This window comes from Polyodon spathula, chromosome 5, assembly GCF_017654505.1.
Source record: "Polyodon spathula isolate WHYD16114869_AA chromosome 5, ASM1765450v1, whole genome shotgun sequence".
Lineage (NCBI taxonomy): Eukaryota > Metazoa > Chordata > Actinopteri > Acipenseriformes > Polyodontidae > Polyodon > Polyodon spathula.
The window spans coordinates 21,216,557-21,350,282 of NC_054538.1; the positions used below are offsets into that span (position 1 = coordinate 21,216,557).

The window sequence follows — 133,726 nt, forward strand, 5'->3', positions numbered from 1 at the left end:
CACTTGGACTTGTTCGTTCATTCTCCTAGGTTTAGACTCCCGCTCTGCACACCTCACTGCTGTGAGAGGATTTGCACGTAAGCCGCTGATAGTGTGATGTCACGCGCCTTACTTAAATGACTGCAGTGCAGAAATGTAAACTACAACACCAGACAACGTGGTTATGTGGCACTTAAATATGTACACACTTTTCAAATAGCTTGTTTTTAGAAATGTAGCACAACATTCTTAATATATACACCCATTCTCTATTGAAATGTATTGCGACTTGCAATGTGTACAAAAAAAAAAAAAAAAAAAAAGTCGTTATGGGCCCCTTCCGAGTGTGGGCCTGGCGCCACGGCGCCATTGCAAACCCGACTCTGACCAGATGTTGCTTATCCGTATGCTTGTTCTCTGAAAGATTTTGTCCGCTTTCAGTCCAATAAGTCTGGTACATTTTCTAGTTCGTCAAAAGTATTACTCGTCTTGGATTTAACCTAAGTCTCAAACGGTTCACGTACGACAGCACGTACACCCTCTTTGATGTATCTTACAAAAGCAAACATCCTAAATGACAAAACAGTAAAATTACCATTTTCACAACAATCCCTGGCAAAGTTGTTTTATTTTTAAATACCGTTATATAGAGGAAAAATAACTTACCTTCCAGTTTTAGTGAAGATAAACCTGCCTGGAACGTTAAGACTTCCTGCGCAGTGGTTACATTTTACTGCATCATACATAGCACGTGCAGAGTGCCAGCTGTTTCGAGAAACTTCGAAAAGGTATGTTAAACCAAAGCTAATAACAATTCTTCACTGAAAAAAAAACATTTAACTATAGCCTATTAAAACGTAAAGTCATAGCTTGTGTCATGCTATTTTAATTTTACAATGTAATTTGTATTCACTGGTGAAGATAAATTCATCACCCTATAGAAAGAGGACCTGATTTGATAACAACCCACTTTTTGTATTTATTTTTGTTTGTCATAGAGAATAATAAAACGACATCTCCAGAACAGTTAGTGGGAGATTATGGCAGAATCTCATGAAACCGTTATTCTATGGTAGGAAATAGGCATATACACAATTAAATAAATAAATAAATAAATAATAAAAACCAACATGAATATACCAATTAGGAATGCATAATATACGTATGCATATCTTACATCATCATTGAAGTACAGCAGTAAATGGTAATAAATCCAGCAGAGTATTGTGATACATTGTAGTAATACATTCTAGCACCGACTGTTCCTGAATTATCAAAAATAAAATTATATTTCAAATTCTTTAATATCGGCTTAATGTACGTTATTATTATTATTCATTAAATTTACTAGCAGTTTGAACCTCAACACCCATTTATTGTCTTTTTAAATTACAGAATAGCCATGTATTATAAATTATTAGATGGGCTTCAGTGAATTAAAAGAAAACAATTCCATCTGGGCTTTCTGTGACAGTTTATAAAGTACTCGACCTAACGGTCTCCTAGTTTATGACATCACATAAACCCTAGATGGAATTATTTTCCTGTAACCCACCCAAGCCCATTTATTATTCTTTTTCTCTCTCTCTCTCTCTCTCTCTCTCTCTCTCTCTCTCTCTCTCTCTCTCTCATTCAAAGTGCTTAATTGGCATGACCAATACATAATATTGCCAAAACAATGATGACAAATGTTCATCTTTTGCATAAAACAACATTTAAAACACATAAATATTATAACAAAATAATATTCTCTCTCTCTCTCAATTTCAAGTTGGCTTTATTGGCATGACAATAAAAATGAATTATGTTGTCAAAGCACTTACATGGCATAAACAAATAAAATATATAATCTTTCTCTCAATTCAATTCAAAGGGGCTTTATTGGCATGCTAACATCGGCAGTATTGCCAAAGCATTTACAAAGTATAATAATAATAATAATACAGCATTTATAAACATTATGAACATATTTAAATATAAATAGTAAATAGAACATGACAAAGACACTGAATTAAAGATTGAAACTCTACATACTAAATAACCCCCCTCCGTCCCCAGCAGTGCCTCCCTCTGTGCAGGATGCTCACTGGGTGTCCCTCAGGCTGTGACAGGCAGCTACATGGGGCTGTGTGTCCCAATACGACTGCCAGTTTTTCTGGGTCCATCATGTGTTGAAATGTGGAAGAGGAGTAGTTATCCTTTTCAAGAATATGTTCCTTGTTTGGACGTATTTATCGTAGTGTAGGAGAAAGCGCATCTCTGTCTCAACCTCTCCTGTCTCACAGTGACCACAGAGCCTGTTCTCTCGGGGTAGCCAGGATTGCTTGTGTTGGCCTTTTTCAATGGCCAGGCTGTGGTCATTGAGCCTGTACTTGGTCAGGATCTGCCTCTGCCTTGTATCTTTGACAGTGAAGTGATACTCTGCCAGGCTAAAGTTTCTTTTTAGGGCCCGATAGCAATCAAGTTTATTTTGGATTCTTGTTTCTTTGTCCCAATGTTCCAAATAAGAGTTTTTGATTTGTTTTACAGTTTGGTTACCTCTGATGGCAGTGCTTTAGCAGTGCTGCCTTGAAAATGGTTAGTGTTAGTGTGGGTTAGTGTAGTGAGCTTCAAGACCAGCTGACTAAGGGGACTCTTTTTCTGGGCTGAGCTCTTGGGTTTGCAGGACCTTGTACTGGAGGGAGTCTGTCTCACTTGTTTAGATGCATCTAAAATTTTAGTGCTCTTTTTTGTATGTTGGTGAGCAGTAGGGAGCGGCCTAATTCAGCCCTGCATGCATGGTTTGGTGTTTTTTGCTGTACCTGTAATGTTTTTTGCAGAATTCAGCATGCAGGGTGTCAATTGGACGTTTATCCCATTTTATATAATCTTGTTGACTGACTGGACCCCATACCTCACTTCCATATAGCATAATGGGCTGGATAACACTGATAAATATTGTACAGCCTCCTTTTGACAACATAAAAAGCTCTGCTTGCTTTTTCTTTTAATGCATTCACTGCCAGGTTAAAGCTCCCTGGCACAGTAATAGTCAGGCCTAGGTAATTATAACCTGTGGTGTGTGCTAGGATGGTGTTGACTGCTTCTGTGAGCTCTGGCTGTTTTCTGAAAAACCATAACTCTGGTCTTGTCCAGGTTTACTGTCAAGGCCCAGGTCTGGCAGTACTGATGTAGTACTGCTCTAGTGAGTAGTATCAATCAATAAATCTCTATCTCTCTCTCTCGTCTGAACAAAATATTCAATGGTAGATAGGACTAAACTAAAGGATTAGTAGTAAACACAAAAGAAGAAATAATAAATTTTGTATGAAACTTAATATTTGAAAAGAAAATAACACTCGTCAAGAAAAATACACATTTTAACCCGTCGTCTCGTCTGTAATCGTTAAAATGGCGGGTGTGCAACAAACAATTTTCTATCATGTGGGTGGAGAGTACAATTTACGTCATTGATGACTGACCGATCTCAGTGTATGAGTAGGGAATCGCAGTATAGTGTATGCGTCTCAGTGTATTGTAACATTTCTGCCAGAGTAACATTGAAGGAAACAGTACTTAAGTGAATACACAGAAATCCACTTTTGGGAAGGCCTCAGTTTATTCTCCGTCACATACTTATTTACCCCGTCCTCAGAATCGGGTACACAAGCCACAGATAGTCAATATATGCCTATTATAGTACGAGTTCCCCTACGGGTATTTAGTACCAACACTGAAAGTTTGCTTTTTATAATCTTCTGATATCCCTGCACAACTTTCAACCGCCAAGCCCTACTTGTTCAACTCCCTTCACAACACGCACTCACAATCACTATAATGTTGCCAACAAGCGTCAAGAGAAAAAAAAGCGGCACTGCCTTTCAAAACAAGCCCAATCCATTTCAGAGGGAGGGGAGTGGGGGTCTTTATACAAATTCCATTTTTTTGTAGTTATAGTTTTGCTGCATACATACAAAATTAAATTACACATTAAAATAATGTGTGTGTACTTACATAATGAAAAAAATGAAATCCTCGCTCTCTCCATCCTCCATGGTCTGTTGCCTCAATGTACATTCCCGTGCAACCCGCGACTCTATATTTAAAGTGATTTTTTAAAAGAACAAGCCCCGTTCCGCTTATTATAAGAGGACTTGGATTTGGCAACAGTGCTCACAATGCATCTCCCCCGTTGGGAGGTGGAGTTTAACGTCAGTCTCTCAAGACCCCCCAAACCTTAAAAGTGCAGAGCTAGGAGTAATATAAGGGATCATTACAGTATGTATCTCAGTATATAGTGTATGTGTATATCAGTGGGTGAATTATGTCCCAAACGGCACCTCATAGAATAGCCTTAAATCTTCTTGTACAAGGTCCTCTAATGGATTAATTCTTCTGGAGCTCCATTCCCCCAACTGCAGTGTGCGCAGTTAGAGAGCGTGCGCACCGTGTACGATCTGTTCGCATTTGCTTTAGATTGTTTTCTGCAGGATTTCCGTCATGCCTGGTCACGTGTCAGAAGTTATAAAGTGAGTAAACATATTTGTTAATGTTTTTTTTTTGTTTTGTTTTGTTTTAACAAATATTTCAAGCATATTTTCTTCATTGATGAAGGTCATATTTTCGTAGCCCCTCTTCCAGTCCTTTTTTTTATATAAACATCACATTCACAACTGAAAAGTCAACAATCGATTAATTTTAACGTAGATCAGTGTTATTTTTGTTTGTTTGTTTGTTTGTTTCTTGTCGTCATGAGTTTATGGGCTTTGTGATTTATTTTGCATTTTAAGTTGCAAACGAATACTGTACGCTGTATTTTGTTTTTATTTTTTACGGGCGCGTATTGTGTTCTGTAACCAATGTTGTAGTAATGCACGAATTAAAATACTAACTGAATGTCACACAAAAAATGATTATTTATAGGGAAGAGAATTAGAAGATAACGAAATGCATTTAAAAATCACACAGTAGATAGTACATGAGAATATGTATTTAAAATAGTTTTTCGATAAATGTATTTACTGTGCAGAAACTCTGACTGTACTGCAATTAAAGTATATCTGTAAAAAAAAAAGGAAAAAAACAGCATTGAACAGCAGCATTATTGAATAACGAATAAAAACAATAAAAGGCTTAACACAAAGAAAAGGTCAAAGTATAAATTTTTTTTTACTGAAGTTGAATGGATCCAAAGGTTGTATTTATTATGTTCCAAAGGGGTGGGATTAGTATGTAGAACAGTATTTTTAGTAATAATGGGAGTGGGTGGAGTTAAGTTCTTCTGACCTGATGAGCTGTACTGTACCTATACATTTCTGGTTGAGATGCATGGACATCAGCAGTCTTTAACTGGGTAGATCTAAGGCTAAAACAAACTCAGTCATAGCATATTTGAACACACTAGCATGTGTCCATAAATCAGACCACAATCAGTCCTGATTTAGTTAGAACAGATTTGTTCCTGTCTTTTCTGCTTTCACATCACAGTTTAGAGCTTTGGTTTACATTAGTATTTAAAAGGCACTATCAAAATCTCAAACTGGTTCTTGTTGTTGTAAAACTCTGCTGGGTGGATCTAATCTAGTAAAACTCTTCTAGCATGTTTGTTTTTTGATATTAATCCCTTCCCTGTTTCGCACACAGAGACATGTTGCCCAGCTCTTTGGACCTCTCCAGGCTGCAGCCGCTGGTGGTCTCCACAGTTGTGGGAGCCGGGGGTCTCTTGGTATACTTCCTTGTGATCTGGAGGAGGACCAAGGCCAAGACCCTCCCCATGGGAGATGGCTGGTGGGGTGCTGGGGAGAAACCACTGGCTGAAGATAAGGAAATCCACCCTTTTCAGATTGAAACTTCAGATGAAGAAATAAAGGTACTTGAAGGACATTTTACACCAAACTCACCCACAGACTACTATAGTAATAGAAAATACTGGGTTAATTGCAGATGTATTCAGAGTTCTCTGATGCTCACTCACATAATTTGTGGATGTTCATATGTCAGAAAATTGCATAGCCACTCTCCTAAAATTCATTGTGCAATTAAAAGGTGTATTACCAGCTGTGTGGAACGGGTTTTGCACACTGAACTACGTATATCACTCCACTGAGAGTGTAGAGTACATGTTCCAGTTCCAAGGCTGGAACCTTGAAGCTTCAATTCAGCAGCCCACACAAAGAATGCATCTCTGCTTCCTTATCGAACGTAATACAAATATATAGTATAGTGCAGCAAGAAGGCAATAGTAACATGTTTGCCTTCTTGTATTTTATCCAGTTTAATTAACTCCTATTTTGTGAAAGATGAAAAGTCTACAGTAACGTACAAAACTGAGAAACAAACAACGTGAGAGTGCTTAAGAGACCTTCAGTTACATTATATTTCATGTATGATACTGGTTTTGCCAAGCCAGTAGGTGTTTTTTCTCCTTTCGATAAATAGGAGTTCATTAAAGGCTGGATAAACTATTTAAAAACATATCCCTTTGTTTTTTTTACACAAGGTTAACTATAAATATTTTTTGTTTCAGTAAAAATTCTAAGCACTCATGCAAACACCTTTTCTTGGTTCTGTTTTTGGCAGTTTATTTACAGTGCCGAGAAAGTTTGTGAACCCCAATGATAATTATGGAAATTTCATAGTTTTACCATGATAGCCCTCTTGAATCAAAACCAGTCTTTTCTTAAATGTCCAATTGGGTTTATATTAACCAATTCCATGTCTATTGAAACAAAATGATGTATGAATTAGACAAACAATGAATAATTAAGATTCAGGGTATGTGAAAAAGTAAGTGAACCCCAGGTTTTATCAGCCCAATTAAGGGGATAATTAGAATCAGGTGTTTAAATAATTAGGTAGCTCTTCAGGGGTGAGTTTGGCAGGCCCCACCCTATATAAAGATCAGAAACTTTGTGAGTTTGGTCTTCACCATACAGGTGTGTGGAAACACGTCATGCCTCGATCAAAATAAATCACTGAGGACCTCAGAAAAACAGTTGTTGATGCTCATCAGTCTAGAAAGGGTTACAAAACAATTTCTAAGGATTTGGGGCTCCACCAGTCCACTGTCAGATAGATAGTCTACTGTGACCAGGATGAGGTAGAGGTGACGTCAGACCCGGAAGAACACAGAAACCAAAACACATGATGGCGGTGAACCTGAGACGATACGGCGTCCAGCGTTTTATTAAATAATAATACAAACAAAAAAGAGTTAAACAAAACACACAACACTGAAAATAAAGGGCACGTTGGCCAATCAAACAGACAGACAAAACAGAAAATGGACGTGGACGAACCCAACAATCAAGTACCGTGTTGGTTCAGCCAGGACGCTGTAGCAATTGCTCTATTATTTTAACTCTCCTCTCTCTCACCCATTCTGCACTTCTGAACACACAAAACCCAGAGTGAGTGAAAACATGCTGCTTTTATGCAGCTGTACCGAGACTCGATTGCTAATCAATCATTCAATTGGTGTCTCGGTACAACTGCATGTGAATTAATAAAAGTGCAATTTCCTGTACTCACATATTATTACATTTTACCTGTACGTGAAGTGCTGTGCAATCCTCGTGCCTAAATACAGACATACATTTTAAACACTCGTGCTCGTAACCCATATTTATATCCCATGTATTTTATACATAAACACCAACATTAACACACTACATACAACATAAAAAACTAATAAACATAAAGGGGCGGGACACTCCACCACATCTACAAATGGAGAAAGTTCAAGACCACAGTCACTTTACCCAGGAGCAGTCGTCCTACCAAAATCTCTCCAAGAACAAACAAACCGGAAAATCATCAAGGAAGTCACAAAGAACCCCAGAGTAACATCCAAGGATCTGCAGGCCACTCTCGCCTTGGCTAATGTGAGTGTTGATGACTCAACTATCAGAAAAAGACGGAACAAGAGTGGTGTTCATGGAAGGATAGTCAGGAGGAAACTACTGCTCTGTAAAAAGAACATTGCTGCCCGTCTGAAGTTAGCCAAAGAGCACATAGATGATCCACAAGACTTCTGGAACAATGTTCTCTTGACAGACGAGTCAAAGGTAGAACTTTTTGGCCTCAATGAGAAACATTATGTTTGGCGAAAACCAAACACTGCGTACAGCAGAAGAACCTCATCCCAGCTGTCAAGCATGGTGGTGGGAGTGTGATGGTTTGGGGCTGCTTTGCTGCCACAGGACCTGGACAGCTTGCCATTATTGACAGAACTATGAATTCTGCATTGTATCAGAAGATTCTAGAGGAGAATGTCAGGCCATCCTTACGTGAGCTGAAGCTGAACCAAAAGTGTGTCATGCAGCAAGACAATGATCCTAAACATACAAGCAGATCTACAAAAGAACGGCTGCAGAAGAAGAAACTCCGCGTTTTAGAATGGTCTAGTCAAAGTCTGGACCTAAACCCCATTGAAATGTTGTGGCAGGATCTGAAGCGAGCTGTACGTGCAAGGAAGCCCTCAAATGTCACAGAGTTGAAGCAGTTTTGTAAGGAATAATGGGCCAAAATTCCTCAAAACCAATGTGAGAGACTGACCAACAGTTACAGGAAACCCTTAGTTGAAGTCATTGCTGCTCAAGGGGGTGCCACCAGTTCCTGAATCTGAAGGTTCGCATACTTTTTCACACATGGATATTGAATGTTGAATCATTTGTGGATAAATAAATGTTGAAAAAGTATTTGTTTAATCAGGTTATCTTTATCTATTATTAGGACTTAGATTTATATCTAATAACATTTTAGGTTTGAAATATGTGAAAGTCCTAAGGGGTTCACACACGTTTTCTCGGCACTGTATACTGCTACCCCTCTCTACAAAAATAATGTCAAGTCAAAACTATCTTTATTGTAACTTTATTCAGGATCTTTACAACCGCATCGACCAGACCAGATTTACCCCACCATTGGAGGATAGCCAGTTCCATTATGGGTTTAACTCCATCCACCTCCGGAAGGTTGTTTCTTATTGGAGAAACCAGTTTGACTGGAAAAAGCAGGTCAAACTCCTCAACAAATACCCACATTTCATAACCAAAATTGAAGGTGAGGTATTTACTGATAGGTTACACAATATCTTATTTTTTATAATTTTTTCTTTCTTTTTTTTTTTTTTTGTTACTTATTTGAAGGTATTGTTCAAGATAGATAGGAAATTTGTGTTTTAAATGAAAGCCAGGGAAAGGGGAATTATTAATGTAACCTTGACAGGACTTCAGAACAGAAAACCAATCGAATGTCCTTGCTCTAAGAAGTTGTATTTACTGGTACGTATTTAAAAATGTGTTTTTTTATTGTATTGTTGTACTGTATTTCAGATCCTTAAAATGAAATAAATTAAGCAGACAGTGCTATGGACACCTTTATTGCTGTTTTATAGCATGGTTGATATTGACTTTCTGAAAAAAGGTCATAAACATGAATAGGTCAATCCAGCACAACCTTTAAAATGATATCAATGTTATTTGTCTAGTTTCTTTCCCCCATGGAGTCAAAGGCAATCAAAATGGTTATCTTTGCAAACTTCAGTGTTCTCACCTTGTGGGGCTTACACATGTGAGCTGGAATTGTCCTAAATAACACAGTAGCTATGGATCCTGTTCTTTTAAAGTGTCTGTCCCCCTCAGGTCTAGATGTCCACTTTATCCATGTGCGTCCCTCTGGTCTCCCGGAAGGACAATCTGCAAAGCCCCTGCTGATGGTGCACGGCTGGCCAGGCTCCTTCTTTGAGTTCTACAAGATTCTCCCCCTCCTGACCGAGAGTAGAGACGGGTTGGTCTTCGAGGTCATCTGCCCCTCCATCCCTGGCTATGGCTTCTCAGAGGCTCCCCACAAGACAGGTGGGCAATAGGTGGCGGAAAGAAATCTGGTCATATGTGACCCAAGACTAGCTGTCACAGAGTGACGTATTTCTAGTTCTAAAATGCTACTCCTCCAATACCTGTCCACCTAGTTTACTTACCCGTCATAGTATATTTTAGGGGGTTGATTTCGTACCCTCACATGTTTTCATGAGGGTAGCTTATCTTAATCTGATCAGGTTTTTAAATTTAAGAGTTCATTTTTTTGTCCCTCTGTACTGTTGTGCTGTTTCTAGGGTTCGACTCGATTGCTGCAGCCCGGATATTTTACAAGTTGATGCAGCGGCTGGGCTTCAAGGAGTTTTACATGCAAGGTGGAGACTGGGGGGGTCTGATCACTACCAACATTGCACAGATGAGACCTGAGTGAGTACAGAAAGTTTTAGAATTCAGTGTCATTCAAATAACTTGTCAGCTGGAGAAATAGTGTGGACTAAATCCAGAAGTTGCCGCTTGTTGCATCACCATTCAACTTCCGAAGTTTCCTTTGCAGCATTTATAATTGTATATAAACCTATATATATATATATATATATATATATATATATATATTATATATAAAATGTAAATATCTTTTTTTCCTTCTAGAAATGTGAAAGGACTTCATTTGAATTTCTTCCCGGTGACAAAACACAACCTGTGGATGCTTGTCTCGCTGCTCCTGGGTGCCTACGTGCCGTTCTTGGTGGGATTCACCAGGGAGGACGTGAAGCGCATCTTCCCTTTCTTCGAGAAGAATGTGTACAACATGCTGAGAGAATCGGGGTACATGCACATCCAGGCCACCAAACCCGACACTGCAGGTCAGGGCTGTGGCTTACCAACTTATTAAGGTCTTAAAGAAAACAAAACGAAGCAATCAAAGGTTCTGGTTATGATAATTAACCTTGCTCCTGCTCTTCCTCCGCAGGCTGTGGGCTTAATGACTCCCCAGTTGGACTGGCAGCCTACATTCTGGAGAAGTTCTCCACATGGACTGATAAGCAATTCAGAGACCTAGAGGATGGGGGTCTGGAAAGGTGTGCACCCCCCTCATTCTCTGCAGTGCTTTCAGTGTTTTATATTAACTCTGTATTGCCAATTCTTGCTTTTAAGGCACTTTTTATTTTTTCTAACTGAAACATGGCCAATAAGTTTGTTTCTGACTACTCTGGCAAGGTGTGGATGTGGAGCTGGATGAGTTGCTATGTTCAAGTTTTTTGTATTGAATTTTTTTTTTTTTAAAGGACTATTTAAAAGTGTTCATAAACTAATAAACTTTCTCCAAAACAGTTGAAAAGTAATTGTTCAAAGTGGGCTGAAAAACAAAAGAATTCTTAAATATTTTCACTTCCAATTAAACAGTGCCATTGTTGTTGATCTACTTCTTGTTCACTTGGTTCCTTTCCCTCTCACACTTTAGTCCCTCAATCAGTATATCCTGTAATTGGTCTTTTACATTTTTTTAACCTTTGTGTCTGCTTGTCCCCTTATAGGAAGTTTTCCCTGGACGACCTCCTGACCAATGTAATGATTTACTGGGTGACAGGCTCCATGGTTTCCTCCATGAGGTTTTACAAAGAGAATCTGAACAAGAACCTAGAGAAGAGGCCTGATTCAAAGTAAGATCATCTTCTTTTAAATTTTGTCTTGTCATTGTGGGCAGAATGTGCAATACTGTACCAGTAGTGGCAGCCTGGCTTTTAAAAGAAAAAACCTAAAAATCCTGGTGGTCTAGTCAGTGATTCAGTTCTGATCAGTCTTTTTATCATGTTGCTGACAGGACTGAACCCAAATTGACTCATGATTCTGAACACAGTTAATAAAACAGAATGTAGATACCTGTTTGTTTATTTAGGTTATAGTTAGGGTCTGATGATAAACATGTTTTATGCACAGTAACACTGATTTCATCCCATTGCTCTTCAGGATTGGCGTCCGTGTCCCAACTGGACTGGCTGCCTTCCCCAATGAGCTGCTGCACGCTCCTCTAGTCTGGGCCCAGCAGCGCTACAAGAATGTCATTTCCTATTCCTACATGCTGCGAGGAGGCCACTTTGCAGCATTCGAAGAGCCAGAACTGTTAGCAGAGGACATCAGACAGTTTGTGAAGAAAGTGGAAAAGTGATTTAGAACTAAATCTAGACAATGTTTTGCTGTAACAAGTGCTGTAAAATGTAATGGCATCAGCAGAATACAATGGCTTATTAAGGATGTTGTTAAGATCACTAGATAATCTGACCTGACCAGTTCTTTATTTTAAATCCTCAATATGAGCCACCATAGCACCATCAGTCAAGTAACCAATCAGTCAAATCCCAGGATAAAGGTTTCTGCAAAATAAAATAATAATAAATGAAATCAAATACAAGATAAAAGATTACATCTAAAAACAAATGGTTGATAGTGGTCTTCAGTAATCCATGTAAATTTGTAGGCTTTTAAAATCAGGATTACATTTGTTATTTCTAAACAAACTAAAATCAATTAAACCATTCTCACTTTGTTAGCAATAATATGTTATAGTATATTGTGAAATTAAACAAATGTGTAACGCAAGTGTCAAATTTCAATGATAAATAAAATCTTGAACTTCTAATAACATTACACAGCTCACCGTTTTTCCGGAATCAACGACTTTGAAAAAGACCAAGCCTTTTTTTGCCTTTCTGTCTTTCAGCGGCCTCCTCACTTGCATGGTAGACCGCTCTTTGTATCTGTCTGTCGTGTGTGAGCAACTGCGTGTGCAGTCATCCGCGAGTGGTTGTCTATTCTTTCTAAGAGTGCACAGTTCCTCCATGGGGCTAGGCCTTAATGTATCCCTGACGTTGAGTGACTCTTCCAGCCACGTTCTCCTCCATGGGGCTAGGCCTTGCCGCATCCCCGCTGTCTAGTAGACCCTGCCAGCTGTGTAGGCCAGCCAACCTTGGCGAGTCAGGCCTTGTAAACAATGTGCTCTCCGCTATACTATCTTTCTACCGTGTTTTTAGTTTCTGCTTCAGCTTGCCCACTTGCCTCGTGTTCCTTTGGTACACGCTACGTGCTGACCAGGTGTGTGTGACCGCACGGTTAGGGTAGGCACATTTGCATAGCGCCCCCCCAGGTGCTTCAGTACCACGGCACACAGCCCTTGATACTTAGGTATCATGGTGCACAAGTGCAATACCAATATCCCGCAAGAGGACAAGCATACCCTCTGTGCATGATGCTTGTCCGTTCAACATGCCACCTTGGCCCTCAAGAGGCGTTCCTGCCCCAGGTGAAAGAGGCTAGTTTGGAGAGAGCCACGAGGGCGAGCTCTATGGCCTCTATGGCCTGGCAGCCTCTACGGCCAGACTGTCGGCGGCCATGACCTGTCCCAGGACCGCCTGCTAGACATCCCAATGCGCAGGCTGCTCGCAATCGCTCCCCATCTCCGCAAGCGAGGGACATTATGGACCTCAAGGCCAAGATGGCCTAGGTCCTAGAGCTCTTGGATTCAAAGAGGAGATTAAATGTTTAAGAGATACAAATGGCAAAATCGTAGATGAAGAAAAAAAAATAGCAAATATGTTAAATGATTACTTTTCACAAGTTTTTACAAAGGAAGATACTGACAACATGCCCCACATGTCATCCAGTTCCTGTCCAGTTTTAAATAACTTTAGCATAACTGAGGCAGAAGTGTTAAAGGGACTAGTAGCTCTTAAAATAAACAAATCCCCTGGGCCGGATGAGATCCTCCCAGTAGTACTCAAAGAAATGAAAGAAGTAATTTACAAACCGCTAACCAAGATCATGCAGCAGTCTCTTGACACAGGGGTGGTACCGACAGACTGGAAAATTGCAAACGTAATACCGATCCACAAAAAGGGAAACAAAACTGAACCAGGTAACTACAGACCAGTAAGCCTGACTTCTATTATATGCAAACTTATGGAAACTATAATAAGATCCAAAATGGAAAATTACCTATATGGTAACAGGGTACTGGGAGACAGTCAACATGGTTTTAGGAAAGGGAGATCGTGCCTAACTAACTTGCTTGATTTTTTTGAGGATGCAACATCCATAATGGATAATTGCAAAGCATATGACATGGTTTATTTAGATTTCCAGAAAGCTTTTGACAAAGTCCCGCACAAAAGATTAATTCTCAAACTGAACGCAGTTGGGATTCAAGGAAACACATGTACATGGATTAGGGAGTGGTTAACATGTAGAAAACAGAAAGTACTGATTAGAGGAAAAACCTCAGAATGGAGTGTGGTAACCAGCGGTGTACCACAGGGATCAGTATTAGGTCCTCTGCTATTCCTAATCTACATTAATGATTTAGATTCTGGTATAGTAAGCAAACTTGTTAAATTTGCAGACGACACAAAAGTAGGAGGAGTGGCAAACACTGTTGCAGCAGCAAAGGTCATTCAAAATGATCTAGACAAGATTCAGAACTGGGCAGACACATGGCAAATGACATTTAATAGAGAAAAGTGTAAGGTACTGCATGCAGGAAATAAAAATGTACATTATAAATATCATATGGGAGATATTGAAATTGGAGAAGGAATCTATGAAAAAGACCTAGGAGTTTTTTTGTTGACTCAGAAATGTCTTCATCTAGACAATGTGGGGAAGCTATAAAAAAGGCTAACAAGATGCTCGGATACATTGTGAAAAGTGTTGAATTTAAATCAAGGGAAGTAATGTTAAAACTGTACAATGCACTAGTAAGACCTCATCTTGAATATTGTGTTCAGTTCTGGTCACCTCGCTATAAAAAAGATATTGCTGCTCTAGAAAGAGTGCAAAGAAGAGTGACCAGAATTATTCCGGGCTTAAAAGGCATGTCATATGCAGACAGGCTAAAATAATTGAATCTGTTCAGTCTTGAACAAAGAAGACTACGTGGCGACCTAATTCAAGCATTCAAAATTCTAAAAGGTATTGACAGTGTCGACCCAAGGGACTTTTTCAGCCTGAAAAAAGAAACAAGGACCAGGGGTCACAAATGGAGATTAGACAAAGGGGCATTCAGAACAGAAAATAGGAGACACTTTTTTACACAGAGAATTGTGAGGGTCTGGAATCAACTCCCCAGTAATGTTGTTGAAGCTGACACCCTGGGATCCTTCAAGAAGCTGCTTGATGAGATTTGGGGATCAATAAGCTACTAACAACCAAACGAGCAAGATGGGCCGAATGGCCTCCTCTCGTTTGTAAACTTTCTTATGTTCTTATGTTCTTATGTTCTTATGAACAGGTGCCAGCAGCCCAGACCCCACTGCAGCCCCAATTGTCATACCCCATCTCCCCCAGGAGAGTGCACTCAGTCTCCATAGCGGCCTCTAGGGAAGGGGCCTTCTCCTCTAACATGCAGATGGGCAAGACCCCTGCCGAGTAAGAACCTCGCTTTGAGGTAGCGTCCGGCCTCGGATCCTAGCGTGATAACCTAACCTTCAATGCACGGTGACTGAAACACATCTCAAGCGGGCTTATGCAGCAGAGGCGCAGTCAACTCGCTTGTCTAAAACAGCGAGTGCTTACATGGATGGTGTACTGCGCAAGGCCCCACTTCCCAAGCCAGTGGCTATGGAGCTACGTCTCCTGTCCAGCACACTGCTGCAGATCTCTGGTCTCCAAGGGCAAGCTCTTGGCCGGAGCCTGGCTAGCTTGATCGTGGCTCTTAGACAACTGTGGCTGTCATAAGCCAGAGTTCCTGAAGCGGGTAAGGCTGCGCTACTTGACGCGCCTATATCCCCAGGACATACCTTTGGGGCAGCCCTGGAGATCTTACAGAGATCCCACCGGGAACGCGAATTTCCATTTAAGGGAAGTTTTGGTTTGTTTTGCACACAACTCAAATATTGAATGTCAATTTAAGGTATGCTATTTTGTGTCCTTGGGTAAACTAAATGTTGATTTAAGGTATGCTGTTTTATTTTTAATAGAATATTTTTTTGTTAATAGAGGAGTTTGCATTATATTATTTTGTCACTTCTCATACAGCAAAAACAAAGTCAGCATTGTTTTTTTTTTTTTTATTGGTCTGCACGTGTATCTGCGTACCAGTTATGTGAACCCGATTATGGATCAAGAGGATACAAAGCGTTGAAAATCCACATTCTCTGCAGAAAACATGTAGACAGAATAAATACTCGTTGCAGTAACTACAGCCTGTCGTCTGCTTTTTCTTTGCGACCTGATGTTGGAGACAAACATGGTGATCAAGGGGTGCATTATAAAATGCTCAGTCACTGTGTACAGGTAAGAAAAATGGATTTCACTTGAAACTAAATACACATTTTACCTCAACTTTATTTGACTGGATACTTGCATCAAGTTTCACAGACCCATTTTACCTCCCTGACTTGGTGCCATTTTGTTCACTCTCAAGTATTGGCATCTCTGGGTTTGTGAAACCAGCAGTTAAAGGTTCACTTATTATTTGGTATACAATCTAATTTCAGGTGTAATCTTAATCTTAACTTCATTCAATTTGTGTTCCTGAGCAAAAAATCTAACACTGCAGTGGATCCCAGATTCCTGCCACATTTTTTTTAACTTCTCAATTTCATCTGTGATAATAGAATTCCAAAGGCCAGTTTTTTTTATAGTATAAACTTGGCAAGGACCATTGTAACACACCCAGTGGACCGTAGGTAGCCCAGCACTGTACAAGGGTACTGAGGATATGGGCACTTTATAAGGAACCTAAAAAATGTAATTCCATCATTGAAGATTTATTTTCTGTTTTGCAAGACAAATTATACAAAATGTTCTCTTTTTGGAGTACAGCAGCTGTTTCTTTAACACTGTGTTTTACCTGGTCTGTCCATCCCTGTTTTGTCTTTAAAAGCCATCCGTGAAGAGAGATTCTTTAGTAGATTTACATTCATATGCTGAATTGCCTGAATACCCGAGGTATATATGTGACCTTTTGTCTCTAGAAAAGTGTTGGTAAGTTTCTGTTGACAGCCGATTGAAATGGGTATACTAATATCCAGTAGTAGCAGGATTACTATTAGGCGGAGTCTGGTTCTCTAGCAAATCTGGTAGTGTGTCTTTCTGACCATGCAATTACCCTGTCTGTTTTGGGTGGCGTGGACACATTTGTAACAGTGGGTTTCAAGCTATTTCACAGGCCTGGCTTGGGACTTATACGTGTCCTTTCTCATCTATTGTCCTTACACAGCACAAACGTCAACACAAACACTAAATTGAAAGGAATTATATATAATTATTAAACAGAGTTCTTAAAACATGCAATAAAAATTTCCCTTCTTAGAGATTTAACTTGAGGTATTCTTCCAAAGGCAGGTGGTTGCAGTCCCTAAAATACCTCCTCTTCCTCTGCCCCCCACAACCATATACACCAAAAAAATTAAAATGCCTATTTTTAAGTGTCAGATATATTGTTGCCAACCAACTCGTGGCATTTCCCATTAAATTATTTATAAAATCCTTTCATAGTCACTGGTGCCTGAAACCATATGTAATCGTCCCAGTTTGTCCGAGCCACCTGGGAAAGAAGACAAGACTTGGTGTTAATTTTGTCTGCATTTTTTATTTTAGTCTAGTCTTACTCTGTCAGTCTAAGTCATTCTTTTAGTCCAGATTTCTGAAATGGTCATATGTTTTAATCAATGGATGTTGTTGGAGTCAGTCTTAGTCTAGCAAACTAAAATTGCCCTGAGTTTTAATCTACTCGTCAACCGAAATCTATCATTTTTTGTTGGTGTATCCAGATCAGAACTTTGAAATGCAGCAGAAGACCAGTTAAGAATATACTGTATATTTGCATTTCTGTATACAACAAGCAGAAACACCCACCTTCAGGTTTATGTTTATAAAAAATGTAACGAGCATACTAAAATGTTTATACAATGTGTGTTAAAGATACCGACTTATTTTATTTTAAAAAATGCCAAATAAAAATAAAGTTTTTGCATTAACAGTGTATTTCACTGCATAATAAGAAATCAATTATACTCACCGAGTACAGAAGGTCTGGATCAGTAAACGTTCTTATTCAGTAACAGAGTCAGTTTTGGTACCTATAGGCGAGTGTTTCACTCTAAAAGCAGTAAAACAATTCAGTGCTATAATCAATGTTAAAAAGTGGAGGCAAACTGAAGGACTAATTTGCTGTTGTGAAGTTAGTTTTAGTAATTGCAAGATGATGAAACTAGGCAGGTGTTTCATCATAAAAGATGAAATATGTACTTACTGAGCATGCATTAATTACAAATACATGCAAATAGCACCAACTGGCACAACCAGTACCAAGGGCATCTCTGCACAGTGCTGCACCTAGAATTCCCACATGTAGTTTATTAAAGGTAAGTGTTAAACAAAGAAAAGCAAGTCCTGTTCTTTTTAAGGCAAGTATGCCTTAAATAAGGCAGTTTAAAATACACGCCACGTCGGAAGCATTGGTTTACTGTGTTCAAATAAAGCCTTCATTCTGAACCAAATGCAAATGGTTTTATTCAGAAAAAAGAAAAAAGGGTATTTCAACAGTATAAACTTAGCTGCAGGAAGGACCAGTCAAGAGCTGTTTTCTGTTTAAGGCCATTTTCATGTTATATCTGCTCTAAGAAATTATGTTTTTGTACTTGCTTGTAAATATGGTCCACTGAGTTAGAGGGCAAGGTTTGCCCATTATAAAAAAACTAATAATGTAACTGCTGCTACTGCAACCAAGTCATTTCTGGCTAGTTTTAAAATATTTACTTTTTTACTTTAAATGTTGTAGCAAGTTTTGTACTTGCTTTAGATTGGGTACATTTTTATATCTTTAACAAAGGCTGACATTGCACAGAACGGCAGGGACAATAGAAGCAAACATTTTTTTAATTATCCTACAATTTCAGCTGTGTGCCTTAAGTAAGAAGACACTGGTTGCCAAAGAAAGAATGCAACTATTGGTGTTTTTTTTATATACAAATAAGCTTACTTGAATTGAAAAACATTAAGTAAATTCCTACTTGGTTTGATATGAAAGTTAAACTGAAAATTAATTTCAATAAAAGAACAAAGTTTTTAATGGGGGGGGGGGGGGGGGGGGGGGCGACACACACACAAACTAGCCTACTTCAGTAAAGTTAAAAACGGGTTTCTGTTATTTTGCAATATCACTGATTCAGATTATTACCGGTGCTTAATAACAGGAACAACATTTTATTTAGTTCGTGTTGATCTTAAACCCGTTCATGGCCCAAAAGCAACATGAACCTACAAGCTCTCACACACACCTTGTTGATGTACTGAGGACAGATAAACTAGACACCCAATTCGTTCTTAAGAAGTGTGTGATTTTTTAAGAGCTCATTTTATATACTATAATATAAAGGGAATGCTATTTTTTCAGTTAACTTTTACTTTGGCGTGAAAATTCAGATAAACAATTACATAAAATAATTATTAATGATGTTTGTATTATCTGTTTGCTAAAACAAAACACGCTGTGATGTTTCTTGCTTTAATTTCAATAATATACTCATTTAAAAAATATATATATATTTTTGTCAGTTATGCTCGATATTGTAGGCGGGAGTGATCAGGTATGACTTGGCTAATTTTAAAGTCAATAACATTATTTTAACTGATACTTTATTAACCTAAAATAAATACTTACAGGTGAAAGTCTTGCCACATCCCTTGCCTTGGTCGATAACCTGCTCCAGACAAAAGCTGAACAGCGACGCATATTGTTTAAATGAAAAGAGAATTTAACACACAAACTACAGCAGGAGTGGTGTTGTTGGTCTTGGCACACTTCCGATGACTTCCACCCTTGCCACGGCCTCACACTCGCAGTATCTGTTCTTTCTATCTATCTATCTATCTATCTATCTATCTATCTATCCAGTTTTAGCGGGACCAATCCATTCAAAGCATTGGCGCACAGCCACCCACCCCTTCGTCTCTGCCTGTTTTGAGTTCATAGAGAGGCATGTAATGTTAATATTCAGGAGGTTTCTGACGTATCTCATTAATATTAGTCGTTTCGTCTCTTCTGACGTATTTCCTCACGGTCTGAGCAGACGTGAGGGTTATAGTGTTGTTATTGTAGCCAGAGTAGGTTTTATTTAGGGTTTTTTTTGTGTCATTGACCCGCATTAGTGTGAATGCCCTACTGTTCTGTGACAATTATCTGAGGAGGATTTTAACGGTTCCGGTGCTGTGATGGATCCGCGAGTGGCAGAGTTTTTCGGTACCGGTTCCGGATTGATGGCGGGCCCGCAGGGGCTAAATTCGGGTTCGGGCAATGGTTTGAGTTTGATGTCAATAAAATCCTACGCGAAAAACAACAAAAAAGTAAAAAACCGAGCAACCAGGAATACGAAACCCAGTAACAACCCACCTTATTTACCTCCTGAGGTAAGTTTAAAAAAAAAAAAAACACTGTACGTGTCATTTCATTTTTGTGCCATATGGATTATTACAGTTAGGTACCTCACGCATTATATAGCCAGTATTATCCTAAAGAAGATAACATTAATGATTACAAGAACACACTTGAATACTTCCGCAATGACATGTATGTTTTGCTGGTTGTGAGTTTATATTTTGACACGTTGTTAAGAGTGTTGATATCGTTAATATATACTCCAGTTGCAGAAAATACCATATACAACTCTGAGACGGTTTGTCCAGTTTTTATTCAAACAACAACCCCAACCCCAACCCCGGAAGATAACAAAAAATTCATTAAGGCTAGCCAATATATGTAGTCAATATATTTTAATGTAACCGTAAGTTTAAATATTGATTATTGCCACATGGATTAGATCTGGATTATTGTTTGTAGGCAACCACATAATTTCCATGAGTTCTATTTATAATTTTACAGTATTTTCTTTGTGAAAACTGTTTAATGTAATAGAGAGTAACAAGATGATTTAAACAAACGTTATGAAACGTAACTAAAACTTGTTATGTTGGAAATTCCTAGGATCAGACCATGAAAAGCTTTCTTCTTGTTGTTTACACTGATTTAGTGTTACTAAATATACTGACATTGGATGGGGGCGGGGAGCATACTGTCCCATTGACCCTCAGAGAAGGCCACGGCCTACTGAAGGATGCAAAGCTCTGCTACAGTCGTTTCCATAAACAAATATTCAAGCCTTACCTTACAAAAACTATAATTGAGCACATTTAAAAAAAAAAAAAATATATATATATATATATATATATATATATATATATATATATATATATATATATATATATATATATATATAAATAATGAATATTTTAACTTTGGGCAGTCTCTGATCAAGTCTGAGCAAAGTGGAATTTCTGACATGATAGTCATGTCAAAATAGACTTTCCATTGCAAATGTATTTAACACAATATGTTATACTGGCTTCAGTAAAGAAATTCCACTTTTCTTAGGCTTTGTGATATTACTTGTATTGTGATTTTTCCAATGAGTGGCATTTTTCTCTTTTCATTATTATTTTAAAGGAATGATTGTGGTAAATTCTAATGTATTTATTTTTTACTTTTGGGAAAGTGACATAAAAAAAAAAAAAATCATGGTTCAGCTGTCAGCTGTGTGGTGGGTTTTTTTTTTTTTTAATGCTTGAAAACCCAGATTTTAGTGCTAACAAAAAGAGCCAGACAAAAGCAGCCATAGTCATATCCAGGACCTTGAGAGATTGTGAGAGTGCACTAAATCAGGGCTGGCCAAATTTGGCTGTTCCAATCCTGCCCTTTTTCCAGCCCTGTTCTAAATTGTTTAATTGAACCAATTAAACCTGCATCTGGACCCTGAAGTAGTAAATTATATAATTAGTAGCTGAGTGTAGTGTGCTTAATTTTCACTTTTTTTTACCTTAAGGTAATACTGAAAATAAATTAAGGATCTGATTTGATCAATCCATATTGTGCTGTGATAAGCCACAGATGGATTTTGTTGAAATGTTTTTCAGCACTAAGAGATCACTCTAGATTTCATCAACCACTTAGTTTTAGAGGAAATTTAGGAGAAAATCATGATTAGGTGGTTTATTCAGTCAATGCAAGGTAATATCCCCAGTGCTGTAATATGCTCCAGTTAAATTCCGTTGTGTCCTATACCGGCAAGGTACAGGCTGATCAAATCTGCCTCTGTTTCTTCCCCACCAGGTTGGTTTACCACCAAACTCCACTACACTGATGCCTCCTAATTTATCCTTCTGACCTGTGTTTTCCTTGACCGTGACAGAGGGAGGGTTTATTTCCAGGGTGCCTGTTTCACACCAAGCAGCATCTGCCTTGAAATTTTCCTTATTCCAAAAACAGTGTCGTCTTAAACAAGTCATTCAGTTGGAGAATTGGGATTTCAGCGAGGTTACCACTTGTGTCGCTGTCCCTATGACACCACTCTCAAGCCTTTAATATTTAGAATTGCTAAACAAGGACCTCAAAGCAAAGCTGAATCTTATACTTCTCACTTAGTCCCAACAGGGATTTTATTATTTACATAGCTGATACTTCAGCAGGGAATACTTTAGTGCAATTTCAGTAGTCATTTGAACCTGCAATCTGTAAACCTTTCCCACAGGGGAGCACAGGTTTTGATAGATGATATTCTGTGATTCAAGACTTTTGACAGTTTACTTAATCAGCACTAACTTCTTGTCGTGGTTTTTTTTTTTTTTTTTTCTGTTACACTACTGTGATTTATGAGCTGCATTTGCTAAGGTTAATCGAATGGGGGATAGGAGTTATCTCATTGCTATTAAAAAAAAAAAAGTATACTCCTTTTAATTAATCCCCTTTATTTTGGGTACCCCAGTGGTTGTAGTGAAGGTGAATCATATTAAGAAATGAAGGTTTAACTATGATGCAAAGATCCGGACTGCTAGTGTATCCAGAATAAAAAAGAAAACAAAGAAAAAAGAAATCCTACTGAATGGGGACTTCATCCCTTGTAATTAATGAGCTGTCTCTTCCACTTATAATCAAGGTATAGGTATGTCCTCTGTTAGCCCAGGAAACTACAAGACATCAATCACTTTCAAGAAGTTAGCTGATCTATATAGTATCTTGCGTGAGCATATGAGGTGAGCTTGGGTATTAATACTGTCCCATAACAAGGACTGGGGCGCATTTAATCTTTTAAAAAATAATTTATTGGAAAAGGAGATGATGGATGATCTGATCAGGGGTCCCAAGATATTTAGTAAACAAGGGTCAAAACGGGCAATAGAGGGTCATCCCCCAGTTGTTCTGGATTTATTCGTCTGTCCCAATGTTTATTGTAGGGTTGTTTCTGTGCAACAGCATAACTAATACTGAAATGCAATAGTTAACTGTTTCATATTAGCTGATTTTCCTAAGGCATTCAGAGGAATTAAAAAAAAAAAAAAATCAATCCCAATGGGTCGTTCATTTTGTGACACCCTGCATAATCTTCCATGCAACCATACCAAATTTAAGTAGTACATACTCATGTTTTTTAGTTTTAATTTTGTTGTAATAAGCAAAACGTTCTCCTCTATAGAATGTGTAATGCAAGTTGATTATAGACATACAAAAGTAGCCTGACCGATCAAGAGTTTGAAACGTGTGTGTGTGTCACTTGGCAGTCTCCCTGTGTTAGAATGTAATGGCCTCATCTTTCCATTGCAGCAGCCAGAGTGCTAAAAATAGAAGCAACAAGCAGATACAGTTAAACATGCGTGGCTTAAATTTGGTTGTCCTTTACAGTAGATTTGCTCAATCTGAGGTAAAACTTTGGCAAGCAGAATAGCAGGCTGTTGCTTTTATCAGTGCTCTTGGTTTCAGCTGACACAAACATAAACCTTTTTATTTGGCACTTGATCTTACAGTATGTTTACATGGTCTGTAATCTGTAGTTAAGGACACGTTGGATGAAAAAACATATTGATTTCAGTGTCTAATTACCATCTTCAGAACACTGCTGTTATAACTAATGCCCAGTTACCAAAAGTGTTTGTATGTGGAGAGTGAAGTTTGAAGCCCTTCACTGGAATTTAGGTGGTAAAAGGACAAGTGTAAACATGTGCTGAGATTTCTGTCTCGGTATGCGACCAATTCTACAATGTTACATGCAGTCCAAATTAAGTAATAACTAAAATGTGCAGTAGTTGAAGTGATTCATATAAAAAAGTCCAACAGTTGAAACACACAAGGGTTAGTAATGTAACATAAAGTGATCAATAACTGAATAAATGCGAAGGGTGAGCTTCTCTGCTAACTCTTTTTTTTGTGTGTGTTTTAGGCTGAAGAAGGAAATATAGAATACAAGGTAAGCTATTTTTCCCATGATTTTTTAAATTATTTATTTATTTCTTTTTAAGAACAATCTCTTTGTCAAACACTAATAGAAATGGCTGCTTTGAAAATGGAGGTGGTCTGGATCACTTCTGTTAGTTCCCCACATTGCTGTGAGAAATTGTGTGCTTTACGAATGGATAGTCTGGTTAAAAATTGGAACAGATGCAGGGACAACAAACAAACCGAACTGCAAGTTTTAAGTTTTTAAACCCCAACAGTTGTTTTTTTTTAATTGTTTTTATGCAAGTACAGTAATGAAGCATTATATAAAATTTGGACACAACGCTCAGCCTCTACAGTAATTCACCCAGCTTGAACTGAAAGCTGCATTCTTCTGGGGATTTAAATAGCACACAATTACTGGCACTCGAAATCCAGCTGGCTTTTTTTGCAATATTCATGGATCAAAATAACTCATATTTCATAGATTTTTAGCCCATTCCAGGTTTTATTACAAGCATTATTAGCCACAACGTATAGGGAACAAGCTCAGATGTGTCTTCCTAGACTTGCTATATTATCAGTTTTTATGGGCATTAAGCATTTATGAGAATAATAGCCTTATATAACATGTGTGTGTGTGCTTGAAAGCACTTTGGTACAATTACTAATTTGTAAAACCATTGTTTTACATAAACCAGTTCAGATGTGGTCCTGTGTGCCTAAACAATGTGTTTACATCTGGGGGGAAAATTTTTGTCTGTTTTAAACTAGCACTCGATTATGTGGAGAAATTGCATCCATGCAACATATAAGATAAAAAGCACAGTGACTAGGTCACAGTAGACAGTTCAGTTTTGTCCTCAGACAAGCAGATCACCAGACAGCATGACTGTCCCATATAGGAAGGGGAAATATATTTTATTTATGTATGCTCATGGCTTAATAGAATACATTGTTATATTAGAAGTAAATAAAGACTGTTAACTTTGCGTCTTTGTGTGACATTTGGTTTGTTCTCTGTCGCTTTCGGGCAAAACCATTAAAATCTTATAAACTCATAGTAAAACCAGGAATGGATTAAACTGTGATGCAATGGGAGTCTTATTTCCATCCCTGGTATTAAGCAAGAGGTTATCATATGAAACTTTGGCATATTTTGATCCTTCAGTCTAAACTTTTACTGTAGACTCCTGCCGAGAGAGCCAGGTATTGAAGTTAGTCACAGACTTCAGGCCTGCCATTGGGGCAGTTAAATTAAAAGGTACACTATTATACTTCATTTTACTTCGATTTGGTGCATAGGGTTTGGGTGAAGCCGGAGTGGTTTCTATCTTTTGTTTTGTATGTTTAGTTGAAGCTGGTGAACCCTACACAGTACCGCTTCGAGCACCTGGTGACGCAGATGAAGTGGCGGCTGCAGGAGGGCCGCGGGGAGGCGGTGTACCAGATCGGGGTGGAGGACAACGGCCTGCTGGTGGGCCTGTCTGAGGAGGACATGAGAGCCTCGCTGAAGACACTCCGCCGGATGGCTGAGAAGTAAGCGTGCTGTGACTTTAAAGCACTAGGAAAGCTGTGCATATGCAGGTGTTTTTAGTTAAACATAATCTTCTCCCAACAACGTGCAGTACTTCTGTTTTAGAGTATTCTTCTCACTAGGGCTCAAGTTTCCCTCAGGTCTTTCTAATCATCCTTTGTAATAGTAACCCTAGAACTGGAATGTTAGTTAATCGCACATCCACCTCATGCCACTGATCTTCTCGGTTTAATAATCGAAGACACTGTCGCTGGTTGGCGATGGCAGCCAGAGTTGTATAACTGATGCAAGATACAAAGAGCACCTGTAATAACACAGTCAAGGTTTATCCTAAACTGTGGTCTCCTATAGAAAGTTTTTGCTTTACACACAGATAGTGCTTAACAAAAAGCCACCACACTTGAAAGAACCTGCTAAGGTATTCACTGGTGCTAATAGCAAACAGGTATTATCAGTGGTATTATCATAATAGAAAACAGGTATTATCAGTGGCTTTGGTAAGCTGATTTAAGTTGCAATAGATGGGGAGTTGATTGTTGCCTGTCAGTGTTGTCGAAAACTGAAGTGTGTTTGATGGGATGTGTACAGAAGGATTGTAACATTGCATTACTGTCAATATTCATTAACACTGAATCATGACATCTTCATTCATGCTGAAAGTTTGCAGCCTTACTGAAGATAGATTTCTGCATTAAAATGTTCTGCATTTCATTCAAAAGGCAGGGGAATTCTTGGCTTTGAATTTCTGGCTTTGAATATGGCTTTGAATTTCTGTTAATCAAAGTCTTCTTAACAAGTTGAGAACAATCAACACACCTTACTCAGACGTTTAAATGGTTAATCAACTTGATTTGACCCAGAACAGTATTTACAGCCTCGGTTCTCCTGTATTTGACTGGTGAAGCTGGTGGGTCTCCATGCTTGGAATTAATTTTCTGTTCAGTGGTGGAAACAAAGTGGTTGTTAATATGAATCTGTCATCAAGGCTCACCACCCTCTTTCCACCAGAGGCGTCCTGGAGCCAGTGCTTACCCAGCAGGGGGCTGTAAGGCATGGAGGATCAATTTTTGTATTTGCACTGCTAGTGGGTTATATTATTGCCGGGACTTCATGAAACGATACTTGAGATGTATTCTATGAGGCTAAAATGACAATATTTGCATTCACCAGAGGTATCAGTAATTTTACAACAATCCTAAAGCAACAACAAAAAAAAAAACGTTCTACCCTTGTAAATGACATAAGCCTCCCCAACTTTTTCTATAGCATTATACTAATGAATTGTAAGCCTGTTCAAATGAGACAATGGCAACATTCTAACACAATTAAATCTAACATTTTGCTCCTTGTTTTCCAGGGTTGGAGCTGACATCACAGTCATCAGAGAGAGAGAGGTAGACTATGACTTGGACATCCCAAGAAAAATTTCAGAGGTTTTAGTGAGGAAAGTTCCAGATGACCAGCAGGTGAGGTCCGCCATTGTTTTAGGAGGAGGTTTTAGGTGTTTGAAAGAAATAAGCCAGCGCTTGTGTGTTTGTGTGCAGTTCCTGGACCTGCGGGTGGCAGTGCTGGGGAACGTGGACTCGGGCAAGTCCACCCTGCTGGGCGTGCTGACGCAGGGAGAGCTGGATAACGGGCGGGGGCGGGCGCGCCTCAACCTCTTTAGACACCTGCACGAGATCCAGTCTGGCAGGACTTCCAGCATCAGCTTTGAGATCATGGGCTTCAACAGCAAAGGGGAGGTAGGCAGGACAGAGCAGAGCAGGACAGGACAGAAAAAGGACAGGAGAGCAGAGCAGTCTGGTAATAAGCAAACCTTTTCAAATAGTCTAAAGAGTCTGAATGCGGCCTTGACCTTGCCTGGTCCTCTTTCCAGGTGGTAAACTACAGCGAGTCACGGACAGCAGAGGAGATCTGCGAGAGTGCGTCCAAGATGATCACCTTCATCGACCTGGCTGGGCACCACAAGTACTTGAAAACAACTATCTTCGGCCTGACCAGCTACTGCCCTGACTTTGCCATGCTGGTAGTTAGTGCTAACACAGGCATAGGTAAGCTTTATTCATCAGTAGCGTTCTAGCATTTTTTTTTTTTTTTTTATGAATTTTTTAGAGTTATATTTTCCAAATATTTTTTGTGTGGGGAAACCACTAAACTGGCAGTCATTCACTTGCTTACTCAAGAATCTTCCTGCACCTTACAAAGCTTAAAAACTGGAGCAGCCCGACTGGAAAGAACACCATTGCTGTTTTGTGCACAAGCTAGCAGCACACTGTGGAAACTGAGCTGGCCTAACCCTACATCCTTTCCACCACTGACCTAGATATCACATGTGATTTTTGTAAAGGCATGCCATCCCTCCTCCGGTGCTACGGCTCGATTAGATGCAGTTGGAAGCTGCAATTAAATACCATTTGCCACTTGGGGATTGAGTGTAGTGCTGACAAAGCAAAAGCAGTTTGCAAAAGTCTTCAGTTAAAAAAATAACATCATAAGGTCTGCAAACTTTAAAGCCTAAAATAAGCGCCATGTTTTGTTTTTTTTTACCAAAATTCACAAAATGTTAAACTACTGCATTGCGTCTCAACAACATGCTGTGCTTCCTAATGACACCCTAATTGCTTTCATCTGTTAATTCAGATTATTTTGCCAGTACTCACTGCTGAACCTCTCTGTGATTGCTTGCCAGTTCTCCCTAAAGGAATTACCAGCTGTTTGGCAGTTAACCTCAGGCTCTGAAGTCCGCTGCTGTCATCCCTGCTTTTGTTTCTTCTACAATCGAATACTGCAATTCTCTGTCAGCTGGGCTTCCTGCTTCCATGGTTGAAGTTAATTCAGGAGTACATTCACCTATTTTTATGTTTTATTTAATTTAGTTTTTCTCCATTCTGTGCTGAGCCTTGGGATGACTTTCTCATGACAGGCGCTCTGTGAAGCCAAATTTGTATTCGATTGAGCTGTATTAAAATATTAATAAAGAGTTGCAAGGTCTACTTTTCTGGAATATCTTTCATTTATAGGACCCTGTTAAAACACAGGGTAAAAATTATAATAACAGAATATATAATACTGTAATGCCCCATCACAAAATGTTTTGTAAAGTGGGTTTCTTTGTTTACTATGCTGAGGCCACAGCCTGTTGACAGTACCAGCAGATGCTCCCTCAGCACATTCTTGGGTATGTGTTATGCCCTGTTAAGACTTATCTCTGCTTTAAAACCAAGAGGTATGTTAAGATAGCGCTACTGTCGATCACTGGCGTTGACATGTCAGGTTTGTTCAGGGCCCAGCTGATACTTGTGAATGTCAGGCGGTTGTTTTGGAAGACTCAGCTATTACTATCTAACACAAGGGAGTAAACGCAGCATTCTTTCTGTTGTTCTGTTTCTGTTGCTTCTTTCTGTTTGGATGAATTAAATAACGTTTGAAAGTGTATTTTTATTATTTAAGGTCTGCAACTTTTAGAAGCAACAGAAACATAGACTTTTACCCTTTTAAGTTATTCAATAAAAACACATATTCATGCAGAAAAACTCTTAACGCTAAGAGTACTTTATACTTTTAGATTTATATCTACAGTTAACATGATGTCACACAAGTAAGCTTCCATTGTTACAAATGATTATTACATTTAGTTTGTATCTAATAAAAGATTTCTTCGCTTACCTAAACATTTTAAAAACTCAACAAAATCATTAATTAAGCTAGGGCTTGGGTGTCCTCGGCTCACCGCGCACCAGCGCCCCCTGTAGTCTGGCCGGGTGCCTGCGGGCTTGCCTGTAAGCTGCCCAGAGCTGCGTTGTCTTCCGACGCTGTATCTCTGAGGTGGCTGCACGGTGAGCCTACAGTTTGAAAAAAAACAATTGGCTGACGGCACGCGCTTCGGAGGACAGTGTGTGTTCGTCTTCACCGCTCCCGAGTCAGCGTGGGGGTGGTAGCGGTGGAAGAGCCTAAAAATAATTGGATATGCCAAATTGGGAGAAAATAAAAAAATAATTGGCGATTTACTAAATAAAAAAATAAAAATGTAATAATAATCATTAAGTAAGCTATCCCATTGCAGTCACTGCTAATATAATAAATTGAAAATTTGCATTCTGTGTCGCTGACAGTTTCCTCCAAGACCATTATCAAAATACAATAATCCAGTCACTAAATTAAAATAAACTCACTGTATTGCATTTAGTAGAGCTTTGATTAAGATGATAGATGTTGTATTACTATAGATTTATTTGGCAGCATTATAATAAAATTATAATAAAGTGTCTGATATTTAAATATAAATAAAAATAAAAACCTAACTTTTCTTCAGCTCTTTACAGTGCTTTTCCTATTTTTTGTTGACATGTCTGGCTTGTTGTGTTATGTTCTATGTTTTAGCTGTGAGAATCCACCTGTGTATAAAGCTATTTTTTTACCGGTTATGTGGAATCCAGGGTACAGCGTGGTGTCTCAAATACAAAACCTTTATTTTCTTTTTAAATTAGTTCAGACAGTGCCTCGCCTACATTTAACTCATCTCAAACTTCAACCTTGCCTTTTTGTGCACATTGTTTATGCAAAAAAAAAAAAAAAAAGAAAGATTTCCATGTGCTTTAGAGTAAAGGTGAGTGACATGGGAAGATTACAGATTGCATGTTCATGTTTGTAATGGCCTCTCTCCCCTCCTCAGCTGGCACGACGCGAGAGCACCTGGGCCTGGCCATGGCTCTGAAGGTGCCCATCTTCATAGTGGTCAGCAAGGTGGACCTGTGCACCAAGAGCACCATCGAGCGCACGGTCAAGCAGCTGGAGAGGATCTTGAAGCAGCCCGGCTGTAACAAGGTCCCCATGCTGGTGGCCACTGCGGACGATGCCGTCACTGCCGCCCAGCAGTTTGCACTGTCCCCCAGGTGCGCTCTCGTTCCACTGCTGAATGATTTCTCTCATTTGTTTATTTATGGGACTGTTCACGCAACTAGGTCTGCATTTTCAAAATACAAATACAAATACATTTTAAATATACAGAGTATATTTATTAATTTGTGTATTGTTTGTATTCTTAGTATCACACCGATTTTCACACTGTCAAGTGTCTCGGGTGAAAACCTGCATCTGCTGAAGGTTTTCTTCAATATCATCCCGCCGCTGAGCAACAGCAAGGAGCAGGAGGAGCTGATGCAGCAGCTGACAGAGTTCCAGGTACAGCCTCGCCTCACCTCTTCTGTCTGCACGCAGGGTGCCACAGCCTAGAACTGAACCTCTCACCCCTGGCCCCAGGACTCCTGCACAGCCCTCATGATGATTATTCAGAGAAGGGCTGCATTTCCATGCAAAATACCTACTCTCATAGTTTAACAGCTGCACCAGTTTCTTTTAAAATTTAAACCATGTTCTGTGCGTAATTGTGTGTGCAGATTTCAACATTTAAATACCTTGGTACGGTTATTACAGTATTTTTCAATCAGTACAGTATGTCAACATGATGCTGAGATTCAAGGGTATTGATAATGAGGCCTGCCTGCCGTCAAGTCTGATTTACTGCCATTCTTTCTTGTTTTCAGGTTGATGAAATCTACACAGTACCAGAAGTAGGGACAGTTGTTGGGGGAACTCTCTACAGGTCAGTGTTACAAATATCACGCTTTATTCCTGCTTGGTGTAAGCAATATTTTGTATGATGCACACAAGAAGACTGCATGGCTTTTTTTTGTTTTGTTTTGTTTAGCTGTTTTTTTTTTTAGGATTTTCTATAAGCTTGACAAGTGTGTATAGGCAATGCTGTACAATAGGAATAATAATGGCTCAAACAGCTGCACAACAGGAGTAATATTTCTATTGCAGTTTTTAAGGTTCCCACCAATGTTATTTCACACCCACTGGCCTTGTAAACCACCTCTCAAACATGCCATTTTGAGTGTGCTGGTCTGTAGCAATTGGGATAAACAACACAGCTTTATTTGGTCTACTTTAAGCCTGAATTAAAAAAAAAAAAAATAATAATAATTTAAAAAGTAGCTGATTTCATGCCTCCCCTAGTGGTATCTGCCGGGAGGGCGAGGGGCTGGTGGTGGGTCCCACTGATGACGGGAACTTCCTGGAGCTGAAGGTGTGCAGCATCCAGAGGAACCGCTCCGCCTGCAGGGTCCTCCGGGCCGGCCAGGCAGCTACGCTGGCACTGGGCAATTTCGACAGGTCCCTGCTGCGCAAGGTCGGACATTTTATATTAAAAAAATGCATTTCATATGTGTTCAGAAAAGGGGACCAAACTGAGACATTGGGCTACATTTGAAGGTGTTTTTCTTGTCAGTAATGCAATTTATTTTAGTGAAAGAAAAAAATGACAAGCCCTTTGTTCTGGCCTCCTCCAGGGCATGGTGATGGTGAGTCCTGAGATGAACCCCACGATATGCTGGATGTTTGAAGCGGAGATCGTGCTGCTGTTCCACGCCAAGACTGTCAGAAAGGGCTTCCAGGTCACTGTCCATGTAGGCAACGTCCGACAGACTGCCATTGTGGAGTGCTTACATGGAAAGGTGGGTCGCGCAGTGTGCTTCCTAGCATTGCAATGACATGGTTCCTGCCAGTACTGGTTTCTCATTCGCTTTCGTTAAGGAGTCACTTATACCCGCCTCATGCCACCAAAGTGGAATTTCTTTTTTTCACATTGAGGCTACCGCTTTCCAAAGGTAAAAAGAAAATTAAATTATAATAATCAAAATGTATACTGTCAATACAATCAGCTGTTCCTTAAAGGTGATACTATTTATCTTTGTAATTGGGATACTTAGAATTATATCATGCCTTAGTTTCTTTTTGCTCTACAGCAATTGTGAGGTTTCCTCTTTTTTTTTTTCTTGTTTCAGGATGAGCTGCGGACAGGGGAGAAGGCTGTAGTGTGTTTCAAGTTCATAAAGCACCCGGAGTACTTGAAAATCGGAGCCAAATTACTCTTCCGAGAGGGAGTAACGAAAGGGATCGGACACGTCGCCAGCCTGCACCCTCTCTTCATGAACCAATACAACTAGGAAGTGTGCAGAGAAGAGAGAGAATTGAAAAAGGGACGGACAAGCTCCACCGGACCTCAGCTATACCGCAGCCCTGAGCAGGGAGCCCTGCTAACGTTTAAACAGCAGCTACACAGTGGAGGTGAAGGACGATTCTTATTTTGCACAGCCCTGTATTTTAGCCTTACGAGTGTCACACCAATGCAGCCCTTCCATTAACTTGCTCATTGTTCAACACGGGGTGCTTTAATAATGCCAGTTTTCAAATGTTTTTAATCCTTTTTTTTGTAGAACTTTGTACTTTGGGTTTAGCCTATTCATTTGAGTTAGGGTTGTGCGTTAAAACTGTTTTTATGTTTTGTATGGACTTTAAACCTGTCCCATTCTCTTTTGAGCTTTTGACTTTTTTAAAATGTTATTTCTACTGAGATTTTTGTCAAGCAGTCTACAAAGAAAAGTGTCAAGGTGCTACAACAAGCATCTCCACCAGAGATCCAGAGCAATGCAGAACCAGCAACGCTGAATACCTGTGACTCTGGTAACAGCCCTGAGCTAGCTCACAACCTCCTGTCAATGCACATTGAAATAAGGGTTTAACTGCAAAAAACAAGCAAACGTATTAACAGTGTAACTGATAAGAAAAAGAAACACTATCAATTTTCATGTTACTGTATATACACTGTGGCAATGGAAATCGGTATTATTGGAAACTATTATCTGAAATGTTGGCATTTTGATTTTGAAGCAATTTAGGAAGATTAACCCAGTTTCTTGCAGCATCCAATCAGGAAGGAAAGAAGTCAGACGTGCTAAACAGATAGTGAGACGTTTATGTTTATGGAAACCTCTGAAAAATGCAATGTCCAAAGTACACTTGCACAAAAACCCCCCACAACAACAAAGATTAAATGTTTCTATATATAGATTATATATACTATATATATATATATATTATATACATATATATATATAATATATATTTAATATTGTACACCAGACCAGACAGTAAGTATTTTTAGAAAACAAGCCTGTCAAAAAAACCCGTAATCCATTGTTGTTGTTTGGTGTATACTTGACGGTAACACCCTCAGAAGAGTGTGCGTAAAAAAGAGTCGTCCCCTACAACCCTTTACCTCAAGTTGTTGGCGAATGGAGTTCAAAATGCATATATCCACCAATAAATATATATAATATATAGCATACCGCCCGATGTTTGCAAAATGCAAAAGCCCCCCAAAAAAAAAAAAAAAAAACCTGCCCGATTTAAATTGCAAAAAAAGTACAATTTGTTAAATTCTCATGGAAAAGCAGCTCAGGCAAATAGCAGCTTTTTAGACCTAACTGGCTGCTTAGTTAAAGTATTGATTCGTTTGTATGTACTTATGTCAACAGTCCTGATTCTGAGATGTTACTAGCAGCTGAATGATTCATTGCACTGAGTTGCCTCGCTATTTTTTGTTCATTTCCATTGTTTCAGTATGGCTGCCAATGTTCTACACAGGAGATACTGTTCATTTCATTGTTGGTTTGATTTAGGACACCAGACCTGCAGGAGATTGTGGTAAAAATATAACCTGAGGGAGAGTTACATTTCAAAAGGTGCTATTCCTTGAAACAATCTTTTTTTATATTTTGTGGACATTTTCAACAGTGCAGAGGAGAACAGCATCAATTCAACAGAGTTTAAGTTGTTAGGTGACTGCTATATTCAGCAACATTAATTGATTGACTGTTCTCTCTTTTTGAAAACAATGAGAATGCAGGCAAGAAGTGTATTTATAGTTTTATGCATTAACTTGATTTTATTAATGTGGTTTCTGTGCAGTTACAGAAAAAAAGCATAAGTGAACAATGTAAGTGCACCAGTTAAAAAAAAAAAAATGTATTCATATTTAATGTTCAACTATTTGAAAATACCTGTTTTGTGTTTTGCAAGTAGCTGTTGATTTTATAACTTCTAGTCATGTATTAGACCCCCTGAGACTCAGCACAGAAGTACAGCACTGCAGACTGAGTTTCACTGTTGGGAAAAAAAACAACAACAAAAAAAGAAGAGAGCTGACCAGGGGAACTCTGCTAACTATAATATTTTAAACTCTGCCTTTAGGTGGAGTATCGCAGGGTTATGTACAAATCAAATTTGTATATGTGGTGTACATAAATTAAAAAAGATAAAAACTTATTAAAATCAAGTGTGTTTTTTTTTTTTTAATTATTTGCTGCTTTAGTTAAGAGTTGAGTGCATTTGAATTACCTGCAGGTTCACTGATAGATCTCTATGACCTTTGGACCTTTTCATGATAACAGGTTGTATTGCTATTCCTGGAACGCTACGTTTCACGTTTATTTTAGAAAAGGATTCAGTCGCAAACATCCTTGTGACAGGGTCTTACTTGTGTCACGCGTGTGGGTCGCCGCTGTTCAAGTATACAGAGAGACAGACGAGGTGTTGATGTTGAAACGCGGGCACAGGCGCGCAGGATTTATTAACACGAACAGAAAACGAAAGTAAAATAAAGGTGGTCATGTGACGTTACCAGCGATGGTAACGCACAGAGGACTAATACAGCAGCCTGTACAAAAAATGCAAAATAAAACACAATACCCCAAACTATAACTCAAAAGGTGCCGTGAAAACGGCAGGCCTTACAGCAGCCCCGAGGTGAACAAACAGGACCTCTTTATACCCGATGCTGTGCTGGAACACACCTACCTGCTGATTATCCACAGCTGGCAGGCTATCCCAGGAGCATCAGGTACTTCATTAAATTAATTACAACAATTTACACACTTATTTACAATATTTACACACAAAACCCACTCTTCATGTGCAGGGCTCTTGCCCTGCTACATACCTCCCCCCTTGTGCAAAGCACAGATGGCTGCCACCAGCCACCTCCCCCCTTGACTGATGCCTCTGTGTGGGTGGGAGTTACAGCTGGGCAGGAGGGTACGGTGGGTCTTTTACGGGCCACTCTTTCCATTTGGTGCCCCCTTAAAAAGGGACCGTATACCGGTGACGGGACCCAGGCAGCGTGGATAGGGCGACCAGAGCGCAGGCTGGTCACCGGGCGGCTGCAGGTGCAGGCAGAGGCGAGAGCCCCTGCGACAGTGTAGTGACGTCTGGTTCACCAGGGGGAGCAACCATGCCTGGTGGTGCCACGACCTGGGACCCAGGCCCAACGATGAGAGGTCCAGACACGACGGTGGGGTGTCTGGGAGCACGGGCCGAGGGAGCTGACCCTTAGGCGCAGGAATGGACCACGGGTGGAGGTCGGGGCTGTGGTGGATCTGGTCTCCTTGACTCCTCCACCATAGAAACCCCTTCGCTTCTCTCTTTCCTCACTGTTGGGGACGGCAGCACCTCCTCCTCAGACTGTTGGATGGCAGCTCCTCCTCCTCCTCTGGCTGTCAGGACGGTAGTTCCTCCTATTCTGGCCTTTGAGGACAACAGCTCCTCCTACTTTGGCCTTGGAGGACAGTAGCTCCTCCCCCTCTGGCTTTCAGGGCTCTAGCTCCTCCCTCTGTGGCTTTTCACCCATGTCTCAGTTGGGTCCCCTCTCTGGCTCCCTCAGCAGCGCCTCCAGTGGCTTCTGAGCGTCACCTGTGGGCTTGCTCTTGCCCCCCCCAAAAAAATTTCAGGGGTTTGGGGCATCAGCTCTTTCCCCAGGGTCCTCCCCCCCCGGAATCACGATCTCCTCCTGATGTCCCGCCATGCCTCGGCGAAACGCAGCGAATCCCTTGCTGCCACCATATGTAATAGGGTCTTGCTTCTGGGTGTGTGCATTCGTGCTGAGTGACAGACAGGAGATCAAGACAGGGGTGTTGATGTTGAAACGCTGGCACAGGCTTTAGGATTTATTAACACAAACAGAAAACGAAAGTAAAATAAAGGTGGTCATGTGACGTTACCAGCGATGGTAACGCAAAGAGGACTAATACAGCCTGTACAAAAAGTGCAAAATAAAACACAATACCCCAAACTATAACTCAAAAGGTGCCATGAAAACAGCAGGCCTTGCAGCAGTGCTGGAACACACCTACCTGCTGATTATCCACAGCTGGCAATCATACACGGCAGGCAGGCTATCCCAGGAGCATCAGGTACTTCATTAAATTAATTACAACAATTTACACACTTATTTACAATATTTACACACAAAACCCACTCTTCATGTGCAGGGCTCCTGCCCTGCTACAATCCTGAATCGGGGAGTACTGAGATCATGATGTATGGTGTGGCCACTGCTGGCCTGTGTCTATTCAACAACATGCCTGTACCAGACAGGCAAATACAATTTCCATCTGTATCACTCCAATATCTTTCCTCATACTCAAATCAACAGTACGAAGGTCACTCTTGAAATTAGGACTTACAGGATGTGTTGCAATAAGACTACCTCTGTTAAGAAAGGGGGACAAGACAAAAAAAACTAAAATATTCACAAGATTACAGAAATTGGACTATGGAACAATGGTCAAAGGTGCTTTGGACAGCTGATGGATGGACAACGACACCTGTGCCTTCTGCCAGTTCTGCTGTCAATTCAATGCTTGTCTTCTTTCTATTTTTTAAGGATATTATCTTCAAGTATTGCTCATCCTTCTTAGACAGCTTTGGGGCTTCTAGTCCTGGGTTTGTCAATTACAGATGATGTTTCTCTATACTTGTAGATTATGCTTCGGGTACCACACTTGTAAAAGGACAAACATGGGGCCCCAGCTCACCAGCGCCTGGGGAGACAGTTCCAGTGGAACCGCTCCAGGCAGCCTTCACCCCTGCAGACTCACGGCGTCAGACCCATCTGTTCACACAACACCATCTGCAGTTGCACCATACACACCGGCTACGCACTGAAATGCCATTCGGGACCTCCTCCCTTTCGAGGGATCACAGTCACATTCGTGAACGACCCTCTCCAGATCTTGGCCCTCAAACAAGAGGAAGAAACACGACTTCAAAAACAAGCCATCCATCTCATAGAGAGGTTCTACTCAAGGTATTTCCTGGTGCCAAAAAAGGACTGTGTCCTTCGCCCCATCCTAGACCTGAGACACCTCAACAGGTTCTTGAGGGAGAGGAGGTTCCAGATGGTCCCACATCGCCACATCCTCTAGTCTGTCTGGCCGGGGGACTGGTTTACAACAGTGGACCTGAAGGACGCATATTTTAATGTCACTATCCTTCCAGCGCACAGGAAATATCTCTGCTTCGCCTTTCAAGGGAGCGTCTTAAAGTTCTTCGTACTGCCATTTGGCCTTTCCTTAGCCTCCTGCACATTTTCAAAGTGCATGGACGCCATTTTATGGGGAAAACGTAAAAGACGACGTACAAACGTAAACCACAGCGATGTCCTGAGATAACACTACAGCCACCACATCATACAGAATAGAACAATCCCTGGCATTCTGGAATAAAACAGATCGATGGAAATGAAATCGCAGTTCAGGCATCAGCTCTACTTTCTCACAGGGCACACATTTTCAGTATATGATCAAGAACCTAGAATTACTTTTATTTTTATAAACTCAATTCAAGTTCAACTACATTTGAGGCAGAACACCTTTTAAAAATAGCAAATGTATGATTTAATACTGTATTGCTGAAAAGCTAATGGTACTCTTTAGTTATAACTTCTAAAGAATCTACGCATGCAGAGCTAAAATTGTAATTATTTTTTTAACAGCTCTTTGAGGTGCTTGCTCTTTGCAAATGTATTAGCCAAATGAAGAATAATGAGTAAGATTACATTCATTTGAATGTGTCTGTTCCAAGAATTATTGAAGTGCACATTGTCTTTCAGATGATGTTGTATTTAGGGATGTGAAATTACTGCCATCTGTTTCTGGTCATTTTGCCAGGACACACTTGTAAAAAGAGGCCTCTGTCTCTGTTGTTTTTTCCCCCCTGTTAAAGAATGAATTAAACACATTTTGTGTGTTCATTTTTCTATTCGTGTATCATTATTTTGATTTTTTTTTTTTTTTTTTTTTTTTTGAATTCTAATTCTTTGAAATTTCAACAGTAGAGGAAATAAGACACATGATCCCAGTACTGTATTACAGCAAGGAATATTTGTAAGTAGAATTTGAATGTGCACTGGCCTTAACTGCAAAACACAATTATCAGCTTATTAGAAATAAAGAACATTTCTTCAATGGATTTTTGTTAATGCCTCTGTATAAACTTCAAGATTTATAAATAATTCTCAATTACCATTTTTAAAATGTGACTTTTTGAACTATGTATGGGGAGAGATCTTTACACGCAATTGGAAGAAAGAGTTCCATATCTATAAAGCTCTGCTGAAATAAATCAATTACACTTGCACAACAGACCACACTCATTTGAAGTATTTTATTGTGAATCCTTAAACTCTACAAGTGATCTTATAATTACTATACAAAAAAAAAAAAAAAAAAAGCACCAAAAAAACAAACTACATTTGTAGAAACACATGATATTTAAGGTCTACACTGCTCCAAACAATTAATGATATTAATGGATGGGCACATTAGAAGACACAAATCCACAAGTGTAATTTTAAAATGTCTAGAGGGATTTAGTAACTGAAAATATACATTTATGGATATCCTTTAATAACTCGGAGCAGGAAATAAACCTGTATTGCAGTGAAACTATCAAAGTAATATTAACTTTTGCTACAATAATCCATGGAATGTATTGCTTGTTAAAAGACTGGATACCGTTACGACGCAAGGTTTTCACTGAAGAGGACCAACAGCTTTCATTTAAAGGCAAAATCTGACACCTATTGCAAGATCTCCACTATGTGCCAGCTGCAGTTAAATATATTGTCCTGCATAACTGCACTTGGAGGTGGTATCAATAGAGGTATTTCAGGGGCTGGTAGGCTGATTTGTCAGTTTTTATTAAATGCTGTCAGCAGGAGGATTTTCATAAATGCAGTCAATGCAATGTTTATTTCCAAAGACACACAATGTTTAAGAAGTTCAATTTTAGTTTTCCCAGAGTTACTTCTGACTCTGCACATGCTCAGTAAGTTTTAGTGTTGTACTGCAGGGATAGCAAGAATTCCACAGCAGTATGAGCCGTTCTAGATTTCACTGTTCCATGATTTCATAGGGCCCACCCAAGATATTTGTGTCTATTGCTCACCTATTTAAGCTCAACTGAGACAAACTATCTCGGTAAAGCCGAGAATGTCTCCATCCATGTAGAGCACTATTAAAAGGTAATACAGAAATTTTAATCTTATAGTGTCGTTTGGCTCATGAAGATATGTACATATATCTTTTATGTTAGTTTTATTGCTGGATACAGTAACAGCAGTTTGATTAAACAGAATGCACTTTTATTTGGCCTATGACTAATATTCTCTATTGTTTACAACAGCCATTTTTTGGAGAAAACTAGACAGAAATCGATGACTTCATCATGATACAGGTTAAAATACATGAACACTCTTAGTTCGAAGCACAGAACATACATTCTGACTGTAGTTAAACCACTTAACAAATTCAATCAAATTTCACCTAAAAAGGTACAAGTTAAGCACTTTTTTCGCTTAATAAAATACAATATGGAGCCATTAGTATACTGAAACCCTATCAACCATGTTTTTATTGAGAAATAAAACTTCCGTATTTTACTCTTATAAAAAACAAATACTAGAGATAGTATCAATACACCTTTCTTACAGTCCAAATGATTTTGACCAGCCAAGGATTGCATTGAAGACATTAAGGTCCACAAACAGCCCTGCTGTTCATTTGTGGCCTGAGATCACAATACCACCATATATAAGCAAGCCTGGTAAAGTATGTTCTGTATATATAACACTTTGTACGCAAACAAAAATTCCTTAAAAAGCTCTATATTAATCTGAACAATGCTGCAGCGAACAACTGAAATATACATTACTTGATGTCATCAAAATTACAGAGAGGTGTGGTGCTGCCATTTTTCACTAAAAAGCCACCTGTCTTAATCTGCAGTAAAAGGTCTTGTTAAATCCTGCCCCTTTTTTTTTTTTACCTCGCACCACAGCAGCAACAGTATCAATCTCTGGAACAGACCGTCACATCATAAAAAAAGCAATAGCATTGTTCCTTCATTTAGTAGTGTTTTCTTCATATGAGCGGCTTTCTTCATTGTTTAAGACTTTTGGACCATATATAGTTTATTTTTTAGTTTCAGCTGCCGTGTCACTGCTACTGTTTACGTATATAGTGTAGACTCAGGCAGATAAAAAGGGTTTGAGGGTTTACTCCAGAATCTTCATGCTAGGCTCCTTTGTCTTTGTTTGATTCTTGGATACAACTAAGAAAAAAAAAAAAAAATACATTAGTAAAACTACACAAGAAGAGAATACAATTACAATAGAAACAGAAGTCTGCAAATAAAGGCATTATTGGATTAAAACCTTAATTGGCAATAGATACTTTACCCCCTCCCCCCTTCTATTTAACTGAACACACTGACATTCAAATAGTGAGGAAGGCTTTCCTTCAGATATACATATTTCTATTTAATATTCCCAGTTCCTCAAAAACAGCATCATTGCTTCTAAAAGGCATTTCACTGTGCTCATAATGCGATTTAAAAGCCTCCACCTGCTTGAGGCCATGAAGTTAAAGTGCAGCTCGATTAAACTGCTCAGTGGGCTCACTCACCCCGAGGAGGTTGCGGGGGACGTATCCCTCTTGGTCTCCGAGCCGCACCCACCACCAATCGACCTCATCCTCATCCTCCCGCCGCACAGTCGTCATGCAGTCCCCCTCTCTGAACACAAGCTCGTCATCGTTCTGAGCCTCATAGTCCCACAGCCCGTACACCACCCCTCTGTTCATGATGCCCATCTTCTCCTGGACACCTGCCCAGCAACCACAACACATGGACTTAAAACAAGAATACACTGCAGCATCTCATTCACTAGGCCTCTCTTTTAAATATATTCCTATTCATTTAGTACACTTAAGAAAAGAAAAACACGAATAGAGGATGTTTGCAAAACTGATATTTCTCTGGGTTTGGGGATTGGTTGGATCTAGATATACTGTGGCTGTGGTAAATTCAGGGTACATTTTTTGTGAATGTTTCCTCAATATGTGCACAGGTCATTCTTAGTATATTGTTCCATCCTTAATTCATTAATTAGTCAATTGTCAACAGATGTCACTGCTACAAGAGAATCTGTTCCCCATATAAACTGGGCTAATATGTCTTTGTTCTGAGCTGAAAGTAAATTCCAGGAAAAGCTCCATGCTCAGGTTTTTTTAGATAATGTTGCTACATGCACAAAATGCAGTACCTACCATAGAGGAACTGCGAGCACTGGGTGTACCCTTCCTCCATCTCCTCACACTTATCAGCTGCAGTCTGCATGTCGCTGTACGTCGCTGCAAACACCGCTGCCCCCGACTCCACGAGGAACTTGCAGACCTGGACGTTATTGCAGGAGGCAGCACAGTGTAAGGGGGTCCTGCGGAGTTGAGAAAAAATATTAAATGTAACAGTCAGCAGGCAGACAGACAAAAATCAAGTGGAAGTTACTCCCAAGGGGTCCCCCTGGCCCTACCTCCTCAGATGTTCCCAATTTGACAGAACTCTGCATGCATTTTGATTACAGGTAGCTATTTTTGTGCTATGCATCAATAGCATCCTGAACTAGTGAGTAAGGATTTGTTAATTTACAACAGTACAGACCAGGACTGCCGAAAGCATTGAAACAGCTAGGAATCTAAGGGAGATGCCAATGAAATTTAACTCACCAACCATCGCTGTCGGCAGCGTTAACGTTCACCCCGAACTGGACGAGAAACTTGACGATTTCGGTGTGGCCGGCACAGACTGCGTTATGAAGAGCTGTGATCCCTTCGTCATTTGGCTGGCTTGGGTCATCCACCTGTGGAAACAATGATTGAAGTGGCAGCTATTAGTGTTTGTGTCTCTGTGCATACAGAGGTCACATTCTGGCCTCTGCGTAGAGGTTGGTATTAGACCCTAGCCGGGGATTAAAGATACAAAGTTAAAAAACGCAGTTTGAAAATTGCCTAAAGTCTCAATTAAACTTTTCAGGATTTACACTGATTTACTGAAATGAAACTGTTTAAACCTTTACTTATTTCTAAAATGAACTTAGCTAGTCATGTTTTAGTTAGGAAGGTGAAAGAGTTACCTCATATATTATTCTCTGCACCAGGTCAAATTCTCCCTCCAGAGAAGAGTCGAGCAGAAGAGCGAGTGGGTTGAATTTTACACGCATCGCGTGGTCTATCCTCTCTGAGCCCGTCTTCCTCAGGTTTGTCCTCTTACCCTAAATAAGCAAATCAGAGTTAAAGGGAGGAGAAACAGAGCATGATGAAACACAGACACATCAGTCCTACAATGAAGTTGGCAGCACAATAGATTTGAGAATTAGTATTGTTACAGTACATATAGTTGGGATTAAACAAAAACTGCAACCATGATAAACAACACAGTAACTTAAGGGTCTAACCACAGACTAGATGAACCAATTAAGCACAGAAGCACTTTTAATCACTATAAACTCTTTGATTACTCAAACTAATTAAATGTTCAAGTAAATAAAAAGACTAATCAGTCATAATAAAAAAGTAAACTGACTGTTTAGTTCTTTCATCATGTAACAATAACTTAATCAAATTAACCTTAGGACAGTCTTAAGGCTGTTTTAACAAACATTACAATTCTACACTAGTAGTGTTTCATAAAAATGTTATTCAAAAGAAACTGATCATCTTCAACATATACACATTTTTTATTAACCCTTTGCAGTCCTACGTCGGACCAGGTCCAACATTACACCGTGTTGGAAAACATGGATTGAGAATTGATTAGGGGTTTGCTACGCATGTGGACTAGCAGAGCTATACTGGTGTTCTTTTCTGAAAGAGACTAATATTGCAGATAGCAGACTGTTTGGTTCAAATTGCATGTACTGCTAACCACTGATAGAGACGATGCGTCTACAAACTGCCCAACAATGACTGCAAGCTAATGAGATAACAATGCTGTGGACTAGAAGGGAACAGGCTCTAGACTTCAGAGAGATCAAAAGAGATAATCCCACTGGCATCAAAGGGGGTCACGAGGAGATAACAAAAGGCAGATGTATGGACCTTTTGTCTCCAGGAGTGTGAGTTCAGAGGTTGTCACATTAGACTACACACACACACACACATACATAGACACACACACAAACACACACACTAAATTAACAGAATAAAGTGTTGTACCTTGACCATTGGTTAAGTGTAAGAGAAAGGGGAGGTGGACCATCTATACAGAAGGGTATTTAATGTCACGCAAACATTGTAATTTTGAGTGTTGTTTGTCCTGTACCTGGGACCAGACTCCCTGCATATTTCAATAAACCTGGCAACTGATTGAAGAAAAGGACTCTGTGCATTTTCTTGAATCTACTTACTCACCATCTATTTTTTGTAAGTTACTTCACACCGACATCATCAAAAAGCAGTAAAGCACAGGTCTAGTCATTTTTTTCTCTGGAAAAAGCTGAAAAAACCTTTTTATGGCCGAGTAAGACCGATAGGATCCGAATGAAAACCGGGGGGGGGGACGGGGGGGGGGGGGGGGGGGGGGACGTACTCATAGCCCCATCCACTACAGAGATAACACAGACATAACAAAGGAGGTAGCTGCTTCTGCATCCAGTGCTCAAATAATATCATGGACATTTGCACAGATTAAATAAAATAATGACATCGCATTATTGAGGAGTTTGGTGATCAAACGAGTGATCAGGAAAGGATTTATCAGTATGCACATCTATACAGAGGTATGTGAAAAATACAGCGAACAAGGGGTGGGGCTTGGCTGTAGATACAGTACTAAGTGTCCTTTTGCGATTCAATGCATTTTAAACCTGTTTTACTCTGAAAAAATAAAAATTAAACAGCGCATGTGAAAACACTATGTAACACAATTTTGGTTCCTGGGTAGTAAGTGTTATTTCCTAATTGCTTATGCCTCAAAAGTATAGAAAATGGCTATTATTCCCCACAAACTCTGCTTTTGTGACCAGGACAGTGATATTTCAAAATATCACTAATTCCAATGGGAAAATGACTACAAAAGATTTAGAAGCGAGTAGTTTTTCGAGATTTACAATTATACTGTATTTACAGGACAATTGTAAATCTCGAAAAACTACTCACTTCTAAATCTTTTTGTAGTCATCTTTGTATTACTTTAGTATAAATACATGTTAATTTGGATTCATATGTTGTTTTTTTCTGACTATGTGAATGAAAAGACACACATTTGCCCATTTTCCCATTGGAAATAGTGATATTTTGAAATATCACTGTCCTGGTCACAAAAGCAAAGTTTGTGGGGAATAATAGCCATGTTCTATACTTCTGAGGCATAAGCAATTACGAAATAACACTTACTACCCAGGAACAAAAAAAAAAAAAAAAAAAAAAAAAATTTGTTACACAGTGAAATAAATTGGACCTGGTGCACCTGACAAGCGCTGAATAAATGGACTGCAAAGTAATAAAATCAACAAATAACCAAAGAGTGACCTATTTAACAAGGCTACTTCAAAAGAAAAGGAAAGCCACTGAAACAGATGGATGTTCAAATTGCTGCCAACGTACCGGTGGGAGCGAGACCTGGCCTGTGATCTCAGGGGGGCGCATGCTGAAGGTGTCCTCTCCAAGGTTCTCCTGCTCCCCCATGGTAGGGTAGGGAGGAGGAGGGTATGGTGGATACTCCTCCATGTAGGCCTCCAGAGGCAGAGGGGCGCTGGGGTCATGCTCCTCCTCTGGAGGGCTCAAGAATTCCTGCAGTCCTTCAAGCATGGGCGCAGGGTGGGACGGTGGAGGGGGCACAAACTGATCCTTCTGTTCTTTTATCACGTCAGCTTCTGCCGTGATAGTTTCAGGCACTGTTTCAGCTTCAGTGCCCACTCTGTCCTTCATGCTAGCTGCTTCTTTATGTGGCCCATCTTCCTCCTCTGCTGCTGGATTCGGCTGATAGAAAGGAGTGGAACCTACTGTCCCCATGGCTGGCAAGGTGGCCTTCTGGTACAGCAGCTTTTGGATGTTCGGGCCGTTGGGGCCCTCGGGCTCTGTGATGGAGCTGCGCTTTTTCAGGGGCCGAGGTGCATTGTACAGCTTTTTTCTGAGAGCATCCAGTTCCATTTCACTTTGGTGCCGGTACGGGTTAGAGATGAAGGGAAGCAACTTGGTGGGGCTCAAGGGTCGAGGGATTCGCTCTATCTCCTGAGGCTCAGACCCAGAGCTGATCACTCCCAGCTCTGGTTCAGAATCAGGCTGGTCCAGGTAGGCATTTTCAGAGAGTTGCTGGGAGTTGTTGGCTCCTGCGATTACAGGTTTTCCATATACTATATAAATAAATGAAGACACACAACAAATTAGTTAAGTAAATTACTAAAATAACTGCTTTCTTAAAACACTTAGAACAAAAAACTTTAGGACAAACAACCAGTTGGTTAAATTTGACAATTCTATATGATCTGAGACAAGACAAATTTAATTTTAAATGAAGCAAAGCATTCTTCTTGTTTTGCCTCTATTGCTACCGCAAGATCAGCATGCATTCTCAAGTAAACACGCTCACCGCTAGTGAAGGGCGTCCCTCGGGTCTGTGCACGGGTCAGTGCGCTTTGCACTGCTTGCTGGAAGTTCTTGCCTGGGGTCTGTTGCTTTGTGTACATGGAGTAAATAGAGCTGGCTGTCACGGTCTGTGGTTTGTGAAAGGACTGGGATGGTGCCTCCTTAGCTGGTGGCTGTGGGGTGAAGGGATGCACAGTGGCGGCTGGGGGGGTCTCTTGTTTGGAAGGCAGTGGGAGGGTGTGGTTTTGACCTGTCAGGGAGTGGGGTACAGAGGTTCTTTGCTGGATCTGCTGAGAGGAATGCTGTGCCAGGGGCTGTGGCTGCTGGTTTACCGGCTTGGTTTTGCCAGGAAAAGTCCCTGTAACTAAAACAGTCTTCTGTGAATCCTCCAGTCTACTATCAGCAGTTAGAGGCTGGCTGGACAGACTGATGAAAGACAGGTTGATTTTATTGGGCTTGCTGGGGACAGGGGGTGGGATTTTCACTGGATTCCTGGGAGCATTCTGGGAGAGCATAAAAAAAAAAAAAAAGTTATTACAAAATGTACATTATCTACAGGTGTATAGCATTTCCTAGATTAACCAAAGTAGTATTTCCCAAAATTAGTCAAAAGGCAAGTACATTTTTTTCCTATTGCAATGTGTACTATTCTTGAATTAGATCTTGTTTTATTCAATTGTTTTATTTATTATTTTACACCAAGATCCAGCTGTTTTACACACATCACCACCACCTCATCTATGAGGATGATCGCCGTTATGTTTCCAGTGTTGCATTGTGCTCTCTGGTATTGTGTACCTGTGCATCTCGCAGTAGATCCTCGCTGCTCTGGTTTTTCCGGAGACCACCTGTGGACAGATCTGAGGATTCAAACATAGATAAAGGACACACCTTGTCTTTTTCTCTCAACATTATGTCCGTGTCACCTTTTAATGGAAGATGGGTCTTTATTAGGCATGACCAATAAAATAACTTGACCAAAACTTTACACAGGGAATGTGTAAAAACAATAAATTAAACTGCACAGGTCCAAGATCAGCAGCTTGAAAGGGAATCACCCTGCACTAAGTACAAGTGCTTTCACTAGGGGACCTGTTAAACACATTAATGGGATATGCACATCACAGTAGAGGTCATTGGTGGGTGTCATTAATATTCCAATTTGTAGTTGTGTGTGTACCATATTGAGAAGTGCTAACTTACCCTGCTCTGCAGTGCTGTAGGTTCCTGTCCTAGGCAGAGTGGAGGCCGAACCATGGTTAGCAGAGGGGTCTACATTACTCCAGTCAGTGCTAGCCTGAGGTGGCCTGGGAGCCTGGATTCCTGAACCTATTAAAACAGAACTGAAAACATTAGCACCACAAAGTATGTTTCAACTTTTTCATTTAGCATTCTCCTAATGGTAACTGCTCCCCTATATACAGCTACATTATTTACAGCTTTTTAACAGCCAAGGGCCTTCAAAATCCAGGATTGTAGTCCGAGATCAAAAGTTTATCAAGCTTTCTTTGATAAGACTAAGTGTTGATGTAAATGCAAATCATTTAAATTATAATACCTTTACAATAAACAAATAAAACCAAGTGAAAGAGAACCATGTTAACAAAATTACTTAATTCAATTCCAGTTTTTTTTTTTTTTTAAATGTGCAAAGTCAGAGTTCTTTCAGTGGCTTTAGTAAGAACAGCTCTTCTATAATGGCACACAGTAACATGAAACAAAGACGTTTTTAATAAATCTAAAAACAAATCATAACAAAACCAATACCACACACTCACATGCACACACATACTATTAAACAGTCATCATTAAAAAGAAACTGCTTTCTTAAGTTCCAAACTAACAGGGTCTCAAATAAGTTAGCAGTAAGGACATATAAAACACTGCTGTTTTTGGATTGTTTTGTTTTTCTTTTCAATGAATTTCAGAATGCTATGAAGAAAACTTACCAACTACACAGCATACTTGCAAAACCTGGGACATTTATTTAATATCATACAATAAGGAGATTTTTAAATGATCTGTTTCTCATGAACAAACATTACTATTTTGGTTATTCATACAATAATTATTATCTGAGAAATGGGTCAGGCATTTATCAATTAGCAGAAAGACAGAAGCTAGAATGAACCTGGTCAGACGCATTCAACCAAGCAGCAACCTCTGTTAGAAAGTTAGTTTCAAGGAGGAGTATGCAAGCCAGGAGAAAAGTAATCATGCAACACAGCACAGCACTGCACCACCACAAGAGATCCTGCTCACTGCAAAGCAGGGGCTGCCTGCCGCACTACCTTCTGAACTCAGAGTCACATCCAAGCTGGACTCTGCCCAGGGCCTTGGCAGTGCCCGGGCAAGCTTTCTACCTGCTTGTAGAAAATAAACAGCCTACTGTAACACATTCTAGGCTGTTGATGGACAGCAAATTCTGACTGATTTTATATATGAGACAGAGAGAGACAGAGACACACACACACACACACACACACAGTATTACTTCAATTTGGCAATGCTATGCTTTACAAATGCTGCAGTGCTTTATTACATGATTCCAAGCCTGCCATGAGTCTCCCATCTGCAGCAATATACTCTTGGGGCTTGAATACAGTACATTTACTGACAGCTAACAAGAGCCTATTAGATGAGAGTCGGGAGGTCAGGGGAGTACTGTACCAGTGAATCAGGAGTATTTATTGGTTGCTATGGGGCGGGACAAGAAGAGTAGAGAGAAAGGTAGCAGAGTGTTTTTCTTAACGGAAAATATCACCTCTGAATATCGCTTTGATTTCTGTTAACTAAAATACATCCTACTCGGTTATTTTTTTTTCTCATCATACTTTACCTGCCCATTTGTAATTTCTCTGGAAGAGAAACCAAAACTAAATCTTCTCATAGATAGCAAGCACGTTTTTTTGTATAATTGTACAGGACTGGGAAATTCCAATTGAATAAAAAACAAAACAACTAAACCCCATATCTTCAGCCAGCTTTCAGAGTGACCAGCAAAGCAGAGTTTAAGTTTTCACCATCAAAGCTGAGGGCGAGGTAAACAGACAGCCCTTGTTTTATCCCCTGCTGTCTTGGAACAGAACTCTGCTGGGAAAACATCTTGGGTTGTCTGTCGGGACTGTACTAGAAAATAAAATTTGCTTACTAAACTGTGCGTACATTAGTTTGTATTACATGGTGGATTGAGGCTGCAGTCTGTTCGGAGCGTCACATGTACATAGCCAGAGTTGCATGTTTGTTTATTTACTTTTTGTACAGGGGTAGAAAAAAAATACCTTTACTTTTCTTTGAGAGCAGCGTTTATTTGAGGGTCGCGTCTATTAGAAAGCTGATATCTGAGTGAGGCGTTAATTTGAAGTGCGCGGTAATTCGAATTATACCTGTATATATATATATATATATATATATATATATATATATATATATATATATATATATATATATATATATATATATATATATATATATATATATATAAAAAGAGCAAGGATTAGTTGTAGCATTTCTTGAGTTTTACCTAAATATAACGTTTTTGTAAATTTGATTTCAACAGAGGCTTAAAAAAGTACCTCCAGCAGTTTTCGCAGCTCTTCCCATTGGAAGTGTCTGTGTTTTTAGGGGTCTGTCTTGCACCGGCAGAGAGGACGTGCCATCAGGGTAGGCTGGCTTGATCAGGAGCTCATGTCTGGAGGGGCCGCAAAGCACAGTGGAGGACTGGATGTACGGACCGACCGCAGCCACCCTGCTTTGGGATGAAACTGTCTGCTGAGATGCAGTGCTGTCAGGTGTAATCTAAAAACAGACAAAGAGAGTTAGATTAATAAGAATGTCTGTTATTCACATGATATTAAAAAGGCAGACAAAGCCATTTTCTACACATCAAGAAGGATCATGCAAGGTGGCTTCAGAGGACTGAAAGAACAATATTTCAGAATGGATGTATTTTATTTAAAACTGGATAGGGTGTGCAAAATTGGGATTTAACCTTTGAATTTAAAATGCCACAATTTAAATACTTGGCCACATTGTGGTGCTGCGTTTCCCAAAAATCCTAGAACTATATTCAGGTTTGTGTAGACCTTAAAACAGTCATTCAAATATATGCAGATATTACAAAAATAATAATTATCGAAACTGCTGCAACACAAACAGGCACCATAAGAGTGAGAACAAAAAGCTATTAAAAACAGGCAGGTTGCATTGTAGAGCTTTCAGAAGCAAGACTGGTATATGTTTTTCCAATAAACATCCTATAAAAGGTCTTTCTTTGTGTATGCCAAAAATGCATCTACACTAAATGGGACATGGTTAAGGGAAAAAGCTTTATGTTCTCCTAAGTTAGATAAAAAAAAAAAAAAAAAAAATGCATCTAATATTAAAATAAATCTATAAAATGTATAATATGCACATTCATAATAAATCTATAAAATGCACAGTCATACCTTTGTGGGGATTGTATATTGAAGTACTTCAAACATTAAAATTTCCAAATAGTAAAAACAATTACCTTCTTTGTAAAATATTGGTTTTGGTTTTCTTTTGCAGAATTCTCTTTATCAGGAAAGACAGTCTTAAGAAGAAAAGGAGACAAAAAAAAAAAGAATCTGACCTGACATCACTAAATTGTCTATGGAATACAATACAGCATTAAGAAACTAAACTTCGTTTTATTTGGGTATGGGTAAACAAATTATCCTGGCAACCCTGGCTGCTTTAGAAAAACCGAACCAGTCTGGCAGTGCAAGGTGAAATCTGTCGATTCCCTTCCACTGCAGCCATAAATGACCTGCTTCATTGAGATTCTGGTCAGAAGAACACTGAAATTCCATAGCTGTAAATAAAACAAATGTGAATTACTTCAGCCAGGAAACACACAATCTTTTATATCACATACCCAAAAGCCTTTTCATTTACATGTATTAAAGTCTTTGAAAAAGAGATGTTGCCTACTCTCGTGTCTCGAATACATATTTCAGAACAAGTTTAAAAGCTGCTGTACGCCTGGAGCACTGCTTTTCATCATAATGATAATGTGACTCCTGAAACCTAGAATTACATTTTTGTTCTTCAGTGCTTTTATCATCCCCATTGCTTTCAATTCCACAGTTGTGCAATTACAATACAAAAAACGTGGCTGACCTGGAGCATTCATAGAATACATAAAAATTCTGGTCGTAAATTTTGTTCCTAACTCAAGAGATACAGTGATGTAAGACTTACTAGAATATATATCTATAAAAAAATGGAGGGGTGTTCTACTGCTTTGTCCTTTGCCGTATAGCAATGTAATGTCATTAAAAATGACTTCTATTAAAAAAAAAAAAAAAAAAAAAAACCCATCAGCATCTTTAGTTTCTGTTAAATGTACAAACAGTTTATTTCAAAAGGGAGCCTGTTTTGTTGCAGCAGTTTTCAAGAAGAAAACAGTTAAAGTGTTAAAATGATGTTTAATTTAACCAAACTAGCCCACAACAAATCCACAGATGACACAGATTATTTCGCCTTTAGCTAGTACTTTACTCACTGGCACATTCTCCTTATGCTGCAGGGCTGCCTTCTTCTTCCACAGGCGATCTCGCAGCTCGTTCACACGCTTGTCCATCACTGTTACCTCCTGGTTGCGCTTGTTTAAACATTCTCTCTGCTGCTGCAGCTTTGCATTCTGTTCTTGGTTCAGTTTGTTCCTTAGCTGGGAGCACAAATTAAAAGTTTCAGTATAAAGTCACTTCAGCATGGCAACACCGAGTCATTTCTGAGTGCAGTGTTTCTCAGTCTTTGGGTAGGGTGCACACCCTGACATTACAGGCTGGAGACCCACAGTAAGAAAAGTATTATACATTTTTAGGAAATGGCTCTTGACTGAATAAGGAAGTAGCTCTAACAGAGCAAGGTCATTTCATGAGCACACAGTACCGCCCCAGTATTGTTTCCAGTAAAAAGGCAATGGGAATGCAGTAAACAACTAGGGTTAAAAAGAGAACCAGGTTCTAAAATAATTATTTAACACATCCTAACTCATCATGCTTGTAAACTTCAGGGTTTAATTAAATTCTTCACACTGTGCATTCAGCTTACAATTTAGCACTGCATCCCTTTTTGATCAAATGGAAAATGAGCCCTGGGCTAATCTTAAAACTGGAATTTGCCAGCTTTATAGCATTATAACCCACCCCCCGCAAGGTTTCCCACCTGCAGCTCCTTGTAAAGTCGGTCAAGCTCAGCAACAGCCCCTTGGTTATCATGAAAACTGTCAATCTTGCCGTTGTTCAGCATCTCCAGCTGCCTGCTGAGTTCCTCCACCTTTGACACTGCCACCACCAGCTCCCTCTGCTTCTGCTGGAACAGGTTGTTCATCTGCTCAATCTCCTCCACTGCAGGGAACAATCAGCGGTAGTAGTTACAGGGAGGAGGCCTGGCTATGACGCAGGCACAAGGACTGCCAGGACCTTCACTATACAGTAACAACCATGTCTAATCAAATTTCACAGGACTATCTTAGAGCTCAAGGAGAGACTGGGGAAGATTAAAGGATCTACCAAAGTTCATATTTCAAGTTCAGGTCAAATGAGAACCTGGTGGGGAAAAAGTGCCAAGTTTTAAAGCAAGGACCTAAAAGTTGCATAACCCACATCAGGGTATACAGGACTGCAGCAGATGACCAAAAAAATAAAACACATCTGTTCAGTCCCTCATCTTTATTTGTGGTTTTGGCAAGGAATTCTTGTGTATACAAATACAAGTTGATATTGACATCTGTTATTTTCTAGGAAAGACAGATGGGGGCGACAAAGCACAGAATTGAGAATCCTCTTGGTTACATTATGCCTCTTTTCACGGTGCGGTTAAGGAGAGCCTGGATTGATTTTCCACTGCATAGCCGAGCCGTGCTACTGACTCGCATCCAACGAAAGACGGTTGTTATTAAATTATTGTTACCAATTAAGTTTGCCAAAAGATGCGTGTTCAAAAACGAAGACTAATAGTACAGCTGTACCTTGTATCGCTATATGTTGTAAATATATTTAGGAATGTCTTTATAATCCACAAATTTTACTGATTACACTATGTAACACAATTTTTGCTCCTGGGTAGTAAGTATTATTTCCTAATTGCTTATGCCTCAAAAGTATAGAAAATGCCAATCATTCCCCACAAACTTTGCTTTTGTGACCATGACAGTGATTTCAAAATATCACTATTTCCAGTGGGAAAACAGGCAAATGTGGGTCTTTTCATTCACATAAAGTCAGAAAAAAAACATATGAATCCAAATTAACATGTATTTATACTAAAGATACAAAAATGACTACAAAAGATTTAGAAGTGAATAGTTTTTCGAGATTTACGATTATACTGTATTTACAGTATAATCGTAAATCTCGAAAAACTACTCTCTTCAGTTAGTTCTGTTGAAGGGGGAAAAAACAAGGGTTTTAAAATTTGCCAAAGACATCCCATTTAAGGATAGTAGTTTTTTTTGTTTGGGTGCTTAAAAAAAAAAAAAAAAAGCTGGGCGATCGGAACGAGAGCCCTAGTTGTATGTATGGTACAGCTGTATTTTGTTTAACTATATTTTTGTAAATAAGTTTAGAATTGTTTTATTTTCCACATTCCTTTTTCTTCTTTATATTAATATAAAGGTGGTGAAGGATGAGACATTTGGAAGAATTCTGTGTTTGAGTCAAGTTAAGTGTACCACACCCACGGTTTGTCAATTTGCTTCAATTCGTCAAATTCAGGCAAAAACTCATTTCTGACATGCGTGGGTATGCGTTCAACTTTCATTTTTTTGTCCTTGTAACCCTTCAGGTACTGTACAGCAGCAAATTGCAGTCAACTATTTAAATAAATACCTTTTGGTATTATACAAAAACAAGTTGACATTTTGTTTTGAACAATTTAGTAATTTGCATCACAAACTCAGTCATTTTAATATTTCCCCTAAAGATCTTCATTGACATTTCCCCAGATTTAAATGCCACCAATTTTCCCTGATTCATTAGGAGTTACATATTTAACACAACTCTATCATTTATTTAAAAAAGTGTTTAAGCAGTGGCTTCTAAACTTTTGACATAAACCTGTAAAAATATGCCATTCAACTCGATCAATTTTATAATTTTTTTTTTTTTTTTTTTAAGTGATTAAAAAAAAAAAAAAAAAAAAAAAAAAAAAAAAAAAGAAGAAGATCTTGTTGCAATGGATATATTATTCCATCTGCTTGAATATTTCCTAGCTGGTTTTCATCTGAAATGGATCATTCTGTTTCACGCCAAGGATTGAGATGAAATCAGGGTTAGGACATACCATTCTAAACGCTCAATGTTTTGCTGTACAGAATGTGGCTCACCAAGTTTGCCATTGCTGAGACGCTTCTGCTCCACATGCCCCTTTAGCGCTCGTACTTTCTTGAGCTTGGCTTCCTGGTTCTCTGCAATTTCCCGCAGTCTCTGGAGCTTGTTCTGCTCGGATACCTGCTGCTGCTGCCTCTGATCATGCATCTTGAGGTAGCGCAGCCGCTGCTCCTGTAGGAGGCGACAGAGAAACACAGCAGGGTTTACACTTGAACTCTAAGGACCAGGAACGTGTTAACACGATCATACTGAAGTGGGCTCTAGCACTGCGACTGTGTAAACACGATATAAAATGCACTTTGTTTTGATGACTTACAGGGTCACCGTATTTTACCGCACAGGCTTGAAACACGTATCAAGGGATAAGGGAAGGGCCTGACGTTCACTTTGATAGTTGTGGGACGTCACCGAGAAGAGCATTTAGTGTCTATAAGGCGGAGACAGTTTACAGCAGCCTGACAGACAAAAGCAGTAAACAAAACATTACAGGAACTTGTTTAGAGCTAATTTAAAAAAAAAAAAAAAAAAAAAAAAAAAAGGGAGGGGGGAGGTAAACACTGCAGATCTGATGTATTTGACTTATTATATTAGAACATTTATTCTGTCGTGTTTTAATATACATGTTTTTACAACATTTATAAATATCAAGAAGAGAGTGGATAGAAACATATACTATTTCATGAACTAAATGTATCAGGTACTTTTTTATTATTGTTGCTGATAATAATGGAATGAATAACTTATTTTATTCATAAAATATTTATTTTGAGAAAAAAAAAAAAAAAAAAAAAAAAAAAAAAAGTACTGTCCATTATAACTTATAAAGACCCTGAGAAGATGTTATTGGAATAACTACGGTGAAACTTGAAATTTGCCCAAACATCGATATTCAACAAAACGTTCTTTTTATACATGTATCTCTAAGCAGAACACTAATAAATAGAGAGAGAGTTGTGTTTAAAAAAAAAATAGCAAAACATTTGTATGGTTTATATGGTTTGTAAAGTACTTTATAATCTTCCCCAGTGTTCTGAAAAAAGGACACCATTTCCAAGAAGCTACTGTTAAAAAAAAATTGTGAATTTATAGGGAGAGTCAACTGCAACCAAAAAATACATGGTCCTGGGGTAGATTTCCACAGATAAATGCTTGGTCCTGAAAGGGTTAAAAGCTATTCCACTTCAGTTTTCGCAGGCAAATAATTAGAACTCTGTAATTAAGGATCTGGATGGAGGTCAGGTCATTTCATAATCATACTGTAACTGTCCTTTCAAACAGTTTTTATTTCTAATAATTTCTTACTGTTGTCATAGATTAGTCAAACAATTAACAGGTCTATATTGTGTTTAAAACAATCATGTGGACTCTTGGATAAGAGGGAAGTTATGGTTCACTTGTTTTACATGCAAACTGGTATTATACATGCAAAACAAGGAGAAGATGGTGATCATAATGTATTAATAAAATGGCTTGTAAGGTTGAACAGGGAACTTTTTAAAGATCACATTTGTATGAATGTTATTAGAATAGATAGCTAATTTCCTGATAAGGGAATTTACAAGTAGGGATTACTAATATCATGTTATATTATTTTTTAAACATGTTCAAATTATTATTAACCAAGGGAATTGTTTGCTTGCCAGAGAAGCTGGTGGTACAACATCGCCAGTTAGCAAGTACAAATTAACAGAATGTAGCAGTCATGGCATTCTGTTTCAATAAAGCAAAGCATTTGGGTGCCATACCTTGGATGCTAGTAGTTGCTGCTGAGCATCAATTTCCTGTTGCTGCCTTGTTGCCATCTCCTGCAGTTCAGACAGAGTCATGTCCATCCGGGGAACTCCCGCCTGCAAAAAGACAAAGGAATTAAGGATGAGTTCTTAAAACTATAGATCTGACTTTATGCTCAGACCAACAAAACAGGACAATGAAGGGTCACATGGAGTGTTTGAAGCTACTACACTGGAAGTGAGTCTAGTGATGTGACAGGATAAGATGGCATAAAAATGTTAAAAGTTCATATGCTGCTAGGATTGTATTTATTAAGAAAATAAATAAGTAAAAAAATAAAACCATTGAAAATAGAAAGATGCCTTGCACCCAACACGTTCTGCCACACCATTCATTCAGGTTATTTCGGATTGAGTCTTCAAATAACTGAAAAGCACCAAAAGGCTACATTTTGCTCTTAACACATAGTAACTCACCCCATTTTCCATCTTCCTGTCCATAGGGCCTTTCACACCATTCTTGGCAGTTTGATCCTGGGGTCTGGCTACACCTATTTAATAGAAAATAATTCCATGTTAAACAATTGTATTCTTATTAAAGGAATTCAATAATCATGGAAATGTAACAATTGAGTAAATGAAACAGGAGTTGCAAAAACAGGATCTGAAAAACAACAATGCTCCGTGAGTGCGATCGTCAAATGGGATGCGTTTACTTCCCTCCCAGTCAAAACTGGATTTCCTAGGGTAGTAACCCATTAACAAATGCAGAATCAATATCCAGATTTTTGCTGTTGATCAGTATAAAGAAACACAAATTTAGAGGACTTCTTCATAGCCTCATAACTGTACTAAAGGGTATTTGAAATAACTAAATCTAGGATAAAAAAGAGAAAGGTTTAGTAATTACACGCACTTTGTTATGAACAAAGCTCCAGTAAAAATAAATAAATTCAAGGCATCATTACATAAGGTATCTCTGCAAGTCCATTGTAAATCTACAGGCACTTCTTTTGTATGCCAAATTCTTGTAGTTACGAAACAATGGGGCAAATTCTTGATCAGCTAGAACAGATTAGCAACCAACCATCCATAAGTCAACATAGGAAAGGCTTGTTAATCACAGGATTGAATATCTGAATCCTAAATAGCAAAGCCAACAGAGGAGGCTAACATTTTACACAATACTAGTTCAAGCCATACTGAATAGGAATGAAGAAAGTCACCACTGATTGCCCCCTTAAACAGAGGAAACAAAAAAATGGAAATACAGCCTACTGACTTTCCATCCGTCTGTGAAACATCTAATAGCCTTTGATGCAGAAATTTGAAATATAACATGGTAAAAACCGACCTGATACGTTACCTAACGCAGCATTACATTGTAACATGATTCCTTCTATTTGTCTGGAGGGTGTGTATGGTATTGACAATTAACAAAAGGCTAGTCACACTTTCACCTCACAAGTGTAACAGGACAACTTCATATGGGAATTAACTTGTCTGAAACCATTAAGGATGTTAAGGATGAATAAAGCACGTGGTGCAAATGGTACACATTTCCAACGTTGGCAAGGAAAACACTTGCCATCACTCTGTGTGTCATCTTTCTGTTTATGACATCAAATAATTGAGAATGAGTTAATTTCTTGTAATGTGAGACACAGTAACCTGTAATAGGCAATCTCACATCTCTTATGGAACAAACAGGCTAATACTAGTAAAACAAGTTTTATATATGAACTATATTTTAACCCTTTCTCCAGAACCTTGGTCTTGAAGATCTCTCAATACAGGCTACACTTGGTAACAAACTAAGACTGTACCTGCATCACACACTATCTGCTCACACTTAGCCAGGTCTCCAAGCACTTTGAACTTCAATGAAAAGTAAAGTAAAATACAATTATATAAATAATGCTCATGTGTTAATACCAGGGTATTATATGATTTGTCCCACCAGGACAGTTTTGAGCATTTTTGTTGGTTACCCCTTCTTCACTGGCACATCCGATCCGTGAGGGCTCGGTACGGCACGGGTAAGGGTGGTTCTCCACTGGCTATTGTCGAGCTGAACGAAAACCAAATCAGGACTCTCCGGCCTCACAAAACATCTGAATTTGGCTTGGAGACAAACCCGGCCAGGGGCAGAGTTATGGATTTTCGTCACTACATTGCAGTCAGTCAGTACAATCCAAAAAGACAAACAACATGGTGGGCAGAGAGGGTGACGAGAGAAAAGTACAGCCTTGGGTTGCAGAGGAAGTGCAGGCTCTAGTTTCTCTGTGGGCAGATAGTGTTTAGGAAGATCTGGAGTTGTGTGTCAAAAATGAGAAAGTTTATGCCTCAATTTCTGACGATGTGAAGCATATGGACATAAACTGCAGGTATAGTACACTTAACTCACACATTCATTTTTCAACCTTCACCTTTATTATATTAATATAAAAAAACCAAAGCTAAAATAAAAACAATTCTAAACTTTTACAAAAATATAGTAAAACAAAATACAGCTGTACCATACATACAACTTGTTTTATTAAGCACCCAAACCAAAAACAGCTATCCTTCAAAACAGTTTATCTTTGGCAAATCATAGTTTTAAAACCTTCTTTTTCCCCTTCAACATGACTAACTGAACTTTAAGACGATATGAAATCAGAAAAATGTGTGGATTATAAAGAAATTCCTAAATATATTTACAAAATATAGCAATGCAAGATACAGCTGTACCGTTGGTCTATTAATTTCTGAACACCCATTTGTTCACGAATCTTTTGACAAACAGTTAACAATATTTAATAATAATAATACTTTATTTTTATATATCACCTTTCATAGTGGATCACCATCACAAAGCGCTTTACAAGATACAAGACTAGGGTGTGTGAACTTTGTATCAGCTGCAGAGTCACTTACGTCTCACCCGCTTGTTAAAGCACAAGGAGGTTAAGTGACTGGCTCAGGGTCACACAATGAGTCAGCTGGGATTTGAACCAGGGACCTCCTGGTTACAAGCCTGTTTCTTTAACCACAACCAAAGTAGCACGGCTCGGCTCTGCAGTGGAAAAACAACTGAGGCTACCCTTAACCACACCGTGAGGGCTTGGTACGGCCCCAGAACGGCGCAGTTCATGTCCACCTTTTCTGTTTTTTTTTTTTTTACCTATTTTTTTTTTTTTTTTTTTTTTTTTTTTTTTTTTTTTTTATTTTTTTTTTTTTTGCATTTTTTTTATTTTTTTAATGGGGCATGATGGAATGGAAATGAATGAATAAAAAATGAAAAATGGGGAAAAAAAACAAAATAAAAAAAATGGAAAAATGGTCGGAAAAAAAAAAATACAAAAAATATGGGGAAAATAAATGGAAGAATAAAAATGAATAAAAAAAATAAAATAAAATATGATTCAATTTTTTATTTTTTTTTATGTTTTTTTTTTTTTTTTTTTTTTTTTTGTTTTGAACCTTTTTTTTTTTTTTGTTTATTTTTTTTTTTTTTTTTTTTTTTTTTTGTTTTTTGGTACGGCCCCAGAACGGCGCAGTTGTACAGTGGAAAAGAAGCATTACACTGATCCCACAGAAATCTCAACATGCAGGACTCTTCACCGCCACTTGTAAATAACGAACATGACTAGTCAGTAACATCAGCATGGGTGACATGCAGTAGAACAGGGGACACCACAATGACAAGCATCATTCCAGCTGAAATTAAGGATTGTATTCATTTCAGACGGGTGCAATTCAGGTGAAGTGTAGACAGCTCTAAAATCACAGCTGAGAACCGAGGATGATACTCACCTTGGACAGCAGCGAGTGGGTGTACAATATTTAATGCAATGGAAAGACAGCATTGCATTGCTCTATGTTTCCACTGACAACACATTTTTACACTCATTGACTTGCATCTAAATTAAAAAGGTTTGTTGACTTTCCAAATATATCTTCTAAATAGCTCTGATGCAGGACGCTGCAATGTAGTAACTCATTAAACCACTGACAGGATGAATGATGGGCTATTTTGACAGCTGCTGGAGTACTTGACTTTTATTGGTGCAAGAATAAAATAAAAAAAGTTCCTGTTTCAGAAAAAAAGGGTTAATGTCAATAAATTTCAACCAACACCACCAGGATGGAAATAAGATTCCTAGCATAGCAGTTTCGCCCATTCCAGGCTTTGATACAAGCTTGATAAGTCCCAGTGTATATGTAAAAAGCTCAGGTTTGTCCTATTAAAACATAGTAAAACCCAGAATTGATCAAACAGCCATGTAATGGGGGCTTTATTTCCATCCCTACACTTGTATTGAAAATACAACACGCTTTTGTGCAACAGCCGACTACTGTAGTACTAAATAATGTGTAATCTGAAGAGAAAATAAAACAAATTTGTGCTAAACAAGCATTGCAGGTCACACAATACCAGCACTGTTAAAGATAAGGAGTGAGATGCAGGCCATCTACTGTATAAAGCAAATGTAGGGTGGTTTTAATATTGCATCTGTAGCACAAAATAAGTACTTTCTCATCCAATGTTTAATTACATAATCTGGAGCGGAGTGGATAATTTGATTTTCCCTCCTATGGGATAGAATGACCCTTACCTGATTCTCTGGTGGGTGGTCGGTCATGCCGAAGGAAGAATCTCACTTCGGCTCTCTTGTGCCCCCAGTGCTGCAGAACGTCGAGCATTCGCTCATCATCTGCTATTGCTCGCTCTGCAGAGATGGAAAAACAATAACTAGAAGCTGCAAGCAACTTTACGGCTTCCAAGGAGGTATTGGGAAATTCATGCATTTTGATTGGTTGCCATCCATTCAGTTGAATTTTTGTTCAACGGTGTTCATTTTATGCGCAATATATGCAACTAAAGGAATGCTGAAATTTGATTGGCCCACAGCAGCCATGTTTTTTACTGTAGCAACTTCATTTGGGTAAAAGAAAGCCATACTTGACTCTTGTATGCCAAGTTTTGCTTCGATCAGATTAGCAGTTTTGGAGAAGACGACATTTGTGTGTTAATTAGGTTATCCAACATGGCCATGGGCTTGGAAGCCTAATAATCAAACAAACAAAGCAAATTAAATCAGAAGCTGCTTTGTAACATGTGAACAAGTTATTCATGTAACATGGCTGAAGGTTTCAAATCTATAATAAATATAATGTAAAAAAATTGCCAGCATTACTCTGACTCAATCATACTCAACTTTGAGAGTACCTGCCACTAAAGACAATGCCAGGGTAATGCGCTCAATGCATATCCCAACCCTCTTCACAAAAAATCTTTAACTTTCACAAAGCAGACACAATCTCTTTATACTGTCATGTCATACAGGGCAACCATACCTCACATAAGGAGATCTTATTGCACAAATCAGCCTTATTTTCAATTAAATTACTTAAGCTAATTAAATGCTGATTTGAAAGCATTTTTTACAGCTTTCTGTAAAGGAACTGGGAGTTATTCACCAACAATAACATGGAAGATAAATTACATAATAGCTTTATTCTGTCTATTGTGTATATAATAAATAAAGTAATCTTAATTTAATCTATCATACTATTAAAAAATAGAGATGTAACATACTAGAGAATTCTCAGGAGTGATGCTCTGGGTCTCATTGAGTTGAAAAGATTTATTCAGAATGGGTGTCTAATGTAGTTTAGAGACCCATGAAGTTGCAACTGAACAAAATACTCAATCTATCAGTGGTGCCAGCATTTGTTTTCCTAGAGCACTACTATGCTGAAACGAATTAGCCTCATGCAACAAACTAAATAGGATAGCCCTAATTAGTGAAGCTGGTCCATGAAATCGTATTCTACACGGGGCCTTAGTTATTTTAAACAAATTCTTAAAATATATATATAAATGTATTGCGTACTTAACTTACACTCTCAGTCACCCCGCTGGGTTCCACCCAGTAACTACATCCATCTCTGACTGGACAGTTCATTCCACCTCCTCATTATTATAAGATTATTTAGTTATTAATAATACTGTCTTTTTTATAACAGAACTTGAAGCAGTTAGCAATTATAGCGCTAGGGGGAGGGTCTTGGTAATCACAGACTTGATGTGACAATGAAGTGCCTAATTTAAATACACTGTACTCGGAAATTTAAAACTAGGCAAAACAAACAACAACATTAAATGAAGTACAAGACAGGGAGGATTGTTACCTGAACCCCGCCACATTTCTGCCAGCTGGCATTCGGTTTCGCCGGGTTCCTTGCACAGCTCCACCACATCACGGCAGGTGGTCTCTGGGGTAACGGGCACCTCCGTAAAATGCTGATCGTTATTACTGAGGTACACAGTCAAAAACATCTGTAAAACAGAGAGGAAAGCAATCATTAGTGTTAACAGAAAGCTTTTTATACAGAATACAGAATGTTTTTTTTTTTTTTTTTTTTTTTTTTTAATACTCTCTGGGTATAATCTTTATGTGCATCAAACTGCACTGCAAGATCACAGTCCACAACATGATTTCTCTGGAGATACCAGCTGGGGTAGGTTTGGCTCTAATGCAGGCTGGCAGTGCAATCCACGCGTTATAAATCCTTCACATCTAAATCAAATGATCAGTCAGCAGCCTCAAAACCAACGTCTGGCTGCTGATAAAATCGACTTGGAGTAATTCTACTTCCTTTTTACGCTTTAGTTAATTGCCCTTTCCATTCTTTTTTCTCTACTGGCCTAAGCCGCTATCTGAGACTGCATATTTCATTACTTTTCTTTTCAGCATGGTTATTTAGGCAGCCCTTCATTACAGAAATTAAACCCAATGCCCTTAAGAAATAAATGAACCACTCAGACTAGAATTTTTCTGGTTTCTTTAACATTTTAGAAATAACTGATTTGCCATGCATCATTTGTAATTAAAATATTTTCTAAACTTTGTACTTTAATATATATTAACCTGTGTCTACTTACATAATACATAACATTTTAGTTTCAACACTGCTCTGAAAATATATGAACTATATTGTATATATAGTTTAGCACATGCAATTCATATTTTAAAGCCGCTTGAGTACAGATGAGCAAGGCTGACCGGCACTGCTGGCCATCTCCCATGGTAACACTAACCCCTTCTTGATTCTTGACTGGCTGGCTGCATCGTGCCAATATTTTCTGCCTGAGAAAACCTACTCAAGCCTTGAAGAGACCTACTGCACACTAAAGCCTTATGTAGAATGTACAGCGGGCACTGTATTTGCAACAGAAATTATGTCCCAACTGCTGGCTTACCCAGTACCATTAGTTATATATTATCTTCTACCCTTAACTGCACAACTTTCCATTCTCCTCTTGGATTTGACAGACGTGCCTAATCTCCTTAGTAACTAAACCTCAGGACAGGAGTGTTTTATTAACAGCTGAGTTAATGCAAGGTGGATGTGTATTTCTAACTGGATATAAATGTGAACCACAGACTCACTTATAAACAACATAAAACCTGGTCAATTTCTGCATTTCATGTTGATAGTTGTACATCCGAAGCCTAGATTAGTTGGTAGTCTGCATTGAGCTTTAGACTAGTGTTTAAATTTATGTCATATATATATATATATTATACTAATATATATATATATATTATATATATATATATATATATATATATCGAGAGAGAGAGAGAGAGAGAGAATTAGGGGTGGGCACCAATATCGACATTTTGATATGATAATTTTTTAATCCCCCGATACTGGGAATTATTGTATGCTCGCAGAGACATACTTTTTATTGCTAATCTGCTAAAGACACAAAACTTAGCACACAACACCAATCATTGTCAGTCTCGTAGGCAAAACACCACACACAAAAGTATTATTACAGTATTTAGTGAAAACCACACGCTGTGCTCTTCGTGCAGCTGACACATCTGCTGATCACTAACTTACTGGTATACAAAGATAAGAACACTTCACCGGGTCTGTGTTTACTATTATGTTGGTCCTGTGGTGTTGAGTAGAAAGAATAAGTCTATTATATGATTGCATATGACCCCTCGCATGTGTATGATGAGTATAACTCCCCCACAGGGGACGAGTGTCACACAGACCGGTTTCCAAATGTTGCTATATATGTTTGATATTTCAATTGTGTTATTATATTTCTCCGTGTTTTGGAAGACTTCGATACTGTAGCATGCACAGGGGAAGGCAGCAGCAGGGCTGGTAGGTGCCGGCTCTTTTGTACTGCGGTATCGGCGCTATGCTTTAGTGCGAGAGGTCCTGGGTTCACGCCCGCCCTCCGTCTGTGTGTGTGTGGATTGCCTCGCCCTGTGTGATGAGCCTGCCTGCGCTAACTGATTTCACTACAATATTATCCATATTGGAATACATGCACAATATCGATATTGAATTTTCAGACATATATATATATATATATATATATATATATATATATATATATATATATATATATATATATATATATATATATATATATAGACATTTATACACACACATTTTATATATATATATATATATATATATATATATTTTTTTTTACACACTCAGCACTCACTTATCTCACGCATCCGATTATTCCATTTTGGCCTGTTCCAAACCTTGTCCGTTTTTCAGGGAACACAAAAATATACAATATCAAAAATACAAATCTGAAAAGGACTGTTTTAAAATAAGTAGGCTTCCATTTAGATGTACTGTATTAGCTGTGTTGGTGCAGTACTATATTTTCAACAGAAGTGGTATTTTAATTCAGAATGCTATGAAACTATCACTTGCCAAAACTAAAGAGAAGACACATTAACTGTAATTCAGTACATATTTTTATGTACTGTAGCGGTATGTACAATTTCCTATTAACAACCTAACAGCAAAATTAAATCTAAATGTTATGCACATAACTACGTAAAACGTAAAAGGAAATGCAATTTAGCAGAACCAAAATATAGGGGGCAAAACGTATCAGAATATTCCGAGTCAGTTTTTGGAAAACAGCACTTAGAAATTTCAGATTAAACTCTGAAAACTAACAAAATGTATATCATGTAAACACACTTCAGAAAACTTATTGAAACAGAATACTGTGCATGTGCACACTGACCCTTTCCTCCTGCATGTGGTTTTAGAAAACAGAGAAAATAAAAATAATCTGTAGTCAGTCTGCATGCATCCATTTGTCTAGTTAGGGATAAAGTAATACATTTGTTAAAGTCTGCATGTATTTGTTAATAGCCCATACTGAAGCAGCAAATGTTTTCCAGCTTTAAAATGACGTGACAATTTTAAATAAATGTCTGCAAAAGAAACTAGTAATACAGAACAGGATGAGCTGTTGGAAAGACTGTACACATTGTGGGGAATCTGAATAGAGGTATAGAATAGTAATCTTTGAATTTAAGACCTGACACCAACTCAGACCTGAGTTATTGAATTGGTCTCTGTTCCGTCGCAGAAATGACTGACTGAGTTTAACCAATTTGGAAGTGGTGAGCCAAGCAAACAATAGGTTGCAAACTAAAATCCTAATGTGCCCAGCAACATCAGACATGACCCAAGAATGTATGAATGGGAATTTTGTAGCAATGTGTCTACAGTAGACAGTGCACAATCATCATTGGGAAAAAAAACTCATTTTGGTTTACATTTTGCAAAGGGGTTTCCAGAATACTCAAAATTACAAAGTTAGCATCTCAAACATAAACAGTTTAAACAGCAGTGGTTCCAGATAAACTAAGTAGCAAATATAGGCTTCCTTCATAGGGATGCTTAATTACCGTAGAGTTGAAAAGACAGACAGGTTTGATCACTGTTCTGTCAGGCTTTAAGAGGCTATAGTCTGGAAGAAAATGTCAACCACTATGCTAATGTGTTGTTTGGCCTGCTCACTGGCACTGCTGGAACCAGATTTTATACAATTTTATGACCAATCCTCTACGGTCCAGCTGTTTCCATCTCCCAACCCCTACTCCCAAAGAAATCCTCCCAGCTCTTTGAAAGAGGGGGGTCATATGAACATGCAGTGGTTCTCCATGGCTCTCTGCCTTGGTTTTTGGTTATTTTTCTGCTACTCTGCAAATCTAAATTGACCACATTTGACTAAAACATTTCCTTCCACTCAGTAACCAGTTACCAACATTCACTAGAAGTCAAGGACACACATAAAAAGGGCTTAATCCTATTCGTCGTAAAAAGAAAAAAAAAGAAAAAAGAAAATCTGGACAAATTTGTACTGCAGTCACATTCCTTAAGTAATCACATTGCCTATACATTTTATCAAGGGAGTGACTGCGACTTAGTTTTCACATGGAGAAAATGTAGTGGTAAAGAGACATTTCTCTGAACCCTCCTCCCTTTATACAGATGCAACACACCGCCAACATGCCAAAGGTCATCAGCTTCAGGCTTGTGTAATGTAAGTCATGCTTGAGCCATATGTCCCATCTGTAATTAAGGATTCCAGCACAATACTTGGTATGATTTGTCCTTGGATACCCAGGGTTGCTGGCATGCCTCACTGAGTGGATTGCATGTTTCTCTTTCTCTATCCTTCAGTCAGGCACCATGTGTGATGCGATGTGAGATTGAAATGTATTCCCACGAATGTGGAACTTCCAGTATGCGCAGATCATTAGCTTACTTTGATCAGGTCTCTGCTCTCTTTTAATAATGGCTTTTGCTCCTACTTATTAGACGGGTAATGAAAACAGTGAATTCAAATCACACTTGTCTTAAATACGACTGTCTCTGTGTTTAATCACAATAGCAGGCCAGTTTCCAATGAATTTCTTTGATAAATTAGTTTCAACATAGGAGCGAGTTATTTAAATATTACAGAATAAAAAAAAGCTAAGGGAAACAAAAATCAAAATTACATTTCTGAATAGCTTAAAAAAAAGTCAAATATTTGTTCTACTTTATACATAAAAAAATTTATTTAAAAAAAGTACAAATGTGGGAACCAGTAAGTAAGCTTCTTGCTGTACTGTTCTGAACACTGTTTCAGTAATGTCAAGCAAGGCTATTGTGGTCTTATTCATGGGAAAAAAATAGCCTATTACAGTACTAATGTAAAAGGGGATTCCAAAAACTATAACCAGTCACGCTATAAACCACAATTTGCCATACAACTGTACTGTACATTTCAACTGCCAGAAGAAAGCTAGTTTCTTTTCTTTCTTCAGCATCCAAAATCAATATATTTACCAAAACCTTTTATTATTGTTCTCTCTCACACACACCCATTTTATTGAAGGTTTTGAGTGTTAGTAGATAAGAGTATTCAGCATTTTCTGTTTGTTTAGAACATGAAAACCTTGTTGGGGGTTGAAACACATAAACACACAATAGCTGAACCTAAACACAGGAAGGCATCTGTTTCTATTCAGCTTTGACCACTGCAGATAAAGAAACAAAACAAAAACAAAAAATGCAGATAGTTGCTAGGAATTCCTTTAATGTTTCCATAAGGTTGCCAAGGCACTAAATAGTAATTTCCCAACCTAAAATGCCAAAACAGCCTCACAGCTATGAATAACTCAGGGATGGGCACCTTTGAGACTCTGGCACAGATGGATTGACGGTGTCTAACTAGACGAGGGAAAAGGCTGGAAAGCTACTGCTTCACAGAGGTTGAATGTAATCATGCTACTACTGTTGTCCCATTCTTATAGTTTCAAATCATTTGAGACACACTGTTGACTAAGCAAGGCAAATAAATAAAATTAAAATTAAAAAAAGAATTCAGAAACCAGGTGCTGCTAATAGCCATACTGTAAGTGTTCACTTAATGTTATTTCTGACAAACAGGAAGATCACCTACCTACTGAGAAAATGATAAACCACTGCTGTCCAAAAACTAGGCAACATATTAAGGACTACTACAATAGATGCAACCCTAACCCTGACCCATGAAGTAAAGTCATTTAATAGTTAATACTTGTACCATATAAATTTTTAATTTAGATTAACTTTAATTTAGTCAGCGTTTAGAAACAGTTGCTATAATGAAAACAAAAAGAAATTATGGAAGGTAAACATTTTTGGACAGTGCACAACAATTACTCAAAACATGCATATTTTACTACCATGGTAAACTGCAGTAAAAGGCAGAATGCTAGAATCAACACCATACCTTCTTTCATTCAGGCAATTATCTAAATTATAGCACCACCTTTTAACTCAATTACAGTAATCAAAAATGAAAAAATACAGTAAAAACAGGTCCATGTTGGAGTAGACTATTACTGTATTCATAAATACACCCTCCCAAAACATGCAATTTCTTTCACAGTCTAAAAATACACATGCATGCATTTGTAAAATATAGTAAAATAAGTACCTGTAACAGTGCATCTTTTCAGCATTGAGAATTAACATTTTTTAAAACAGATATCATGTGTATGATACAACAACTCTGTGGTTTAAAACAAGCAGCAGCATCAAAATCAATATAAAGCACACTTACCCCAACAAAAGCCAGTTCAAATTCCTTTTGCAAATTGTTCAGTACCAGTATGTTACGACTGCTCTATTCCCCAGACATTTAAAAAAAAAAAAAGTTACGACAAGCTAAGAATTTGTATTAGGAAGCTGTCACTCAAACAGACATCTGCTTGAGAGACGGACAGCACAAGGCAAAACCGGCTGTAAAAACACTAGAGTACTCAAAGGTCATCAGAACGGTTTTTGCATCCAACTATTGTATGTCCTTCACCAGCTAAACATACAGGGCTGCAGTAGAAATATGTGCTGGCAAGTCTATCCATTATAGAGATTGCTCAGGTAAGCAAGGCATGCTGTTCAATCAGAAAACTCAAAATCAAATTACTACTGAGAAACATTAGCAAGGGACGCAAGGGACTGCACCAGCAACTCTAATCTTTTCATAGCAATGCCAAGCAAAATAACTAGAACACAGCTGTGTGGGGGTATGAAAGTTTCATACTGCAGACTCTGGAAAACTGATGTAAAGCAACCTGCATCAAGAATAGTTAAACTGAGTTAGTCATGTTCAGTCTTGGTGTGAACAATTATGCACAACGCACAAACAGTATGGCATTGCTACTTAGGAGTTAAACCTATGCAATATCGACAGAGATGTTCTTTCTGTTCAGTAACTGATGTCCTGCTCTACCAAGTTTACACTCCACCCCAACACACTTCCAGCAAACTGCAGGAAAACCTGAGCATACAGTGGAGGTAATGTACAGGGAGCAGGAGTGTTGGAAATAATTCCTGGATATTAACAGGCAACAAGGTTTACTTTTCCATGTTTTTACACTAGTTCCTACTCATTTCCTGTTTTAATTTTCTGTTCCCAAAACAATTCTGTTCATAGTAGTAGGAATGTTGCGCAAAATACAGCACACCAACACAAAATCGTATATATACAAAAATCACTGTACAGTAACTGTATACACATAAGACACAAGAAGGGCCCACCCAGTTAGCAATCAGCTGCTTGCAGTTTCATTTATAGAATCAGGAAACAATTGATGGTAACCATAGCTGCAACACGAAGCTCTAAATATATACAATCATTGAAATACACCTACTCTCAGGGGAACACCCAGCCTTTCACATCGTTGTACAATACAATAGTTCCATATGGAACGACCAAAACCTGACTATCCAGACATGACCTGGTCTCATGTGACTTACTCAAACCAGAAAGAGTTTGCTGATTTTGGGAAGGCCATTGTTTGTTGTGGCCCTCTTTTCAATAAAGACTAACTGTGGTTCCACTGGGTGGAACTATGGTGCTTAATGTCATTGATATTGACATGGCCTTCACCTCTGGGACCTCAGAAAGGAGTGTATGTGAATTACATCACATTCTGGGCTCAGCGTGGATTAAAATTGATGCATTTTTTTCGAATAGCAACAAATAGTAAATATTATCTAAGATGTTGGATGTTGCTGAGCACATAATGACTGTGCATTGTCCCAGCCATTGTATTTTGTACCAAAATTAACATGTACCATGTTAGTGTAATTATATATCTCCCCTTCAAAGAATCACTAAAAGCAGTCTTTAGTAACCAATGGTAGTGTAGGACTCTTGTGCTCATATTTAAAGGCTATGATTTTGTCACGGTTGTCACAGAAATCATGAATTAAAGTCTGTTAAATCTTGGAAATGGACATAAAAGCATGTTTGATTAGGTGCTTCCTTTAAAAAAAAAAATGCAGTATGTCATGCACTGAAAATATAAATCTGCGAGTATCTGTAAATTGTTTGGTTGGGTACACGCAGCATTTAAGAGTAGCTATGTAGGTCAGTGGATGAGCGAGCAAGCAAGCAAGCATGTAAATGAGTGACAGCTAAAATACAAAAATAAATGTGAACTGTTTTCTCTAAAGGCAGAGGAACAAAGGCATCGCAGAACAGAAGTTTACCAGCTTACAGAGGCTTTCTTTACAACATACTATTTGACAATTGTGGAAAACTCCATTAAAGCCTGGTTCATACTTCTGTTGCAGATGTAAGGGATGCATCATGTGCCGCAGCCGTTTTGACTGTGCAAAGTGGTCGGAGCTGTTGTTCATACTTTAAATACAGACTACAATCACAAAATTGGATACATTTAAGTAGATGTGCTGAGTTCGTACCTCTATACAAGAGGATTAATAAAAAAAAAATCAAAACGCGACACTATTGGTACATCCATCCTCTCAAACAACACAGAACCCAAAAGGGAGAGTTTCAGACATTTAGAGAGATGCGGGTGTGTGACAGTGAAAGACATTTTAGAATGACTGGTCAAAGGATTGACGCTTTGTTAAGGCTGTATGTCTTCCCAAAAAATATGTAAGTTGCAAGATTATAGATGACATAATTCTGACTTTCACAAAAGGCCGGAGACCTAACTCCAACCAGAAATTATGTCGGAGTCTGAAGTATGCACTGTAAGTTTTGTACTCTAAAGTAACATTTAAACTTATCAGTAGTCAAAAGCAGTAGTCTTTATATTATTGGCTTTGGTGCACTATTTAAAAGCTTGTGTATGTTGATGCAGCTAAAATTACCTTATTTGTTGACCTTTCTGTGAATTCTTGGATTTTTGCTGCACCTCATCCGTGAAATGTAAAAAAAATTACTGTGCCAAAACTGTAGCCTTACTCATACTTATCTACATAGGAGCAGATACAGTACCATCTACATGTGTTCTTTTTTCTGGGGCAGGCACCTCATGGCTCTGAAGATCAGACACATTTATAACTAAGTGTGACAGCGTTTATCATGAGAAATTGATGGAGACCCACATGCAGCCAACCCTAATGTACTGTTCACAGTGGCAAAAAAAAAAACCAAAAAGGATTCCAAGAAAATTCTGTATTTAATTCACAGCACAGTCCCCCAAAAAAGTTAAAAGCAATACCACCACACAACTCGGACTTAGAAGAATAGAACAAAAATGCATTATTTATAACATTTGTCAACTCTAACTTCTTAAGTTTCATCCCATATATAATTCACATGCGTTGCAAAAAAACTGGGGTCATCCCTGTACATAAAACAGATGTTGTTCCAACAGAATTGCTCAGAAAGCAGCTTACTTATATTCCACAATATAACAAACTACTCAAGGAAAAGGACAAATGGGACTGGTGCAGGGAGACAGGTACCAAAGTTAGTCCACTTGACGCGTCTAACTAGCGGATTAATCAGGTTTAGTCCACTTGCTTAAGTTAACTCAAGTTAGTACACTTGTTAAACCTGGTTGCAGCGCACCAGCACATAATCAACACAGGCGGATCATCCGCTAAATTGGACTAAACAAGACCCTGACTGCAGCGTACCAGATCGGATGTGAGATGATCCTGTGTAAGAAGTATAAGACTAACTTAATACGCTTGCTCGTCCTACGTTTGTACAGCACATTAACATGAAGACAGCGTCACTATTTTGTAGTGTCTCGTTTCTTCCTGCTAAACCCATGGCAAGCCGTTGCCACAAAATTTTACATTCCTACAACATCACAACAGTGTCAGTCTTTTTTTGTAGGCTTCTCTAACAGTAGTTACAATTTTTTCAAAAACTCATATTTCAAACAGCGCCCATGAACTATTTTTGAATTTCTGAGTCAGCCCACCCTGATAACAAAAATTGAGTTTCTGTGTGTTCCCGCACACTACAAATGGCAGCCATTGGAAAGGGTTAAATGGTTTCTGTTTCCTTGGTTACAAATGCACTCTCCCAGCTCTGTGATGATGAACTTCTGTCTGGCCAAGTCAGGTACAACAAAGAAAAGGGAGCCAGCAGTGGAAACGCACATATTACGGTTGAGACAGGCCGGGGCCAGTGGCGGTCGGCAGTGGAAACGAGGCATTTGATTTGTACAGAGCTGCAGGATTTACTAGATTGCATTTTAGTCCACTTGATGCAGACCAAGTCACTGGCACGCTGCAATCGACCCTTCTAGTTTTAAGTCTCTTATATTTCACCAATACTACTCTGCATGTCTATTAATAATCAACAGAGCAAAACAGAATCTTAGCTGTATTTTCAAAGCAAAGTGAACAGACAAACAGAACCAATGGTGTGTTGTTTGGCTATACAGAAAGCTACAGTAGGTAGTTAAGCTAGGTAACCTAATCGACAGAACATGTTAAATTACATAACTAAAAAGGTAGAACTAAAGGGTCAACCAGTTGTAGTTACCAGTTACTTTCACAGGCTACTTGTTAAAATATACAATGCCCGCTCCTTCTCTTCCCTAGCTCCTTTGTGGTAGAACCAGCTACTGTAGGACTTCAGAACTGTCCCATCTCTCACTGCCTTTTGCCACCTCCTCAAGACTCACCTGCTTAGACTGCACTTGTAGATCACTTGACCTACCCATCTTGTAGAACCCCTACAAGATAATGGCCCTTATAATGTCAATTAAGACATTACATGCTGTTTGTTTTTAATTTAAATTTTCTAATATGCAGTTCTCCATTTACCAGTTGGGGAAAAGGGAAACTTGTATTGCCTTAAAAGGATTAGTGAATGTAATCCAAAGAAGAAAAAAAATGCAGAAATTCCCTTGTTGTAATATGTACATATTGTACCAGGGAAGGAAAGAGCCAGGTTACACAACAGATGTTAGTGTGTTGTCAAATCTGTCAAGGAAAGCAACTGCAATAAGAGAAAAAAACCTAATGACGATACCTATGACAGTACTTGTAGATAAGAAATCAATATCAATAAGTATAAATCAGACTTGTGGGCACTACAAAAATCCATGGTTTCTCTAATCAAATTACAATGATATTCTATTCTTTAAATCAATTATTTAAACAAAATTGTCAACCCAATATAACTATCCTAATTACAGAGTCGGGTTTTGGGGCAGCCAATTTATTTATTTTAGTTCAGTGCCAATATTTATCCCAGGACCCAATTTACACCCTAGTATGACCCAGGATTACCACTTTTGAAATGCAGGTAATAGCATCATTAAGGGTTTTCCACTTAGAGACATGGCACGGTATAGTTTGTTGCTTCAATGAACCAGCTGCAATTATATTTTAACTTTGAAACTATAGAATTGACAATTCTGTCTGACTCCTAGACTAGTGGAAATGTGTCCTCGTTCCCTGACCATGGTCAAAGTGTATATCGATTAGAAATGACAACTCCAATACAGAACAGATGCTTCTTGTACCGCATACTGTAGTGGCTACCACCAAACGGCGACTCGAGATATAAAACCAGTTTCCAAAGTATGTATCATAGCTTTCAGATCACAAAGAATGGACAACAGGCATATATGTTCCAGACACGCAGTTCATTTCATATAGGACTACAGCTTGTTGGGGTTCATACAAATAGTTGGAGGTTTTTAACAAAATATGACTGGCTAAAGAATATCCTCCAATTTCAAATGCAGAGGGTCACTCAACATGTTAAGGATCAACTTTGTTAAGGATTTGAGTGCATGCTCGTGTAAGTTTCAGTATTTAAGTTACTGTTAGGTCCTAAAATGTATTAGCGAAATACGTTTTTAAAAGTGTTAGTAATTAAAAAATATCTAGTTGTCTATGTGTTAATGCAGCTGATCGTGCCATTTGTTGAGAGACTCGTTCACAGTGTGTGAGAGTTCATAAAGTTTATTCAAAGCCTCCTTTCTGGCTTTGTTAGATAGGTGAGCACCGTGCCTATATATAGTTACTGTGACTAATACGCTAAATAAAGTTATTGAAAGTAATGCGACTGCATTCAATTGTTTGATTTTCTCAACTCGTCATTCGGAGACTAGTTGCTATTTTGAATACTGTACTATTGCTGCCGACAGACTTATCGATTTTTTAAAACTGTATTTAATATACTAAATTCAAATAGATATACAGGGCAACGAGGAAGCAGGATTAGTCTACTTGACAGACAACATTCAGAGGGCGTGTACGCTACAAGAACTGAGACTTTTCTTTCATCAAGAACAGAAAAGGTAAAATACACGAATGCTGTATTTACGTATTTTCAGGCGGAACTATTTGGAACACCGATTAAAATAGATGGCAATTGATTAGGTCCGCCACCAGAGATAAAACCCTATTGACCAATCAAGATAAAGGAAATTTCCGATCCATTTTCTAATGGACCAAGGAGAACCGTGAAAATGCGTCCTTTAATTAGTTAATTTACTCCTTTAAATATCGCAAATAAGTTTAAAATACTGTAATATTTATAAAATTGGGTTATATTAAATATTTCATTTCAGTCAAACAACGTGATTTACGTTACGTTTGTGTCTGTAGACTTACGGACATTTTTATTTTATTATTATTGTTGAGACTCTTCGGACACGTTCACTACAGTTTTTTTTTTTTTTTTTTTTTTTTTTTTTTTTTAACCATGTATAACTTTTTTTAAAACAATAAAATATATAGACATTATACATACTACCTCTGTACGGTTCATGTATGGACGTAACCTAGTAGGACTAGTACAGGTTGACACGGCCACTAACTTCGGAAGAAAAGTAAAGATTTAAAAAAAACAAAAACACACAGCTAAATATGAAGCTGGTCTAGTATAGTCGAATATACCGTAATGTATGCACATATTTTAAATGTTACACAAACACACGTACATTATAAATAAGTAAAAGTAGTTTTATATTTGCCACCAATTAATTAGTGGCAAAGTTATTGTATTTTATTTTGTAATGACATCAAAACTTACCGGCATCATTTTAGCTCCGTACCGCATTTAAACTTTCAGTTATCAGAATATATATAATGCTGTAATTTTTAATTACACTATTGTACAATGATAAATACGTTTTGTTTTTTAATCCTTCAGTTTTTTTTTTTATTTTCCTTTGTATTTATTTTTATTCCTTCTGTACAGAATCTATTTTCTTGTTCTTCGGTAGAAACCTGTTGCAGTGGTACGGCGAGGCCTGATCCTTTTACACCTCTTTATCCAAAGAAAGTTTCCTGTCCCGTGTTTTCTTTTTTGAAAATAAACTCCTGCATGCGACGCGCACCCTCTTTTCGATGGACCGGTTGTAGTGTATATGATGAATGCCTTCACTGTCCACAACGATGTACGGAAATTAAACGTTTTGGGCTGTTTTATTTAAAAACAAAAACAGGCAGATGGTAGCCATGAAAGCTCAATATAGACTGCTTCAGTTCTCCCCCTGGCTGTACCAACAATCGCCAACCCAGCCCGTCGTGACGTCGTGAAAGGAAACTCATCCCACTGGAATCCACTGCAGCTTCTCCCCGGCCCCAGACTCTCCTTAACCCGACGTCTGGTCTTCAGAGACACAACAGAGTCCCGGTGGAACCGGCTGAGAAGGGATTTGCATGCTCGAGTCACGCCCTGCCTGTGAAAGACCTCGAGGAAGACGAGAAACGCCTTTAATTTAAACAGCAGTGTTTGTTTTCTTGATATGTTTGTTTATATAACAATCCATAGGAAGACCGGGCCTCGTGAGAAAGCAACTTATCTCACACCAACAGCAGTTATTGTTAATTAAATTAGAAAAATTTCAACCCCGTTATGAAATTAGCAAAACAATAGTAAAAAAAAAAAAAAAAAAAAAAACTCTACCCATACACGATTCACACGTAGGCCTATTATATCAGGATGTGGTTAAAAAAATAAAAAGCCCTTTTTATTTGATTTCGGATACTAAATATATATATATATATATATATATATATATATATATATATATATATATATATATATATATATATAGTTTGGTTTTTGTTTATACATTTCTCCAGACAGGTGCAGTCATTTCCAGAGATATAAAGGTCTCTATATTATGCTTAGATTATTATTATTATTGAATAATAATAATATAATAATAATAATAATAACAAATTAAAGAAGTTTGTTTTTATTCCTGCACACAGATCTACATAGATAAATGCCACGGGTCACAGTGACCCGAAACATCTAATTTGTATACATGACCTGTTCTAAAAAAAACATAAACATCTCAAAGGTTCTGTTTTCTGTGGAATATAGGAAACTTAGGAAAAGTCATACAATAGTATATAGAACATGAAAAGAAAAATAGCATTTAAGTGAAACCTAATAGGAGGGGTTAAACTCAGAAATGTGGAAATGTTCAAACAAAAATCTACTGTATTCTGTATGCTAAGTGTGGCATGAGATCATACCATTGGCTTGCATTCAAAGTTTTACTGTCAACTCTTGACATATTACCAAACATACAAGACATACCATTCATAAAAACCAAAAACAGGTTCTTCAGCTAATGTTCCTTATAGAATTGATTCAAATGTGGCTATCAGTGATATATAATATGGCAACATACGTCTGATTCTAAGACAGGATTAATCACCACCGGTTCCCCTGTAGTGCAAGGAAGCATTTTTGTTATACTGAAAAGATTGTACTGGGAGAGCAGCTGATGTTTTTAAACAGGTACAAATAAGATAAGTGCTAGTGGTGCTTTGTGAAACTGGGCTTCAGAATAGAAGCTGTTCATTTTGTCAAATGGTGATACGCAACACATATGATCATACCTCTGTTGTGTCAAAACTAAGTTATTAGCTAATATTATTTTACTTGGAACCAAACAAAATGGATTTGAAGTCAGGGCTCCACTTGGGGTAAGGCTAGTGTAAGAACCTATCAAATGATCATTTATATTCTCTTCTGGGAGCTCCAAAAATGCAATTACTGTATTAATCATGTTCATTTTTGTAAGAGCTTGTTACATATCAATCTCTTTTCTGTGGATTATAAGATGACTCCCTGGGCACTGCCTGTGTTGATTAATTGCTATTGCGAAATATCCTAAAGAAAAAAGTTTGTAGTAAAGTAATAATGCTGAAAGAAGAAAATAGTTTTGCTTGAACAGACAGACAATACAGTGAGACTTTTCAGTTAGTCATAGCTTTGCAGTGTCTGAAGGCTTTCTGTTTACTGGTTCAACAAAAGCTCTTTTTACTGCCCAGATGCCTAAGTCTTCTTTTCATCCAGTGTGCATTCTAGAAGGGATATGACACATCTGCCTAAAGAGAGAGATGTTTGATGTCACTATGGAAACAGTTTGAATCCTATCAGGTGCCAAAAGGAAACACAAAGCAACTTGACACTTTGAAGAGCAGTTTTGTTTGGAGAACCAATTCTCTGGGTCATTAGAAAGGGAACCTGGGACGAAAGCCAGGGGTCTCTGTTCAAGACCCCCTTGGTAGTGATTGTTTTTTAAAAGTCGTTCTCTGATCAAAATAAGCCTAACGGAAAGTTTAACTGGTCTTTTTTTGCTATGCTATCTTAATCTTTGGCCAAGTTGTAAATAATCGTCTAACATCGGGAAGTCATTTGACACAAGGGGTTTCAACTCATTAACACAGCTCACATTTTTAGGTATTTTTTTATTGGTTACATACTTCAGTATACCTTTTGAGCTCTTATTTGTTGGACTAGAAAATGTCATATCTTATGAACCCTCATCTGAATTAAATAAAACTTTGAATGGGCATCTCCTATTCCACATTCGTGTAATGTGTTATGTATCTCACCTACAGTGACATCATGATTGGTAGAGATATTGATGGTTCTATCTTGAGAACTGCTGGCCCACTTTTAATTCAACTTTGTTACAAACATTATTCCCTAAACTGAGGCTATAAGTCACGACGATCTAGGGAATTAACTGATTAGTTTCAATTGATGGCTATATCTTGGCAACCACTTATCTAATTTTGATGAAACAATTCCAATCCATTGGCTTCTCGGGCCATTAAGCAGGAGTGTCTGCCACCTCTGTACACTTATTTACATTGATACACGATGTAATATCAGCAAAACCAAACAAACTTGAACAAACAAAACCTAGCGGCAGCTAAAATGACAGGGGAGTGGTTAAAAAAAAAAAAAAAAAACTTCAATTCCCAGCATCCAAAGCGCATCCTTTTGCTTGATGCACACGCTGTGTCGTCTTACGGCCTTGCACGTTGTGTGTATAGAGTTGGAAAAGCGGAGCGTTTCGGTTGTAGTGCAGTGGCGTTGTAGATTTTTATTTACCCAAATCGGTACCTTGTACTTTGTTTTCTTAACTATTTTTTAAATTAAAAGTCAAAATCATGTCGGAACAGGTGAACGCGCTTTGTGAACAGCTGATAAAGGCAGTGAATGTAATGATGGATACGGAATCAAGTCAACGATACCGACTGGAGGCCCTAAAGGTAATGGTTTTAGAGTGCAATACAGACAGGTTGATTAAACGGACCGCTATATAAATTATAGACGGCTATATTATTCATTTGTGGGGAATGTGCGTCTTGTAAGTATTATTGTAATGCCATTGAAGTATAGTTGAACTAGTCTTTTTTCATTCATTCACTGTGAAATGGACGTTTTGTTCTTCGTGCGCCAACAGTCGGCTGCTGTATTTTCGTGTTAGCGTCGTTATCCTAGCTATTCCGAGGTCGTCCCTCTTGTTGCAACTTCGTCAGATCATGTTAATTTCTGCTTGGCCTCTTATAGCACTGGTGCCCCCCAGATTAAATGAGATGTTAGCTAATGTTTTATTCTGTAAGGTATTAAATACATAGCATAAGTAGTTTTTTTTTTTTTTTTTTTTAATTACGTTTAAAATAAAACATGTATCGTAAAGTTAGCATTCTACTGCGTGTTTATAAGTCACACCCAGGGGTCGTGTATGTACTGTACTTGCAGTAACTCGTCTGTTCAATTAGCGTTGTGACAGTTTCACACATTGTACTAAATAACTAAAATATTACGTAAAACCACACCCACATATTTGAATTTAAACTATATAGATTTTTTTAAATTCTTTCTCATGATTGCTTTTAGTTTTGTGAAGAATTCAAGGAGAAGTGTCCGATTTGTGTCCCCTGTGGACTTAAACTAGCAGAGAAGACCCAGCCACCAATTATCAGACATTTTGGTCTTCAGATACTGGAACACTGTGTCAAGTAAGTCAACAGGAATGGAAATAAAACTGCCATTGCATAGCAGTTTGATCAGACACCTGAGCTTGTTGCCTATACACTGTGCCCAATCAAGCTCGAAGTAAAACCTGGAAAGCAGTAGAAGCCCTGGTAAAGTTTCCTTTTTCTTAGGTGGGATCAATGCATTATGGACCTTATTATATGAACCTTTTTCTGCATTGTAGAACCTAAAAGTGCTGCAGATGTCTGCTAGCTTGTTCCATGAGCCTAGAGGTGTACCTGTGCTGGACCTGCGGGCACAAAGTCAAAAAACTAAAGTGAATAAACTAAGTCTCTTGAGCACAGACCACAGCTCTGTGTTTGCTTGCAGCTGATGTTGCCACTTTATGATTTACAATGCAAGCTGGGTAACTTGCTGCAGACCATTGCTTTTTTGTGTACTTATACTGGAAAGCTATACCTTGACAACCGCTCAACCAGTTGTGATAAAACTGTTTATGGGCGTTTGTAGCCCTTGAGTTTTAGATACCCTGCATCCCTGGAAGCGCTTCCTATGGTTGCTGTCTACCATTTCCATATTTGTGAGTAGATTTATGCATTCTATGCCCGTTGCTACTTGTAATAGTTTTGCAAGTGGCACTAGTGTGGACTGAATGATGTAACTTTTCCATTTTTTTTCTTTTTTAAACATTAGATTCCGCTGGAACAATATGCCACAGCGGGAAAAAGTAAATTTGAAAAACAATGTGATGGGATTAATATCAAATGTAAGTCACTTGCTTAAAATATCTCTTTTTTTTACATATCAAAAAGGGTGCTCTTTTAATGTGGACTTTCAGTAACCTTATAATGATCAAAAATAGTCTATAAAGCATGACTTTGCTTTTGCCTTTGTTTTACATCTCATGCACCGTTTCCAGGGCATTCGTCCCATTCTGGAAGAGGAGAGTCATATCAAGGATGTTCTGTCCCGAATTGTGGTGGAGATGATCAAGAGAGAGTGGCCGCAGCACTGGCCTGACATGCTGAAGGAACTCGAGTCTCTCACAAAGCAGGGGGTAAGTGACACTGTCCACTCCTGCAGTTCCACATTCAGAGATCCAGCATGCATCCAACAGCTTTCAGCTTTTACCTCAGGAGCAAAGGTGTGAGTGTCATGTGGCATGTGTATTATCGTCTATTTCTGATCTGTCCAGTCTTCACACGCCATCTGGAAACAGTGACAGTTTACTCCAGTTAGTTTAGCATCAAAATTCAGGGACGGGGCAAGTAAATGACAGTAACACGAGAAATGTTTCCTCCTCCAGGAAGCGCAGACGGAGCTGGTGATGTTCATTCTGCTGCGGCTGGCAGAGGATGTAGTGACCTTCCAGACCCTCCCCACCCAACGCCGGCGCGATATCCAGCAGACCCTCACCCAGAACATGGAGAACATCTTCAACTTCCTGCTTAACATTCTGCAGCAGAACGTCAACAAGTACCGCAAAATGGTTAGCAGCTTGCACTTAAAACGTAATAATTAGTCACGCTGGACTTTCTGGGCATGATTTTTTTTCTTCTTCTCTCCTGTATTACCATCAAGGGGACAATTTGCCTGGAATATGCCCACGTGCAATATAGGTCTATATGTAATATAGGTCTCTGTATTTATTCCTGTAAACCTCCTTTCAGATTTCTCTTTCTAAATATTGCCCTGCTCTTTCTGCCTTTCTTTAAACACTATCTTCCCCACATATACTCTCCTCCATCTCTAGGTCGGGTTATTCTGAAACACAGGGCAGTATAATTCAACACACTCAGTTATCAGATTAAAGTGTGTCAGGAATGTAGGTAGAGCGTACTGTGTATGATTAACAGGCTTATGTTTGCAAAAGAGGAAAAATAATTAATTGTTATAATTTAAGAATATTTTAAGTGGTTTTATTTATTTATTTGTTTTATTTATTTATTTACAGAAAACAGACCCAACACAGGAAATTAAGGTAAGGTCCTGACAGGGTGATGAGTGGTGGGTAGTGAAATGATGCACACAACTCCTTCCTGCAATCAGCTTAGTGCCAGCCTTTTTCCAATCACTATCTACCCTGTAGTCAGTCGCAACGGATTTGTTTTGTGTACATGCTGCTACGCGCTTCCACCAAGATGGCCAGCTTCCAGTTTCAGCTCACCGTTGAGTCGACCAGTCTACAGGGAAGCATATAATCCACCTTGCACAACACCCTTTCTGGTCAGGAGGGAGATTTACAGCTTAGACTCTTTCTCTTTTTGTCACAGCTCCTCTGTAGTGAGGACCTTGTACTCTAACACAACTGCTGATACAGTAGGGCCAAAACCAATATTAATTCAAAAGGCATTGCTGTAACTTTTATATATAGTATTGTTTAGGTTAGGGGTACAAGCCGATATCCACCCCATGACAAGCCCACTCTAGGGCCGGGTGAAATCTGTTTGTAACTTATTCAGCACAGTGTACAATCTTTTAAAATAAGAATAATTCAACATTATACATAATCTTATGTCGTTTCCAGTGAATACAAACTATCATACAAAGAAGTGACACATGGTATTCCATGAAGATCAGATGCTATTATAAATGATCTCTTTTCAAAAGAATATTAACCTTCTTACTTGGTGTCTACACCTGCATTGTTTGGTTCCTTTGGCTTGGCCTTAATGTAAACTGTCTCTCTTTTTCACAGGCCAAGGCTCACTGCCGTGTTGGGGTAGCTGCTCTCAATACCCTGGCAGGCTACATTGACTGGGTGGCCCTGGTTCACATCACAAACGATAACTGCCGGCTGCTGGAGATGCTATGTCTCCTGCTGAGTGAAGCTGAGCTACAGCTGGAAGCAGCAGAGTGCCTGCTCATTGCTGTCAGCAGAAAGGTAAACAGGCGTGCTTTTAAAAAAGAATGGTCATGTTGGTGGGACAAATTTTCAGTAAATGTGTTCAGTGTCCATCTGCGATTCCGTTGTTGGCCGTTTTAAATCCTTTTTTTTTTTTTCATGTACTCATACTGTGTGTTTTAATAAACAGGGAAAGCTGGAAGACCGGAAGCCTCTAATGATCTTGTTTGGGGATGTAGCAATGCACTATATTCTCTCTGCTGCACAGTAAGTATTTATTTTTCCTGTTAATATTTTTTGAAAGGTCTAATGGTCTGTTCATTTTTGTTCTCGCACCCACAGGTTCATTTAACCCTCCTATTAGGTTTCGGGTCTATTTGACCCGACTCTAGTTTCCAATTAGCTTAAATGCTATTTTTCTTTTCATTTTCTGTATAATATTTTATGACTTTTCCTCAGTTGGAGTCATGAACTTATACACAGAAAACAGAACCTCTTGAGATGTTTATTTTTTAGAACAGGCCATGTATACAAATAAGATGTTTCGGGTCACTGTGACCCGTGGCATTTATCTATGTAGATTTGTGTGCAGGAATAAAACAAACTTCTTTAATTTTGTTATTTTATTATTATTATATTTGTATTGTTATCTCTGGAAATTGATATTTATCAACAAAAAATACAAGCAATCTATATCCACAAGGCAGAGCCTAATTTTCTCTTGTCAGTATTGCAACAGCATCTCATTGGTAAAGACATTCCAAATTGAGGAGCTCCCAGGTTGGCAGTCAAACAAGTTTTATCACAGCTCCTGGACTAAAAGAGCAGAAAAGAGTAAAACCTTTGCAAATAAAAACATTTAATCAATTTAAGGCTGTTTTAAATTAGTTTGAAATTGCATTGGGTCAGTATGACCCAAAACAACAGATGTATCTAAATTCTGAATATAATAGGAGGGTTAAAAAGAATGTATTCTGAGAGGTGCTAGTTCAAATGGGATGGAACTGGGTGAGAACGTTCCTAATGAAAAGTTCTTAAAGGAGTCAGAATCTATGACAGGTTTGATATACTCCTGGTTTAGGTTGAAGTTCAGTGAATGCTAAATCTTCAGAAGTTTTTTAGTGAAACTTTGTTTGAATATTTAAGACTGATTTAGTAGGGTCCTGACAGATTGGCTTAGCTATATATTTTTTAAAAAAAAATTTAGTCAATTGTACCAGCAATGTGTCCATGTAGTCATATATAGTTACTGCCAAAAAAAAAAGCATGTGCTGTCAGTCCTTCTGTTTATGTCCTTTTAGTAGTGGTTTCATTTTTTGCCTTCATTAATGTTCTAGAAAATCTAAAGCAGTTGATATCTGACTAATGTTTATGGCCTTCATATATTAGCAATTAATTCAGCTTAACTTTTGAGCTGGTCAGGTTGCGCTGTGTGAAATACGATCTTGGTTATGGAATGGATACCTCAATTCTGTGCTCAGGGCATGCTGTTTGTTTGAGTGACTCGAGCGCTGTTGTTTTTTTCAGGCCTGCGGATGGAGCAGGACTCACAGAGAGACACTACGTTTTCCTAAAACGGCTGTGTCAGGTTTTGTGTGCATTGGGCGGTCAGCTGTGTGCACTGCTGGTATGTGTAGGTTGTTAAGGGGTCATTGTCACTAGTTAAGTGAAAGTGTATATTTAGGTTATGATTTTCTGTCTAAAAATATTAGTCTAATCACTATAATTTTGTTAGCTTGTCTGTTCCTGTATCGCTAAAGGGTTTATGCATATTCTGTTTCCATGGCCTTTTAATGCTGTAGACACAGTGTGACCACCAGAAACACTATGTAACACTAGGATCGTGGAGGCTAATTCTTTAGGATATGTCTAACCTGTGTGGACAGCGCCAGCCAGGCTGTGCAATTAGTTCTTATTAGCACCTCTTGTAAAACTGAAATCAGTCCTGACTGTATGAGATGAACCCAATAACCTAACTGTAATCTGTTACTCGGTCCTGTAAACATTCTAAAATAATGTGATTGGAACATACTTGCATGTCTTAATATTAGAACACAAAAACTCCACCATACAGCTAAATTGTGTAAAACTTGTCAGTAATATGCAAAACTTGTCAGTTCCTAGTAAGTGGTGTTTGTGAAGCAGAAACCTGGTTAGGTGATGTTAGAAAGATATTTCCACTCCCAGCTGCAGGTGCATCGAAAGCAAACTCTTAAGTAATATTTCTCTCTACTCAGGCATCTGATGTTGATGTTGAAACCCCAGCCAACTTGGGCAAATACTTGGAAGCCTTCCTTGCGTTTACCACTCACCCAAGCCAGGTGAGACCAAGCAAAACACTTGAACTTGCTCCTTGGGGTCTGGGTCTGGGACACAGTAGTGACTCAGACCAGAATATGTATCACTCAGTTGCATTGCAATTGTTGGAACTACACAGACCTACTCAATATAAAGCTAAAACTAAGCTTGCCCTTGTGTGTGAATTGTGAAAGATTATTGTGCTATTTTTATTTATACTTTTTCTACTGGATCACACTATTTTTTTTTCTACCTCCTGTACCCCAGTACTTGTTGGGGGTTAGTGCGTATTGCATTATTTACAAAACTTCAATGTTGCACATGTGTACTTGCTTGGATGTTGATATAGTACACCCACTCATTTTTAGCTGGAATTGTTAATGCACCATACAGTACAATATTAGAGGCTGATGAGCCCAAGAGTTTTTGATTATAATACTTTTGTTTATTATGATAGACTGACCCATTACCAAAATCTGATATTAATCACTTAGCTGTGTAACAGATGTACAATTTGTGATGCAATGACTCGCCTGCTACAATGCTGTTATGCTGTTCTGTATCTACTTATTTTGTTACACCAATTGCTATTTAAAAAAAAAAAGTGTATTCTATGAAACAATATGTGAAATAAAAATACACATTTTGTGTGACACAGATTAAAATGCACAGACAGTTATGGCTTGGTGGCTTTTGTGGCACTTGGACAGAGTGATCATGATGAAATACCTAACCTATTTCAGTATGTGTTGTATATATTTTTCTTGTTCAGTTTTTAAGATCTTCAACCCAGGTCACTTGGGGCTCGTTATTTAGACACGAGGTTCTGTCTAAAGATCCCATGACAATGGCAATAACTTCAAAGTACGTGAGAGCCTCCATGACCAACCTTGTTAAGGTAAGGCATGTTTCTATCAATCACCGTTTTCCTAACAGAATAAATATTTATAACTTAGAGATGCCTCCTCATAATTTCAGTGTAAGCTAATTGTGTCTTAAATCAAATGTAGGGTCTCTATTTCTGAATACCAGTGGCATTGATGTTAGGCAAACTTTTTCTAACTAACTTGGAACTTTTGCTGTAACTACTTTTATTTGAAAGTTCAGTGAGTTCCAGTTTTGGTCAAATATAGCTAGGGCTTGAAGATTTCAGTTTTAACCAATAACTGAAACAACACCCCCGAAGACCTGTTTAGAAGATTTTTTTATTTTTTTATTCGAAAAACGTGGGTTTAGGGAACACCATTTTAAATGACAATAATTCGTTCCTCTCTCTGCATAAGGAGAGCTGCTTTCAGAAGGCAGGCAGTGTGCAAAGACAATCGGTTATCCGCGGCTCCCTGACGAGTTTTATCTCTGAAATGCAGTACGTTATTGCCAATGTAGATTTAGCGACTGCGGTGCGCACATGCACAGAAACGCATGCGTCAGTCTGAAATCTGTGGAAACGCCACCAAGACGGCAGTGCTGCAGGTGGGAGGATTCATTTCTTAATGTGAGCAGCAGAAAGATGCAGATTCTGTCAAATTAGTTCTCCTAAGGCAGTTACTTAGTAAATACCAGCAAACATAATTTGCCTCACTGAAAGAAAAGATTACGATGTTCTTTCTCAAGGTTCAAAAGAATGACTTGCAACAGTGAATTGTTTAAAAAAAGTTAAGAAAAAACATTTATGTATTTTGTTGAAATGAAAGATGTTAAAATTACACGGGAGGCTTGTTTATTTAGTTTAAAGTAAACAAATAATTTATTTGTTTGAAATCCCAGAAAACTGTCAACACTTAGCTACCATTATTTAATATTAACGCTTGGAATAAATTGTCGATAATACCTCCTGATATTTCTAGCTGCTAGACACACAAATTGGTTTATAGGAAATATATGAGCTTTGATGGACTGAATAGCTTATTTCCACCATCAAATGTCTTATGATCTTGCAACGTTGTAGTATTTTTATTTGTGTTTATTTTTTATTAATTTATTTTAGTAATTGAAAAAGCTAGGGAAAAGTAAACTCATTTTAGAACATTCTTCTGTCTGTAATATATACAGTAGCATACATCTCCAGTAAATGCTAATTTGGTTTACATTACTAGTTTCTTTATTGTATTCATGCGTTCTGGTCACACGCAGTGACACCTCAATTATCACACATCCGTGGATCTATATCCCCCCGATGCACATGGCTAAGCGGAGTTCCAGTATATACAGTTTTTTTTTTTTAAGATTTTAATTTCATTATGCAATGTTGTATAATCCTAATTTAAGACCTTGTCACTTGATACATGATACACCTCTAATGAAATACTGTATTTTTTGCTTTGCTTGCAGGTCGGATTCCCATCTAAAACAGATAGCCCAAGCTGTGAATATTCTCGTGTGGACTTTGACAGCGATGAAGATTTCAACGCCTTCTTTAACTGTACGTCAAGTTTAAGCTGTAATAATTCCATGTGAATACAGCAATGTATTCCCAAAACCAGTTTTCAATTTTTGCTGTTTTGCCAGAATCATCTTGGAACGTCCTTATAAACCATATTGGTTTTGTTTCTCCTCTAGTGATTTGTGTATGTTGATGTTATTGGAAAATCATTGTTACAGTGCAAGAGACCAGCTCTTGTTTCTCTGTTTTGACAGCATTCCGAGCCCAGCAAGGTGAGGTTGTCCGTAACGCCTGCAAACTGATCCCTCTGGAGACCTTCCAAATGGCCGGGGAATGGCTGCAGTACCAGCTGAACACGCCCATTGACATCGGCCCAACCACATGTAAGTGCCGGCTTTCCATTAACACTGTCTACTCATCATTTACTAACTATTTCAGCAGACCACCTGTTCAGCTTCTGAAAATAACTATTAAAAGCTGAAGTGAGTTGGTTTGGAAAAGGATCACTAGGAGGGAATGATCTAAACAGAAACGCCAACAGAAAAAAAACATGCAGTGTTATATAAAAAATGAATAAAAAACATTGGTTGAAAGTGGATGTCACTGTACTGTACGTGCCTTCAGAAATGGGGTGTTCACTTTAACATCACACTCTTACTGGAAACCACAACCTGTTTGTGAGAAGTGTGTGTGTGTGTGTGAACCCAAAGCTGCAAGTTTTGCATGAAATGGAGCAAGGGGAAAGCACCCTGTATCAAGCCTGTACTGTGTCAGTGTCAATTTTTCGGTCAGACCGCTGAGGAAGTGGGTAGGTGAGATCACAGAGGAACTGTCTAGGGACTCTGCAGAGCAAGTCAGGGCTTTCGAGCTTTGTTTTTTAATCACTTCCTTTTGCTAGCTCACCCCTTCATGATACTGCTGCTTCAAAAGAATCTACGGTTGCCTTTTCTTGCTAGCCGTTGTCATAACTTCTTGCGAGTCAAATAGCTTTGCATCATTTGACTTGTTTGCTTTTTCAAGCTTGTAGGTTTCCACTCATAATAATGTTTTCATACTGTAATAATCTATGCATAATCTTATTACAGTACATTTCTTTCTTGTACTACACAGAGAAAGCATGTTACTGCTGGATTTTAATCAGTCCCGTTATTGCAGCATATAAACTTCCATTAGCATTAGGCTTGTAAAAGCCTTTCAAAAGACAAGTTAGGGGCAGACTTGTCCCGAAGTTTGAATGTGGGATGATCATATGAGATCCAATAACGCAGAAAATGCCAGAATGACAGGCGAACCCCAGAGTTTTATGTCAAGTACATGACTAGAAAAAACCCTGGGAAAACTGCCTATGGCAAGAAACTGTCTGACCTTGACACACATTTCCTTGCATCAGCATTGTGAGGACTCGGGCGTGCTCTATCAGCAGAAGAGTTGAACCCTTTAAGCACCAAGCTAGTTTGTTCTGTCGTTGACCACCGTACTTAACAAGTAAATAAATAAGTCAATACTCAAGGTAGCACAAAGTGGTTATACTCAATTTCAGTGGATTTTATGTTTCTGTGTAAGTTTCCCTCCCTCCCATCTATAAAAATTCAGTTACAGATGGTGTCCAGTGAACATTAACCCTTTGTAGTCCATTTATTCACTGCTTGTCAGTCGCGTCAGGTCCAATTTATTTTTACTCGCTGTTTAAATTTTTTTTTTCGGCGTAAAACAGGTTTAAAACGCATTGCATGGCAAAACGACATCTGTACTGCATCTCCAGCCAAGCCCAACCCCTTGTTCGATGTATTTAACATACCTCTTTATAGACATGCATACTGATGAATCCTCTCCTGATCACTCGTTTGATCACCAAACTCCTCAATAATGTGATCCAAGTTACTATTTTATTACTATAACATCTCAAAAAGCTCTGCAAATGTCTGTGATATTCTTTGAGCGCTGGATGCGGAAGCAGCTATCTCCTTTGTGTTCATCATTATCTCTGTGGTGCAGCTGCTTGCTCTATTGCTCACACGCCCCCCCCCCCCCCCCCCCCCCCCTCCCCCCCTTTTTTTTTCGGCTCCTATCGGTGTCACTTGGACATAGATTGAGAAAACGACTAGAGACCTGTGCTTTACATCTTTTTGATGATGTCGGACTGGAAAGGGAAAATCGGAATGTTGGACATGTTCCGACATAGGACCGCAAAGGATTAACCATCTTAGTGCCCCATTGTGTGACCTCTGACCATGTTAATGGTGCAGAACACTCATTTTCAGAGTAGTTTCTTTACAATGGGTACACTGACTGCTGTGTTACATGATTCTCTTGCAATAAAGTTCATTACAGGTGGTGTCCAGTAGAAGTGGACCATTTCACTTACACAATGTATTCCACTCTGGACATTTCAGTGGTACAGATCATTTTCACATATCCATTGGATATGTGATTCCCCTGGGGATTTCTTGTTTTTCATTGTTCATTTCATCATTATGCCTTGTGTTCAGTGGGACTGAATGCTCAATGGGTCCTACTCAAAGCGTTTCTAATGTCTTGGTTTCCCTCTTCTTCCACAGCGAAGACCGCAGAAGGCCTGTGCTCTATCTTCTCTCCGTCGTATGTACAGTGGGATGCCATGACTTTCTTCACGGAGAGTGTTGTCAGCCAGCTGATCAAGTTTGTGGACAAAGAGGTAAGCGTCCTGGTTCTGAGAATTTTGCAAGAGGTGAACCCTTATATATTAACTCAAGGAAGGAAATAGGAAGTCCAGTTGCACAGCCGATTGAGGCATTCCATGTCACACACTGTTTCTAATTTGATTGGCATAGCAAGATTGTGTAATTTGAGCTGACAGTAAAACCTGAAATGGCTTAAGATGCTGTGAAACGGTAATCTTCTTTGAGGTGCTAGATTGGTTTGTTAATAAAGTTTGTTCAGTCAGTCGTTTGCATTTTTACTTTGGGGAAAATATACACACACACACAGAGCTCTGGAAAAAATTAAGAGACCACTGCAAAATTATCAGTTTATCTGGTTTTACTATTTATAGGTATGTGTTTGGGTAAAATGAACATTTTTGTTTTATTCTATAAACTACTGACAACATTTCTCCCAAATTCCAAATAAAAATATTGTCATTTAGAGCATTTATTTGCAGAAAATGACAACTGGTCAAAATAACAAAAAAGATGCAGTGTTGTCAGACCTCGAATAATGCAAAGAAAATAAGTTCAGATTCATTTTTAAACAACACAATACTAATGTTTTAACTTGGGAAGAGTTCAGAAAGCAATATTTGGTGGAATAACCCTGATTTTCAGGCACAGCTTTCATGCGTCTTGGCATGCTCTCCACCAGTCTTTCACATTGATATTGGGTGACTTTATGCCACTCCTGGCGCAAAAATTCAGGCAGCTCGGCTTTGTTTGATGGCTTGTGACCATCCATCTTCCTCTTGATCACATTCCAGAGGTATTCAGTGGGGTTCAGGTCTGGAGATTGGGCTGGCCATGACAGGGTCTTGATCTTGTGGTCCTCCATCCACACCTTGGTTGACCAGGCTGTGTGGTATGGACCATTGTCCTACTATATATGTATATATATAAGCTAGAACGATAAAGTTTAGTAGTAGTATAAAGAAGTATAAATTTAATGGAAGTTAATTGGATTTATAGGCAGATATATATAGATAGATATAACACAAGTGTATGTCTGTGTTTTTTCTTTGTTTTGTTTTTTGTATACCATTTACTGTATTGCAAATCATAATTGTAGTACTGATGGGACAAGTCCTTGTTTACAAACTCAATATGTTTGAGAAGACAAATAGTTAAAATAAAGTTTTGAAATACCTGTGAATGGGTGCAAGGGACTTGTCCTAACCACTGGGGGTATTGTTTGTGCGCCGCCTTTTTCTCCCAGAAACTCCCGGTGGATCAGGGTATGGAGCTGCTGCAGGCTGTCCTGAATTACGAGACCAGAGACCCGCTCATACTCTCCTGCGTGCTGACCAATGTGTCAACCCTCTTCCCGTTTGTCAACTTCCGGCCTGAATTCCTGCCCCAGGTCCTCTCCAAGGTGGGTATCTTCTTCTGTCTATTATTGAAAGAATCCCCTTCTCTCTGAGCCGCTGTTCTGTTAATGAGCAACGTCTTACCTGATTTCAGTTTTCATCTAATGAAAAGCTGCACTGTAGCTCACATGGGGGTCTAGTCAGTTGATTAAAATGATTGTTTAAATCATTTAAACGGGAACTTCCCTAGTGTTTTAACCTATTTGTATAAATGTAAAAAACTGAAGAGACTTAATTGCTCTGGTACAGTAAATGGTAGTTTTCCATGTTTTTTGTGTACTTGGCACATAGACCTATTTTAAATAGTCAGATCAATTATTTAGATCTAATACTGCTTAGATCCATTGAATTTTGTTGGGCCAGAATGGTCATCTTTAAAATATTTATACTAGAAATTGAGAAACGGGTATATTTATGTCTTAAGAACTAACTTACTGTGCACAGTTTACATTTGTCTAAAGGATTCTATCCATTCATTGGCAAATTGCTAATTTCTTAATTTTTTTTTCATTTTTTTAGCTATTTTTATCAGTTACATTTGAAGTGATTGAGGAGAGCAAGGTAAGAACGACATCCAACGGCTACAATTTTTTCTTTGCAGTAATGGTTTCTGATTTCTACAGGAGAGCATTGTATGTGAATGACTGTTTGTCAAGTGTCCATTGCTGCTCCAGCAAGAGAAAAGTAGAGGAAATGTTACTTTTAATATTCAGTGTGAATCAATGTTGCAGAACAGGAAACGGAAGTGAAGTCAGACTTGCTTAATCTTATCACTGGGCAAGTACTGTATGGGTTTGGGAAATCAATTAAGTTTGAGCTGTATGAAGTGACACCAGATAAGAGTCCCTTCAGTTCACAGGTATACAATACACATAGATTGTGTGGTTCAGTGATTTACAGAAAAACTCTGTCGAGGTGATTTTAACCAGCCGTTTGTTGTGTATTTATACCAGTAGAGCTGCTTAATTTTCACATGTAGGTTTGGATGTGATCTGACATATAGTGAATCAGAAAACCCTGTAGTGATCTACTGTAGTTCTATAGATTTTTCTGGTTCTTATAGATTTTTTTGTAGCTGATCAGAGATGAAGAATAAGTGAAAATCTATATCGCACTAAGAGGCAAAGCATCTGACTCGTTGCACAGTTAACACGCTTCATGATGTTTCAATGAAGGACGTGTGTTCGGTTCGTCTAACAGGTGTTTGATTTATGATATTGTTTTTGAGGGGAAAAAAATATTGACAGAATTGTTTTGTGATTGACAGGCTCCCAGGACCCGTGCAGTGAAGAATGTGAGAAGACATGCTTGCTCCTCCATTATCAAGATGTGCAGAGACTACCCACAACTCATACTGGTGAGTAATACAATTAATTAGTCCTAAAGGAACCAGCAACTTAAATATCCTTAAAATATACTTACATTTCTAAACCGTCCCAGCAGTCTTATGCTGTTCAGTAATTAATATATAAATATGAACGAGCATCTATACAGTGCAGTATATTTGTGTTTTTTCTAAATTTATAAAACCTTGTTTTTAGTTAAAAAAAAAAAAAAAAAAAAAGCAAACAAATGATTACTGTGTTTTATTAAGTATAAGTAGGGCTTGAAGTTTTCATTTTAACCAAAAAAACATCCCGAAAGACCTATGTAGAAAATTCTGGTTTTATTTTTTTAAACTGATGAACCTGGGTTTATAATCTATATAAATAATGTCAATCAGCCATTCACTACTCTTCTTACATGACGAAAACGGCTTTCAGAAGGCAGGCAGTTTTGTGGAGAGACGTGTAATACGCTAGGAAAGTCAATTATTTCATTAGCTTAGTAGCTGGTTTAACGACTCTGAATCTAGTTGTAAACCAATCGGCAACATGGCGTTGCAAGTTCCTTTTTGTGGCGTTAAGGTTTTATTCAGTCATGAAACGAAAAAGTTATTGTAAATATAAAACTGCTGTACAGTTATTGTTCTGCTAATGCATATTAGCTTTTCTTGTGTACAATGGCCATTATTATTAGTAGTCGTAGTAGTTGTAGTATAGCTATGTAAATATCAAACGTTAACCTTAGGAAAAAATGTATAAACTTGTATAGTGGCCGAGGTTACTGTAATTACTACAGTACACTGTCATACACTGGGGTGGGCTGAAAAAAAAAACAAACAAACATTTAACTAGTCGTGCTAGATATGCGTGCAGTGTAAAACGAAATCTGTTACTTCTCACAATTCACAGATTCAAAATGCATCCAGAGTTCAACATTCATGGAATCCTAATGTGGACATCCTCACTTCAACACTAAGTTAACCTTTTGTACATGTATCTGTGAAATGTACATGCAGTGTATTATAGAAACTGAAATTTAATGCAAACAGAAAAAGCATCCCTGAACTAAACAAAAAATAAAAACTATTAAGCTGTTCTTAATAGGACATCATAAGGTAATCATAGTTTTCAGTGACTACACATTGGGTGTGTTAAGCAAGAGAGCAGCTCAGTAAAAGAATCAGCTTAACGACTTGCTCAGTTCCGCTCCTGCTGAGCCGCTCAGAGCACTCCTGAGCATTTCTCATCAGTGATCAGAGTGAGCGAACAGAATGGCCACCTGCAGGAAACAAGTGGAGATGACAGGCAGGGTTGACAGATATGTTTGTCAAGAACTATGAATTGGTTTTGACTTATGAAGTTATTAACTTATGATGTATTAATTGGCTAAAGATGGTAAAAATTGTTTTTGAATTTGTGTCATTTAATTTAATGTAGAGCTGTTTTACAGTTATTGATGTATTATTAGGCTTGTAGTATTAATATTCATAATTTTCAATATTAATGTCGGTATTGTCGGTATTAAACACAGCCAGATATGAGGTTCAGTCCAAACAGCGCCGAGTTCAGTGAAGTACAGCAGGGGACAGTAACTTCACACAGGGCCATTTCATCTACCATCACCTCAGAAACACAAACAAGCAAAGAATTATTATTCTCCATTTTTAAATGCCGCTCGGCGCTTACGTGGAGCAGAGCGTTAAGTCATTTAAATGAGCTCAGTGTGCTTTCTGAGCGTTCTCACTCTGAGTGGCTCACTTACTTACTTAAAGCGCCCATTGTCTAATAACCTTGGGCCTTGCAGTTCATTGTTTCAACCTTGTCCTTAATTATTCAATTTAACCATTTAAACCTCTGACCAAGTATTACACAGATTTAATCATTACATTCTACACATTATCCTTTGTATTACCAGTTAACTTCAAACAACACATTAAGGTGACTAATTGATATTTAGGAATTGATATGTTTCCTTAATTATTTTAGCTAACAGAATAATTCTATAAATGGTTGTTGTTTTTACTTCCATTAGCCACATATGGCTCAAATATGCAGTTTTTAAAGAAACGTTTTTATTTAACAACCTATCCTCTGGTACTACTTTAAAGGATGTTATCTGTTTCTGTGTGTGAGGCGAGAGTGTATTAAATGGAATGTCCAGACAGTAATTTATGTGTACAGAAATAAAATAATTTATTTTTATTTTCTATACACAACAAAAGGATTAAATAACAAACGAAAAACAAAATGGTGTGAGGGAAGGAGTGCAGGGGTGGAATCCAAAACAAAATGTGATGACTCGTCTTTAATTTGTCTTCGTGGTGACCATACATAAACAAAAAAAAGACAAAAGAAATGTTAGTGTTTCAAAAATTCCCGCTGCACAAAACCAGACTCTCCCTCCACCCGTTACTCCTCCTACTTTACTTTCGGACCAACCCCGAACACAGTAGTACGTTCCCTTTAGTATGTAATGTCCCGCCTCTGTAGTCAGTGGAACACCAATCCCCAACCGACACGTGTCCTTCTCCTTCACTTGACTCCAGTGGCTGGAAGTTACATACTCGTACTTCCGCCCCTCACCAAGGTGCCGCCCCTCAAAAGATGACTTTTGCCATGGTCACGAGATCTTGGTAAGGGAAGTCCCGAGTTGGTTTGATGCCATCTACTGTCGGGAGGCTGAATCACAGACCGAAAACCCTTTGACTCATCACATATCCCACCCCTCAGAGTGGAGCCGAAGGAACACTCGGAAACCTCTAACCCTTCCCTTTTACCTCCCTCCCGGGAAAAAAAATCAGCATTTTGATGTAACTTACCCGCACGATACCTTATTTGAAAGGCGAAGGGTTGGAGCGCCAGGTACCACCGCGTAATCCTAGCGTTTGAATCCTTCATCGTGTCTAACCACTTTAAAGAAGCGTGATCTGTGATGAGTACAAAGGGTCGTCCCAGAAGATAGTATTTTAAAGATTCCACTGCCCATTTCACTGCCAGGCATTCTTTCTCCACTACCGAATACCTCTGTTCTCTGGGCAGTAACTTCCGACTGATGTATAGTATCGGGTGTTCTACACCATCTCTCTCCTGGGACAGAACCGCCCCCAGACCAGTCTGCGATGCATCTGTCTGCAGGACGAACTCTCGGCTGAAATCCGGGCTTATTAATGCTGGGGCCTGACTCAAATTAGTTTTAATAGATTCAAAGGCTGTCTGACACTCTGCACTCCACTTAATTTTATTTGGAGCGTTCTTTTTAGTGAGATCAGTGAGAGGGGCGGCTATAGTGGAAAAGTGTGGAATAAAGCGGCGGTAATAACCAGCCAACCCTAACAGTGATCTCACCTGGGTTTTCGTGGTAGGTACCGGTGAATCCAACAAAGCCTGGACTTTTGAAACCAACGGTTTCACTCTACCCTTACCCATTATGAAACCTAAATATTTAGTTTCTTCTTTTCCAATAGCGCACTTTGCCATGTTCGCTGTGAGCCCCGCCCTCCTCAGAGACTGTAAGACGGCTTCTAATCTAGTCAAATGTTCTCTCCAGGAAGAACTATAAATGACTACATCATCGATATACGCAGCTGCATACTCTCGATGAGGTTGTAAAACCCTGTCCATTAGTCTCTGAAAAGTAGCAGGCGCTCCATGAAGTCCGAACGGCATAGTACAAAATTGAAAAAGACCCTCTGGGGTTGAAAATGCCGTTTTCTCACGAGAGGCTTTCGTTAATGGAATTTGCCAATATCCTTTCGTCAGATCCAGAGTTGAAATAAACCGAGCTTGCCCCAGTTTGTCTAAGAGTTCATCTACTCGAGGCATGGGATATGCATCAAACTTGGAGATAGCATTCACCCTCCTAAAATCGATACATAATCGTAGTGACCCATCTGGCTTGTCTATTGGTACTATTGGGCTACACCACTCACTTCGGGAAGGTTCAATTACCCCAAGTTTCAACATACACTCCACCTCCCTTCGAACAGAATCTCTCCGACTCTCTGGAATGCGATACGGTCTCTGTCTAACTCTTAGACCTGGCGGAGTGATAATAGCATGTTCGATCAAATGCGTTCTTCCAGGCACGTTAGAAAACACATCACTGAACATTTTAATTAGATTGCTTACCTCTTCACGCTGATCAGGAGTTAATTGTTCCCCCATCGGGACCTCAATTGCTGACTCTGACTCAATTGAGGGTCCAAAATCCTCTCCCTCCTGTACAGGAGATATAAAATGGACTTCCCGTTCTTTCCACGGTTTCAGGAGATTAACATGATAAATTTGACTTTCTTTCCGACGCCCAGGCTGTCGGATCTCATAATTGACTTTACCAATTGCTCGAATAACCTGAAAGGGACCCTGCCATTTAGCAAACAACTTAGATTCCGATGAGGGCAACAATAACAACACTTTATCTCCAGGTCGAAAGTTCCGAATTCTTGCATTTTTATTGTAGCTTTGTTGCTGCTTCTGCTGTGCCGCTTTGAGATTGTCATGTGCCAATCGACCGACTAATTCTAAGCGATCGCGTAACTGCAACACGTATTTTACTACATTTTTAGACTCCTTTGACTGTTCTTCCCAGCCTTCTCTTATGAGATCCAAGATACCCCGCGGCTGCCGACCGTACAAGAGCTCAAACGGGGAAAACCCCGTTGAGGATTGTGGTACCTCGCGAACTGCAAAGAGCAAGTAGGGAAGCAGTTTAGCCCAATTGCGTTTTTCTTGATCTACAAAGCGGCGCAACATATTTTTCAAAGTCTGATTAAATCGTTCAACAAGCCCATCCGTTTGTGGATGAAAAACTGAGGTTCTAATTGAACGAATTTTCAATAATTTATATAGTTGCTGAATACAGTCTGACATAAAATTAGTGCCCTGATCAGTGAGAATTTCTTTCGGGATTCCCACCCTAGAGAATATTTTTACCAATTCATTCGCTACAGCTATTGCATTCATAGAGCGTAAGGGAACAGCTTCTGGATATCTCGTTGCGTAGTCCACTACTACTAAAATATACCGATATCCTGACTCTGTTCCCTCCAGAGGGCCTACTAAATCTACACCAATCCTTTCAAACGGTACCCCAATAATTGGAAGTGGAACCAGAGGTGCGGGGCGAACTGACTTAGGGGCAGCTAATTGACATTCAGGACACTCCGATACATACTTCCGCACCAGACCATAAACCCCAGGCCAAAAAAACCGGGCCAGAATTCGTTCCTGAGTCTTTTCAGTTCCCAAATGACCTGAAAATGGAATGTCATGCGCCAATCTCATGACTTCTGACTGAAAAGGCCTAGGAACCAATAACTGTTTTACGAGCTGTCCCGTCCCGGGAGCCCGGGTTATTCTATATAATAAGTGCCCAGATACAGAAAAATGCGGAAATACCACCGGTTGTCCTTCCTGCATATCCTTCCCCTCGATATATCTAACCCGTTTCCAAGCATACTGTAACGTGGGATCATTTTGTTGTTCATATCCCAAGTCAATATCTCGGTCCCAATGGTTAGGTACACAGAGAGGAGTGTCTTTTATTACATGACCTTCCACCTCAGTAACCTCGCAGCCCCGGTTACACTGAATACCTACTCCCTTTCCTTGCCGTTTCAGCGATTGGTTTACTTTTGTGTCAGACCCCTCCCCTTGTCGTCTCAGAGTTCCCTCATATTTTTCCACCCGACGCTCTCTTTTTGTTTTTCTTGGGCGGATTTTAGGGTTAAACAGGTCGGATTGCAACGGAAAAATCTCGCCAATTGTTTTCTCCTGTTGCTTTAATTGTCCCCTGGTAGAAACTAAGACCATTTCCCGACCTAAAATACGATAAAAAAACGGCCAGTCTCTTCCCAGGAGAACAGGGTATGGTAAACATTGCGCTACAGCCACTTTAACGCAAGCTGAATAATCACCTACAATAAGTCTAACTTTAGTGGTGGGATAAACCCGAGTTTCTCCATGAATACAGGAGATAGCCACTTTACCCTGTGGCTCCCAGGCTACCCCATCCAAGAGAGCTTGCCGAATCAATGTTTGTGCACACCCAGAGTCCGCAAATGCGTAAGTACTCTTTCCCCCGACCTGTACTCTTAACTGATAAGGGCCCTCCCGACATTCCCCAGTGTTCCTACCTGTTACTGCTGACCAGGATCTTGTCGCCAGGTCCACCTTTATTACTGGACAATTCCTGGCAATGTGTCCAGGCTCATTACATTGGTAGCACACTTGGTTAGGAGGCATCAACGGAGTTAATCTGTCCTGCGAGTCCGCGACCGGCAGGTTAGGGGGATTCTCTCTCGCCCAGGATGGGGCTAACCTCGACCTCCATGGTCTGAAGGTCCGGTTACCCCCTCTGGGCTTCATTGGTTGGTTGGTCCGAGTTAGTTTAGGGGCAGGAGTGGGGTCTGACCCGGCACCTTCGTTTGCGTCTTCGTAGGCCTCCGCCAGGAGGAGGGCATCCTCGAGAGTGGTAGGTCTATTCCTCTTAATCCACTCTCGATTCCCTGGCGGTAGTATAGACGCAAACTGTTCTATAACTATTTTCTGCACCAGTTCTTGGGGTGTATGTTCTTCTGGCCGCAGCCACCGGGTGCACTGATCTAAAAGATATTGTCCCGCAACCCGGGGCCGCATCCCCTTGGACAGCTGGTATTCCCGAAAACGGCGCCGGTATGTTTCCTCCGTGATCCCGAGGCGTGAGAGAATGGCTTCTTTAACTTTAACATAGTCCCCTGCATTCGTGGCCGTCAGGGCTCGATACGCTGCCTGAGCTTCCCCTGTCAGGCAGGGTGCCAATTTCATGGCCCAGTGTTCCCTAGGCCACTCTGCAGCCTCTGCCACTCTCTCAAACGTAATCAAGAAAGCCTCGGGATCATCTTCCGAGGTCATCTTCTGAAGATTAGGCTGAGCTGCAAACATCCGGGCAACCGCTCTCTCTGATGTTGATATTGATAGTTTTTCTACCAGCTGTCCCAAGAACTGGGCGAGCTGTTCCAGGTGCCGTGTCTCTCTCTCCTCTCGCTTCTCCTCCTGCTCCCTAAACATTGTCAAAACTGTAGCTGGATCCATTTTCACTTCTGACACCACGTGTGAGGCGAGAGTGTATTAAATGGAATGTCCAGACAGTAATTTATGTGTACAGAAATAAAATAATTTATTTTTATTTTCTATACACAACAAAAGGATTAAATAACAAACGAAAAACAAAATGGTGTGAGGGAAGGAGTGCAGGGGTGGAATCCAAAACAAAATGTGATGACTCGTCTTTAATTTGTCTTCGTGGTGACCATACATAAACAAAAAAAAGACAAAAGAAATGTTAGTGTTTCAAAAATTTCCCGCTGCACAAAACCAGACTCTCCCTCCACCCGTTACTCCTCCTACTTTACTTTCGGACCAACCCCGAACACAGTAGTACGTTCCCTTTAGTATGTAATGTCCCGCCTCTGTAGTCAGTGGAACACCAATCCCCAACCGACACGTGTCCTTCTCCTTCACTTGACTCCAGTGGCTGGAAGTTACATACTCGTACTTCCGCCCCTCACCAAGGTGCCGCCCCTCAAAGATGACCTTTGCCATGGTCACGAGATCTTGGTAAGGGAAGTCCCGAGTTGGTTTGATGCCATCTACTGTCGGGAGGCTGAATCACAGACCGAAAACCCTTTGACTCATCACACTGTGCCTTTTTCACAGTCTTTTACTTGCACTTTATGGGTCATTTCACCTCCAGTGTCTTCTGTTACTGACTGAAAGCATATCACTAAATAGGGGGAGCAGTTGGATGGTAATGACAGGAAAGAAGCCATTGAAAGGGTTGGGACAATTTCACTCTCCAGCATGAAACGACCAAGCAAGTGCAACACTAACTGAAAACATAGCTCGCAAACAGAGATTTCATTAACCAAGTGTAGTACCCTGTATCGCATTTTAAATTAAAAACACGTTTACTTTAACATTTGAGACTTATGTAATTTACTTTGCTATATCGACTTTAATCAAACCTATAAATTATGCAATCTGGGAAAGTCCCAATAATAATAGTTGTCATTTTAATCCATCTCTCTCTATCGTGTCTCCAGCCCTGCTTCGAGATGCTGTACTCCCATGTGAAGCGGCTGTTCTCCAATGAGCTGCTGCTCACTCAGATGGAGAAGTGTGCTCTGATGGAGGCTCTCGTTCTCATCAGCAACCAGTTCAAGAACTACGAGAAACAGAAGGCTTTCCTGGAGGAGCTGATGGCCCCGGTCTCCAGTCGCTGGCTCTCAAAAGAAATGACACAGTACGTTGCTTTTTGGTCTGAAACTGTTGGCTATACAGACTTTCAAATTTACAGGGTTATACTAACACAGTAGTTGTCAGTGCCCTGACCTAGGTCCTAAATTAGCTGCCGTGTTTTGGTCATGTTGCATAACAGCAATATCCTAATTCTTAATCCAGTGCGGACTAGTTGTATTTGCAACTCCACAATGGTTACAGTGTCATGCTTTCTTTGATCCAGTGGCGAGTCTCATGAGGTTAGTAGTAAAACATTAGTTTTTTTTAGTCTTGTTTCACTGGTAAAACAGAAATCAGACCACAGTAAAATGCAGAATTTTAATTAGGCTGTCCGGTAACTGGATTAAATAATACATAATTGCTCTGCTTCAATCTGAAAAGCCCCCTTGCTAATAAAACGTTTCCAATCTGTGTTGATTGATCCAGAGTGCTGTCGGACCCCACCTTGTTCCTTGCCTTTGTGGGTGCTGATGTGAAAGTGAGTGGGATCATCGACGATCCTACTGGCATCAACAGGTCCAGGGTAAGGAGTTCATGTTGCTGTTGGTTAAGATCACCTTCACAGATAGGACTGAATTCTGTCAATAACCAAACAATCGACGGCAGTAATGAACGTGCAGTAAGGCAAATGGTTCAGGTCCTTGTTGACTTACAGCAATATTTCAGCTTTTCTTTCTTTCTTTCTTCATATCCTAGCTTTATGTGGGTTCTAGCATTGAGATTGGATATGTTCTGTAAGTGTTTTTTTTTGGGGGGGGGTTTTCTCAGCCTTCTAAGAAGAATAACTGTGATCACTATCACAAGGATGTTTGACAACTTTTAAGTAATCTTGTAAATATAATGCAATGCACTCCTCTGTAAAAAGCACTTTGGTGACTGTAGGATTTTAAAATAAATAACACACTAAGTTTCAGTTCCAGTGGTAACCTGGGAGAATCCTAGAAAATCCAGCTGTGCTGTACAGGTACCACCAGAGAAGGAAATGGTTCATATTAGGGTCACAAGATAGCATCTTGCTATTGAACTGTATACTGCCTCTGTGGTGTTAGGTAGAAGCCCAAAGACTGTTGTAGACTGGTAATATTGGTAACTGGTTCCATTAGGACTAAGAAGTCTTCAGCCTGGGACTGTTCCATCTAATTGTTCACTGCGGGTTATTTTTGAGGTTTTTTTTTAGTTTTAGTTTTTTGTTTTGCCCACCTCCTACACCATGTCTTGTGAGTAACACAGCAATAATCTCTTTAAGTGCAGCTCTCCTTCCCCCACCCCATTTTCCCCCCTTCTGCTGTAGATAAGCTTTTGTGTGTACACCATTCTGGGCGTAGTGAAACGGGCCCGCTGGCCCAGTGATCTGGAGGAAGCCAAAGCTGGAGGATTTGTGGACGGGTACGCCCCCAACGGCAATCCGATCTACCGCAACCCCTGCGCCGAGCAGGTCCGAAAACTTCTCCACAACTTGCTCGCTCTCATAAGGTGGGTCGAGTTGGACGTGAGTACCACAGCACTTTTCAGTGCCTTTGAGTGTGCTCAGAACGCTGTCTCCCACTTTGAAACAGTGGGAGAACGGGCTGGGTGCATTGCACAGTACTACTTCCTACTGTTGTAAGTGGGCTGCAGTACTGGAGGAGAGTATGGAGAGGAAAAAAAACAACAAAAAAAACCGTGGAGACCAAACGGCCAATCTTGTATTCCTGGACCACGTTCTTCCATTTGAAACAATGGGAGCCCGTGCTGGGAGTTCTACTAATATTGCGGTACTACCTTTCATTGTTTCACAGTGGGAGTTAGCACTGCAAAGATAGGGGTAACCGTACCAGATTCCTTTGTTTCCCCTTTTATTCGTTTTATTTATTTATTTTTTTTATTCCCTTTTTTCCTTAAGCTTCTGATCTTGGGTCTATGAGGTGCTTTCTGAGCATGTGCTGTATTTGTAAGATTGCTTTCAGTGGAGGCCCTGCTGAGACGCCTTATTTGTGATTCTTTTTCTTTGGAGGATAACCCTGGTTCCTGTTCCTCAGTTAATAAGTAAACGAAACCTGGACAGAGCTAACACAATTTAAAGTCAGTATCCACTCTAACCATTTCCATTCTCGAGTGTGATCCTCTTCATAGCTAAAGCTATCTTTATTTTTAGTAGATGGGGAAAGGGCTTGGAAGACATTGAGGAGTTCTGGGGTTTTTTTTTGTTTTGTTTTTTAGTCAAGGTTTTTTTTTCTGTTTAATGTAAATTATGGCAGATCTAAGTACCCCCCACTTTTTAGAGATAATAGAAATTGTGATTTGGAAAACTTATGAAGAGAAATTTAAAATCTGGGGAGATTTGTTGGTAGATGGTCTTTTTTCATTGTGAAGAGTCTAGAAAGTATCAGTATTTCAGAGTGCATCGTTATTACCTCGTCTTTTTTGTTACTATTTTTTATTTATTATTCCTTTAAGCAAAATTGCATTATTCTGATCATAAACACATCTGTTTTGAAAATGGAGCGTACAGGTAAGTAGAGTGGGTTGTTTTGAGTCCTAAAAGAACAAATTATTAATAAACAGTTTTTAGCAATTTTAGTATATTTTTATTTTAATCACATGATTGGCAGCTGAAGTCCATTTTTATAGAATTGTGAAGTGTAAGCAGTTTTTATTTCAGACTTGAACACATTTCTGTCATTGAAAAAGTGAAACCAAATCAGAGTTCCTTAGACAATTTATAATCATATTAAACGCTTTGTTAAATTGGGAGCAGTATTCATGGTCTCTATTTAGTTGTCCTGTTTTCTGTATTTAATCACGTTAGGCAAGTGGTGGAAAACATTCATCTTAAATGCAAGATGTTCCTAAAAAAATGATGACTTCTCTGCAGATGAATAGTTCAACATGACAAAGTATCCTTTATTCTCTCTTGCGGACATAGTAAAAAGTGCTGCATTGTTTTCATGCAGTGCATGCATGCTTGTGCAGTACTCCCAGTATCTCTTTGTGCAGTATCTTATGCTTTGTATATATGAATTGAAGGGAAATATTCTGGAATTCCCCTTTTCTTTTGCAGGACTCACAACAACCTGTTCCTGCCTGAGAACTTGGCCAAATTGAGTGAGACGTTTGGCAAAGCCTTTGACATGATGGAAGTGGAGAAGAATGCTATTTTGGGTAAAAAAAAAAAAATAGAATTGCAGCTACAATTGTATAGAGAGGACAACATGTCCATAGTGACCATTAATTAAATTACAGTCATGGGCTGCAGTACTGCAAGTACTGTGTTTGAAACCAGGCTTTTACATTTGGCAGTCTGTCTTCAAGTGGACACAATCTAATAGTTAAATGGTTAGAAATTGGTGAAGTTTAAGGATGATGAACTCTGCTCAGGGATCTTTTCCTGTTGGCATTCACTAACTCTTGAAAGGTGGAGGAATCGGATATTAAAGTAAATCTTTACAGCAACCAGCGGTAAAGATCAAATGCATTGCTTGCTATTTTAATAAAAAAATGAAACCAATGCTTTGTTTAGAAAGGTAGCCTATTGGCAATAAAAGCAGCATATTACATTGCCATAGACATATTAAGCCTAGAGTTTAATACAAAGAGGGGAAAACAATCGCATAGAAAATGGCTCTTCAGATACAGGCACTGCGGCATGGAGTGTTGACGTGGGAACAAGGACGTTCCTTCGTTTTCAGTCCCCTTGTAACGGTATGTGTGCTAAGGGGTGGAAGTGCTATACAGTGGCTTATTGCTGTATAATAGTATTAGTGTGTGCAAAGTTCCCTGGTTCTCTTCCTTTTAGGTCTCCCTCAGCCCTTGTTGGACCTCTACGACTCCCCTGTATATAAAACAGTGCTGGAACGAATGCAGGGTTTCTTCTGTACGCTCTATGATAACTGGTAAGGGTTCTGTTTTCCCTTATATTCCTTGTTAAGTGCAGTGCTTTAGCTGTGGCCACAGTACACTCTGGGTGTAGAGTTTTCTGTATGCTGTACCTACCAGTTTCCTCTTGCTGTGAATTTAAATGTTTTCTGTATTTATTCTGAATAGTTATGACTATGCCGGGGGACCTCACCCCTGTGCAATGTTCTGTATTGGGTGCTGTACAACACCTCCCAAGTACTTGAGGAGCTGCTGTGAAAACAAAAGTATGAAGTGGGAATGGGTGACCTTTTAGCTGGCCGGATATTGTCATGTTAAGTATGTCTACATAATGAAAAGTTTTGCTTTGTTTCCCAATTTGTTTGCAGCTTCCACATTTTGGGAAATGCAGGCCAGTCGTTGCAGCAGGATTTCTACACCATCGATGGCTTGGCTGGCCAGTTAATCACCTCTGCTTTCGTCAACCTGGCCAATGTTCCTGACTACCGGCTCCGCCCCATGCTTCATATCCTTTGCTATTCCAGCAGCTGTAAGGACATTCTCAAGTTGGTTATGAAGAATGGTTAAGTGACAGACTTTTGTAGCTTAGGACTTAGAGCAGCAATGACTATGCACGTTTTTCTGGAGACTGGTTTCTGCTAGACCAGTTGTTCCCTGGTTATAGACGTGACAGTTAGTCTCAAGTATTGCTACTTGTACAATAAAATCTGCTTGACATAACTTTTCAAACTGAGCATGTTTCGATCAGTTTTAATGTTTCATAAATCAAAAAGGATGTGATACTAGGCTTTATTTTCACTTTGCTGTAATGAGAATGACATGACCTAATTTTGTTTCGTAATGTTATAAAAACAAAAAAACACTTGTGTGTTTTCATGTTTTCCCTTTTACCCTTAAATGTGATTTATTTTTAAATTGCATGTCACTTTTAAACAGGTATAATTAAATAAACAAAGGGCTGTTATCACCACAGCTTCATATGGGGAAGTGAGTAATCCACCCCACTCTTTGTTGAACTCTTCACAAAAATGTCCTCATACAGCTGGTTGCTAACAAAGTTGTCTGGAAGCTGCTTCATGGGTTTTCTCTATTATCAAGCCATTTCATGAGGTTCTTCCTTAATGTTCTGTTGTGCCTACGTGTGTTCGTGAAGCAGCTGGTTCTCTCCTGCCCTCCGGAGTACTACAACACCCTCATGTGCCCTATCCTGGGGCCTCTCTTTGCCTATCTGTTACAGGTAAGACAATCTTAAAAAAAAAACACATGCAGGTGCCTTTGCCAGTCATGGCTGAGATGATAGATCTCAGCAGATAATGGTGGAGTGAGGGACTGCTTTAAGGAATGATGCAAGATCTTAACGTTTTTTTTTTCTTTTTTTTCTTTAGTTTGATTGTATTGGTGACTTGTACTACATGTTAGTTGTGGTGTGCAGTAGATTTGCAGGGACAGTTATAATATTAGTCCATAATGTAGTGCTATTGCCTTAAGGGGTAGTGCCATTTATATTTGTTTGTGCACAACCCTAGCTGACATGCAGGTACAATGTCAGGTCTTTTTTAAAAACTTTGATAAATGTAATGTTCTTTTTCTTTGTCTCCAGAGGCTTACTCAGAAGTGGCAGGTCATCCACCAGAGAAGTAGCCTTTGGTAAAATGTGATTTCATTTTATTCAGTTCTAGTTTTAGTGAAATATGAGGTCAGGATTGCTGTAGTATAACCTTATATACTGTATGCTGTGTAAAGAGTGTTTTTGCTCTTAATTTGTGTTTTTTTTTTTTTTTTTTTTTTTTTTTTTTTTATCATTTCCCCTTGTGTGTGTTTTTCCATAGCAACTCTGAGGACGAACCCCCTGAAGAGAACCCCATGTCTCAGGAGATGCTGGACGAGCAGCTGGTCAGGCTGCTGACCCGGGAAGTCATGGACCTCCTCAGTAAGTGTGCTGGACTGTGCAGGCTGCCTTTCATCTGAATGCCAATGAAACCGTTTAATTGCATATCTGCTTCGTTCAGGTGTATGCTGTATTGTGAAGAGGGGATCTGAAGCAGCTGGTGCTAAAGAAGGTGAATTGGAAGGTGAGCGTCCTTGTATTCATACTGAATTTCAAAGGGCTTTGCTAAGCAGACTTCACAGGTAGCACCGAGCAGTACTAAAATAAACTTTGTTAGTCTAACTAAAATTAGTCACTGGGAATCAGTGTTCAGTGTCTGTATGTGGATGACTAGCTTGACGCTGTCATTATTGGGCCCCCATTAATCTTTATTTGGGGTTTGGGGTTTCCCAGAGCAGTGTTTTCTTATGCATTATTTTTCAGTTACTCTACAGCAGTGGAACACTTCACTGCAGAGTTTGTGATACAATGGTTGGTGGTTTTTGTTTCAGAGGAAGATATGATGGCTACAGATGCTTCCCAGGCTCCTCAGCCAGCGACTACCACGTTGGATGAATTGACTGAGCTGGGAAAGTGCCTGCTGAAGAACGAGGTAAAGGAGGCCGCTACTCTCCTCTGGTATTTGTGCACCTGTTGGGTTCATACAGCTTACTGGACATTTAAATACATTTAATGTACACTAACAGTGACAGTACTGACCTTACCTGCACACCTGATGCTCTGCTGACGGTCTCTATCTTCCTTTAATCCATTAGGACATTTGTACAACATTTTTGACAACTGCGTACAGCTCCCTCTCCTGGAAGGATACCATTACCTGCCAGAGGATGACAACGCAGGTCTGCTGGCCTCTGCTGAAACAGGTGAGTCTTTTAAAACCAGGTGAGTAGCCTGAGGCCTCCCAAGTGTCAACCTGCAGCCCCTACATATAAGCCTCTTGCAGAGTTACGTTGTTAATCCAAAGAAGTAAAGCTTGATGCTTTTTCGGCACGACACCTTAAATAAGAGTATATCATTAGAAGTCATTTGTTTGTTTTTGTTTTAAAGATAAATTGGGTCATTTCATAAACCATGAACTTATTTGTGAACTGTATAACTGAAAAGCACAACAATATTGTCTACTTTAAAAATTCAAGAAATAATATTCTTAAAGCTTTTTGAGAGCCACGATATATGTCTTTTGGTTAGCTCAGCTAACCAAGCTTCAGTGTCACACCCAGAACTATTTAAAGCATGAAAAAAGGTGCACTTTTAACAATAAAATTGTTATAAATTAACCACTTGTGAGGAAGGAAAAACTGTTTTTGTATAAACTGTGCAATAGTGACCCCAATGCACTCGGAAACCGTACACTACAAATGCTACTTTTTGCTCTCTCATTTTTAAAATGTATTTTAATATAATTATGAAAGTCAGCATTAAATGTTGCTGTAGTGTGTTGTACAGTAGCTGCTGTGGTTTTCTGTGACGTGTGCGTGTTTGTCTCAGGTGATGTCTGGGAGTCTGTTGGCGGATGCAGTTACCTGGTTTTACGGCGCCGTGTTGAGGGGGTTGCAGATGCATGGGCAGCACGAGGGCTGCAACACTGCGCTCATCCAGCTGGCTTTCTTCATTTATGAGACACTGGTGAGTCTGAACACCAGAAAACAGCCTACACACCAAGCATGTGTGCCACCCCCTCCTCCATGTGCAACATGCTCTGCTTTGTAGAGTAAAATAGAATCATCAAGCCAAAGAAATACGGGTTAACCACAGGAACATTGAAGGGAGGGGCCTTTCGAGTGTTCAGTTAATTTACAAGTGGTTGTTGATAATTACCAGATGGATTGGTTGGATGGTTGAAAATAATTCAAAGCTATCTTATCATAAACCCTATAGAATATTTAATTTTTTTAATAGACATATTCTAAAAGGACTTTTGAGGTTAAATGTCTAGAGTGTTAATTATGTTTTATATATGTATGGTTTGTGTTTTTTACTCCTCATTTCATGTGTTTTATGTTTGCTGTGGTGTTTCGAGCCTCTTACCAGGTTGTTATTGTAAATAAGAATTTTTTTCTCAATTGACTCCTCTGGGTAAAGGTGTTGATTGTTTGATGCAGTGCAACACTGTTTTAACGTTGGTTTTAGAGGACAACACTGAGCGGAGGTGTATTTAATTTCATTGTTCCACAGAGACCCCGCTTCCCTGAGCTGAGGACTGTGATGGAACAGATCCCCCAGATCCAGATGGACAGTCTGGACCAGTTTGACTTGAAAGTGCTGAACCCTGGACAGCAGAAAACAGCAGACAAAAAGAGGAAGGACATCTTTAAAAGGCTTATTTCTGGCACAGTTGGGGTAGGTGAAGAACACAGTGTTAACTCTAGCATCCTTTGCTTCAGTAATACTACTAAGAATCTGTTGTGTTTTGGTACCTATTATATGTCTCTTTTAATTATTTCTTACTGGGTCATCACGAGGGTCCACTGTTCAGTGTTGCTGTACAGTGATACCAGCCAGTCCTCCATCTCCCATCAGGCTTTGCAGTTATTAGTACTGCACAACTATTTTGTAGAAGCATACAATTAAATGGTAACATTTTTAAAATTGCCCCTTTTAATACATAAGGTTAAACATAAGGTTCCTTTTGAATTTAGAAAAGACAAATATTCATAATACCTACATTGCTTGTTTTGTTTCATTAAGTGCTTATTTTTTAAAAAATATATATTTTGTTCCCCTTGTTTTAGAAACCCCTTGGACAGCAGTTTAAAAAGGAAGTTCACATCAAAAACCTACCATCCCTATTCAAGAAAAACAAATCTGAGCCGACACTGGATACCCTTGATGGCAATAGTGCCGGCTTGGCAACACTCTTTTCACCTAACCCTGATGATATTTGAAAAGGTCAAGGACTTGGCACTCGCCATTTTCTATAATGGAAATGTTAACCTGAGCGACTGCCTTTTAATTCATAGAAAGGTCCATTGTGTAGGTTACCACAGTGTGTAAGATGTTTTTTTTTTTTTTTTTTTTTTTTTCATTTTAAAAATACTACATTCCAATTTGCAATCCCCCCCCCCCCCCCTTTTTTTTTATGTGCCCCATTTAGACATTATTCATTCATGGAACACTAATTGCAAACAATGTCAATGTACAGGAAGCATAAACTATTGGAACATATGAATTGCTGTTTTATATATATTTTTTTTTATTCTTCTTAATTAACAGTTAGTGCACACATTTCTGCCCAGCATGTGTTTAAATTCCCTCTATGTAGAATTGCACACAGTGAGGTCTGGGATTCTTAACCTTTGAAATAATTCTGTAATGTTAATGTTACAGTAGAACTGGTAAATTCAGAGTTTGATAGTCACAGTAATCTGGAGTTGTTTCTAAAACAATATCTAGATATAGTGTTCCATTGTATTTCTTTCAGGATACTTAAGTACACGTTTACCTTTTTTTTTTTTTCTATTTAATTAAACATTGGATCATTACCTTGGAGATTATTTTTATTGTTGTTATTGGCTTGAAGAAATGAAATCAGCTGTTGAATTTCTATATAGGATCATCCAGAGCTCACTATGATAGTCACTGTCATGACATCTAAGTACATGTATTTTTGGTATTTCCTTAGCTGTGACGAGGTTGACAGAAATGAAATCATGTTTAAATGACTTATCTCACATTAAATTATATGCAAATTGCCTTCTGTAAGTATACAATTACCAAATAATACACATTTTCTCCATATTCCCTTTATTATTCCCCTGTGCAAGTCTTGCTGTTTTATCTAGACTGGAGAGCAAGGCTGAATAGAAATTTAGAGCAAGTGGTTTGCAACGAGCAAGTTGTTACAGCAACTCAAACCCTGTATAGGGTAAAACAGACTCCAGGAATAGAAACACCAATAAGAGGGATAGGTGGACCTAAAAGAACAGTGAGGTAGTATGTGAGCAGCGGCACATTTGTGAGGATGCTATTAGTACGCTCTTTTAAAAAAAAAAAAAAAAAAAAAAAGTGAATGACTAAGAGAGCCATATTAGAAGGGCCATGTATGGTGGGCATTTCCATAGATAGAGCTAAATGTCTTCAGGGACAAACAAAATACACAAATCAGCTTGTGGAAGAATACCAATTGCTATGTTAGTAAGTTTCCATTTATTGATTCCAGTATTCAAAAGTTGCACACATATAGCTTAAACATTTAACACTAGACACAACAGAAATCAGATAATGATCATTTGCCTAATATTCTGGGAGAAAGCTGAGGTACGGTCATGGTCTGGTGGCAGGAGAGGCTGCAGGTAGCTTTTCTCACCGAACTGCATGTGAAGCTAAACTCTCTTTACACTCTGTTTTCTTTACAATATCTCAACAATAACCATTTTATGGCATAAGTTACAATGTTGTTCCAGACACAGAACATAATCTCTTCTACACAAGGTCACATGTACCACACTTTATCATTTCCTCATTCATCTGTATCCTGAGTTGAAAAACATCCTCCCACCTTGCAGCTGTGCTTGAACCCAGTATTCTCAAGTGTGCTCACATTATTTCTTTAACCTTTGCTGACCTTGCATTTGTATCAGATTTGCATACAGCACTCATCAGGAGTGTGGCAAGTAGGATTACTGCATTCTACTTGTATGTCAGAGTCCAGTGGCCCCAAGTACTGGGCATGTTAGCAAATCAAGACCAACGCTATAATGGTTGAAAAAGAGCACATTGATTACACCGTGTAACAATTATTTTTTTTTTTTGTTCCTGGGTAGTAAGTGTTATGTCCTAATTGCTTATGCCTCAAAAGTATAGAAAATGGCTATTATTCCCCACAAACTTTGCTTTTGTGACCAGGACAGTGATATTTTAAAATATCACTATTTCCAATGAGAAAACGGGCGCTTTTGTGTCTTTTCGTTCACGTAAAGTCAGAAAAAAACAACATGAATCCAAATTAATGTGTATTTATACTAAATACAAAAATGACTACAAAAGATTTAGAAGCGAGTAGTTTTTCGAGATTTACGATTATACTGTAAATTTGTAGTCATTTTTTTATTACTTTAGTATAAATGCATGTTAACATGAATCCAAATTGTTTTTTTCTGACTTTATGTGAACGAAAAGACGCAAAAGCGCCAGTTTTCTCGTTGGAAATAGTGATATTTTGAAATTTACCTCCCTGAGCATTAACACAATCCTGGCAGCATTGACGCATAGACCTGATCAGCCTCCTGATAGACTGCTGTGGGATGTTCTGCCACTCTTCCTGTGCAGCTGCAGCCAGCTGGTGAAGCTTGGCTGGTCGCGGTTGTCTCCTGTGGATGGCACTGGCGATTTGGTCCCACAGATGTTCTATTGGACTCAGGTCAGGAGAAAAAGCTGGCCACGGCAAGACCTCAACATGCTGACTTGCATTGTTCAAGCAAACCGGTGGAGCAGTGAAAGCGTGATGATGTAGGGAGGAATGTCCTTTAAAACAAGAACGCCTTTGGTCCAGATTGAGGGTAACCTTATTGCTCAGTATTACATTAACAAAGTCCTTGAGACAACAGTTTTTTTCCATTCCTGCAAACCAATTCAGAAGTGTCGATTTTTCCAGCAGGACAAGGCAAGACCACACAGTGCTAGGATTACAATCACAACTTCAAGAAAACAATGTCGAGGTCTTGCCGTTCTCATTTTTTTATTTTTTTATTTAGTGGTCGGCAATTATTTTATTATTTTCTCCCAATTTAGAATGTCCAATTATTTTTAGGCTCAGCTCACCGCTACCACCCCTGTGCTTACTTGGGAGGAGGGAAGATGAACACACATTGTCCTTCGAAGCATGTGCCATCAGCTGCCGCCTTCTTTACACACTGCAGGCTCACCATGCAGCCACTTCAGAGTTATAGCATCGGAGAGCAGGTGCCTGACCTGAATGCATTTGATGTTTGGTTCATGTGTGTTCAAGTGTACAGCTCTAAATAAAAATAAGTAATTATTTTAGCATGAAAGCTACGGACCTAGGGGAGAGCTTATTATGCTTAATCCAACAGATCACTTGTAAAATGTGTGCTCTATATCTGAGCATGTGGCACCACTAAGTATTACACAAGCCACCTTGACCTTTACTAGGGCATCATATACACATGATGGAAACATACACTATTCATGGTGCTTCTCTTAAATTTGTTGTTTCTGCTGGTAACGGTTTTCATATTTAAAATGTCACTAACATATTTACCCTATATAAAAATCCTCTTTGGACAAGAGGAACATTCTAAGTAGAATGCAAGTAACGCGCGCATTCTAAAATGATATTGAAGTCATAAATAAAAGTTATTAAGAATGATTATGCAAGATAACAGCACTGTATAAATACACATTTTTAACAAATAAAACTACAGTATCCTATTAATAATACCTCATACCACCCCATTTTGTTTGTATAATTTGAGTAAAAGGACAGTATAATAAGAACATAAGAAAGTTTACAAATGAGAGGAGGCCATTCGGCCCATCTTGCTCGTTTGGTTGCTAGTAGCTTATTGATCCCAGAATCTCATCAAGCAGCTTCTTGAAGGATCCCAGGGTGTCGGCTTCAACAACATTACTGGGGAGTTGATTCCAGACCCTCACAATTCTCTGTGTAAAAAAAGTGCCTCCTATTTTCTGTTCTGAATGCCCCTTTGTCTAATCTCCATTTGTGACCCCTGGTCCTTGTTTCTTTTTTCAGGCTGAAAAAGTCCCTTGGGTCGACACTGTCAATACCTTTTAGAATTTTGAATGCTTGAATTAGGTCGCCACGTAGTCTTCTTTGTTCAAGACTGAACAGATTCAATTCTTTTAGCCTGTCTGCATATGACATGCCTTTTAAGGTCGGAATAATTCTGGTCGCTCTTCTCTGCACTCTTTCTAGAGCAGCAATATCTTTTTTGTAGCGAGGTGACCAGAACTGAACACAATATTCAAGATGAGGTCTTACTAGTGCATTGTACAGTTTTAACATTACTTCCCTTGATTTAAATTCAACACTTTTCACAATGTATCCGAGCATCTTGTTGGCCTTTTTTATAGCTTCCCCACATTGTCTAGATTAAGACATCTCAAACAAAAACTCCTAGGTCTTTTTCATAGATTCCTTCTCCAATTTCAGTATCTCCCATATGATATTTATAATGTACATTTTTATTTCCTGCGTGCAGTACCTTACACTTTTCTCTATTAAATGTCATTTGCCATGTGTCTGCCCAGTTCTGAATCTTGTCTAGATCATTTTGAATGACCTTTGCTGCTACAACAGTGTTTGCCTCTCCTCCTACTTTTGTGTCGTCTGCAAATTTAACAAGTTTGCTTACTATACCAGAATCTAAATCATTAATGTAGATTAGGAAAATACAAGTAATTACAAAAAGTTTGATTGTAGCATGTTTTTTTGGAGAATGTCCAATAGCTGTGGGCTTACTCTTGACTTGTGATTTTGGTTCGACACGACTTTGAAATAACACAACCAGTGCAACCATTATTTTATTTTTGTATTTGTTTTATTGTTTAACAACATGTGTCAATAATGTAGAACACCTTAACAACCTAACAATTCCTACTTTAGAATATGGTTGGGGGTTGGTGCGATACAGCGGCACATGGAGGACTGAAATATTGAGATTTGTTCCCATTTATCATCCCTGGCCGGGTTTGCAGCTGCTTTCCAAGAGCTGGGCTACACCAAGCCAGGGAGCATCCAGGACTACGAAATGACACGTGAATTTCTGAAACACAAAGAACAGTACTATTTCTGTAGTGTTCAGAAAAAATACAACTACACCATAAAAAGCGTGTGCTTTACTCATTGTAAAAAAGCAACTTTGTTATTGCACTTGTCATGTGGTAATAAATTATAAATACACAACCACAAGTAATTATAAGACCTTATCCAATGTTATAATAAACATGTACTTGCATTCCAAATTCCCAACCATCTATATAATCTTTACCTTGTCACTGTTGTTTAAAGCACAAGACTGCACATCATTGCTTTCTCCTTTCTTGCACTATGTGAGTCCCATCTCAACATCCAAGAAGTATTTCACTCCTGCAACCACCTGTTAACACAATGTGTAAACTTGTGTGTATACTGAGCTGAGTTTTTTTTTTTTTTAAAGCACTAAATTAATATTTTGCTTACCTGTGTTTTAGCTGACAGAACTATGATCATCTTGCTGGTGTTCTCATCAGTGGATTGTTTGTTATATTCAGTAACAGCAGACCTGGCTGCCCTCTGCACATCTTGTCTGTTTGTAGAAATGTCTTCAAGACCCCCAACAAGCTCTTCCGAGGCTGTCAAGACAGCAACAGGGAGGGCGGATTTGGAGCTGCTTTCCAAGAGCTGGGTTACACCACGCCAGGGAACATCCAGGACTACGAAATGACACATGAATTTCTGAAACACAATGGTAGAACACACTCTAAAATATCCAACAATGGCACCAGATTGAAATTTATTAAACCATTTTGAATGTATTTTTAAATGTCCTAGTAACTTGGGGACTTATTATTAAAGTTGGCTTTAGAAAGATATGTGAACAATTGATCTAAAATCTTACTACTCTCATCCAGGCCTCAGGGACCAGCACTTCTGTAAGTGGGATCTGGTGTGTACTCCAGAGCAGCCTGGAGTGCAAATCAATTTAAATTCATTTATAACTTACCTCTTAACATCTTTGTTAAGTTTTTTTTAGATTATTTTGGATGTTCAGAGATTAATGGTACTTATGTTTTGTAAGATAAATGATTTACCTCAACATGACTAGCTTAAAGCACAACACAAATTTTATAATAAACATGTACTTGCTTTGCAAATTTACAACCATCTGTATAATTCCTGTGTTATTACAGTCTAATGCATTGTAATAAAAACGGTCTTTACCTTGTCAATGTTGTTTAAAGCACAAGACTGCACATCATTGCTTTCTCCTTTCTTGCACTTTGTGAGTCCCATCTCAACATCCAAGAAGTATTTCACTCCTGCAACCACCTGTTGGATGACACCAATAAATATCTCTGTATAGTGAGCTGCGAAAATACTTGAAAGAATACTTCATATAATATTGTGCTTACTGTACCTGTGTTTTAGCCGACAGAACTGCAGTCATTTTGCTGGCGTACCCATCAGTGGATTCTTTGTTATATTCAGCAACAGCAAAGCTGGCTGCCCTCTGCACACCTGGGCTACTTAGAGAAGCTTCTTTAAGACCCCCAAATTGTTCAGCTGAGGCTGTAGAGACAGTGAGGACTAGAAACACGCAATGCCACCAAGAAGCCATGGTCACTCTTAAGCCTGGGCTCGGAGAATGAAATGAAGTGGCCAATCTGGGTTTTTATAGTATGTGTATGACAATGTAATCTGTTAGTCTAAGAGATGTTGCACAGCTCAAATATAGGAATAAGGAAAACAAATTATATGCAAGATAAGATATGAGAACTACATACAGATGGAAAAATATGAAGCTGTGCAAAGATGAATTTATTTTTTGTAAGTGCTAGCATTCAGTAGCGGGTACTTATGTAATACATTGCATTCTAGAACACTTAGTCTTTAATCAGGAAGGTGTGCAATAGTTATTCCTGAACAAGTTTCCTATGTGGGTCAAGGGTAGAGACAGAACTGGGTAGGCAGCTAGCCCTGACAACTGGGATTTATTGATTTATCCGCTATTGGTAATCTTAGACCAAACTACAATTTCGCTTCAATGTAATAGAGGTTTCCTATTAATATTATCGTGCAAAGGTAAAAAGCCCGAAATGTGCTGTAATCAGTCTTCATTCATCAAATGAGAACATATAACTGAATTAGGAATACTAATCAAACAGATGTGATTACACAAACATGAATGAATTATTCATTAGGAGAATTATTACAAGTTATATTAACCGGCTACTATATAATAAGGCAACTTTTTTAGGTATCAGGTTAATTATTGGTATTGATGGCAATTTCTATGTAATGTTGATTTTTTTTGTTAAAGAAAAGCTGCATCTTAATACTTAATAGTATTTCCTATATATTAAATATAATTTTAGTTTATATAGAATATTGTATGGGGTGCTGTACTATATACAATTTTTTTCATACTTTTCATAATTTCCTGTCCTATCAGACCCAAAACATTCTCAACAGGATTGAGATCCGACAAATTTCCAGACCAAAATTGAAATGGCCTGATACTGTTGTCTTCTAACTATTTCTTCACTTGTCATCTTGGACTTAGAAATCACAGTTGGGAAAACGGTTCTGAGCTGTAGGGAGGAGGTGGTCTTGAAGTGTTTTCAGGTAACAGTCCTTGTTCATAGCTGTCCCCTTGGGGTAAAAACATGTAGGGATTCTGTACCTTTGGCAGAAAACCATCCCCAGATATGAACAGTTTCCAGATGCTTTATCATTGGGACGTTACACTGGCTTGTATCTTTCTCCTTCCGCCTTTCAACACCTCTCCCACCTCGGTTTCTAAAACAGCTGAAGGGGAACTCGTCAGAGAAAATTACTTTGGCCCAGTCATTTTTTGTCCAGTCTTTGTATGTGTGACAAAAGTTCAGGACAGTACTGCCCATCCTATCTCTCAACCTAACTGCCTTGGCTGGCATAACCTCTGTTGCCTATCTGATGCCTGCTAAGACCTTCCTATTGAAGTGCAATGATGGCTGAGCCTGTTTCCGAGGAGACATTGGCTCACTCTGAAATTACAAAATCTATAAATCATGTTCATATAGCTTAAATCTACTCTTTACCAATTCTAATTGTTACATTTTGATTACTTCTAATTGAGGAGCACAGGCCAAAACATGTTATGTCTTTTTCTTTTTTCATTCAACTTTATGAAGCAAAATTAGATATTTCTATGGTGTTGCAAAACTTTTGGCCACAGCTGCATATCTTAAAAACTATAAAAAATGTTTTTAAAAAAATCCAAATTTACTGCGCTCTTTTTTTTCCCTCAAAAGTTGCTAATGTATTATGCAATCCACTTAATCAGAAAAGAAAAGTTGTGCACTCATGCAAAAACTTCCAAGTGCTTCAAACATAATGAACATTTGCTTGACTTTCACTCTGCTAGAAACTGCAGAGTAGATAAAAAAAAAACTATATGCATGCATATTGTATTCAAAATGAAATCCTTGAAAAGAAAATGGGCTATGAAGTATTTGAGTTATTTAATCTTATCTTAAGCAAAGATTTTTTTTTTTAAATCAAAATAATCTTTACATTGTGCAATGATTACATTGTGATACACATACTGGGTTTCTCCAGGTTTTTGTAAAGCAGTTGAATATGGACGTGACATAAATTAAGCTATTAAACAAATATTAAGAAACATGCAAATTCTGAGATAGAAACAGTATTGATGCTGTTGAGATAATGCATACTACTTCACATACTATGTCCAAAGTAGATCATAAAATGAGTGAAATACAGGTTGATCTTGAAATGAAGTTATCTTGACTGTAGTTGACTTCATTAGCAACAGTTTGGGAAACATTTGTGAATATCAAAATGTATTTTATTCTTTAATACATACCCTGCAATATCATTCTTAATCATTGTGAACAGGCGTCATTGTTTTTTCAAGCACAGATCTTTAAGAGTCTCTTATGTTTTTGTTTCAGAAATTCACGTGGGATTTCGTAGTCCTGGTTGCTCCCTGGCTTGGTGTAGCCCAGCTCTTTGGAAAGCAGCTGCAAACCAACTAAGCAATGACAAAAATAAAATTAATCTACAGTTATGAATTGACAGTTTCTGGGACATGATATAGTGCTACAATGATTGTATGTATATGTACAACAGTAGGGTGCCACTAGCAGACTGCTTTCCAAGGCTTTGCTAATTGTAATTAATCTGATTTGAATATCAATTTCTCCAATAGAGTTTATGAATGGTTTCTTCTTCTTAAACACTGGGTTGCTCAATTGTAGTAATAATTAAAGAAACTTCACAGTTGGAATTGTTTGAAGGAGAAGTTCATTGTTAAGATGAGGTATCAATTACAAAAACATAACATTTAAAAGTGCCATTTACTGTAAACTGGTGTTTGGTAATATAGATGAAACTGGAAGAGCAGTTCTCAACACCATGGAGGTTGTCAAATTAAGGTTCTGTACCTTTAAGGAACACAAAGTTAAAGGTGCCCCAGCCTCTATAAACAGGGTTCACTTTCCTGAAAAACAGGGAGTAGATTTGATTGTTGTGTTTCACGAGCACAACTAAGTAAGGTGAGTTGATTTATCTCTTTTTCTCCCCAGTGTAATGGGGTTTGAAACTTTACTCTGTGAGCACGATGGGAAGTTTTCATATCAAAATCTTGTTTGCATGTGGAAAATTGGAGGTTAATTTATAATGTTAACAAAAATGCCATCAATAAATTATTCAAAACAAATAGTACATCTTTTTTGGGTGAATTAGATAAGACATGTTCTGTGAAGTGAATATTTAAAAACAGAAATAATTAAAGAGCGCTTGCTCATCATAAGTGCTTCATTTTGATTTTAGAATAGACTCCATCAGGGATCATGTGGGTGTTTTTGTTTGATTTTATTTTTTTAATACTTGATTATTTAGTTTCTTTATACTATATTGGTGCTGCTTATGTTTGAGTCTAGACCTGAATCGCAGTTCAAACACATGATTACATATTTAGACCAGATGCAGTACAAGAATTGATTAAACCAGTTATTTAGTTGTTACTAGTGCTGCATGAAACAAGTTTGTGGATAAGCTCTCCACAGGTGAGGGCCTTTGGTGTTGATTGGGCTCATTTACTATGCCAAGTGAAGAAATAGCTGCTTGGATCGGTGTGAATTGTTGCTTTCAAATAAGCCCAATTGACACCAATCACCCTCACCTGTGGAGAGCTTGTCTGACTAATTGTTTTGTGCAGCACTAGTTGTTACCCCTGTTGCAACTGCAAATATTACAAGCCACTTCAGTGACAATGAAATTTTAAAGGTGATGTGACCGTCAAAACAGGTTTTGCTGTCTCTGGGAAGGCCAGGTACTTGGGTAAATTTGTTTTTAGGTAATGCAAATAAGATATTGTAAAAATAAGTAACACTTTAATTTTTAGGCAGTGATTTGTAAATTCTGTGAGCCACATGGGTCACTAACCTAATAATAATGGATACTGTACAAATGGAGTTTCCTAGGGATGCTATGCTAACATTATTGGCTACTGTGCACTCTCCAAAGGGAGGTAAGGAGAACTAAACTTGCCATAGGTGATTGTCTTTTGGAGAACTCTGTGTGTGTGTGTGTGTGTGTGTGTGTGTGTGTATATATATATATATATATATATATAATATATATATATATATATATATATATATATATATATATATTATATATATATATATATATATATATATATATAATATTTTTTTTAAAAACAAGCAGGAATGATCCCTTGCTGCTTAAACATTTCCTGACAATTTTTCTAAGTGTATGCTGGGCTTTAGACCTGTGGAGAACAGCAATCCACACAAATCCAAGCAGCTGTTTCACTTGAAATTGGCCCAGTCCAGTACCAATGACCCTCACCTGTGGAGAGCTTATCTGAATAATTGGTTTGTGCAGATCTACTTCTGGTAGATAACTGTACTACTTTGGTATGATAGTAGTGTAAGAATTTGTTAAATGAAGAATAGCCTGCTTTACTTCATTGGCTACATTGTTATTGGTAACATATGTTTAAATACTGTATTTGCAGTACATAGTCTCGTTGCTTGGTCAGATGACTGTTGACTGGTTAAGACCTTGGAGATTTTTTTGTTTTTAATGCAAAAATTGTCTGCATTTAAGACCTATATTTTTGGTAATGTATTTGTATGTTGGATTGAAGCTAATGACTTCTAAAATGTAACGCATTTGGAATACATATAGTGACTGTTGCAGTATTTGAATATAGTCTTTCCTAGTGTAAAAATGTAGAACTTTGTGTAAACCAGGCTTTCTACTTTGTTGCCATCCACAGTTCAAAAAAATTCTGCAGAAGTTGCATGGTCATATACAGCTAGAACATCCTGTACATGGTTGCTTTTAGAATTTCAGAAAACTTCATGTGCAGTAGTAGCGGTGCTATTTAGTACCCTGGTACAATTTGATGCAGTGTCACTTTTCTTTGGTAAGCTATATCCTCAATATATAGCAGCTACCCTGTGGTCTCTCTCTTGGTTTCATTCTCCAGGCTACACTGTGAACATGGCATGCTGTTGGCCCAGTCTCTGTGTACTTCTCTTTGTTGCTGCCTTTGCCCAGATGCCTGGGGGTCTTCAAGATGTTTCTACAGACAGAGAGGATGTGCAGAGGGCAGCCAAATTTGCTGTCGCTGAATACAACAAAGCGTCCAGTCACTCATATACCAGCAAGATGATCCGGATTGTCTCTGCCCAAGTACAGGTGACTCTTCCTATTGTCTTCCAAAATACGCCCAGTGTATTGCTAATTTGCTGCTTCTGGCGATTGATACAGATTTGTCTTGTCTCTTGTGTGCTTTGTACCCTGATAAAGGCAATGTTAAGCTGAAACGCATTGTGTGGTGGGGTTTTTTTTTTTTTTACATGTGCGTTCAAATAAAGTATCTTTATATGCGAAATACAGGGTTTCCTTGCTTTTTTATTTATTACTTTTAAACCCTAATCACCACAGTAGGTTTTTTTTTTTTTTTTTTGTAATGTTGCACCAGTTATCTGTTTAGTTTGCATGTTTCAACAGGTGGTTGCAGGAATGAAATTTTACTTGCATATTGAGATGGGACGCACACATGGCTGTCATAACAAGGTAACGCCTTCCTCATTGTTATGGGGATACTAAATTGAAGTGGGCAGATGACTAACTGCTGCAAACTAAAAATGCAATGTATATAATAATCTGTTTGTGTGAAACCATTAAATATTGTGAACAATCAGTTAAGGGTTTTGAAGTAATAACTGAAGTGAACCACCTTCAGGCTGGGGCAATCTCAATGTACTGGAGTCTTGTAGTGGAAGTAAATTTTAGTTTTCACTTTTAAAGTTAGATACTGTGTAGTGCCACTGTACACTCGTAATAGTCTGTTTCCTCAATTATTTATCCAGCCTAAAATATGCAAACCTCAAACATGTATACGTTTCTGTATCCCTTTTGTATTTTTCAGGAATTCTCATGCAAATTTGTGGTTTTGGAGGTTCTCTGGGAAAACATAACGAAGCTCCTTGATTCCTTGATACACTGTCGACAGCCAGCCCTAAAAAAAAAAAAAAAAAAAAAAAAAAAAAAAAAAAAAAAGATTGAGGGGGCGCAACTTTAGCAGTGGCTAAATAGCTGGGCATTTATTGTTATCCTGTCTGTATCCTTGCAGGAGCTTCAAACTTCCTTTGTTTAGCCTTTCTACCACCTTTTATAGTTGTGACTTGTTAAGCATTTGGATGGTGTTTCTGATATTAAAGGAAATGGCATAAATGAGTGTGTTTATATCCCTTCAGTGAAAAGTGTGAGTGCTGTGGGAGCATAGGCAGCAGTAATTTTTTTTTTTTTTTTTTTTTGTTTTTTTTCCGTTGATATTAAGTTGAGTTGCCCATAATGAGATGTTTCTCTTCTGTATGCGCTGGGCAACCCATTCTGCAATGACAAGGACATGCTTTAGGTTTAAAACTTGATTTAAACAATGTACTGTAAAATGTAACCCATACTGTGGTAATCCTTGTGAATAACTAGATATGTAGCTAACTTAATTAAAACATTATGGGATTGTCCACAAAAGATCAGAACTCCTTTTGTTAAATGTGCGTTTGTCCTGGTGTGTGTATTATGTCACAATTAGTGATTTTTTTTTTCTTCCTACCTTATTTTAAAATGCCCAAATGTACTTCCAGATGAGTTCTACTTCCTGAACATGTGCTCTCTGTTCCCGCTCCTCTGAGAGGGGTGTAACTGCAGCCCGGAGCCCTGTACTGTTAGCGGCTGTGGTGTGGGAGGGCGTGGGCGCGCAGCTTTAAAAGATGTCATCACTCAAGGCGTTGCGCCCCTATCACCTGATTAAAAGAAGCAGCGACAGTTAGGCAGATGGAGATTGCACGAAATGGAGAAAGCGATAGAAGTCTGTAAATTATGCCAAAACAAGTTTATTTATACTTGTTGGAAATATTATGACAAAGCGTTGTGTATTTAGCTACCCCCCTGTTAATGATGGGGACAATGAAACGCTCATGCTGGGCTACTCAATATTAGAAGTGTGTATCACACACCAGCATTTATATATATATATATATATTATATATATATATATATATATATATATATATATATATATTATTTTCCGTAGGGTAACAGCTAACTTACTCCTAACAAACAAAACAAGGCAGGCCTACTCTTAAGCCGTTTTATTGATGTGAATTGTGTGACCCAGTATCACTTTGTATATATTTAAAAGTAAAGTGCTGTAATCGTCACACCTCATGTTTTTAGTCACACAAGGCTTGCGTGAGGTGCATAGTTTTTGTGTAGCTATGGCTTATAATAGTATTTCGCAGTGTGGATGGAAAAGTTTCAAACCAAAGTTCAGTGAAACAAGGATACTGTTCAGCAAACGGACTGACCAATTATTTTTAGATATGTTGCGTGTGCATTTTTCACATTTTTAAATACACGCGTATGAGCATATATTAGTAGTTGCTCTGCGAGGGCTGCTGTGCAGATAATGATCTAATAAAAATTTCAGAAAAGGAAAGAACTTCCGGTCCACTAAGGAGAGCAAGGCTATCAAAAGACCAACAAATCCCCAGTAAACACGGTTTCCAAACAATCGTTCAGTTTCACGGACAAAAGTAATTAATTACAGCTGTTAAACATGCATGTTTCTGGCGCACCATATCGCAAGGAAAAAAACTTTTATAATAATTCTTGAACTCTGGGATTAGCAAAAATCACTGCAGAGGCTTGCTCCCTCTGATACTACCTCCTCCTTTGTTTGAGAGCACACCTGCTTAAATGGGGTTTTTCAGGTACAAACCCAGGGGCACTGGCACATGATGGACAAAAAGAATATTGACAGTTTAGGCACATATTCAACAAATAATATTTCCATCTATGCATGTACACTTTGGCAAGCAACTGTTTATTAATTTATTAGTTTGTGTAACTGTTACAATAAACCCAACCCTTTATTCTAATCTGCTGTGTCCCATGTGCCCCCTTATGATGTAGCCCGCTGGAGGCTACATCACATTTTTCTGGCTCATAGACATTTATTTGTAGCAATTTCTTAAATGTAGTTTTACTTTTGTCATTTTGTATTGTAACAATCTCATATCATTGTAACTATGTTGTGTCACTAATTTATTTCCTTTTTTAAATTTCAGTTACTGTATTGAGGGGAGGAGTGTTGCAAAAAATAAGGCGCTGCTCAGACTGTTGTAATCTGTCCCACTGCCCTTTTTGTCAACCATCACATTTCAAACCAAAGCAGGATCAGTATAGCATTAAAAAACATTTTAGTGCTCACCTTAAACATGCAGTGCAATTCGGAGTTTTTTTTTTTTTTTTTTTTTTTTTTTAAATCCTTATCCTTTTTAAAATGTGTTTTTAAAAAAAATAAATGTTGAAGTAATCTATTGGAGGGGTTTTCAATTGGTTATTTTGAAGTGATATTTTGGAGAGTAAATGTAAGAGGTTTGTCTTTTTTAAATGTAATTTTATAAATATTTTTCAAAGCATCTGAAGTATAAATCTGTGAATTACTTTACACGAGTCATTAATTATCTCAATTATTTTTAGAACACGTTTCACAAACAAAGCAACAAAGCACAAAAGTCTACAACAGTTTACCTTTACTATGTATTACAGGTTTGAAGTGTGATGTGACTAGGGGTATGTTTAAATTCAGCAGCTTCATCAAACGTGTTCTTGTTCTTGAATACCTGTTATTAAATAAAACAGTTACGCTCAATAACGGATTTGTGTCCTTTATTTAAAGAAGAACTGCACGCATTGGAGAGATGTATTAAAATTGATGTGTGTCTGACGGATTTCGGATTCGGTTAAATCCTCGGTTTCTTCTGTGTCACAGGTCTGCAGTATTCTGCCCAGGCATTGTGGTGCAGGCTGATTACGACCCTTTCATTACACAGATAGCATGTAATTTTTTTTAAGTTACACGATTGTTTAGTTTTCTATTTTTCGGGGTATTCATTGAAAATCAAGGTATGCTATGCATATTTTCACCAAAAATTGAAACATTTCAATTTTCTAACTTTAAAAAAAAGGCCGTATTTTAATAATAATATTGTATTAAACGTATAGAACGCCTTTCAAACAATCGCAATGCGCTCTACAATAATAATAAAAAAGAATAAAAAGCACAGCAAGCATTTAACGTTACAGCCCTATACAAGGCGTTAATAAATAATCATTTGCGACAGGGTGGTACTATATTGTCATGTGATAGGGGTGTAGCGCCTTCAGATGACGTGAAGTTGAGCGCGCATGCCCTCTCATAGAACAGCTCCCATTGTGGTTAGTTGTGGTTTTACTTTCTAACAAATGCATTTCAACTATCACTCTGATAGTCTGGCAAGAAAGAACTTATATATACTTCATTTCTTATTTATAAATATTATTATTATTATTTTTTTTTTTCTTTAAATAAATAAATAAATAATATACATTATTTGCTCAATATAACTGCCACTCATGTCCGGGTTAGGGTAACAGATTAAAACCAAGAATCCATATGAGTTCCAACACGATAGCTTTTATATTTATATGGTTTAAATAAATACGTTAAAAGAAGCGATTACTGACTTTCTCATCTTGCCATTGTTATGGTGAAAAGAAACATCTCATCCAAAAGCATCTAGTTTTACATGTTGTGATCATATTTCAACGATGATTGCTGGAGTGAAAAATATATCCTGGAAGTTAAGATGGGACACACACACAGCGCAAGAAAGGACAAATAAATTATGTGTAGTCTTGTCCCCTAGGCAATAGTGGTGTAATTAATTATTTTTCTTTATCCAAAAGAAGAAAAAATAAATAAGTTATAACTTGGTATAATAACCTATCAGAGGATTTAAAGGGTAAGTAGCAGGATTCTGAAAAATAGTGTTACACATCCCCACATGTTGCTACAACTGTTACGTCTCTAATTTTTCTTTTCATTGTTAACATCCTGACAACTTTTTACACTTACAACTTTAAAGTCTGTTTCAAAGCTCTTTTCAAAATGGCCACTCTAGTGCACTGATAGTGTAAGGATTATTGCCCACATTGTCAAACAGGTAACAGCAATAACGATCCATGATGTGGTACGGAACAGAAAAGCCAGACCACATGTTAAACTTTTTTTTTTTTTTTTTAATCGCTCTTCCTGCAATGATTTAGAGGACAGATCTCAAACCCCACTGCAGTAGAGCGGACATTTTGAAAAGATATTTGAAACAGACTTTAAAAGTTAGAAGTGTAAAGTTGTGAGGATGTTAACAATCAAAAGAGAAGTTACAGGTACGTTATTTAAACAGCTGTAATGACACGGGGGACATGTAACACCATATTTTGCAATACTATAATTTGCAACGCTATATTTTGTAATGGTATATTTGGTACCACTATTTTGTAATACTATATTTTGTAATGCTATATTTTGCAATGCTATATTTTGTAACACTATATTTTGTAATACTATATTTTGTAATGCAATATTTTGTAACACTATAGTTTGTAATGCAATATTTTGTAACTATTTTGTAAAGCTATATATTTTGCAATGCTATATTCTGTAATGATGTATTTTGTAAAGCTATATTTTTGTAATGCTATATTCTGTAATGATGTATTTTGTAACGCTATATTTTGTAATGCTATATTCTGTAATGATGTATTTTGTAATGCTATATTCTGTAATGATGTATTTTGTAATGCTATATTTTGTAATGCTATATTTTGTAATGCTATATTCTGTAATGCTATATTTTGCAATGCTATATTCTGTAACGCTATATTTTGTAATGCTATATTCTGTAATGATGTATTTTGTAACGCTATATTTTGTAATGCTATATTCTGTAATGATGTATTTTGTAACGCTATATTTTGCAATGCTATATTCTGTAATGATGTATTTTGTAATGCTATATTCTGTAATGATGTATTTTGTAACGCTATATTTTGCAATGCTATATTCTGTAATGATGTATTTTGTAACGCTATATTTTGTAATGCTATATTCTGTAATGATGTATTTTGTAATGCTATATTCTGTAATGATGTATTTTGTAACGCTATATTTTGTAATGATGTATTTTGTAATGCTATATTCTGTAATGATGTATTTTGCAATGCTATATTCTGTAATGATGTATTTTGCAATGCTATATTCTGTAATGATGTATTTTGTAACGCTATATTTTGCAATGCTATATTCTGTAATGATGTATTTTGTAACGCTATATTTTGTAATGCTATATTCTGTAATGATGTATTTTGTAACGCTATATTTTGTAATGCTATATTCTGTAATGATGTATTTTGTAATGCTATATTCTGTAATGATGTATTTTGTAACGCTATATTTTGTAATGCTATATTCTGTAATGATGTATTTTGTAATGCTATATTCTGTAATGATGTATTTTGTAACGCTATATTTTGTAATGCTATATTTTGTAATGATGTATTTTGTAATGCTATATTCTGTAATGATGTATTTTGTAACGCTATATTTTTTAATGCTATATTCTGTAATGATGTATTTTGTAACGCTATATTTTTTAATGCTATATTCTGTAATGATGTATTTTGTAACGCTATATTTTGTAATGCTATATTCTGTAATGATGTATTTTGTAACGCTATATTTTTTAATGCTATATTCTGTAATGATGTATTTTGTAACGCTATATTTTGTAATGCTATATTCTGTAATGATGTATTTTGTAACGCTATATTTTGCAATGCTATATTCTGTAATGATGTATTTTGTAACGCTATATTTTGTAATGCTATATTCTGTAATGATGTATTTTGTAATGCTATATTTTGTAATGCTATATTTTGTAATGATGTATTTTGTAACGCTATATTCTGTAATGATGTATTTTGTAACGCTATATTTTGCAATGCTATATTCTGTAATGATGTATTTTGCAATGCTATATTCTGTAATGATGTATTTTGTAATGCTATATTTTGTAATGCTATATTCTGTAATGATGTATTTTGCAATGCTATATTCTGTAATGATGTATTTTGTAACGCTATATTTTGTAATGCTATATTCTGTAATGATGTATTTTGTAATGCTATATTCTGTAATGATGTATTTTGTAACGCTATATTTTGTAATGCTATATTCTGTAATGATGTATTTTGTAATGCTATATTCTGTAATGATGTATTTTGTAACGCTATATTTTGCAATGCTATATTCTGTAATGATGTATTTTGCAATGCTATATTCTGTAATGATGTATTTTGTAACGCTATATTTTGCAATGCTATATTCTGTAATGATGTATTTTGCAATGCTATATTCTGTAATGATATATTCTGTAATGATGTATTTTGTAATGCTATATTCTGTAATGATATATTTTGTAATGCTATATTCTGTAATGATGTATTTTGTAACGCTATATTTTGCAATGCTATATTCTGTAATGATGTATTTTGCAATGCTATATTCTGTAATGATGTATTTTGTAACACTATATTTTGCAATGCTATATTCTGTAATGATGTATTTTGCAATGCTATATTCTGTAATGATGTATTTTGTAACGCTATATTTTGCAATGCTATATTCTGTAATGATGTATTTTGCAATGCTATATTCTGTAATGATGTATTTTGTAACACTATATTTTGCAATGCTATATTCTGTAATGATGTATTTTGTAATGCTATATTCTGTAATGATGTATTTTGTAACGCTATATTTTGCAATGCTATATTCTGTAATGATGTATTTTGTAACGCTATATTTTGTAATGCTATATTCTGTAATGATAATTTTGTATGCTATATATTTTTTCGGAACCCCGCTGCTTACTCTTTAATACATTCCTATATACACTGAGAGGCAAAAATTGAGCACTATTTAATACACAAGAAGCTCAACTGAGCACAGTTTTAATAGTTACTAGTAGAAAAGGAGCCATATATGTTTACTTTAAACATGGTATTTGATAATACACTAGCTTAAGAAATATCTATTTATGAACCTTGCTTTCAAATAGCTTTGCACTTCCTAGGTCAGTTTTCCCCTAACCGTTAAACAGCCTTTCTGTCATTAACCAACCAATTGCTTCCCCTACTGACTGACATATTTAGTGGCCAGTAGTAACATACAATGGCCTTAGAAACAGACACCCCTTAAAAAACAGAACCGATTTTTTTATTTTTTTTTATTTCAAGGAATTCATGTGCCATTTTGTTGTCCTGAATGTTCCCTTGCATGATGTATCCCAGCTCTTGGAATGATGTTGCAAACGCAGCCAGTGATGAAGAATTCAAAACAAATAAGAACCCATTCCACGTGTTATTATTAATATAATGCTGAGGTTTTCAAAATTCTTTCAATGTTTAGGGTGAATTGAGCCAAGGAAGAACGCCAGAACTATTGTCAACATTAATTTCGTACTTGTGTCATTCTTTTCAAATCTTTCTTAAATACTTTTGTCATCGCATACTGAAAGCGATCTGTACCGCTGCATAGTGTTTCGTTTAAGATTCAAACTGGGGCTGCTGCTGTTGTTACATAATACAGTAGGTCAAAGATCACCTGTGTCTATCGTGGTTTTCTATAATGTTATCAACTTACTACCAATGCAAAAATGAGTACCTGCTAGGGTAACTATATTAGATATATTACATTGGTTTTTAGGTGTAGATCTGGGGGCAGGGGGTGCTGTCACTGTATTTAGAAGTGTAGCGCCCTATACATTTCTAGAAATATTTGTTACGCACTGGAAAATATCAGCCCTAAAGGTGATTCTGTTTGCTGTAAATATATCACACAAGACTGTGACAAACACTTCTTGTTGAAACGTGTTTCAAAGTGTACCCTGGTTTGGTTCTTCCGTCGTAAACATGATCTTTATTAGGTATACTTGTTTCACGTCTATAAAGGTAAGGCTTGGCATTAAGGATATTGAAGCCATCTCTCAATTGCCTGGGAACAAGAGTGACACGCCTCTGAATTAAAACAATGAGGTGCCACTGGCTCCCACTGTGGCTGCTCCAGTAACCATCTGTCTCATTTCATTTCTCTCGCTTTCTCAATTAAAAGAAGTCAATTCCAGAAAGACGGTGGTAAATTGCTAGAAAAAACGTGCTGTGACTGGGTTTACTCTTTGACTCGCTCTGCTTTCTCCATCGCACCTAATAGGGGACCGCTAAGTCCTGCTCCCTCTTTGCTCCAGCAAGTCACATCTGGTTTATAGTGACGTGACGCGCTGAGAGCAGGCAATTAGAACGTGCCATTTCCCATCATGTAGCAGTCTGCCTATGTTCCCTGCTTTTTACTCATTTATTCACTAAGAGAGAGACAGCTTGGTGCGATAACAAGGTCTCTGTGTCATAAGTAATTGACATTGCTTTTATTTTTGATAAACTAACAACCCCCCCACCCCCCACCCCAAACTGTGCATAGTGGTTCTCGGAGGCCTTAAAATGCAGATGCAGAAAGTTTTCTATTAAGCAGTAACCCTGCCAAAACAGACATAGAAGGACCTTCACTGCTCTTTTCCTCTAGTTGGGGATGCAAACTGTGTGCATCAATGTCATTGGCAATCTCACTCAGTAGAACAGTTCAACGATTTCACTTCAGGCTGAGAGATTGGAATTGAACCCTGGTTCCATCAATTAAAAAAAGAGCTTGGTTTAAGCATTGCCCACAGGATGTCATCTAGTGGATAGGGTGTGTGGAGAACAAGAGGATCTCAGTCCAAACACTACAGCAGCACCTGGCTGGTTAATATGTCGTGCACTACAATAGTGTTTTCCAGTTAAATAGAATTAGTGCAGTTTTCTATAGCATTCTGTATAGCACGTTTAACCATAGTGACACAAGTATGGGAAGAAATCAAAGAGTTCTATAACCAAAGAAAAGCAATACAAGGTTAGTTTCACATTAGGTGGGCATTGTAAGATCAAACCCAAAACAGTTAAGAATGACTGATCTATAACCACAGAAGGAGATACGCTGCATGTGGCTCAACCACAAGGATTAAAGATTAACCGACTGCTGAAAATCCATTCAAGTATTAGTGCACCTGTAAGAATTTCAATCCAACCTCATATGTTCTTGATCCCAAGTTCAAATGTGGCCTGGGGATTACAGGGATGGAAATAAGACTCCCACTCCTTGCTTGCAATTTGTGCCCTTCTGGTTTTAATCTAACAATATCCGTCACAATCTGCAACTTTACAAGGACAAAAAAAAATAGACAACCTCCATGCAACCAAACAGGACAACATAAAGGTACCTTTAGTTGAAAATTCATACTCCACAACCTCACGTAATGCATGCAATACTTTGGACAAAGAACAACAATATATGACCTGCCGGACAGTCTTCAAAGTAGTGTATTTCACGCGTTTTGAAATGAGGATCCAACAAAAATGATAAATTATTATTATTATTATTATTATTATTTTGATGATGATTGCTCTTGCTTCATTTATTAGCCCTGGCCCAAACTTTGAAATAACTGCATCTTGAGCCAGTATGCCTGGTGAATTGTCACTTCTATGCTGTGGCTGTGTGGGAGACAATTCCCGAAGGAGTTATGGTTGCTCTCAGCCTGGTTTTTAAGATGACATCACTTTTTATAGTATTATGCGGCTGATTTCCAACAGCTTTAGATAGAGCCAAAGACTAGAAGGGCATTCTAGCTGAATACCTTCTCGGGTCTGTGAGAGAGAGCCAGATAAATTAACTGTAAAGCATCATTGCTTTTTGCATTGACTTTTACTTAGAACATACCGTACAGTACTGCTTGCTTGCGCCTAAATCCCATTTTTATTATTTCACTGTTTTTCTTCCCCTCAAAAGATGCCACATCCAATTCCAGCTTCAGAGATTGCAGATGTAAATCGCAGTGCCCTATAGAATCTCTGCATAAACACATTACTTCATTCTACACTGGCAGGCACTACAATTCAGCACATATACACAGTAGAAAAGTACTAAATAAACAATGCCTTTAGAATTCAATGAACAAATCTCCATCTAGTCTCCATCGGTTTCGATTTTTTTCACCGTATTTTCACTCCTCAATTCTTATATCAGACCTCAAGGATATAGAAATCTGGATCTAGATTTTAGAGTATTAGCCTTTATGCAGGAAGTTATTTGAAAATCAGCATGACCAGTGTCTGCAGTGTAAAACTGATATTCTTTGTAACTTTGCGCCCATATGAAAATCAATACCTCAGATTACACTAATTGGTTGACCTGACTCTCAAAATGACTTATCATATTTGGCCATGTCAGAGAGGTTGACTAGCTTCTTAAACATTACCTAACATGTGCAACTGGAACTGGGGGTGCCATTAGCAATTACTGAAGATTGTTTGGACTCTGCTTTGTACTGTAGTGTACCTCCGCATTGCAGCACTAATTCTGTCCCTGTTGGACTCTCTTAAATGTTTTGCCCCGGCAACAGTTTTTATAGCAGGAATTCAACTCTGCCTGCATTTCTCAAAAGTGGAATTAATTTGCTGAATATTAACTTCTAACAATAACCTGATATGATCCCTATGTTTACTTCAGTTTGATTAATTACATTGAATTTCCAATCCCTGAAGAACTGGTTGCTCTGCATGCAACAGTGTAATATGTTTAGTTGTGCAGTAGTTTCTGAGATTCTGAATATCTGAAATCACCACCAGGTCAACTCCAGTAAACTAGACATTATCTCACTGGGTTACACTTATCATCCTTTAGAAATAAATGGGGGATAGGCACGGCTGTTTAAGTGCATAGATTTCTCGGCTTTCTACACCAAGGTCAAGTACAACTAATGATAGCCTGAAATCATTCCTATGAAAAAAGCTATTGCATTAAAAACCATGATAAAAGTGAACGGATCCTTGTTTCTGTGCCAGAACTCGTTAAAACTTGTGTATATAAAAGTTGATATTTCTTGGCTCTGAATTTGATCCATTTAAAGCTATGCAATCAGATGTTTGCTGCGCAGCTGGATTCTGATTAAATGAAAAGGTAGTACGGCACTAGAAAGAACTATATATGTTTTTTCTTTTGCTAGTATTTCATCTGAGAATCAAACCATTTGAGGGTTCATTGCATACGTGCTGTTTATACATGCTGCTACCAACAGAGGGAACCTGATCAATGCACATTTTATTACTGGTCTAAAACAGTCAATTCCAAACTCCATGTCTGTCTCAGGTAACATGCACTTTCGGTTTGAGGGAAACAAATAATAATAAAAATGTCGGATTACATTGGTATGAACTGACAAAGCATGGTAAGAACCGGTTTTCAGAATGCTGTTTTGTAAATTGCCACATACTGTTTTTGTTTTCCTACCATTTTCATGAATTTTCTTTGTATAAATATACATGTAGTACTGTACTTTGATGTTTTAGACACATTGAATGTGTTCATTTATAATGTAACAACATTAATAAAGCATCTACAACATAGTGCAATGGCTTCCTCTGAGATACAATATTTTCACATATCGATGGACCCTTGTAACCAATTACATCGGCTATAGCAGGTTCCGCTGCACTATTAAGTAAAATCCAAAATGACTGGCTCACCTGTAATTGTAAACAAAAGTATGACATCACCTTAAATGTAAAACTGCAGTGATCCCACATCTTAATTACTAGTCCTGTGAGGAGCTGTTGCAATAATCCCTCCTCAACCCAGCAGGCCTCCCATTCATTGACATGTTGTTATACAGAATTACTCTTTCCAGGCCTATGCAGGTGGCTAATTAGAATTCCCCATCTCCCTCTGGCACATGAGGAATGATAATGCTTGCGCAACAACAGTCTGGAAAACTTTAGCATCATTCCAGATACATATTTCAGTGCTGACAAGGCATGAAAATAGTGCACAAACATATTTCTCTCAGATATGTTGCTTCTTTCTGTCATCCGAATAGGACGTGAGTGAGTGAGTTGTGCATTAGGTCTG

General features: G+C 38.3%; 4 protein-coding genes and 1 long non-coding RNA gene across 7 annotated transcripts; 3 read left to right on the forward strand and 2 right to left on the reverse strand.

Annotated features, from left to right (window-relative positions):
• The first annotated feature begins 4,149 nt into the window (after positions 1–4,149).
• Positions 4,150–12,417, forward strand: LOC121315717 (epoxide hydrolase 1-like). Its single transcript, XM_041250062.1, has 9 exons — positions 4,150–4,487; positions 5,602–5,827; positions 8,841–9,021; positions 9,603–9,815; positions 10,073–10,202; positions 10,425–10,639; positions 10,747–10,855; positions 11,312–11,437; positions 11,745–12,417. Exons 1-9 carry the CDS (start codon positions 4,459–4,461, stop codon positions 11,941–11,943), a joined length of 1,428 nt encoding a protein of 475 aa, XP_041105996.1. The 5' UTR covers positions 4,150–4,458; the 3' UTR covers positions 11,944–12,417.
• Positions 12,418–15,854: 3,437 nt separating this feature from the next.
• LOC121315720 lies at positions 15,855–19,734 on the reverse strand. The gene is made up of 3 exons (XR_005950311.1): positions 19,435–19,734; positions 17,791–17,871; positions 15,855–17,316 (listed from the first exon to the last, which is right to left on the reverse strand). It is a non-coding gene; the product is annotated as an uncharacterized LOC121315720 (long non-coding RNA).
• Positions 19,735–19,827: 93 nt separating this feature from the next.
• Positions 19,828–33,457, forward strand: LOC121315719 (GTP-binding protein 2-like). Its single transcript, XM_041250065.1, has 12 exons — positions 19,828–20,180; positions 24,038–24,064; positions 25,388–25,572; positions 26,928–27,036; positions 27,115–27,312; positions 27,447–27,621; positions 30,243–30,462; positions 30,616–30,751; positions 31,114–31,172; positions 31,589–31,760; positions 31,921–32,085; positions 32,416–33,457. The coding sequence occupies exons 1-12, from the start codon at positions 19,986–19,988 to the stop codon at positions 32,575–32,577; spliced, it is 1,803 nt and encodes a 600-aa protein (XP_041105999.1). The 5' UTR covers positions 19,828–19,985; the 3' UTR covers positions 32,578–33,457.
• Positions 33,458–38,899: 5,442 nt separating this feature from the next.
• Positions 38,900–76,257, reverse strand: LOC121315721 (apoptosis-stimulating of p53 protein 2-like). Of its 3 annotated transcripts, none has more exons than XM_041250067.1 (19): positions 75,405–76,257; positions 62,441–62,588; positions 60,862–60,975; positions 56,738–56,811; positions 56,276–56,377; positions 54,527–54,701; positions 52,366–52,547; positions 51,701–51,865; positions 50,684–50,746; positions 49,746–49,968; positions 47,374–47,499; positions 46,969–47,018; positions 46,175–46,673; positions 45,190–45,938; positions 42,720–42,857; positions 42,313–42,446; positions 41,857–42,023; positions 41,215–41,414; positions 38,900–40,861 (listed from the first exon to the last, which is right to left on the reverse strand). In XM_041250067.1, exons 1-19 carry the CDS (start codon positions 75,429–75,431, stop codon positions 40,820–40,822), a joined length of 3,378 nt encoding a protein of 1,125 aa, XP_041106001.1. In that variant the 5' UTR covers positions 75,432–76,257; the 3' UTR covers positions 38,900–40,819. The 3 variants fall into 3 exon arrangements, with proteins under 3 accessions (XP_041106001.1, XP_041106000.1, XP_041106002.1); XM_041250066.1 differs by having other exon boundaries at positions 46,969–47,030; XM_041250068.1 differs by lacking the exon at positions 50,684–50,746 and having other exon boundaries at positions 46,969–47,030.
• Positions 76,258–78,655: 2,398 nt separating this feature from the next.
• On the forward strand, positions 78,656–109,578 carry LOC121315722 (exportin-5). Its single transcript, XM_041250069.1, has 32 exons — positions 78,656–78,901; positions 79,533–79,654; positions 80,325–80,397; positions 80,551–80,688; positions 80,938–81,120; positions 81,586–81,612; positions 82,330–82,515; positions 82,667–82,743; positions 84,004–84,103; positions 84,714–84,797; positions 85,547–85,672; positions 87,106–87,196; positions 87,412–87,540; positions 89,716–89,831; positions 91,061–91,216; positions 91,731–91,772; positions 92,479–92,568; positions 100,618–100,817; positions 101,240–101,336; positions 102,105–102,286; positions 103,854–103,954; positions 104,589–104,685; positions 105,037–105,173; positions 105,808–105,905; positions 106,269–106,315; positions 106,498–106,598; positions 106,678–106,740; positions 107,048–107,148; positions 107,312–107,419; positions 108,045–108,182; positions 108,732–108,896; positions 109,289–109,578. The coding sequence occupies exons 1-32, from the start codon at positions 78,800–78,802 to the stop codon at positions 109,439–109,441; spliced, it is 3,630 nt and encodes a 1,209-aa protein (XP_041106003.1). The 5' UTR covers positions 78,656–78,799; the 3' UTR covers positions 109,442–109,578.
• Positions 109,579–133,726: the final 24,148 nt, after the last annotated feature.

What these genes read in the sequence shown, in the direction of transcription:
- LOC121315717 (XM_041250062.1), top strand. Translation starts at nt 4,459, where the DNA reads ATGCCTGGTCACGTGTCAGAAGTTATAAA. An exon ending in TTTCATAACCAAAATTGAAG is followed by an intron (nt 9,022 to 9,602) that starts GTGAGGTATTTA and finishes TGTCCCCCTCAG; the next exon opens with GTCTAGATGTCCACTTTATC. An exon ending in GAGGATGGGGGTCTGGAAAG is followed by an intron (nt 10,856 to 11,311) that starts GTGTGCACCCCC and finishes GTCCCCTTATAG; the next exon opens with GAAGTTTTCCCTGGACGACC.
- LOC121315719 (XM_041250065.1), top strand. Translation starts at nt 19,986, where the DNA reads ATGGATCCGCGAGTGGCAGAGTTTTTCGGTACCGGTTCCGGATTGATG. An exon ending in AAGGAAATATAGAATACAAG is followed by an intron (nt 24,065 to 25,387) that starts GTAAGCTATTTT and finishes TTGTATGTTTAG; the next exon opens with TTGAAGCTGGTGAACCCTAC. An exon ending in GTTGGGGGAACTCTCTACAG is followed by an intron (nt 31,173 to 31,588) that starts GTCAGTGTTACA and finishes TGCCTCCCCTAG; the next exon opens with TGGTATCTGCCGGGAGGGCG.
- LOC121315721 (XM_041250066.1), bottom strand. Translation starts at nt 75,431, where the DNA reads ATGCGGTACGGAGCTAAAATGATGCCG. An exon ending in AGAAATGTGGCGGGGTTCAG is followed by an intron (nt 60,976 to 62,440) that starts GTAACAATCCTC and finishes CCATCTCTGCAG; the next exon opens with AGCGAGCAATAGCAGATGAT. An exon ending in AGGGACGCCCTTCACTAGCG is followed by an intron (nt 45,939 to 46,174) that starts GTGAGCGTGTTT and finishes TTATTTATATAG; the next exon opens with TATATGGAAAACCTGTAATC.
- LOC121315722 (XM_041250069.1), top strand. Translation starts at nt 78,800, where the DNA reads ATGTCGGAACAGGTGAACGCGCTTTGTGAACAGCTGATAAAGGCAGTG. An exon ending in TGTACGCTCTATGATAACTG is followed by an intron (nt 104,686 to 105,036) that starts GTAAGGGTTCTG and finishes ATTTGTTTGCAG; the next exon opens with CTTCCACATTTTGGGAAATG. An exon ending in GGAAGTCATGGACCTCCTCA is followed by an intron (nt 106,599 to 106,677) that starts GTAAGTGTGCTG and finishes TGCTTCGTTCAG; the next exon opens with GTGTATGCTGTATTGTGAAG.